The following is a 122714-nucleotide window of genomic DNA, read 5'->3' as shown; positions in this document are numbered from 1 at the left end:
TGTGTTTCTTGAAGCACAGACAATCTGAAGAAGTCGTTAGATTATGCATCTGACTTACTTTACGTCAAAAGCATATAGCTCAAAAATAAAACTTATGAAATTTGTCCAGTAAGTTTTTTCCTAAGATTGAAATGATGACCAAACGTCATGCAACTAATGGGCATTTTCAAACTCGTGTCTACTTTTGAATTGTTTAAGAGAGTTTAAACTATCTGCTGCACTATTACCTCAATAATAAAATGAGCTCATTAAATTTGGTTTTCATTAATTCCTGAGTATGTTTGGTTTGTTTTTAAAAAAAATAAATGTTTAGTTTTGGTTAGGTCTCCTAGTTTCAGCATTAAATTATTTATTTATTTTAATGTTATACCAACACTTTGTGATGACCTGTCACGTCGACATCCTTGTCTTAGTTATAGCATACACATACACCAAATCTCTTCCTGTATATTAATTTTATATATTATAAAATATGATTATATTTGTGAGTACAACATAATCCAACCTTTTCAGTCAGTTAAGTTATAAACCTAATGAATAATTAATTCTCCTGGAAAAACAGCCATAGTTTTTAGATGAAGTCTAAACCTTTTAGCCATCTCTAATGGGCATGAGTATTATGTAATGGGGGTTTTTCCCCTCTTTCCTTCAGAATAAAATCTATTCCCTTTTTCTGCGGACCTTTGTACAGCAACATAATCCTAAAACAGAGAGCATTACTTGTTGACATTATAACCCTTAAGATTTGTAAGTAGCTTACAAAAAAGCTTCCTGGTTTGACCTGTATTTTTATATTTGTTCTTTTCTTGCTGCCAAGACATTTAACGCCAAGGCCACAGGTGAAGGAATAAGACTAAGTATATCTAAAACTGTCTAATATGCAATAAAAATACACCTAAACACGTGAATTTCATGCAAATTCCAATTGAAACTATATTAAGATCTGCTTGTCCTTTAAAGATGTGGTAGCGCTAGTGATAAGCATATATTAACTTTCACAGTGCACTTTTTTCAGCTTTCCTTCATGGCATTTGCTGCAGGAACAGTCTTGTATTATGTTTTTATTCTCGTCATATATGTTTAAAATTATACGTTGTTCTAAGAAAAGTTTGCATTATGTTGCATTAGTTACCCAGTGTCAATGGCACAGTTTTCTGTAAACAGGCCCACAGCTAAATTGTGAAAACCGGGGTTGACAACCCACAATGTAACTTTGTCATGTTAAGAGAAGAGAAGCTGTTAGGTTCAGACAAGCCAAATAATGGGGAAGATGTCCCGGGACTGTTGAACTTGTTTTACTTGTTTTCTAATTGCAGGCCACCAGAAAGATGTATAAAAGTCATCTTATCTCTGGGGTAAAAGAAAGGGAGATTTCAAAGTCAAAAAGGCGCGCTTAAGCCTAAACCTAGTTTTCAGTGGGACGAAGGAAGTGCACTTTTTACCTGGCCACATGGCAAATTCTTTCTTTGACCAGTTTCTCCATGAATGAACTCTCAGATGACAGACTACCTTTTATTTTCACAAACATGTTGAGCTTTTCTAATTATTCGCAATATTTGAATTTCATGTATTTATTTACATGGTATTTATCGCAAAGTGAATTTCACTTTTATCTGGCCAAAAAAGTTACATGATGCTTTTCTTGTGAAACAGTGTCATGTCCAATGTTCCCTCTAATTTTTCACGTGTCTGAGCGAACACACAAACTCCCTGAGCGGACACTTGGACCACTGTGAGCAACAGCAGACGTGTGCACTGTGGTCACGCCAGCATCTAATCCATCCAAGTTACATGTTTATTAAAATAATCCAATTACAGCATTTACATGTATGTTAGACTACTTTTAATTAACTGCTTTAGCCCACCTACAATGAAAATTGTAAGTGGGCTAATGCACCAGTGACACACTTGGCTGCCTTCACCACCCGTATCTGATCTTTTTTTGTTTCTTCTGTGCAGCTGGTGAGCAGTAGGTCAGAATACTCTCTACTGTTGACCAGTAGAAGTTGGGCACATTGGTAAATAGTTTTTACACTGTTTTTTTTTTACACAGGTCAATGAGAACCCCGTAATGTAAAGTTTTTGGGTAAAATATGAAGGCTTCCTTCCAGTGTTAAAACTTCTACATTTGCAAACAAAAAAGCTGGGATGCTGTGTAAAATGTTGATTAAAACAGAATGCAACTGTTTCCATATTCTATTCACAATACACAGAAAACTGAGGAAATGTAACATTTTAAGGAAAAGTAAGGGAGGTAGTTTTGAATTTGAAAAAATAAAAATGGTCTCAAAAAATAGTTGTTTTTATGACTGTGTATTGTGTAACTGAAATATGCATGGTCTTTCTTAAAAAAGAAGCCATCTGGATGGGAGCATATTTTGCTCTAAAGCCTATGTAGCTTTTAGCATTGATGGTGCGTTTCCACATGTGCAAGCTACTAGCTCCATAGGCACTAATGCACCCTCATACCACGAGAGATGTAGGCTTTTGACCTGAGTCTTGATAACAAAATTTGTTAGTGAACTGTGTTGAGAAACAGCAGTTTCTAAAACTATTGCTGAACCCGTGAGGTGATTCATTCATGTTAGAAAATCTTTAGATGTTTTCTTTTACCTGCAGCCCTGGAAAGACCAAATCGTCTTGGGAGAAAGTAAAAAGTATAAAAAAAATACTTCAACCCATTAAGAAGGCTTACTTATCTTAGCCTAATCTTATAGGCTATATGGTCAACAAGTACAGGCTTAGTGCCCTCTGCTATGTTGCTGCACAAAGGTCTAAAGAAGCAGACAGCATCTCCACTTTACTTTTTGAAACAATAGTTATGCTGTGTGATGTTGATCTGTAATAAAATGGTTATTGTAAGCTGAGTATGATTTAAGCATGCAGTTAATAATTAAAATTACAGATTAGTATGCCACATACATGTGCCGTTCAATGAATCCTTGGTCTATAAAATGGGTGAAAAAAATCTTTTTAAATGATTTTTTTTAAACGTAGCATCTTCAAACTGTCCTCAAACTCTCTTAGAGATAAGTCTTAGAGATAAGTCTTAGAGATAAGTGCCAGGCCCTGAAGTCTGGCCGTGTTACATCCTCCAATTCATTTTCTGCCGTTTAGCCAAATAGATAAGAGGAAACAGAGGAAACGAAAACTGTCGTTTTAAGTAACACACAGGAAATTCAAAACAAACTCAAACCTTTAGTTTAGTTTAGTAAATTGGAATAACCGGATGAAGAAACAAAGGCAGCACAAGTCGCGCATTTTTACAGCCGATATTTTCCTCACACTTTACAGCAGCAAAGTGAGCGCTTACTCCCGCCGTTTATCTCCTAAGGCATTTATAAACTTTCCTTCACCTCCGTGCATTTACGCAACTGTTTAGATTTGTCTTTACTGAGCATCTTCGCTTCCATGTAAACACCGCAAGATGGCGCTGCAGAATTGCAATTTTCTTGTTAAGAGAGAGAGAGAAAACCCAGCCACTTACAGGGTGAGGCGCCCGGTCAGCGTCGCAGGAAAGAACCGTTTGATCATAAGCACTGAAATTAAATCTGTGGGTTAATTAGGCAACAGTGGTGGTTTTGATTGGTGGTTTTCTATATGAAGGTTTTGTGTTACCGCTGATATTAAACTTGTTTAGATAATTATTAAGTTTGGCCACAGAGTGGTGGCGCTTGCCTCTCAAATGACTGCCATAAATAACAGGAAAGCTTTAGAATAATTTGTGCTGTTTACATTATTTTTGAGAAATGTTTCCAATTTAAGCGCAACAATAGAGATTAAATCCCATTAATATTACTAGTTACTGAAAACTTTTTTTAAACGTAAGAACTGTGATTTTCATGAACAATTAAAGTAACTGAAATCATTTTGGCGGCTCAAGCAAACTGACCAATTTAATTGAATTCAAAGGGATTTATTGGTATAAACAGTTCCCCTCACGTTTTTATTTTTCTTTAAATTAAGCCAAGCCTCTGTGGAAAAGCAGCATGGAAACCACAGACACAAATCCATAACCAAACGAACTACTGAGATGGAGAGTCCTGATCCGATCTGCTCAATAAAAGCCTCGGAATAGCCTTGTGCATATGAAACTATGCTTGTTCTCGTAAATGCTTACATTTCCCTCAGGAGCTGTGGGTCATTAAACGCTGAAATTCAGTGTTGTGACATAGTGTCGATCACATCATGATTAGTAACAGCGAGCTTTGAATGATACCGGGCGCATCATAAACACGCATGATGATGCAGGATATTGCACACAACTTTATGGGAGTTTATTCGAATCTTGATTCGTGCGTTACTCAGAACTGCTACATCGTCTCGATCCAGATCTTATCCCCCCACGGAAACACGGACACCGTCCTTATTGGCGCTCCTGCATACCGGTGCAGCTATTGGGTGTCAATCTCACGCAAAAAGAGGGGGGAAGAGAGAGAGAGAGAGAGAGAGAGAGAGAGAGAGGTGTGTGCACGGGATGCTGTGATGTCTGGTCGCCACTGAGAGGATGCTATCGATCAGGCGTGCAAATGCTTCCTTCTCCGCTTTGATAAGCATGGTCGTGTACGCGTTTAGACTCTTTCTGCTCCTCGTAAACAAATTGGACAAGGTAGGTGTTGCCAAATCCCTGAAGTTTCCCAATGTGACGATTTCCCCCTGGTTCATATAGACTGCGGCGATTTGTTGACCTTTTTCTTTTCACGCGCACAGGTAATGTGAGCGGGGACCGCACTGGGTCATTAATGCAAAACTCCTCAGCGCTGTTCGGGATGGTGAGCCACTGCCAGACCCCTGCTTTCACCGACTTCACTGGCTTGACGCTCTCCGTGTACGGCAGCAAGGGAGACATCTGTGCGCGACGAGCAGGGAACGGCTTTGGATCGCAGATTTGCCGGAGCCCTCATGACACCCCGACTCACATGAACTGCGCCAGCCCGAAGCGACTCTCCGCGTCCGAGGAAAAAGCGCATCTGTCAGGCAAAACTGCGCGCTTGTGCTTCTCTCTCCCACCGGTGCAAGGTAGGCTCTGTCGGCACTCCTGCTGCTGAGCATGGAGGATGTTGCAAAGTCCTTTAACTGAGTGGATTCGCCAGTTGAAGGAAATTGAAATGTTTTTCATCTCTTTATTTAAAACAAACGTTATGGCACATTCAGCCAGACAGTTTGACCAGTTAGCAGTTCTGGTTATTTGAGAGTGATTTAAAAAGCCATCATCTGAATGAATATTGCTTCCACATGGCTTCTAAAGAGCGTCCTTTGATATAGCTGCACTTTGGTGTAAAGAGCATTGTTTGCAGTTGTGCGTTAGGCCTTTTAATTAAACTCAGACCTCCTTTGGGTGCTGGCCAATTCATAAACAGTCTATCAATAAAGTATTCTGATTCTGATTCTGATTCTGATCAAAGACTTCTGTGAAGGGATATAGAAAGCTGCCAAGCAAATGTGCACTTCCTATGTGTGTTAACAAGGAATAGTTGAGTTCAGTGTCACATTGGCTTATCTAACAATAGGAAAACTCTTTCTTGGACAGCTGCAACTGTCTATTTTGTCTCAATTTGAGAAAAATATTAGGGCTTTTAGTTAACTAAGTAGACATGCTTAAATTGCTAAAATATTCTTATATGAGTCCTTTGGTGCCTGTTGGTTAAAAAAAAATCAAGAAGCAGGGCTGTGAGTTTATCGGTGAAGGGAAAATCTTTAAAGCAAAAATTCCATAGATGAAAGTGGAATATAAATAGTATACAGAGTGGAAACTGTGTTTTTAGTCTGTGCTATCCTGTTTAGACAGTGTTGTTGTGAGTGGGTGGAGGTAATTACAGCCCCGTCCTAAATTCTGATTAGACTGAACAGACTTTTATATTAGCAATCACCCTTGCAGCAAGAAGAGGATCAACGGATTTGATTATTGTTTCTTGGTCCTAAACACAAACCATATGTCTGCTGAATGTCTCTCGGCATTTATGAGTTCTCTCAGAGCACAGTTGTGCCCTCAGCCCTCCATCCCCAGCATCCCGAACCAGAATGAATTGTCTCATTGTCTTTTCAGCGCTTTTGAACTCGCTTCCCGTAAATTGTGGGAATGCAAGATGTGTTATGTGTTTGTAGTTCACGTTATGCAGATGAACACTGAGGCAGACGCATTCTTTTTTTTTTTTTTTGGCCTGAATGTATAAAACAATTGAGTGAAATTTTAATAAGGTCATCATTTTTATGGCAAGCAAAACTTCATCCAGCAAGAGTTTCCTTAAGCACGCACTGATTCAGCGACATTATATTTTATTGTAGCATTCAGGAATACAAAGTTTAATTACGTTTAATGTGAACTCTAATGTTTCTAGCCTGCACAAATATGTGCTGCATTACAGGCATTTTTACAGTGTTTTATAGTCAGTCTTGGTGAGCATGGAGTATGAAAATGATCTCAGTACTCATCAGTCTTTTGTATAATGCCTCATTTCAGCCCGGTCATATTACATACTCCCATTTGGGGACAGAGCTGGAATTAAGGCTGCATTCTCAACCATTACTTTAGATTTATTCTGAAAGGGATCTCAGAACAAACAGTGCCTGTAATATTTCTCCTAATGGAAGTGAGACAGCGGAGGAAGACTTAACTCAGATAGGAGATTCCCGACCTTTTCCGTGAACCCTGTAATTGCAAAAAGTGAGGTATTACTCAGTGATAACAGCGATTCAAATGTAGGTGGTGGTGTTTCATCTAATCCTTGGAGGAAAGCTGTCACGCACCACAAGATGTTTGCATTTGGAACTGCTTTGCTGGTTTTCTAATTGCTCCCAAACTACAAAAACCATGCTCTCTGCCAGTTTTTCTTCATTGTGTTCGATTGTTTGCATAAGTGTTTACAAGTGTAAAACCACTGACTTGAATGAGAGTCGGTGAATGAGAGAGCATTCGACAATACATATATATATCTATATATATATAGATATATATCTATATATCTATATATATATAGATATATATATGTATATTTATAGAAACTATAGAAAAGCACCATTTTCTCTATTTTTCTTTGCACCAAGTCAAATAACACTTAAATCTGTGCATGACTTCAGACAGTGTGCTTATTTTTTCCGTCCTCTTTGTTAGTTTAACGGTGGCTAATCACTCTAACACTGCAGGTCAACTGTGCTATAAATATTAGCGCCCACCAGCAAAGAAAATATTAAGCCTGCAAGGAAACCAGCTGAATATCAGCTTGAATGAATTGTCTACTCTAGCATCATTTGATATCTTACTGAAGTTTCTCCTGGCCAGAACGATGCTGCTGAGTCTGAGCTTATTTAAGGAAATGTTTGAGTCTGAAGAGTGTGCTGGTGTCCCACACTGCTGCTCTCAGATAATGCACAGGATGTCTCTAAAGAGATGAGTAATCAACATTTGAGCTTGTATGTTTTTGTGCCACATTATCATGTGAATAGCACCGGTGTACCAGTGTAAGCACATAAACTCACCAACCTCCATGGCATCGATCTTATATATTGTAAACAGACACTGTGTGAGCCTACACTGCGTGCACACATCCGCTGATATCCTCAGACACTATTTTTATGGGGAAGTGGCTTTGGTATCAATGTGAAATTCCCTCAGACTGACTTGGTTTCCTGTGTTTTCCCCCAGACGTCAGACTGTGGGGCGATAATCTGACTGTTATGAGAAACAACCAACCATTACAGTGCTGCTTTCAGCCTCTGAAGTGTAATACACTTAATGACAGCTTCCCAGTAGCCCGTGAATAATTTCAGTTGTAAGTGCAAAGTCTTTATTGTGAGAAAAGCAGCGGTTCCAAGCAAACTGTGTGAATTGTTACCCGTGTGGTGTCAAATGTATCTGAAAAACAGAAGAAAAGCTTGTCAGAGTCGCCTTTTCTTAAAAAGTCAGACAAATCAGAGTAATTAAATGTCCCAAAATATCCTTCTCATCCATCAAAACCCAGTGTTCAGCCAAGCCTAAGAGGAAACTGGTGATTACATAAAAATATCAGTATTCCAATACTTTCTGTTGGCTAGATTCTGAGTATAGGCTTTCATCTAAATCATTAGATTTGTGTCACATCAAAATGTTTATATATCTATAATTCTGGGAGAATATTTGTTTCAGCTGTTTCAAGGGGTTTTAAATTTCTTAAACTACCTGTGACTTGAGGCTTAAAATGCCTTTAAGCGTATTTGATGTATGCCCAGACAATATGATTTATTTTGCTTGGATTTCACTGTTTCTGGGGGAGAGTTCAGTTGTGTTATTGCTGAACTGTTTTGGTTTAATGCTGAAAGGTTAAGAAAATCGACACAAATCAGTGACTTCACATCGTGGTTTGTTAACTTGTTACCAAAAGCAGTCGATGGAGTTCATATAGTTTAGTGAAGTCGTTCATTTTTTTCTCCCCAGTATTCTAACACAAAGCTTCAGGAATGAAAAAGTGTCATAATGTCATAGTTGGTAAGGTAATTAATTAAATCTAGTCTAGACTAAAAGTCTAGAATTTAATGAAAGTTCATGTATTTTTATATTTTAGAGGCTGTTAAGCAAGCTAGGAAAATTTGGTTTTACCCTAATCGGGTCACAAAAAAATCAAAGCAATAGTTAAAGAATACAAATCCTCATCTGGGTTAATATTCAGGTGTTGCAGTGTTTTGTATCATTTACTTTACAGAGTCGTTTTTTGTTGCTTGCTTTTTAAACTTTTTGCCAAAACCACATTTTACTTTTTAAATAGTGAATCATTTTCATCTTTTTTTTCTTAAAAATATAATTTTTTTAAGAAAAGAAAGGAAAAGAAAAAAGTTCCTCTGCCGATCACTTTTCTGTTGAAAGGAGAAAAAGCTGACACGAGCACTGAAATATCAGTTTATTCAGTGCGGCTGAAGTTTGAAAGAAGGCTGTGGGTCTCAGTATCGCTGTAACTCCTTTTGCCAAAAAGTAGTGGCAGTGATGAAAAGCTTATAGGCGCTTTTTCTCGAAGATATTTTGAAAGACCGATCAACCCTCAGAAACGTTTTGCTGCTACCGCTGCTCTGTGACATTTGACCTTTTATTGAACGTCTTCTTCGCTTAATTTCTCTGCTGAGGCTAACCAGATAGTGAAAAACTACACAGCACATTTTTTGGTTATGCTTTTTTTTCAGCCAGCTGTACTTTATGTGGAATGCGTCATCGTGAACGGTCTTCTCTTTGTCCGGTTGTTCTCCTTGGAAAAAATACACACGGACCTGTTTATATATAAAAAGTAGCACAGTGATAGTAACATTCTTTTCCTGGGTTTTCTCACCGCTCGGTGCATTCCCATGAGCTAAAGAGCCTCAGCCCACGTCTTTGCATATTGCATGAGCTCAGCAGTGAGTTATGGGCAAATGTGAGGGTGCTGCCTGGGAAGGGTGTTGCAGGGTGTAATATTTGCAGCATGTTCCATTGATTCATAAAGCGAAGGCCCGGTGATGATTCTGCAACGGTATTCCCGTAAACCTCTGCCTGAGACGCTGGATGCTGGGTAATGGAATAAAAGCACTTCCTGAGTCACAGCCACTAGAGAGGGAGAACGAGAGAACACCCCTTGTGTGGCATGTGCTGGGCTGAATCACCTTAGCCCAACTCGGCCTGAGATCCACGTGGTGTGTATGGAATCAGGAGGTACGGCAAAAGGAAGAGACGAGAGTTGCATCAGCTGTGGTCGGATTCTGATTAGATTTGCTAAATGAGCTTCAAAAAAGCTAAAATGTGATGTTTGCTGTGCTTTTCCTTTTCTGTTGTAAGGTCAGATGTTCTCATTCTTATGTGACCATTGTGGTATGACTATGGCATCTCACTCTAACCAAAAGCATTCTGACTTGCATTCTGCCAAGGAATCCAAACAGTCACACAGCAAAAATATGATCTGGTTTGAGTAAGTGTCGAAATATCTCTGGAATACCAGAAGAAATTTGCCCGGGGCCTCAGCTTAATCAAGAAAAAGCTGCAACGTTGGCTCAGATATGTCATCGTAAAAGTGTATTTTTAGCACAAACCTTGCCCAAAACTTTTATGCGCTCTTGGCGGTGAGAGGAATAAGCTGCCAGGTGTCTTTGTTTTGGAGCTCAGCATAGAAAAGATAAAAAAAGACTTTTCTCTGTTTGCCTGGACAAGCATGCCGCAGCTGACCACACGTCTATACAGTCTGCATTACTCATGCATTTTCAGACAGCAGCGACTCCTCTCGCAGAGCTCTCCGTGTATGACTTAGCACATGGGTGGGTTTTTGATTTACATCCCGGCTGTGCCACTTGCTGTTCTTGGCTCAACGCTGCTGTGTTTCATCAAAGAAAAATCCGCTCCACTCTTGACTGTGGCAGTAAAGACGACCGTCCGCCGCCGTGCTGCCTCGGCTAGAGTGCGCCTGGAAGCTTAGGGGGCACTCGCAGCTGTCAGCTAGAGAGAGAGAGACAGGAAGAGAGCAAGACATGACGGGGGAACGAAGAGGACGTAAGGACTCACTGAGCTCCCTTAACAAGTGCTCAAGACCCAAATTGTATGAGTATGAAAAGGCACTGTTTGCATCCGAGTTTTAAGAGAGGCTCCTATTTCATCTTTTTCTGCCAGAGAGTATGTCAGCAGTTTATTTATGCTACATAAAAGCTTACAAAGTCTGCATCACAGCTCGGTAAACAGATCACCATTTAAACCTGCAGCAAGCGACAGATTTAAATGCGAGTCAGCCTCAACTTCTCTAAACGGTGTCTGAAATGTCCCTTTTTTATGAGGCTGGGCATGTTGGACGTTAATCAGCTAGCCAATCAAACACTGGCTTCAACCGAGTGGTCAAAAACAAATGGGCAAACATGATGTTTTAATGCCTTCATTAGAGTGGAGGAGAAGGCAGCCAAAAGGCTCGAGTTTTATCCTCTCTCTCCGTCTCTGCCAGGAAGCTGCCACGGGGCAGTGCCCAGTCAGCTCACTGCACCATTGGCTGGCGCTGCCCCAGTGGACTATCAGAGACATTATAAAGTCTAATAGTGCAGTTTATATATTTTATTAGTGCTCGTTAATCGAAGCCTAGCATTCTGGAAGAATTAGTTATTCTCTAGTCATGTGCAAAGCGATCCAGCCTGAGCACTGTATTAGCTTACCAAGATTATTAAGTGCACAAAAGAACGATGGAACGAAGGCTGCTTAGAGGAAAACTCGTGCACTGTGTCTTGTCTTAAAGTGATGTGGGTTGACATCAATCATAAACACTGAGCGTGACGACTTGACGTTGTTGGACTCAGATATTAACGTGTGCGTTACGTCTTGGCAGATTTTTAGTTTACGAATCGTCCTTTACAGACAGTCAACTTGCCTTGTGGTCGGGATCTACTGATTTTCATTTATTTATTTATTTTTGTATAAAATCTATTTTGAAACACAAATCTTTGGATAGAAATTTATGATGGCATACGTATCTCTTAAACGCGCAACAACTGATGATTAGTGTCAGCAGGGTGGCGCAGATAGACTGGTGCTTCTTTGTTATTGGTGAGTCTGGACAGGCACGGTTGTGCATGCTGGGAGGAAGAGGAGGATTTTGGGAAAGCGATGCTGCTGTCTTGTTCAGGTTAAGGCTTTTAAGTCCAAGTTGCAGGGAACTGGGAGACTCGCCAGACCGACTCTGGATGTTAATAAAGTTTAGCGGCTCCATGCCAGCACTGTGATCTGCAACGCTTAGGGTTATTTTTACAGACTTTTTTACAGACAATTATATTTGAAAGAGAAGGCTGTTTTTCAGTGGGCTAATATCAGTGCAAGGAGATAATGTGTGTGATAAGAAGATGCAATTTCCCATGATGTGGTGCTGCAGAGGGCTTTTTTTATGCGTGGGAATATCTTTTGCATGAGAACTTCCCCTGCAGTACTGAAAACACTATATTACACTTTTTGCTTGTAATATTTTAATAGTGGTTTGTTAAAAGCAAACATTAACTCTAACTGTTCATGCATTTCTCCACTTAGCTTCTCACCCTAAAAGTTATCAAAGTACAACAAGGATCTGGCATTTTGTGGGGAAGAACGGGGATACAGATCCAACATTTCGGATACCAGTGCAGATGCCTTGGCTTTTTATTGATCTGACACCAGTGTAGAAATTCTCATTCATAATCAGATTTTATGTGCAAGGAAACCTCATTTTAAACACTGTTTTGTTACTTTTTATAAGAAAAGGTAGCAAATCAATGAATAGATATACAGAAACAGTGGATTAGTGTTAATAAGTAATATTACAAGTGAAAAACAGTAAAAAGTATTTACATTAGTGCGTTTGAGTGTTTACTGTATGTTTACTGCTGTCTCTGCTCTCACTTTCACCTTCGGTGCACCTCCTCACACACAGCAGATAAGACACAGGTGAGAGTGAAGATAATGTTCAGTGTGTTATGGATTATATTACCGTAACTGCACTAAAAGCTCCCCAACATAAGCAGACAAGTCTGTCTGTGGAGGTTTTCATGGTTTTTTGTGAACTCACATTTAGCTGCAAACAAGTAAAGAAAAAGTCGTTGCAAGTGAAAAATAAATCTGGGTAGATGAAGTTTTCAAGTTTAAGTCTTCTTTATTTACACGATGGCATGGGGAGGACGGAGCGCTTCACAGATATATGACAGCTTGAACAAAGAGGCCGAACAGCGTAGCTATTCTGCTGTTCTTCACTGCTGAATAAAAATACCATCCAATCGTCTGATATTTGTTCTGTTAGCTTGAGTTTAATAGATTGGCTCCGTACACTAGATCAGCCTTTTGTTACCAATTCCCGATCTGACTTTCTGAGTCATAATTGGACCGATGTCTGATCCACTTATCAGATCAGTGCATCTCTTTGGAAGAGTGAGCACAGCTGATTTATATTCCTCGTGGTTTTTCCCCTTTTTTTTTGTTTAGCATAACCAAGCGTTGCTTATTTGCTCTCCTCTTTTTACCTGTCACGTCAAGGTCTATGTTTGCCTGACTAGTTGCCAAGCCAGGAGTTGAAGACATTTAAAGCTACTCTGACTTATAGCTGCTGTACTGATGTACTGATGTCATTGTCTTCTAGGCATCTCAGCCTGATTTTACCCTCTAGACACAAAAACCACATCTCACAGATGTGCTGGCTGCTCTGTCCACAAGTTTCCACTGGAAACAGTAGAGACATCTGCTATCTTCTGGCTTCTGTGTCTTTTAGGTTGTTAGTTTTAAATTCCATTTTAAGGAATATGAGCAATTTTCTTTCTGTTTTTTAATATTATTTGATGAAATTCTGAATAGGAAAAACAGCTTTCCGCAAGCATCGTCGAAGACATCGAGTTCTACCTTTTGATTTATTGCTGCCAAGATTAAGAGTAGGGCTCCTTTTCTCCGTTTGTAGAAAGTGTGTTAAATGGGTCCACATTGCACTGAGTAATACCTTCAGTATGCACTCTTCATTAACATGCTTAACATTCCCCCCAAGACCCAGAAGTCAGCTCCTATAATACACTGCTTAACACAAACATCATGTCGTACACTTATGATCTCTTATGGGGCTCGTTGTTGGCCGTTTCAGGAGCGAGCTGATTTGTGCGTTTGTAAGTGTGTTAATGCCGGAGTCCAAGCGAAGCTACACGATGGACAAGTTGAACTCTGAACATGAAAGTTGAACTTGAAAAGTTAATAAAATATGCACTTTTTGCCAGCTAACTGGAGCAGAGATCCATTTGAAAACTGTAGTCAAGAGGTTAGTACACTGTGGTCCAAAATGTGTTCTTTTTGTTTGGCTTGAGGATGAAGTCTGTTGCAACACTGGTCATGTTGAATGTTTCCCAAACAGGACACACAACTTAGTTTTTAAAAATAAGAAATGTTAATACTTGGCAAAATAAATGCTGAGCCAGTGCTAATTTTTCAGCAAGTGTATCAATCACCAAAAAGATGTTATGATCATGTAATACTTTAGGACAGGGGATGGTTTTGTGCATTTCCAAAGACTGGATGTGATTATAAACTTTCCTTTAGAAATCCACATGTTGATGCATTTAAAGAGACCTATTATGCTAAATTACATCCTTGTATTTTTATTTTTGAGTAACTTTGCATGATTTACAGGTATAGTTGTCTACTGTCTGCAACAAGCTATATAAACGAAAAGCATAATAGATAATAATGATGTGCTGGTGGCCAGCTGTTTTGAAAAGGAAGGTTAATAGGAACCAGCTCCTAACCATCCAACTGGCTTGACATGTGCGTCTTTTCTCCTGGTGTTTAGCTTTAAACCTTTACGACAAAGCCAAAGCCCATCAAGAAGAGCTTCATTCACCTTGAAATCGATACGCTGAGATGCTTGGATCCACATAGACAAGACACTTGGAAATTCCCATGGCTACAGTAACCAAAAAAAGCTACCCATTGCAGGAAATGTTTCTTATATATCACCCGGGATTTTAGGCAAGAATATTTAGGATGAGTAGCTGGCTTTTTCCCCAGAATGTCCTCACCAAAGCTGAGTCAGAGATTTACTGAACTGATAGAGTGAGTGAAGAAAGGAGAGAAGAGCAAGATTTTTCCAGTCTCTTCTTTCTGTTTATCTAACTTTTGCCCTTAAAAAGTCAGCTCACAGCACATGTTGGCCAATACCGATAAAAAGCCTAATCAGGCACTTTCAGCTCGTATCGGCTCTTCATCTAATAGGCTTGTGTTTGAGAGTTGAAATGAATTAGGCAGCGTCAGAGCCATGACAGCCAGGTGCTGAGCACTTGGCCCAGTGTCCTGCAGCCTGAGCCAATTGGAAAATGCTTTGCAGAATTTATCTGCACCCTTCTCCCTTGACAAATTATTTTATTGTTCCTACACAGTTGGTTTTCATTTAGTCTTTTGGCTAATGATCGGCTGAGAGCATGTGCACCATTGTTGTTCCTTTCCCTCAACTTTTCTTCAACATGGATACTCTGACTGGAAGCGTGCACGTCTGATAGCACACTTTCATGACACATAGAAGGTAGAATGTACACAGATTGGGCAACTGTTGCATATACTGTATGTCCCGAGTGTCTATAAACCTGGGAAATCTTTCCCAAGGAATAACTTCTTCTGATCTCCCCTCAGTGAGCTCCAAACCTCACTGCAAAACCTTTAATCACATTATTCAGTGTTTCATGTACCACGACTAGCAGATATGCTCTGTGAGGGCGGCAGATGTGAGAGATAGGTTGGAGCTCGCCTCACGTCCGAGCCCTGCACTTTGCATGACCTGAGCTCAGTACATCAGGACTGGGCCGCTAATCTTTTACAAATGCTCCGAGTCTCCATGACCGGGCCCTCGCAGAGATGGCTTAGTCAAAACATCCCCGCTGCTCCCGAGCACAACCTCGGCCTCTAGCTTAATTCAAACACTGATTAACTAACAAATACCTGCTGCTTGTTCCATGGCATTACACAGCCCGGTGCGCTCCGCTCGGCTCCATGGAGTTTGACAGTGTGTTTGCTGTTCTGCAGAGGAACACAGAGACCTACTGTGCAACAGGCTTTTCAGGATTTGTACGTAAAATGATACAGGACTTGAAAAATCGCTAACTAACAATTTACACTGACAACCATAAACGGAACAGCCAAGATTTTAACTGTTTGGCTTGAATTGTGATTAAGGTCGTTGGCGGTTGCGTCATCAGTGTTTCCTGCCAGTAGATGAAAGAAAAAGAGCATTTTTATCAGATGATACAGGTAGAAGTGATAATCATAAATCATGGCCTTTTGTCGAGAATCAGATTTCATTGTAGTAACCACCAACAACTCCCCAACCCCTCACACTTCCCAAGTTTCTAAGAAAGTCTTAGTTTTCCTGCCAAGCGCACTTCCCATTGAAATAAATAGAACTACTTGTGCTATAACTCGGCATCATTGAGAAACTGCTCTGTTTTTATGAGTATTTAAAACGACATTGTTACAGAATGTATTGTGAAATGAAACTAAATATGTGTGGTTTTCTCAGTAATTGTATGTGATAAACGATTCAAGTTTATTGCTCATTCATTTCTATGCAGCTGTGGCCAGGCCGAGGCTATTGCTAACATTGGGGTGGCACTAAAACTGATGTCTCATCAATTATTTTCAGTTTTCTGTGTGGGGATTTTTCCGTAAGCCAAATCGTCAAATTTGCAGACATTGGCTGCAAAAAAGTGGAACAGTTTTGTAGTAATTTGTATTGTTGATAAAGCTGTGTTTAAATAGGTGGTTGCACTGAAAATGTGGCCATGTGCGATCAGCAACCTTCTTCTAGAAAAATAGTTCTGTGAGTATTTGAGTAGCACTGGTTTTTAGGGATGGGTACCAGTATAATGGCACCGGTTCTGGCATAAACGGTAGTAACCAGACCGAAAAGCAGCGCACATTTCAGTGCTTTATTTTGGTGCTTTTTTTCCCTGAGATGTCACACACTTTGGATTCCAGCCAATCATTTTACCTTTCCAAGGATAGTAGGCGGGGCCAGGTACGTACGTTGTTTTAGAGCAGAGCTACAGATTAAAAATGCCCAAGGCGAAGCGGTCAAAGTCTGGCTGTACTTCACAGCAAAATATGCAAACTCAGCAGCAACAAGTGCTTTAAGCTGATACTGTGATACTGTCAAAGGAGGTAACTCCTCGAATCTGATGAAACACCTGGCGACGCATAGCGTTTTTTTAAAAGCCGAGAAATGCACCGTATTTGATAGCTTGCTGCCAGACCTCACACCGAGCGCATCTACTGCGGGTGTGGTGCCTGTTATCGGACCCGGAGTTAGCAACATCCCCCAAAAACCCGAAGAGGAGAGTCCTGGCCCCTAGCCCTGCCAGTGTAGCAGAAATGATGAGGATGATGATGCAGCAGCAGCCGTTCTTCTCTGGGCGAGTAGCTTAATGTTGTTCATGTGTAATTTACATTGTACGGAAGAGGATTAGGGCCACAGGAAAAAAAAAAAAGAATTCTGACTTTAATCTCAGAATTCTGACTTTATTCTCAGAATTCTGACTTTTTTCTCAGAATTCTGACTTTAATCTCAGAATTCTGAGATTAAAGTCAGAATTCTGACTTTAATCTCAGAATTCTGACTTTATTCTCAGAATTCTGACTTTAATCTCAGAATTCTGACTTTATTCTCAGAATTCTGACTTTTTTCTCAGAATTCTGACTTTTTTCTCAGAATTCTGAGATTAAAGTCAGAATTCTGACTTTAATCTCAGAATTCTGACTTTATTCTCAGAATTCTGACTTTTTTCTCAGAATTCTGACTTTAATCTCAGAATTCTGAGAATAAAGTCAGAATTCTGACTTTAATCTCAGAATTCTGACTTTATTCTCAGAATTCTGACTTTTTTCTCAGAATTCTGACTTTAATCTCAGAATTCTGAGATTAAAGTCAGAATTCTGACTTTAATCTCAGAATTCTGACTTTATTCTCAGAATTCTGACTTTTTTCTCAGAATTCTGACTTTTTTCTCAGAATTCTGAGATTAAAGTCAGAATTCTGAGAAAAAAGTCAGAATTCTGAGAATAAAGTCAGAATTCTGAGATTAAAGTCAGAATTCATTTTTTTTTTTCCTGTGGCCCTAATCCTCTTCCGTAACATTGAGTAGGCTAACCACGTTATTACATTAATGCATGTAAGGTGAACTAGCAAACATCATCATAGCTACATGCGGCTGTCTTCTTGTTTGATGGCAGATGCTCCCTTCACCCTGGCCAAAAAGGCTAAAATGACCAAAGAAAAAGTGGAAAACAGTTAAACATGAGAGGTTTTTGGACAAAGTTTGTGTTTTTTTCCATTGTTTAAGCTTCCAGCCAAGAGTGATGCCATATATGCCCTATAGCTGCAGAAAAGGCTAACATTGTTATCTTTTTACAAAAAACAGCTGAACATGAGAAGTTTTTGGACAAAGTTTGTTCTCCATTCTTTAAGCACCGGTTCGAGCACCGTTTAAGCACCGGCACCGTTTCAAAAGTACTGGTGTGGTACTGGTATCAGATAAAACCTAAACGATACCCATTCCTACTGGTGTTGTGGGTTGGCCAAACCTTTGTCCCTCCCATGGTTCTGCCCCTGATCTGTGCTGTTTTGATTGCCATGGTACTCCTATGTCCATGCAGTGTGACGGTGCTGCAGAACTTGCATCCAACATAAGTTGCCAGTGTTTGTCTGTTGATTTTTATACTTTTAAAATGATAGGACACACTGGGGATAATAAATCTTTTACAATTGTTCATATGAATGATACTTTTATAGATATAGTTGGAATTTTAACACTATCTATAAACTGAATGATTTTATTGTAAATGAAACTTGTGCAATGATGTGCTTTAGTTTAAGGGCTGCAATTAAAAATGTTTAACGTATAGCCCACCAAACCGCACTTTAACTAAAGTCAACAGTACTTGTTAGCCATACCCTTGATAGCCTTGGCTGTAAATGTAAATGCATAGGTTACCGCAGCATCCACTTTTACAGGGCCAGTTTGTCATTTGACACGAAAATACGGCCAATCTAGGCCACTGTAAAGATGCCAGTCTCATGCAACCCTCAAGAGCTCCGAGCCTTGAAGGAGCCCGGCGAGACGGGCGAAGCATCGGCATATGTACACTGCAGCCTGCCAAAGTACACTCATTTAACAGCACCGAAAGACTTGAGCTGAGAACCTGCATGTTTATGTTAGGAATGATGTAAAATGGCTAGAATTCATATTTCACATCAAATTTCTGTTTCAAGATGGCTTCTCTCAATTTTTACGTGTAAGGAAACAAACATTTGCATTTCAAAGTTCTTCAAATAAAAATAAATTAAAAGCAAACCATTTTATGGGTTTGGAGACTCTATTGGAAAACAGGTCAGGGGCGAAATGAATATTTTTTATGGTTCATAAAAGAGCTTCACAATGAATGCCAGGTTATGTGAAAGGCTTGACACATGGTACGGGCCAGAGTCCTTCGAGAGTCCCTCTCTATTCAGACGCTTACACTCTCGGCCAAGCCCGGCCAAACAAACCTCACGGCATAAGCCAGGATCCAAATGAAGAATGATTTCTTTATTTCTGCTCTTTATCATCTAATTAAGCTCCTTCTCACCAAAGACCAAGGAAGTCGACATCCTTCACTTTTTACTTTTCAGTTCATCTGTTTCAAGTTCATTTACAATTAACTCAACATTCAGGGCCAGCTTGGTATTTTCTGCCTTTTTAGAAGTTATTTAGGGTCATAGTGTCAAGTGTTTAACTCTCTTTTATATGTTCACTGACTCTATACATAAATATTTGTACATAATATTTTTATTAGGTATTTTAGTTTAGATTTCTATCTGTCAGGGAGCTGTATCGTCCCAGTTATTCTTCAGAGCAAACCTTAAACATATATCCAGATCTTTAGTGCATAAATGTAATATGTACCAGACTATGCTGGTGTTTGAAATATTTCTGGAGTACTGAAGCGTTTCCTTATTTTATAATTTCGTGAAACTCTGTGAATGGATATGCTGTTCATTCAGTATTTATCGTGTTTAAAATAACCCATCGTCTATAAGCCTGCGTACTATATTTAAAAGGACCAAATAAGCCACGTTTCCTTTCTCTGCGCTTTTAACAGAATCAATTTAAAGTCGCAACCTGATAAGATGGAAAAAAGCTGTCTTGTTCTTCTTTGCTGTTCTTCCACAACAAAAAGAAAACGTTTGCGCTACGATATCCGAAATCTCAAATCTGGATGTATTTGTTTCTCTAAGCCTCTACAAGCTGTTGTTTTTCTTTGGATTCAGGCCGTCTCAGTTCAGGCTCCTCGTGTAATTCCAGGCTGCCTTCATGATGTTGAGAGCAGGGCTCTGTGGGATTCATACCATCTGTTGCGGAACTCGTTGTTCTTATTGTCGGTGAAGATACAGTACATGTAGTTCTTCATGATCCTGACTGTATGCTTGTGGTCAGTACTTGTGAATGAATCTGGGGCAGATCAAATGTCTCTGATGGTTTTAAGGGATGTGAAAGAGTTGGAAAAAGAAAACTATGAAATACATGACATAGAAAAATCACATCTCTAAGCTAATATATAAAATCAATACAAAGTTGTTTAAAACAGAATGTAGAACATATAGTTGGGAATAATCTCAGTTAGAGAATAAAAAAGTGCATTGTTCTGATTTATTTATTTATTGTTATTTATGACGTTTTTGGACTGACCCACATTCAGTTGGAGTTATCGGTCGCAACTCCCAAATAATTTCACAAAAGTCACATCTCGCTTTGCTTCTAACCGTCGTCTGACTCACACGGTGAAGGGACGCAGCGAGAGCAGTAATCATAACAAAAGGAATCTTATTACAGCCATTAAACAAGAGAAGGAAAAACACTGTAGGCCTTCATGCTTGGACATCTAAAATGCTTACGCAGTGAGAATATATTTGCTCGTAAAGCTCTTTGATGGTGGCCCTGTCTGTTCCAATACGCAGGGCTCCTGTCTGTGTAAATACCTGCGTATTGACCTCACACCGCACAAGATTAAATGTGTTTCCATAGGTGTCACTTGGTGCCATTTTTGGCTTTAACGGGCCCCACTGTGCCTTAGTCCCTGTAACCGCGGGGGCTCAGGAGTCACGCCATCACTTCTCATGTGGTGGCTAACAGTGGGCTCTTCCTGAGTTTGTAGATGAGGGCTTGATTGAACTGCAGCCCCCTCATCCTCCTCACAGCGGCATTGTGGAAATTTGTTTGATGTTTCGGTGATATATAATGTCTGGTAGACTGTCCATCTCAAGTTACTTAGAGAGCGTGCTCCTGCCTCTGTGTGCTCTCTGTTTTGCGAGTCTGTGTGTGTGTGTGGTGTGAGGGGGGTGGTCTTCAATGCCAAAGCCATTGGTGAATGAGGACTCCCCACACAATAAAAGAACGGTATTGCTGACTTCCTTAGGTATGTGTGGTTTGAAATTCAACACAGGTTTGCTCAGTGGAGAACCTGGGCCCCGCTCTTATTTATTCTGTATATTTATGAAAACCCCAGTTCTGTGGTGCCCTCTGGGTCTACGAGGAGGAGGTCCCCAGGCCAGGTTATGGTCATTATTATGGCCCTTTGGTGGGAGACTGCTGTGCAATAGCACATTTCCTTAGTGTTACAGATTATTAGCGATTTTGTATTTGTGTGTGCAAAATAAACACTTTGAGCCAAAGTTAATTCATTAATTAACCACAGCTGGGTGCTCTCATAAATGATCTTTTTATTAGTCAGCGTATCAGCTTGCTACAGTAATCAAATCGCAAATAAAGCCCTGGCTCTTAGTTTCTGCTGTCAAAGCAAATTACACACTTTTAAAAAAAGCTCCTTTTCCTGCATTTTCAGGCTGACTTGAAGCCCAGTCATCTTGACTATAGCTAATATTCATTCTGGACACTGTGGAGGAGCAGTGACCCCAGCTTTAACCAAAGACTTCAAAAGCCAAAGCAATTACTATGCATGCTTTGAACATATCCTTTTCACAAAGCAACATTCCATTATTCTTCCTGCGCTACAACAACAAAAAGTAAGAAAGAAGTAGGAAGTGAAATCGGATTCCTCTTTTGCTTCCCAAAACATCTGGTTTGGCCCTTGTTTTAAACAACTAGCATCCCCTCTGAGAATAACAGAAGGTTATGTGCACTGTGTGTAGGTAACAGAATAATCATTTTCAAATGTTGCTCCATCCAAATGTGATCTAATTACCAACACTTAAATTCAACCTCTCAGTTGGACCACCGACCATCAAGGGAGTTTTCCTCCAAACCTTTTCCTAACTATTCATTTATTTCTCCCCCACTGCTGGCTCGAAACCATTAAAAGTATACAATAATTGCTGAAAACTGATTACTTGTTTTACAGACGTCACATAAATCTTTTCTTTTGTCAAACTGTAACCAATGGCACGGAGCGGTGCCGGGCGAGAAGAAGAGATATTATCTGTCAGAGGGTCCTCGATGCCCCTGCTGCATGGAGATACTCTCATGTTGTGTGGTTGAGTTTGGCCACTGTCATTTCCAAGGAATTTCCTGCCATCTGTGTTCAATCGAATTCTCTCACAGATCTGGGCTTGCTTGTAAATATTGGGTGCTGGCTGAAGAGGACTGAAGAAGTACTGTGAGTTTTGTACCAACAGCCTTTCGGCCCATATTGAAGAGGCCACTGGCACAGCAGGGATCACTGAGACTAAAGGGCAGCATATTATGTGGCTGTTCTGGAAAGGGGTGATTACTTACTTAGCTTTAATTTACATTGATTTAATCCACACGGTGAACTATAGCTAAAAGTGTTGAACTGATCGCACTGAAATGAACAGATACACGTTTCCAGAAAATAAATAACTTTGGTGATACTCCCCGACTTTCCCTTCACCAGCAGCCCAAAGTTTTCCCACATTATCTGTATTCCAGGGATACTCAGTGAGTAAAGTGGTTGCCCCATGATCGGAAGGTCGGGGGTTTGAATCCATTGAATGGCTACCCTGAGGTACCTCTCAGCAAGGTACCGTCCTCACACACTGCTCCCCGGGTGCTGCACTGGTGGTGGCTGCCCACTGGGTGAATGGGTTAAATGCCGAGGAGTAATCCCCCTACGGGGACTAACACAGACACACACACATTCCCTCATTAATTGTCCTGAATATTTTTTGGCAGACATTTTTTTTATTATTTACACTAACCCTAACCTGTTAATCTTCTGACTTTTACTTTAGTGCCACCATGAGATTTACTGTAGTTTTCAATAAAATGTCTAGAAAACAGTTAAAGCCATGAAATTTGGACCAGATGTTAATGTTTCCTTTATGATTTCCTCTTGCACCGTTATCACTCAATACAATTAATTTGCTTTATAAAAACGACCAATTACCATTTTGCTCTGCTGTGCGGTAGCTTGCCAAGCAAAATGTTGAGTACGGTTCATTATCTGTGTTATATATCAGCATGTTGCTGTTGATGTTGTGAGCCTGTTACCATGACGTTTAACTCAAATGTTTGGAAATGCATAACAGTCGGTTACATTTATTTTTAAAGTAAATTTAAAGTAGTAAGAGGAGATTACCGTTAGGCATCACTGCCTGTTGACAAAGGTACGGTAACTTATCAGAGCACATCCCTTTAGAAATTCTTGAGCATGCTAATGATATACTCACTGGCCACCTTCATAGTACTGGGTGGGACCCTTTTTCACTTTAAGAACTGCTTGAATTCTTTGTGGTCAGGTCCATATTGACATGGCAGCGTCTCACAGTTGCGACGGTTTGTCAGCAGCACATCTGTGATGTAAATCTCCTGCTCCACCACATCCAAAGGGTTCTCTATTGGACTGAGACTTGATAACTGTGCAGACCATTTGAGTACTAGTTTGGGATGATTTGAGCTTAGTGGCATATTACCCTGCTGGAAGCAGCCATCAGCAGGTGGGTACAATGGGGCCATAAAGGTAGAGACAGCAACAATACCCAGGTTGTGGTATTTAAACGATGCTGTGTTTCTACTAAGAGAAACAAAGTTACAATACATTACCACCAAACTGCTGATAGGGGAGGACAGATCTGTACTTTCATGTCTTTTTGTTTTATTTCTGTCAAATGCTGACCTGCTATCTAAATGTCACAGGACAAATCTCTCCTCCATCAACCACTTAACCAGTCACAAGCTTATTCGTTTTTCTCAGCAGTGACAATTTCAGTCACCATAGCTGTTACTGTTTTGGTAGTTACAGTAGTTATAAAAAGTAACCAGAGGACTCTAATAGTTTAGTTATATTTTACTTTGTTTCTCATGACTCCCAGCACATTTTTTCCTCTTTTTGAAGTCAGGAAGTCAACTTTCTAATTACGTAATCATTGTCTGCTTTATAAAACAAGTACATGCCAAGTAACTCACTCTAAAGTAGTTCAACTATTTTAGTCTTAACATAGTTTCAGTATCTAAATATGCACAATGTGTTGGTGTTAAAGATGAGTAATAATCAAATATACAAACTTATTGTACAAAATCTGCAAGTAATTACAATGTAACTTTTCTAGTCCCCATAATTTGATAACTTTTTGTAACTTGATATTGTGTCATGATATAAAGAGAAGCTTGATCCTGTAAAGTTCTGTCAAATGTTATTTTGCTCAGAAAACAGGAAAACGTCTGACATGAATCTGTCTTTTGTTTTCCTCTTGGAATGCGTGCAAAACATTTCAACATTGAAATAAAGCCTTCAAATCGAGTGATGTTTGTCTAAAGTTACCTTCTTGAGCCAGACATTCTCAACACCACAGATTTATTGCACTATTACAACAAGTAGAGGTTCAGGCTGATGTTTGACGAAATGGATCTGATTTCAGTGAAGTTTCACAGGGACTTCTGCTGTGTTTTGATACGACTTCAGTGGGCACACAGACAAACTGAGGCCTATTGTTTAAGGAGGGAAACGCAACTTCTGCACTAAATCGAAATGTTTATTTTTAATGGCAGATTTATATACGCTGGTTATTCTCACGAGTGGACTCAAACAAACACGCATACAAAAACACAAGCGCTCAAAAGTAGTCTCTACCTACAGAGGTGTGAGCTCTAAAGCTTTTTAAATAGCCACTGATTTATAACATTTAAAGTACTTTGTAAGATTATTTTGTTTAGTTGTTGAAAATAAGAACCTGATTCTATGGAGAAGTATACCAGACACATTAAAGGCTTTCTCTGAGGGTGCGGTACTTCGTGCTCGTCAGTCCCAAACCTCTGGACTGGCTACATCACTCTGCCAGTATTTACTGCTGCCTCCCCAAACAGAGCCACCTCTTGTCTAGCTTTGAAGCACCTCCTGATCCCATGCCGAGGCTTCAGCGCTCTTGGCCAACCTCCGGAGCCACGTCGTTCACCAGCCTTGTAAAGGTGTCTGTCACCAAGCCAGGCGTCCCTGTCACGTCTGCCAGCAAAGTGCATCACGATTTGTCAGTTTGCTGGTCGATCGGGTCGGTCCACGGTCCTCACTGATGCTTTGTGCGCTGTTTGGCCTTTACATTTATGTGGCTTCGCTGTCAAATTATAGGATGTGGTTTGGCTCAGCGCTGCTTGTAAAACTCTGTGATTAATCCTGGCAGTGTGTAGATTTGCGGGCAATATCTTGTTATCATAGTGATTGTCAGGAGAAAGTTGTGGCTACTTGTGGCTTTATTGTGGTTTGTTGACTATGCACATTTTTGCTATATTAACAAACGTTCTAAAAGAGTTTGACTTGAAGACAAAAGATATGCTTATTTTTGTGATAATCAATCATTGCTGTGGTGCTTTGCAGAGGTCACTGTGCAAACAATGGGAGTACTATAAGGACTTTCCCCATATTTCTGTCTGGATTTGTGTTTGCTGAGTTATTTTCTTTTTTTGGTTCAGATGCCATTTTGTTTATGCTGCTCGTGCTAACGTCATCATCCTGCTTTTATACATCTTAAAACCTGGATGGGTCATTTTCTGAAGTTCAGATAGAAACGGATCCGTTTAATAACTGAGAAAAGCTGTGACGTGGAAGTTTTTTCCATTTATGTAAAGCCTTTAAATGAACATATTTAAAGTAACATCTAATTTTATTTTTTTACTAAATTTAAGTGCCTCCAAAACCGATAAAATATGAGCTATTATTTAAAATTTAAACCCACCCCGCTTTCATCCAATCCCAGTTTCTTTTTCAGCCTTAGGGATCGCCTGCTCAAATCTTTGTTCTCAAAAAAAAAAATGATGGCCTGTGGGGGAGCCACCAGTGACAAAATGCTACCACCAGGTGGTGACATGCACAAGTGTAAAGTTTTAATTATGTAAATCAGGGAGGACATCAGGGGTGATCCCAGCCTCTCACTCTCACACATATAAAAACTATAAAGAGATAAATGTTTGTGTGTATCTGGAGTCACATAATCCTGAAGCATTCTCTCCTGTTTGGGATTTGAATGACTCTTTTAGTCAAAGCAGTTGGTCTTTGGGACTTGGCTGGTGCGCAGGCTGGCACTGGAATGGGGTGGGTGGGGTTGGTCGGTGGGGATGAAGATGGTGGGTTTTTGGCTGCCAACTATTTGTTTGTGTTCATGACTGCGGTTAGCAGTGCTCCATTTGAAGAGCCTGGCATTATGAGGACCCCTGCTTCTCACAACATGTTCTCTCTTCTCTAAAAGACAGCAGAGCTAATCATTTACCGACCGCTGCGTTTATCGGCGCGCCTTGAAACTGTGCAGGCACTTAGTAGGAACAACCAGTCGTATCCACGATATGCTGTTTCAGTTTTTATTTACACTTTTCTTAACGCAGCTGATTTTTGTTCTTTTCTCGGACACAGTCGCTTCTTTTCTTCACTCTGAGGTTGAACCTGCCCGTTTGGCTTTCTTGCATGTAATCTTCGGTTTTTATGTGACCAAGCTGAGCATGAGAAAACGGGGACAAGCAAAGATACCTGGTCTGTGAGGGGCTAAAATCCGCCAGAACCAATTGATTTTTTATCCTCCCAAGGTTCTCATGTCTGCTGGTTCTTGTAATCCTGCTACGAAAACACTGACATTTCTGTGCTGCACCAGTAATTTAATAGAGTTTTTCTTCTTCCCTTTACTCGGCACCTGCTTTAAGAGGAGCTTCCTCCCTAGACGTTGTTATTTTTCATTTACTTGTGCCCTCAGGTTTTCAATCATACATCCATTTCTAAGCAAACAAATAAGTTCCGGGCCTATGCCGCAGACACAAATATAGACATGAGTTATGAGATTCAGAGGAGTCGGGAAAGGCTTTGGATGCTAATACACAACATCTGCACCGGACAACACGCACAACCAGAGCATCCCACCGCAAAGACCCACAGTCTGCTGACACTCACTTATATGCGCTGACCTGTCTCCTGTCGAAACAGGAATGATGGGGGGAGAACCGTGGCAGGTGGTGGCGCTGGGGCAGACGGGGATAAAATGATCATTATTAACTGTTTATGTGCTGAATGTTATGATTTATGGTGCCAAAGTGGGGCCAGTCGAGGTGTCACGTTGGATTTCCAGAGGCATCTGTCTTGCGGTTTTGGCAGCTTGTTGTACCTCGGGTTCAGATGTTTGCATCACACTCCTCACATCCCATTTCCTTCTCCGACACCCCCTCAGCAGCCTCCCCTTGCTTTAAGTACAGTACACCTCCGATCGCTCCCCTTTCCTCTCCTTAAACCCTCGATCCATCTGCACATCTGCTTTTCATTGAGGCCTGCATGTCTCTAAAGACTTGAACGCATTAAACGCTGGCACAAGTGCAGTCTCACTCTGGCACTTAACACACTGCTTAGGTGACTTAAAAGGGAGAGGCGAGAATTATAGAAAATGAAGTGTCACCAAAATAAAAAATGGCCCCAGATTACCACCAATTACACTTAACAATCCTGTCCAGACCATCTGTTGATCAGATGACCGACTGGTACTGTCTATGGAGAAACATGGAGACTAAAGAGAGTCGGAGGGAGAGAGATTCATATAGGGAGACAGCGACACAGACTTGAAACTATGTAATGATGTGGTTTGATCTTTTCAGTACTGTGTAGATTGGAATGCTTTGTATGGTAATGCAGTCATAACGGAGTATCTTGGGATAATAGTCATGTTGTTTCAGTGGGGTTAAGTTCTGTTTGATTGAAGACACATGTCTGCTCTGCTTTATTAGTCATTTATTAGTCACTGAGGTCAGGCGAGAGTTTTTTAGCCAAGGCACAACACTGCTGAATTTGAACATGACTCTGATCATCAGCCCTGCAGGCAGCCTGAATAGGTGTACAGTTGCAGCGCACCCTAACTGGCCCTGAGCCGCTACGTGAAATTCGTCCAGTTATGTGAAGCGTGTTTAACAATCAGCGTAATCACAGTCACAGTGACCACAACCTTCCACTAAAGAGTGAGTCGTGCCCTAATTATAAGAATTATCGAGTCTGCATTCATTCATTGTTCCTGTCCATTGTCTTCATGTTCAGCCTCCATGGCCACAGCGGCTACATTAATCAGCGGGGAAAGGATTAGAAAGCCCTTTCCACTCACGATCACGATGCATCTGATCTTTATAACTTTGTGTGCTGTGTTCCCAAGGGATTTTTTTCAAATGAGGAAGCATGACAAATGGATGACATCAGAGCAGGCGGAGTGTACGGGTGGCTGGAACTTTATTTCTCGCCACGTAGTCGGCCAAAAAATAATCAAACACGTCCCAAAACAAGTTCTCCAATAACCCCGTTTATCCAGTTATAATTGCAATCTTATTTGAGGGATTAGTTTATATACTCATGTTCAATGGAGCATACGTGCTGGCTCCTTTAGTCTTATTTCCTCTCTTATACATCTCATTGAGCTCTGCAGTTTACTGCCATCCTTTAGTGATGTGCACTGAAAGGAACGTGGTGCTTTAATTATACAGGAGGCAGATTGAGCAATAAAAACCATGTGATGACATTTATGGAACAGAAGATACCACTTTGAATGTAAGAGTATTATTAGACATTGTTACAAAGAGGGCCCGTTTCCTGTCATTCCCAGAAGAGACCTTTTTTTCTTTTTGGGGGTGGCGTCTTAAGAGACAGATAACAATAGACTCCTTATTTGTGGCTCTGTCTTTAGTTGGCAATGCTAACATCAGTGGCTCTTTGTTGGGATGAGCCAGCACATCTGTACATGCTCTTCGTACTGAAAACAGCACTTGCCCCTGGTGGTTCTGGCACTGCCCTGCCTTTCTCTCTGCCCCTGCTTTCCTGATCTCACGGCCTTACAGCATCACTCCCTAATTGGGCCTGAATGTTTGCAACCGTGCATAACAGAGGACCATCCCACCCTGCTTGTTCTGTAGTGCGTAACGGGATTGGACACAGTACTAGTTCAAGTTCAACTTAAGGTTTGGAGTTTCCTCTTGAAGATTTTGTTTTTACGCCTGTGAAGGTTCTCAGTCATCCAGGTCATCGTAGTCTAAGGAGCTTGGAAAGAAAAGCGTCTGGACTTCTTTAAGTTGCTTGAAGATGTTTCACCTCTCATCCGAGAAGCTTCTTCAGTTCTAGGGTCAAATGGTGGAGAGTCCCAGATTTAAGCCCTGTGGGAGTGTCCCCCCGAGAGGGAGAATGGACCCCCTAATGATCCTCTACCTAATCACCCGAGCCAAGGTGTGAAAACGGGTGTAGGTCACAATCAGCCAAGGTTTCGGGTGAGCTCATTGTGAAACCTAGCCCTGACCTAACATGTGATTTCCTGAGGTCAGATGGCCCAAGATGTGAGTGGGCATTAAGGCGAATTGTTTTTACATTTAACATTTACTATAAAAAAAATAATGTGTTGGTTAATGAAGTTGGTTGACACTTAAGAGCTTGGCTAGCATGGTGCACCCATAGTTAGCTGCTAAATAGTGCTAACTAATGCCTTAGCCAGACAGACTTAGGGACTAGTCGGCAAACCCCGCCCCACCTCCGGCTGCTGTGTATTCCCCAAACGGTTGTTGAATGGCAGCTGGTTGTCACAGGGTGAAATCGGAGACAAAAAAACCTAATTTCTGCTTATTTTGACTGGTAGTAGAGTTCAACTTCGACTTGTCTGAGCTGTAGTGAAATTTAAACATTTGGCTTAATTAAAAGTTGAACTTTACGACCGCAAACAAAACCTTTCACAATACGTTTAGTTTAAACACGAGTAATCTCCATATCCAATTTGCACAGCGCTTTTCGTCGTTTCAGTAACACTCGGCAAGTAGTTTGCATGTTTTTGCAGACAAGTTGCTGTCTGCTGTGCAACTTGCTGGTGACCATGTCAACCTGTTAGCCAACCGAAACAAATACAAGAAGCTTTTCCGTCTTCACCCCTTGCAGCCAATGCTAGTGACTTTCAACAGCCTCCAGCAATAATTCGCAAACGATTCACAGAATATAATTTTTTTCCCAGCAACCAGTGGTTGCTGGATGGTCACTAACCGATTTCTAGCTCAGTATGACTCGGACCTAATACACACACACATTTCTGGAATTTAATGTACAGGGTGGGCTATTTATATGGATACACCGTAATAACATGGGAATGGTTGGTGATATTAAAGTCCTGTTTGTGGCACATTAGTATATGTGAGGGGGCAAACTCCTCAAGACGGGTGGTGACCATGGTGACCTGCGGTGTTGCTATCAGTGTGTGAAGAGTGGGAGAAGAGGGTTGCATTGACAATCCAACACAATGGGCAGCACATTGAACACATTTTATAAGTGGTCAGAAACTTGTAAATAACTCATGAAAGAATAAAGTTACGTTGAAACCAAGCACACCATTGTTTTTCTTGTGACATTACCAATAAGTTTGATGTGTCACATGGCCCTCTTCCTATTGAAAAAAACAAAAGTTGTATCCAAGATGGCCGACTTCTAAATGGCCACCATGGTCACCACCCGTCTTGAGGAGTTTGCCCCCTCACATATACTAATGTGCCACAAACAGGACTTTAATATCACCAACCATTCCCATGTTATTACGCTGTATCCATATAAATGGCCCACCCTGTACTTAAGCTACAGTAAGCACATCTTCTCTGGGCTTTTAGTGGACTTAACCTCATAGTAAGCCATATATTTGTCAGACTTGAGTGCAATAGCACAAATTTGCTGAACTCAAGCTCAGCAAACAGCTGCTGCTGCCTGTGTCAGCATCCATCAGTCAGTCTGGTCATACCTTTAGTAATGCACAACTGCCTCAATATAATTTTAATGGGTAAACCAAAAAATATGAAAGGGGAAGTTAGCTGTAGAGAGAAAAGATGTTTTTGTTCCAGGCTATAAACCTGTTTATGTCTGCTCGTTTGAAATTTAGAGTGTGTGGGGATCAGTTGGCTTTCGTTTTGGAGCCAGCGTCCAGTAGCCATTTTGAGGGACTGCAGGTTTTGATTCTTCATGTTGGTTTAATGTTTCCAGCTTCGGATATTGCCCTTGTTCCTTGCTGGCTCATTTCTTTGTTCCTCTATTTAACGGCTGTGTTGCCCGTGAGCTTGTGATGAAGCCGTATAGGCTGCTCAGCCATGATCCATTCAACTATATTAATGGATTACACAGACACACATTTCTCTTTCTCAAGTGTTTTTCAGAACATAACAAGAAAAAAATTCAAACTCAGAGCCAAGGGAATGTAAAGTATGATGCATAGCTGCTTCGCTCAATAGGCGAGTCATAACCTCTGCATAATCCAGAGAATGATCACCTCTCGCTCTTTCATTCACACACACACTCTTCACCTGTCATTCTTGTTGGATGTCTTACATTTCACCTCAGTCCCTGATGCTCTATCTGGCTCCCACCTCCTGATCAAACTAGGCTCTAACACACAATGAAATGTTCAACAGTGAATTACCATAGCACATTCAATATAAACTGATTTTACGTTTGGATTTGGTCCAAACCTCCATATGGCTGAGGAGGCTGCTGTTTCCCCAACCAGAGCATGACTGATTCTGTTAATGTCACAAAGCTCTAAATCACTGGAGCTCCAACTCTCTGCAGTGAAGGGATCAAGAACTTTAACACTCATGAAACACTTTTACTTCAATGTCCTGGAGAAAATCAGAAGGTGCCTCTTGTTGAAGACAACCCCTGAGTTGCAACACCTGGATACGGGGCTACTTAAGCAATACTTGGATGTGAATATTGAACACAGGAGCATAGTATGTTCATACTTTACATCTAATTGGAAACTGCTGGAAAATTGCGTGTAGAGTCCCACATAAGATCATAGGAAGTCAATAAAACTTTGTGTAAGTGTAACTTTTACTGAAAGAATACACAAAAAAACACCTGTAGATTACTTTGCATGTGCTCAGTGCTTTTTTGTTTTGCTGCTCTACACAATTTTTGCTCAAACATATTTAATCGATCAGGTTTCAGGTTCAGGTTTATTCATTTATATTGCACATTTACCAACAACAGGGTTGATCAAAGTGCTTAACAATCAGCAAAAAACAGCAAGAGATTAAAAGTTAACAAACAAACACACCAACAAACATCAAAGGTGACATAAAACAGGCCTGATGATGGTTAAAACTAATTTGATCCAAAAGCCAAAGTAAAAAAATGAGTTTTAAGACGCGATTAAAAAGAATGAATAGACTCAGAATTGTGAATAGAAGCGGGGAGACTATTCCAGAGTCTAGGTGCTGCAGTTGCAAAGGCCCGATCACCTCTGGGCTTCAGCCGGGATCTAAGTTGTTCTGAGAGCATCTGGCAGGATGATCTTAGTGCCCTCCTGGGCTTGTACAAGCAGAGGAGTTCAGTCAGGTAACTGGGTGCCAAATTGTTTAAAATTTTAAAAGTAAGCAAAAGAATTTTAAAGTCTATACGGTGTTTGACAGGGTCACATCATCATTAATTTTATTCAGTTTGTGGTTTGTAGGTTGGGCAAACAGATGTAGTCATAGTTCATATTTCTCTGTTTGGATCACGTGGCTCTTTCTTTGTACCCAAGAGGTTTTATGTCCTGCTGACTACTTCCTAGTCCGAAAAGGACAGAGACAGAAGAGTTTTGCTGTCCAAATGAAGGGCAGTGCTGTGCATATTTTAAATATATAAAGAAACAAACTTTTGAATTTGATGGAAACAGATGAGACAGGACCTCTATGTAACATCTCGTCTTCTTTTAACGAAGTCTGGGACCTGAGGAGACCAGTTGTTGGACTCGTGGGAAACTTGTCTCATTCTTGTCTGATATAGAATCATAGCTGCCCCACAGTCCTGGGTTGTCATAGTTTTGTTTCATTATGTGCCAGATGTTTTCATCTGGTGCAGTCCCCAGGTCAGTCGAGCGCTCTTCTACCACCAAGCCGTGCTGTTGGAATAGCCACAGTTTGGGGTTTAGCATTGTTGCTGTGAAACCTGTATATGCCTTTAAGCATTGATGGTGCCTTTCCAGATGTTCAGGCTGCTAACTCCATATACACCCCTATAGCATCAGAGATACAGGCTTTTGAACGGAGCATCTCGTATTTTCCAAAAAGAATCTGACCAAATTACAGTTTTCCACGTTTCCTACGTCCATTTTAAAGAGCTTGGCCCAGAGAAGACGGCAGTGTTTCTGGATACACTCACATGGCTTCTTCTTTGCTTTAAACCTGCCTTTGTGGATGGCACAGTGAACTGTGTTTAAGACAGTGTTTTCTGGAAGTGTTCCCAATCTCATGGTGTGATTTCCATGGCAGAATCATGCCTGTTTTTAATGCGGTTCCCTCTGAGGGCCCGAGGATCACGGGCCAGTGTTTAGGAATTGGGTTTGTAGTTAAGAGTTAAAAACACAACTGTTGAATTTCTTTTTTCCTGCACATTTTTTTTTAATATAATAAAAAAATGTAGAAATTGTCTAAACACCTTGAGCCACACAAGAACCTTAAGCAAGTAAATATAATGTCAGATGAGCAAAAACAAAAACACTTCACATGTTGCACTGTGACAATTTATATTTCACAAAAATCAAGCCAAAATGCAGAAACCGTATGTGAAGCATTACGTACACCCTTTTGAATTGTGAGCTGCTGGGAGGTTATTTATGAGGCTGTTATTCTACAGTGAAAAGATTATTCACAGGAAAACACTTAAGACAGATGCACATCTTCCCAAGAGTGGATGTCCCAGCAAACTCACACAGGTCAGACTGCGCAGTGATGAGAGAAATGTAAAAAAGCCAAGAGCTTCATCTCTGACGGTACAAATAGAAAAAGACTGAGTGGGCTGCCAGGAGAAAGCCTCCTCTCTCAGAAAAGTTCGAAAGAGCAAAGCGGAGATGTTTGGCCATAATGCACAGCTCCACGTTTGGAGAAAACCTAACACCTCATACAAATTGTCAAGCAAGGTGGTGGAGGGATGACGATTTGGTCTTGTTCTGCAGCCGCGGGGCCGAAGCGCCTTGCAGTCATTGAGCCAAACGTGAAAGTGTTTTAAAGTCAAATGCGAGACCGTCTATTGGACAGTGTATTAAATCTTGGGGTGTACTTAGTTCTTCACATAATGCTTCTGCATTTTGCATTGAATCGACAATGACGAGGTGAACTACGTCATATTATGTTGTTCGTCTCAGGTTATATGTCCCTAATTTAAAGACGTTCAAAGGACATAAATTATTATATCCTGATATATAAAAGCTTAGAAGTGACAGAGGGTGCACTTTCTTTCTGTTTAGACTGTCCTGCAAAACAGCAAATGAATTCTGCACCTGTTATTGTAAATCAATTTTAAGACAGGTTATCATCGTTTCTAGATATTTATCTTGTTTATCTCTGTTTGTAATTCGTTTCTTTTCCTGCAAACATCATTATTGTGGAAGGGAGTAATGAACACTGTCTCGTATTTCGTATTTTGTTTTTTTATTATTAATAAAGGCTGGTAACTAGGACATATGTGTGCGAGTGCATGTGCATTCAGTCAAAGCCTGATTGATTTCTAACCTAAGGCGGGGAGATGCTTGGTTCACATCGTCGGGCCTTGAAGATTTCATACAGAAACTCATTTGTATACACTAACCGGTGAGATGCTCGGCCAACAAATGGTAAAAATAAATAAATAAATGAAATAAAACAAAGTGGAGCGGTCCAGATTTTGATAAACAGAGTGATTTGTGTTGCTTGAAAACAGGCGAGAGCTGAAATTCATCTCGCCTTCTGTTAACAGTTTTGAGTGAAAGCAGCGTTGTTCCCTTGGCGATGCTGCACTGTTTGCGTTGCTCGCTTTGCCTTTTCTCTACTTCTTTGTGTTTCTGCTGTGACCCACGAAAAGACAAACGCAGCGGAGACTTGGGCTCGTCAGCTGTAGGAAGGATATGTGAAAATATGTTTGTTAAACTGAGGATAACATGACCACAAAGTGCCCTTGTTTTCTCTTGTCTTTTGTTCATTCTTATAACCTTTTTCCCATATTCCAAAACATTCCCTCCCTCTCTCTCTTCTGTTCTCTTTCCATCTGTTACTAATGTTGTAATAGCTTTCTTACGCCTTTCTTTTTCCTTTTTCATAAATCCCTATTTTTGCACGTTTCACTACATTTAGTAGATTTTCTCCTTTACGTGCTTTTTGTCTTTTTTTCCTTCTTAATGTTTTCTTTCACATACAGAATAGTTGGTTGGTTTTATTAATTATAGCTTGTAGTGTGTGATAACATTATCAGTAATATTGTTAGCAGAAAATTAAATTTAAGAAATTGAGTTAAGAAAGTTGGAACAGGGGACGCGCAGTCGCCTGCACACGAGCGTGGGGATATCGACTTACCCTTCAAAAACATTTCCTCATACACCAAGCCCTCCCTTCTCTCACATTCATCCCTCTCTTTGTTTTTTTATTACATTTATGGCCACAATCATAAAGTATGCAATCTTCATCAAGTAATCGCATTAGACAAACGTGTTAAAAAACACATTTGAATAAAATGACAGGTTATGACAGATTTGAATTTAACACATTTTCCTGTTTTTTTTCTTTAGTCAGAAAAATGAATTTTGTCTTAACTCCTCAGCAGTTATGCTCCTTTTATTTATTTGTATATTTTTAATTGTTATTTTTTCTGAGATGATAAACATCTTTGTGTTTAGTGCAATAGCTCTTGATTTTTATGTTAACTCACCGCCTACTTACATTAGACTTGTTACAAAATATAAATTAGCCAGTGAAACAAATAAATGATAAAATGTGATAAATGATAACAATTAAAATGATTGATATTTAATTTTTTTAATTAAAGGTCTTGAAAGATAAAACAGTTTCACTTCATTTGGCTGAGTTAGCTCTTTTTCCAAAATGACATTTGGATTAGAATTTCTTCGTTACTCCAGCACTAATATGTGACGTTATTCTTACAGCCACCAGTCGGATATTGCCAAAGAGCTCTCTGTGTATCACTCGACGCGGTGATAGTTGAGGCAGCCAACAACTATTCCTCGAGAGAATATTCATAATGTAATAGAGTTTCAACATGTCCGTGATTGCATGCATCCCATTGTAAACTGATTATTTTCAGCTGGCTCTTTTTCCAGGACGGTCAGCAGATCACTGAGCTTTAGCTTTAGCCAACTTTTAATTTGAGAGTAACATCGGGTCAGTGTTCTTCTAGCTAAAACCATACCTTGATATCAGCACGCACAACGCATGTGTTGGTCTGCTTTGACAAAAGGTGTGCAGTTTGTGAAGTAGACTATTTAGTAATATTATCTCTGTCCATTTCCAGTGAATGGGACCTACTGCTCAGAGAAGGATGCAAATGCTGAGCTGGGCAATGCCGAGGGCCCCCTGATGCGATGTGGGCAGAGCCTGCTGCTTCCAGCGGGAGGTCATTCGGAGGGGCTTTACTCCCAGAGCCTCCAGTGCAGCAGACCTACACCTGACCTCCTTCTGCAGGATGGGCCTCATCAAGACGCCAGGTGAAGTGTCACTGTTCCCGTTTGATATCATATTTTTCCACTTCCAGTTCTGAATGTTTCCTGTTTGGTGTAGTGTTACTAACAATATGCAGGTACAATATGGTTCTCATTATGTTTGCTATTGTGAATCAGTTGCACACATATGTTGCTAGACAGCATTGCCCAGCGGCCTCATAAAACACACTGAAGTACAACATTTATGCTACACTAATGCAATTCCTCCGTGTGCAAATTGTGACTACTGTTGGTCAAGGCAGAAGTGGATTTGTCCTCCTTCTCCCTCCCCCGACTCCTCTCTCTCTCTCTCGTCTTAGCCATCCGGCTGAAAGCGTCTGGACAGACTTTCATTTCTCCCGTATTGTCTCTCAATATTTCCAGTACAGCCGAAGAGGAAATGAGGCTACCGAATAGAAAAAAAATAAGAAGAGGGGTCAAGTCTTTATTAACAGCAATGATGACAAGGCCTGCCAGTGGCTTTCTCCTGTCCCAGTTAGCATTAGTGCTGTTTTTTCCTGGGCGTGCTCTGGGGAAGAGACAAAGACGACAGCCAGGGAAAAAGAGAGCTCTTCTCACATCACTCAGGGGCTTTGGACAAAATCCATAATGAGCCAACTGACAGGAATGATTATGTAGGAGATCACAGCAACGCATGGAGAAACATGACCTGGGTTCCCCATTCAGCAAGGCAAAGATTCCCACCATAATACACAGTATTGTAAATGGTGACCCTTCATAGGCTGCAATTATACCACCAAAACAGGTGACTCCCTATTTATCCCCACTGTTGGGTTGGGTTTAACCCCTTTGTGTCATCAAAGCCCGTCAGATGGACACACCAGCCAGTGGCCTCTCGGTCTCAGTCGCCATCCAACCCTCCCCCTCGCTCTATTATTAGTCTTAAATGCCCATTCATATCCCCTCACTACAAGAAGATCCTCTTTCATTTATTCATTAAAAAAAGCCACTTTGGATTATCAACAATTTTCTGTTGCTGTTCGCTTGTCATGGTCTATTCCATCCATAACTCCCTTCTGATACGGGAGGCTCAGCTGAAATATTTTAGGTTATTGGGACCTTTTACGTGATTTTCATTTTAAACTGAAGGAAAATAGAGTATGAAACGACAGTATGAAAAGGCAGAACACTGACAGCGATGTTGGTGGGAAGGATGAACCAGCCTGTCTGTCAACAGGCACTGAACTAATAGTGCTCACATTCCTTTTGTATTTTTCTCCCCGCAGATCCTCCTCTGCCTTCGGGAGGACCCTGCCAGGGGCCTCACCCAGCCTGGGCTGCGGCGCCAGCGGCGTTCGCTCCTCTCTCCCTTACCCAGTCAAACAGGAGAGCTCGATGGGCTACAAGATCTCCAACGTGGAGTCTTCATCTCAGGCTGGATTTCAGGCCCACGCTGCAGGCCAAGTTTTGGAGGTGGCCAGGGATGAGATGGTTGGGTCACTGCATGTTAGCAACAGCGGTAATGGCGTATGTGCAGTGAGCGGTGTAGGTAGCGCTGTGCCAGGAGACGCAGGACAACCGTTTAATAATGAAGATGGCTCCTCCCCGCTGGCTTTGTCTCCAATTGGCTCCCGTCATTCAGCGCGGCTGCTCAGCGCTGGCAGTCTGAAGAGACGCTGCCTGTCCCTGGCCTCGCAATCCACCGCCGCTGCTGCCACCGGTTCCCCATCAGCTGTTGGCACCGCTTCTGAGGAGATCAATATCACCGCAATCATCTGCTCCTCCTCCCAGATGTCGATGGTCGCCTGCGTCAACGGGTTCCGTGCTAACCTCTCGCCAAGCAACACCAGCAGCGCCGGCTTCTCTTCCTCCTCCTCCTCCTCTACTGCTTCCCCACCCTCTAACTCCTGCTCACGGGAAGCCCCCCAGAGGCCCCCACCACACAGCAGCCCCCAGCAGGCTGCACTGCAGGAGAGCTGTCAGCTGTCCTCACCTGCCACCTGCCTGTTGTCTCTTTCCTCTTCCTCATCCTCTTCTTCAGTGTCATTAGGGGAGCCGGAGCAAGGCCAAGGGCAGAGCCTGGGGCTGTGCGAGGAGCAGGGCTCCATGCTGCAGGGGCGTGGGGCTGGAGGAACAGCTGAGGGAGGAGGAGGAGGAGGCTCAGACGGGTTGGGGCTACTGATGAGTGGGGCCCTGATGTCTGGGACTCTGCATTCGGGGCCTCAGGGTGGGGGTCTCCCAGATGGGGGCCAAAGATCTGGGGCTGTCCTCAAGCAGGAACCGCTCGACGACTTCTCTCCCAGCGAAGACAAACTCTTTCAGCACCACTATCATCATCACCATCACTTAAGTGGGCGCAATGGGAATCTTCGTCACGCTCACCACCCACCTCGATCGGCCATGCCTCCGCCTTACCACTTGCACCAATATGTGGGGCCCACTCCCAACGGCCCACTACACCATCACAACCAGCAGACAACTCCAGGCTCTTCCCTCGGACTCAAGCCAACCTCAGGAGGCCCTGCGGTGGCCCACGCAGCCCCCGAGCCGGAAGAAGTCGGAGGAGGAGGGCTGGTGGATAAACAGGTGTGTCGCTGGATTGACTGCAGTGCTGCTTTTGAGCAGCAGGAGGAGCTTGTGAGACATATTGAAAAGGTCCACATCGACCAACGCAAAGGTGAGGACTTCACCTGTTTCTGGGCTGGCTGTATTCGGCGCTACAAGCCCTTCAATGCACGCTACAAGCTGCTCATTCACATGAGGGTCCATTCTGGAGAGAAACCCAACAAGTGTATGGTGAGTCATCATAAACCACTAAGTTCTTCTCCCACCACAGACCAAAGCCAAAAGATTCAAAACATATACGTAGAATATTGTAAAACATCCCCTCGTAGTCAGCGTTCTTATTCCTTCTGAAGGTCTTCGTTGTATTTATTACTTTAATATGAGTGTAGTTTATCTCATAATTGAAACCATCTTGGATTTTTTTTTTGTTTAAATTAAATACAAGCACATATTTCACAACATAATACAGTAATTCAAGAAGATTTTTTTTCTCAGAAAGATACATGTTGTATCCAGAAAAAAAAGGACTGGCCTTGCTTCACTGCTGATTAAATTTCAACAGAAACTCTTATTTTGTTTTGGTTGAGAAACAGTTATGATTGTAATTCCCGTATTTCAAGTGGAACATGCAAAACACAAAAGAGTTTTTCTTCCACTGGAGATGTGAAATGCCGTAAGAGCAGCAGTCCTTCGTCAGCATAAATAGATTTGCGGTTGTATTTGCAGGTAAGGCTTCAGGTTGCACAAATCAACACACTAATCAGCGTCAAGCTGTCACCTCCGAGCGTCCCTTCACGAATGGAAAATGCCCTCCAACCTTTAAAACGATTCAGTCCAAATACACAATTAGTGCACAATTTGTGTAGCAAGAAGCCGAGTTTATTTTCACGAGCACTTCGTTTTTTGAGAAGGGATTCAGTCGTGAAAAGCCAACGCATGTGGTTAACATAACCAAACAATGCCCACATTAAATGGGAGCTTTAAAAGTTTAGCTGTCCCACAAGTATTAAGTGAGTTGGATTCATATCCAAGGCAAACATGAGGAGAAATGTAGTCTGGAGAAGTGAGACACGGAGGCTTCACCCAAATCTCTCTCTGTCAGCGGTCTTCTTCAGGTTGAAGAATTCATCCAAATCCAAATGATAATTGAAAAAATGTATTATATTTCTGTAGCGCCTTGTTCTCCAGATCTTGTTTGTTTTCCTAAAAAACCAGTGGCTTGTGAAATGAACTAAAGGGAGAGGCTGGTTTTACCGTCCTTGTGCGCTAATTAAGACATTCATGCTGAATCTACTAATTCTCCTGCTTGCTGTTACACATCTGCTGACCGAGGGCAAAAAGACACAAACTCAACTGTTGCTGCTGTTCTCCCTGCTTTGCGTCACTCTGGGGTATTAGTGTCTCTGCTTCCTTGGCTCAGTAAAAATTTGGAAGTAATTTGCTGTTCGTGCCTAAACTGTTAATTCAGCTTCAGCGTTGCGTTGTATTACAGGCTTTCATTTGTCCCTTTTTTGTTGTTGTTGTTGTTGTTGTTGCTCATTAAAGCAATGTGTGTTTGCACAGCAGGCACAGCACGTCTGGTGACACACAGCAGATTTATGCGTTTCGTATAGGTGTGCATAAATGTTGCGCCAAGGTGTGTTTTTGGAGATGTTTACCACATGTGAGAGAACAATTCGTCTCAGTGTGGACACGACGCTGGACTTTGTCTGCGGATGTGAGTCACTGTGAAACTCACCTTAACCTCCTGTTTATGCTCAATGCATGAAAAAACAAAGTCACGGCAATGGCAGTACATTGAATCACTCTCACAATAGGAAGTATTGATTCCATGTGCAGTACAATGAATTGTAACACTCGTGGTTTCCCCCCAGAAAAAACCAACATAAATAAGAAATGATTTAAAGCTTGCATCAACACATCTAATCATCTGGGATTTAATGTATGTTGATCCGGGACTTCAGCAGATAAACTCTGAGGCCCTGGGAAAATAAACACACTCTGTGTGTGTGTGTGTGTGTATTTGTAACTCTGTTTGTGTTTTTGTAGTCTATACACGTTTAAGTAAATGCTCTGCCCTCATTGGAAACCTTGTGTCTCTGTGTGCGTCTGAAAACCGTCTCAAGTACCTTCTTAGTTTTTCTTTCTTTCTTTTTCTGGTGTCTGGGTACGTGCGCTTTTTTCCACTAGCACTGATGCCTCTTGTGCTCCTTGTGCTCATGCAATAGACAAAGGCATTCAAGAATTCGAGCAATTCATATAGAGGAAACAGATGAGACCTTCTGTTTTAGGACCAAATGCTCTAGAAACAACAGGGCTAATCCTTTTATTATCTTTCTAGCGGCAGATTCCAGCAGGCGCTCATGAAGCGAGGCCTGCCCGACATCCAAACATAACACATCTCCCCCCCCCTCCTGCTCCATATATACACTCTTTCTACTTTCTTCATGCAGCTGCACAGGAGTCGCTTCATGCTGCATCTTGACGGCAAAAAGTCATTATCACAACACACAGTCGTACCTCGTCCCCTGCGTGGGTCTGTCACCTGGCTAATATCTTACCAAATGTCCCATTTGAGAAATAAGTCGACGACTGAATTTGAGGCTCTTAAAATGTTGCGCTACCTTTTTAGAAAATATTTTTTGTTCCTATTCTCTCCAATTAAAGCCAGCCCTGAGTTGTTGCACAGGGCAAGCAAATGCCGAGGGACACACGGGCGAAAAGGAAACAACATAATCTCTCTGCAATATCCTGTTGTGTTTCATGCCTAATTCACTTGTTGTTTTAGTTTATTGCATTTTTTCCTGCGTCTGCATAAATATTAAAAATATATCCAGCAAGAGCAGCCCTGTCATGGTCCTAGACTTTGATATTGTTCTTCTTTGTCAGAGGCCGGCCTTGTGGATTTGAAGTGTCTGAAGGCTGCACTGGGAGCTATGAACTTCAGAAAACATCTTTCTTAAACCGCTGAAGCTCTGTGTGCAAAGGGCGGCGTGTTTACATGGCACAGTGACTTCAGGCAAGAGTACAGTGTTGTGCTCTTTATTTGGTTGGTTTGGCAAAGCAGTTTAGATCAAATGTTGGAGAAAAATGTGCTCATAAAATTTTAAAACATTGGTGCGCTTTAAATGTTTTTAAAAGGGGCTTATGTTGCGGCGGGATGCAGGATTCATTCTGCACTTCGAGCATAAATAAAATGTTGCTTATTCCAAGCTGTTTGTGCTAAATGTCATAGTAATGGTCTTTCAGAAGGACTTTGTAATTTTAGAACAAACACTGTTGATGCGGTGAATTATGCGCAGCACATGGCAAGTGCAATTTTGTTTTCATATGGAAACATTATTAAAGCTTCATATAAATATATGTTTTATGTATTTCAGGTAAAATGATTATTGAGTAGGATCTTGTGACATAAGGAGACGTTTTAACTATTTCAAACGTCTCTATAAAATGATACATTTAAAGGTTTTCGTGTTGCTAAAGGCGAGTCAAAGAGCCGCTCTTCCATTTCACAATGACAAAAGCCAGCCAGCATTAGCTGCTTAATAGCGCTCTTTCTAAACGTATGCACATGTGTGTATACGGAGACAAACACCAACACACACGCTCGCTCTGACTGACACACAGTCAAAGGACTTGTTGAAGGAAAGTTGGATGTTGAGGCCTGCTGGAAAAAGGCATAGATCATGGAATTTCCTCTTTCTTCACTGGTGTGAAACCAGCTAACATATATATTTAGATTTACTAGACTGTTTTTTGGAAGAGAGTGGCTGCGTCCCTCTGCAGCAGACGCTCAGATGTAGAGTGCAGCCTGCTGCCAAGATGCCGTGTGTTTCCTGGAGTAAATGGAGTCTTTTGTGAGCAATCAGCTCAGGTGCATGAGATAAAACAGGGAGTGCCATTAGCTAATTAAAACTGAGGTTCAGCACATGACCCGACTTTTCCTCTGAATGCTGCCTGAAACTGGAGCTGTGTGAGCAGCGGGTGGCGAGTGACGCAGATATTAATGTGCCCGTATGAGCCTCGGACACTTTAGAGGCCACAATCTCTGAGCCCAGCTTCTGACTCCATTCACAGGTATTCATATTAAACTTTCAAGTAAGATCAATATATGAACAAGCCAAAAGCTCAGACTGCTCTAAGCACTCAGCTTCAGAAATGTCTTTTTCTACTCCTGCACCTGTATGATGTCAGTGCCTCCATCCCCAATATGGCTCTAAGCACTGAAACCATGTCCACCTGTTGTTTATGAGGTGCACCGAAGCCCACCATAAGATGCATACGGATTATTTTGAACTGTGAATCCTGCAAAGCTTCTTTAATAAAATCCCAAAATAAAAATGTCTGTGCGTGATTACTCTGTGGCACACAAGGAAGCCGAATTACCAAAACAACATGTTGTGTTTCTGTAAGTCCAACAAACGCTGCAAGCTGCACACGCATATTCAGTCCCACATGGAGGGAGAAGATACGTCTGTGTATGGCTCATTTAAAGTAATCAGTGTCAACAGAAGAGAAAGGCAATGGTTTAGCATGTCAGGAGTAACTCCATGCTCAGGAAAGAAAGCTCCTAGTCTGTTAAGTTGGCGCAAACGCAAAAACCTAATCAGGACCTAATAAGGACCTGGAAGAGATCAACTTTTAGCACTTCATCTGAAGCTCCCTCTGCTACTCATTAAATAATTTTCAGCATTAGCTTTCTCATTCATTCCCCAGGCAAATGAGTTCATCAGGTAGCTACATAATTTCTCTCTACAAACCCATAATTCCATCCTGTGGCCATCCTCTGTCTTCCTGTCATATCAGCAGTGCTGCTTGGCAGTCCAGTCGTCATGCTATTAGTAACCCAACACTGTCCATATGTGATAGTCATATGATGAAATTGCTGGCGAAGGGGCTCTGCCACTGATGTTTTGGCATATAAATGAAAGCCCTGGATAGATGAATGTTGCTTGTTTTCCTTGTTGAGGAGCCCCGGCCAAGAGCTTGTCAGGCCGAAAAAGTTTTCCAGTCAATCTTTGTCAGTAATGTAGTCCAGTACTCAAGAGCCTCCCTCCCAGCATCACCCCACCTTTCCCTTATTGTTCAGATCTGAACATAAGACTGCTTTGATGTATTCAACACACACTCAATCTACACAATGGCAAAATATACCTCTATTTCCCCTCCTTAATCTGTATGGTTAGTGCTTTATTTAAAGACAACATTTGTAGTTGATTAAATATTGATATAATCACTAGACTTGCTTTTAAATATTAAATGTAATTTTATGCTGCCGTTGGGTACATGTACTTTAGAAAGTTTGCCAGCCCCGAGCTGCATAACATACAGGAAAAAATATTTTATATTTTAAATGAAACGTTTCACGGTGAAGAAAAATGAAAACGCTGGGGGCACAAATTCCTAAAAAGTTATTCTAATAATAAGCAGTGACTTGGGGTAAAATCTTTTCTTGTCTACGTGATTATTTATCATTTAATAAAAAATAATAAAAAACAATAAAGAATCACTGCCTAATGGCACATTCGTGGGTTAAAATTGCCATAAATAATCTGTTTATTTTAATGCCAATTTTCATGCTTTAGAATATTTAATATGCACTGAAACAGAATCTGATTCAAATAAGTTGAAGATTTTCTCATTTTCATTTTATTTCAACATTTAATATCTCAAATCATTTAACTCTGTTTCAGTTGTTTCTACACGCGTTAGCATGTCAAAGTGGGATCGCTATGTTTCTCAGCTATTGCACCACAGGTCTGAAACAAGTTTTCACAGTCGTTTTTCTTCCTCTTTATCAAATGTCGGATGTAAAAATTGCCGGTGGCACACCAGAAATGCAGCTTGGTTGGTATCCAGCTCCACAACTTGTCTCACTGATTGTTTGTACAGAGGAAAATTGCTTGATTTGGGCCCATTCATTGCAAAAAGTGTCACCAGCTTACGTGTCTAAACTGCAGGATTGGAGCTGCTTTGTGTAGAGGTTTTGCAACTGGAGAAAAATGCGTTAGGACAGAATGTTATGTGAGCTTTTAGCTTGGAGGAAAAGTTTGTTATTTAGTTACACACACACTTGACAGAGCGATGTAAACCAGTGCGTGCGTGGGCAGGTCTGATCAGAATCAGAATCAGAATCAGAATGGGTTTATTGCCAGATGTTGAGGTTTACAACATTAGGAAATTGCTGCGGTGCTTCAGTGCAGACAATAAGAATTAAAGTGCTATGTAGAAAGAAAGATATGTGCATGAGATATACATGAGATATATACATGAGAATAAGAATTATGAGTGCTACGTAGAAAGATATATACATGAGTGCAGGTGGTGATCAGTGCCAAACATGAAATGATGCAGTGACACAGCGTAGGGTCATGTGTTATTGGCGGGGACAATCATGTGGTTATTGTTCATGTGTCCAACAGCAGAGGGGAAGAAACTGTTCTTGTGGCGAGAGGTTCTGGTGCGAATGGACCGGAGCCTCCTGCCTGAGGGGAGCAGGTCAAACAGACTGTGTCCAGGGTGAGAAGGGTCAGCTGAGATCCGTCTATAGCTAAACAACAACCGTCCACAGTGGCAAAACTCCCTGAACGGTTCATGCTTGATTCTTGCTTTTAGAAATAACCAACAATGTATCACAATATCAGCAATCGAGCATTTCTTGAAATCTGTATCCAGGTCACCTACAGCCTTCAACCTCTTACCCTGATCAAAGCATGCAGGATTTGCTTCATGTGATCACACTTTAATCGCATTTCTCTGGAATGCCGTATTTTGAGTTTCCCCATTTCCTCAAACTTTTTACCACACTCCGGTATCAGGAGCGGCTGGTCATACATTGCACAGACATTGTGTCATAATTGTGTTCCATCCACAACCATAATTGGTTTAACCTCTCTACTGAGGCAGATCAGTTTACTAATAAATGAGCAATACGAAGCCGGATTGTGTGTCTGAGGTCTCCACAGTGTTCGGACGGCTGTTTCGGGGATACATGGAGCAGACAGAGGATGGCTTGATGGTGAAGATCTGTGAAATCCCTTCTAGACTCCTAAAAACGACCCTGGTTGTTAGCGCTCAGTAGCAGTGCTTTCGCGCTGTGTACAGTCACGGATCATGTGCATTATGTGTGCATAACCGTTTCTCTGCAACAGTCAAAGATAATTATAGCCACAGTTTGTGGTATTTTATAAAGCTAAGGCATAACAGGTTCTTTCTCTTCTGAGGCTGCCATCCTCTCCAACTTCTCGTATTCACACGCCGGCCTTGTTTTGTGCCAGACACATTTGTGCCACAGCAGCCGCTCTGTAAACACCCACCAAACTGGCTGGTTTGTAGTATGTGTGCTCTGTGTCTGTGGAACAGAAGTAAATCTCTTAGTGTTTGCTTTTTTTTAAATTATTTTTTGCTGACTCGTCTGTGCTGCAGAAGTCACTGCAGAGTATTTATTCCAGAGCAACATCTACCCCGAGCCATCCTCGCATCTCCAACCAAAAAAGCAAATAAGAAGGACATTTATACACACCGGGACTACTTTAGTGTCAGGGCCACAGTACAACCCCAAGGCGGCAGTATCCATTCGCCCACCCGGGCACGTACACGGCACCAGACCTGCGAAGACCTGCAGCCAGCGTATATGTGAAACTGAGTTGCTACCGTACAAAATAAACACCAGGAGAAGTACGAGTAAATTATGCAGCGAAAGACATGTTTACGTTTAGGGTGTCAAGTTTAAATTATGCACCGTGGTGTTCTGTGGTTAGTGTGCCGGGTTTAATTTGAATGTTTGTGAGAAAAAGTGAAGGCTGAAAGAAACGGAGCCAGACAGGCAATCCAGCTCCACTGATGTCACCCCAAAAATGACATTTTTGCCCAGAATTCATCACAAGGCATTATGCATGACAAGTGATTTGGTATGCACTGAATGCAGACGTTAAGAGCATTTTTGAAGCATTAGCAAGGCTGCTGCACAGAACTCGAGCTTTTGATACAGGTCGATCAAGCTTTCCAAAGTGAGACCGTGTATATGTGTTTACGTTGCCTTCCAAAGATTGAAGAGAGATTCCAATGAAAGAGTCGAGGTAGAGCATTAAACTATGGTGGGAAATGGTGCAAAGCATTGATTGAAAGCAGTGGAGCAACGCATTACTCAATAGGACATAAAAGGTCAGGATACACAATATGTTTCAGTTTCCTATTACCCTATTTTATGATTGTGTGACCCAGCAGAACTGGCACCACAGAGACTGATATTTAAGCAGGGATTTACCTCTCTCCCATAGACTTTTATGTCCTTAATGATCTTTGTTGCTGTTCGCTTTTAAAAGCATCTGTTTCATGTTCAATCTGTTCAGCTTTGGATTTAGTTTAACATCAACGTAAAAAGGTTTATTTCGAACCAGATTGCTTTTGTTATTTGGGCAGAATGACAGTAGTACTGAGAAGCCTTTAAGTTAAATCATATCCCTTTTGCTCTGGATTCATACGAGAGGCAAAACAAACAAAGCATCAGTCACCCGTTCAATTTCTTTTCTTTTTTAACAAAATAAGGCCAAGAAATGTAGATTAGGTCATGCATGAACTGAAGTGCAGTTAGGAAATAAATGTTGTATATTGGGAAGATGTTGTAACGGGCCAGTTCAGTAAGTGCTCGTATTACACCTAAGATAAACATAAGAGTGATGAGAAGTTTGAAGGAAATATTCTATAAATATGAAAACATCTACCACAGAATACCAGTGAGTAGAAGAATATTGTTGTTTTTGTTTGTTGTACTATTGATGGATCGCTGAGTGCACGGTAATTGCACAGGAACGACTGGAGCGGTTTTCCAGAGCAGTAAATGCATCTTCTGATTGAACAGACGTGTAAGTGTCGACTGCATTATTGAAAATACGAATTGAGAACTATATACTGAAATGTGGTCGAGTGATTTATTGAAATGTGAATGAATGGCGATGTGCTTGCGGAGAATGCCCGAGACATGATTGGACTCGACACATCGAATGTGTAGCGCGGCCTGATATATTGCAACCAGCCTCATCCACATAACTGGAAACTGGACCTCGAAGCCCACGGAGAGCAGAAAAGAACACACTTGGCACGGCGAGGAGTGAACAAATCTAGGGGCACCACGGCATCGCAGTTGCACCACATTTCTTAGGCGGCAGCTTTTTTACCCAGAAGGCTTTGTGGTCTGGTCCCCCTCCAGAGGGTTGCATAAATGCACTCTCTTCCCCTTCAGCCTCCTCGAGTCCTTGGGCTGGTGTCGATCACGGTGCCATGTTGACCTATTGTTTAATTTTGCTGGCATGTTTTTTGTTCAGTACTATAGCACTTCTGGCATGGAAGTATTTTGATTGGCAACTCTCTGGCCTTCAGCAATGTTTATTTGTTGTCACGTCAGAGTTATAGAGTTGCCAGTGTGTGCCACAGTAGGCGTGATTCTTTAGACAGCTGTGTCAACTCTTGGGTTGTGTGGAATAGTTTGCCAGAGAGGGAGAAGGGCCTTCACTTCTTTCTTTTTTTTTTTACCTAACAAGCCTGTGCGGTACAGAAACGCTTGATTCCTCCTGTTCGTTATGTTAGGTCGTCACACACACGTTTAAATCACTGCGCAAGATGGAAAACTAACATTCATCTTATCGGCTGAAACAACAAAAAAGGGAATGCAGAAGAGAAGAGTGTGCATGTCTGCATCACAATGAAAATAAAACTTGGCCGCTTGTAGTATGAACTATTCTCTGACCGCAGCAAGAATCCAAATTTTAACAAAATAAACACTTAAGCACTTTTATACTGTTAAAAAACAGCTACTGGCAATGTACTTTGGTTTACTGGGTAGATGCTGTGGTTAACTAGTGGGCGTGTTTTTTTCTTTCTGGGGCATAAATGGTTAATGTCAGGAACTGTGGTCAGAGCAGGGGCATCTTTCCAGACCTGTGGCAATGTGCAAAGATGCCAATTTCTCCATTACCAGCAGCCTTAAAGCACTGAAATGAAATCCAGTCCCAAGACGTGCAACGTTTTGAGCAAGCAGGGTGGCACATTTTCTTGGAAGGTTTTCAGTCTGCGAGATTAAGGGCTATGCATGTAAAGAGGAAGCAGATCAACACAAGGCAGGTTAAAGTATAAAAGAATTCGAGTTACGCTTAAAAAGGAAAAGTCACAGAAGAAGGAGAAAATAATGGATGGCTGGTTGGAGCCAGTAAAAACAGACTAATCGTCACATTGGACTCGTTTTACAGCATGTGTCAAATAATTAATAAGAGTCATAAATCTCATCAATTAAATGTAATTATTTTTGTCACCACTGGCTCTTGGTGAATTGGCGTCTATTATCCCCCAATACCAACAGTAAAAAATGGAGACACTAAGGCAGACCTTCCCAAAGTGTGGCGCCCGCCCCCTGGGGGGGGGGGGACGAAACGCTTGGACACTGCTAGCGCTGCGCCCACAGAAACACAAAGCAGGAGATGAAGCATCGCTGCATATGTTTCCAAACCAACTTCATTCTAAGGCTACGTCCACACGTACACGGGTATTTTTGAAAACGAAGATTTTCCGTTTTCGTTTTTAAAAAAAAATCCCGTCCACACATAAAAGCCAAAAACGAAGGAAAACGCTGCTAGGAACATGCCAAAGCAGCAGGTGGCGCTATATTCCTATCCGTGTAGAAATGTTGGCCAATCAGAAGTCAGCCTGGGTGGGAAAGCGTAAACAAAGATGGCGCATAGAAGCAGAACTGAGTCGTATGTGTGGAGGGACAGTAACTGTGTGTGTGTAAGCATTTGAACACTGCAGAGAGTAAAATTAACAGTAAGTATTTTGTCTACGTCCGCCATTGTAGAAATTAATTTCACCGAAACAATAACGTGGCGCACAGTGTGACGTCAAAAAATGCGCACACCTTTGACGCTGCGTTTTCTCCGTTTACCTCGTCCACGTGTAAACTCAAAAACGGAGTTTTTGAAAATATCCACCCTGGCAGGAGTTTTTAAAAATCTCAGTTTTCAGTCACCGAAAACGCCGTTTACGTGTGGATGAAAGGCGCAAACGCAACATTTTTCTTGTAAAACAAAGGGGGGCCCAGCAAGAAAAGTTTGGGAACCACTGCACTAAGGTATAAAACACTCCATTGCAGTGCAAGAGGAGCTTATTGGCTGAAGAGGGTAAAAGAGAGACAGCAAGAGAAAGCGAGAGTGCGAATGGAGGCAAGTGTGAGTGAAAGGTGCTGAATAGATTGAAGCCCGAGTGTTAGAGGATGCCGTAGCTCATGGGCCTGTCAAACAGGATCCTGCATTGACTGCCAGTAACATCAGTCCAGGCGCCGGCTCGGAACACAGATCATGTTTAGGATTTTCATTGCGTAACCCCCAGTCTGTCTTTTTCATGGCGGGTTCGGATTTCGTGAATGGGTTTATAATTAATGTCTTGATGGTTACTAATGGCCGTGGCCCTGCAAGCTTTGTGTTGCTCTCTAATTAGCCATTATAAATGCTTAGGATTGCTGCGACTGTAACCCTGCTGTCATGATACAAAGTGGGATGGCTCTTTCAGCAGCTGAACGGAGGCATAATAGGATCATGTCTCATCCCCAAAATAAACACCCAGAATCCTTCTCAAACACAGCGGTCATTGAATCGTTAGGGAACACTGATGCAAGGACACTGTCCAAATCAATTCTTTAACAATTAAATTAAGTCAGATGTGGAACAGATTTGAAAAGAAATAGTTTTGAGACAATAGTGTTTCTCACTACATTGCTAAAGAGGACAGTCGTAGGACCAACAGTTCTGCGACTGAGTGCAGTAAACTGTTGGTCTTATTGGCTTTGAAAACAGCGACCAGGTCGGCAACCGATCGCAGTGTTTTCTTCAAAGCAGCTTTGGTGCAGTAAGACAGTGATGAAACAGCAATAAGATGGAGTCAGTCTGCAATGAGTTTCCAATTGAATGAGGTCAAATTGACAATTACATGCAATCTGTGCGTGATAATAATGCAAATAGCTGTGATAATTCAGCAAAAATCACAAATCTGTTGCCGTCTTCACACTCAGAAATTCACATTAACTGCTTATATTCAGAGTCCAACCAGAACCACACAGATATTCAGAAATTTCTCCTCAAATAGCGACTGCAGGATGGCGATTATCTGCAAAATGACATTGCTGTTATTTAGCAATGTAACTGGAATACAGCTGGCAATCTCCTATTGCAAAAAGATGCTTTGCAGCTAAGTTGCGCTCACCGCACAGGTTGACTCAACCTGATCAGTGTCTTGGCGTCGGTCTGCTTTTATAAAGGAGACGGCAAACTTTTGCCACAATCTGAGTTGGACTGAGGTTGTTTGAGGGCCTGTTGCCTCCTACCAGGCGACCTGTGAAATTACCTTGCAATCAAAAGTCATGGCCCAGAGGTTGAGCACGCAAAGAAAAAAAAACTCAATGCAACCACCGATTTTTCCTTTTTGCAACGAGGCTGCCGATCTATTTTTACTCTCGTGTCACTGAGGCACGAGCTGTTTGATATGTATGCAATCAATAATACTGCTTTAAAATGAACTGCAGATTTGGCTTGTTTTCATTCAGTCGAGTATAAAATATGTCCACGTGAAAATTATTTCTTAACACCCTGATCCTTTGCCCAGAAGGAAAATTAAATATGCCAGTGCAATTTAGCTGGAATTACGTTTGGTTTTTCCACTAACGCTCCATGATAGCGCAGTAAATATCCTTTTCCCTGTCAGCTCACTTCATCTCAATAAGAACGTGACCCTGGATTTTTTTTTCCGCCTCAACCTGATGAACCCGTAAAACCCGGGCTGCCAGGTTTAAGGGGAAATCACATCTTAGCTCCCTAATGTGAAACAGGGCTGCAGAGCTGGTCGACATTTGAACGGAGGTCTCTGGATCACAGCAGGTTAAGTGCTTCCATGAAAGCTCACCGTGTTGTTGTGCACCCAGGCTTGCACCGTGCCAGGCCTCCACTGCGGGAGCAGGGGTTCAGACCCATCACTACACTTCCTCCTCAATCTTCAGCAAACAGCGTGCGAGAGAAACAAAACAGCTGGGCTGGCTCATTATGTGAGCCCCATTTAGTCATCATAGGAATGCTTCCTGTTGTGCCATCCACGTAGTTTTTAATCTGGCCCCAAAACTATTCAGGCATGAGTGCAAAATAGCTGTTAAGAACAATTTCTTTAGTCATTTACATGACTACTTCCTCCCACCAATTTATCGGCTGAGCTCTTGCTCTGTTTTCTTGTTCATTCGCATCTGGACAACACTCCCTCCCTCGCAGTCATGTGTGTGCGTGTGTGTACTGATATCTCACATTCATAAATCAAAAAAAATTAGGCAAAGTAGAAAAGATGCTTCAAAGCAGGCGGGTGTGAATTAATTTTTCATCTTATAAACAAAAAAAGCCGCTCGCTATTTTTGATTCTTTTTAATGCTCAATTCACAGCAGATGAAGCTGGCTGCTAAAAGGATCTCGGTTCACACTGGAAATGATATGTGTAAACTATGTAATGCGAATGTTTTAGCCAAGCTGTGTTTAATTTTGTATCTTGACGAAGCGCATGAGAAACCTGCCTCTCCTTAGCTGTCTCGTTGAATCATATGGATATAATTTCATCCATTTACGTTTTTCTGCTCTTTGCTGTGGTTGCCACAGGGCATTTGGAAGCCGGCAGATTAAATGCACATGTTTCTCTCATCCGCAGCCGGGGCACTCTGCTCCACAGCCTTCCCTCGGAACAGATCCTGAAGTGTTGGTGGTTTTCCTCGTTGGTCAGGGCAGAGAAAGACACCTTGTGATAAACCAACTCATTCCCTCAAACTCCCTTTTTCATACCTATAATGTTATACAACCTGCTTTTGAGCATTGGCACTTTATACCATGTTTTATTTGGCAGTGTTTTCATTTGCAACCAACACTTCTTACCCTCATCTTGCCTGCTAAGAAGCCTTAATGTATGCATTGGGTTAAAACTAATTATAGAAAAGAAGTCGTGACTGTTAGGCTCAGAGAATCTTTTAATGGGGAACCCCCAGAACATGAGAAATGGGGAATTTCATGCTAGTTAGCAATTAAACTCGTTAGTGAATGTGCTGATGTAGAGATATGTGATGTAGGAGGGATTTGTAGCAACTCCATTAAGGTGAGCAGAAAATCCTGGAGCTATTTTTGGGGGGAGGGGAAATGACTTCTGTCAATGATGACCTTGGCTGCAAGGGCCACAGTCAGATATTATTTTTCAGGAGAAAGAAAAACCTCTGATTTGCTTCTGATTCTGTTCTGCACCGCTCCTCGAACACCATTCATCAAGGCTTTTAATCAGATTTCTGTTACACATGTCAGCAGCCATATTTCCCGCAGCACCCGTCCATAACGGCCAGTTTGTTCCCATCATCCGCAGCTCCGGCAGGTTGCTAATGAGCCGCTGCATGTGAGGAGAGCGGTACACTGCTGCCTTTTAGCTCTGAAACTGTTTGGCCTTTTACCTGCCAGTCAGGAGTCATTTCCCATGAAGGCCTCAGGCACGACGCACCGCCACTCTTCTGCATGCTGGGCCCATAATCTGTCTGTTGTGATCGGCGGCCTGTCCACCCTTTCAACCCGCTCTCGCCCCCTTCAGCCGTGTCAGGACCCCGCTGTCATGGCCAATGTTTACTGTGCTACTGAGCACCCCCCAAATCAATGGTGAGATGGTGTCAAATGGGGCTCAAATCCCACCACGCTGCCAGCGCCGCTCCCCTCGTGCGGTCATCTGCTGGTTTACCTTAGACAGAGGTTTTCAGAGAGGAAAACTAAACATGTTTAAAGCAATTAATGTGATTAGCTCCGCCTAAAGTGTTTGCATAGATAACATCAAAGGTAAAATCCACCCTGTGTTAGAAGCCTCAGCCACCAGAGCTCTCTGTTTATACCACTTCAGCCTGTGTGTTTGCTATGTGTGTTTTAGTCAGCTTCTCATGGATGATGCAGGACCCCACTGATGTACAATATATCTTCAGTTGGAAATGAAAACACACAGCATGACATATAAAATAGCCACGATGAGACCAAATATGTCCACGTGAACACTTTTAATCCCCTTGGACATTCAACACAAGCAGTATACATGTATTTCATTTAAACACCAAATGAAATGAAGCCGACAGGGATCATTTGGACCCGTAGATCGGCCACGCTTTAACGTCTTACTTTAGCACAACGTTTTCATGCAGGGTTTCTGGTACAAACTCATGCTTAGAGGTGACAGTGCCTGTTGGTTTCTCAGCAGGCAGGAAAACCTCATACTCTGGCTGTCTCCATGCAAACTGCAAGTGGTGATCCCGCAGTAATAATGTGCTTTACACGATTAACACGGTTTCCCCAGCGGACCCCTAACTATAATTCAGCCTCAAATTTATATTGCAGAAAAAAAGGAGTGAAAGAGGGATTATTCCCTTATACATAAATAAACTTTTGGCACGTCAATAATAGCCATTTTTGTTTTCCGAACTCGAACGCCCGGCGCCGTGTTTCAGCAGTAAGCAGAGACCTTGTCTGTCGCGAGTGGTACGGCAGCGTGGATGTTCATTCGCACAGATTTTATTAACTTTTCCCACCGTTGCTGCCTCTCTTGTTTTCATCCAAAACATTTGCCTGGTATGACTCGAGAATAATGTTTTCCCGCGTTACAGCATTGTATGATGTGAACTCTTTAAGACATTTTTATAGCTAAATGCTGAACCCCAGACAGCATGTGTTTGTGTAGTGTTGAGGAATTGTGAATATTTTTCCTCATCTTTCATTTCAGTCTGGCAAGCAGACGTTTAGCTGTGATCGTACTGCAAATTTTCTGCATTTCTTTATGCTTACTTTGATAGCATTTCAGCTTTACAAGCTTATCTTTACCCAATCGAAGCTCAGCAGTCAGGGATAAATTATGAAGAACTTGAAGCAAGTTTATTTATATGCTGGAAATAAAAAATATTGAAGCCTTGATTTTAGCATTATGGCTGTTAGGGGAGAGTAATATAGCCTCAAAGTTGTAGGAAATTTGCAATACTGGTATGTATGAAAATAACAAGAAAAATGCTGAAAAATACTCTACTGGCTTGCAGGCAGCAGCATTTATTAGTGCAAAGGGCATTTTCTATCCTTCTTTTTTCCAATGAACTGCTGATGATAGACGACCTCATTCGAAGTGTGAATCTGTCAAGGTGCCAGCAGCAGCAATACAGTACAATAGTCGTGACACAGGATGAGTCAAAGGTAAACACGAACGTAGCCCAGGTGGTGTTTTTCCCTGGAAATTAAGTAAAAGTGCAGCATAACTGCTTAACACGCTAACAGTCACCACCTTGTTACGCTTCAGAAACCTGTACAATATTGTCACATAATAAAAAATGGAAACTGAAAAATTCCTGGGATGTTGTCTGGGGTCGAACATTTGATTCAGCTGCTTAAAGCCCTCTTTTAGCTCCATGTAATGCATCAATAACCTTCCTGTCATATGGAGTGCAACCAGCGAGTCTCCTGCGAGACCTTTCTTGAGTCTTTTGTTTACTTTTGGGTTGCACATCAGCAGCTGCTAGCATCTCCTCCTTTCCAGCCGTCACAGCCCGGCTGTACTCGACGGTGTGTTTTTGCTTCAAGTTTTGTTGTTTCCACCTTTGTCAGTAACAGTTTTCTTCCATATTTTATTACTGTGCTTTGTTGGAGATCTAGCCTCTTGTAGCCAAACAACTTCCATACTATTAAAGAAGCTCTCGTTTTAAGCACCATATCATCGCCATGACATGCTACCGTGCTGACAGAGATGTTTGGGCTTTTGTTGTTGTGTATTATCATTTTACGATTGTTTTACATCATTTTAATTTTTCCGTGCCAAAAGTGGCTGTATCAGCTAACTAGAGCACATTTGGCTGTGAGGTGCATCCATGGAGTGTAAAGTAGCCTCACCTTTATGGATCTGGCTGAAGTGCCGATAAGCTCATTCTGTGGCAACGGGTCCATCCATCCTGAATTCACAAGAGTCAGTACTCCGTCTTTAGAAAGGTCCGAATTGAATTAAACTTGCACACAATGATCGCCAAATGGGTCTTCACACAAACTGTGTTCAAGTCAAGCACATATGTGTTGTTTTATGGACGTTAACCTGTGAGTTGTGAATGGTACAAGAGCCGGATGAACTACTATGTCATGGATGTTCTAGTTTTAACTCACCAAATGAAAGCCAGTATCCTTCCTTCATATTTGTCAAAGAATTGAACAAACATATGAACTTGTTTACTTCTGCTGTAAAGTTGAATCTATGAACTTTGAGTCACATTTGAATCCAGCTGGAGGTGGCCTTACAAGGAAGCGCAGACGTTGACGGTTTATCAGCTGCATTTTTAAACCAGAGTTTGCAGCTTGACTGAATGAATTTGTTTATGGGCCCTTTGGCACGTGTTGACTTAACCTGAGGGCCTCAGTTTTATCCATTTACAGCACAATGAGACGAGTACAGATTATGCAGACCTTGGCTGGAAATGCTTCATTTCAAACTTCAATACATTTTAATTGCTGATTGTTGAAAACTGATGAGAAACTGTTTCTCAGGTATCATAGTGCCACCAATATCCAGCTACAGTTTGGTGAGAAAATACAATTTTAAGACATTAATAGTCCCATCTTTCTTTCTTTTTTACCAACTTTCAGTATTTTTTAGTCAGTCTCATTTTTATTTTGCAAATTATGATGGAAATCAAATGGAAAAATGCAACTTATTAAGGTGAAAGGAAGCTTTTGTTCCATAGTCATCCACCCAAAGGTCTTACAAACTTTATGAGGAGCTATGCATTGAGTAGCCATAATTGGGCAGATTAGGACTCTCTTACTGAGCTGCTCAGTCACATGCATAAACCTGCAGATCAGCATGGTCACCCAAAACGGCTCTACCATGTCAGGCTTAGGTTTCGCCTATATTAAATGGAGCCTCAGTGAATAGAAGGTCCTGCCTGCACTGTGCGAGTGAATGAAGAAGACCAGGGATGAGTATTGAGTCTAGATGTAGCTGAAGGACCGTTAGAAAAATGGTGTCACTCTCTCCTTAGCTGTAACCTGACCTGTTGTCAGGAGGCTTCGCTAAAGGTCAGCGTACAATGGATACAGCAGAAAGGCCACAACACCCCTATAACAGCCTTGGAGCTGCAGTTTTATTTTGGTTGAGATCCATTCAGGCCGCTTCCAAAACTGGTTTTGAGTGGAAAAATTGTTTCCTGTATGAGACTTTGTATAAAATTTATGGTTTAAGAATTTTATAGTCATATTTTGACCAGAGTGGATGCTTTCCTGGCTCACTCTGAGTGTTTTAAATTTTATTTTCTTGACATGGTTTGAATGAAGCCCTCACTGGGTGACAGAAAAATGACTGTTCAGAAGAAGAGTCCTGACACAGCTTTTGCTTTTATACCGAGTGATAGTAAAGTGCATGAGGGTACGTACAAGTAAATAGAAAAAAGTACCAGTGAGCTGAACTTCCTTTTCTACTGTGCACCAGTAGACTTTGTGACTCTTTACACAGCATCCACTGTAGGGGGGCTTTGATGGGGACTGCCCTTTCCACCAGCCTGCTGTGTTTTCTCCTTAAGAGAAGAAGCGGATATGCGAGAAGCTTCATGAATCATTCACATGTTAACAAATCTGTGGTGTTCATTGGCAGAGTGGTCGGGATCAAATGAGCCAAGCTGGGTCGGCTATGAGCTTGTTTACAGTCACTGTCACTTGTCAGTCTAATGAACTATACACAGCAGCACACTTATCTCATGCTATGCATTACAGCCCATTAACTGCTGCTGTACGGCACACTCCAGTTTCCCGGCAATTTAGATGGCAGCCTCGAGACAAGAGCACTGCCATGAATGCGGCTGTTTTTCAAGTGGATGTGCTTTTCAACAAAGGTCTTTGGATCTGCAACATAATAGCCATGGAAAAAAAATGCTCGCACTTACACCACCCACATTATTAAAGTGGACAGTTTCTGCTAATTCCCAGGTCCATCTTTTATTCTCTGCTTTACTAGAGTGGCTTTGCACGAGTGAGTTCAACATAATCTTTATTTCTCTGGTATTGAGTCTTAGTGCAAAACAAATTGTTTACAAAGTTGCATTTAAGCCAACTTTCTTCTGATTGGCTGACCCTTGTAACCGAAAGGTTTGAAGCCTGAGCTTGTGAATCACAAGTTGCTATCCTCGTGTTTAATCTGAGCATCTCCCACCGTAACAGCGTAAAAGGTTTTCTTTAAGTATTTAATTTCTTTTCCATAACTAGTTAATATATCGTTTACAGTGAGCTCCATCTGTGTGAGTAATTATGAGACTGAAGGAAACAACTTATCTCTGAGTCACATGCACACACATATACACAACCCACACGGTTCTAACGTTTGCCAGCTTTACACTGATTGATTTCAATTCTTTTGTGTGCATGCATGTGGGCTTTTTGCTTATTTTTCCTGTGTGGTCCTGTGCATACCTGCCAAAGTGTGGTTGCCTTTGTGCTCTAATCTCTGTCTCCCCTCCTCCACAGTTCGAGGGCTGTAACAAAGCGTTTTCTCGTCTGGAGAATCTGAAGATCCACCTGAGGAGCCACACAGGAGAGAAGCCGTACCTGTGCCAGCACCCTGGCTGCCAGAAAGCTTTCAGCAACTCCAGCGATCGGGCCAAGCATCAGCGCACTCACCTGGACACGGTCAGAATCCAAGCCTCTGCTCTCTCACCTCCCCCCTCCCAGCGTTTCACCAGAGTGTTTAATCTGAACTACTGATGTTTGCATATGTCGTCATTCACTTTCTTTGAAATCCATTTCGGGATTAGTTTGAGGAACTTATCTGGATACCGTGCTGCAATTGCATCACATCAGCCTCAATGTCAGGATGGATCAGGATGCTTTAAAAAAAGGACAAAAAAAAAAAAGACTGTTTGGCAGGAGTGTGAAGGTGGGCAGAGGCGACTTCTGTTGCCCTCTACTTAGCGCCCACACTGATCTTTGAACTTTCAATAATACATCGCTGTATAGTTTCATTCATTTCATTTCATTTGGTAACTTCTGCCCACGTTCAGACATGTAAACACTTGACAGAGTAATCCAAACCACCTTTGTTTTAGTTCCTGCTGTAGTAGGCGTCTCCATGATCATACACAACCAAACACAGACTACGGCTGCCAACAATAAACGTGACTTTTTGAACGTCCCCTCGGTGTGTGCGTGAGTGTGCGTGAGTGTGCATATCGTGCGGTATCCCTGCTCTGATTTTACAACATTCAAATGCCTATTTCCACATCGTGACAGTGTTAGACTTTAACTTGCTGTCAGTCAGTGAGCCGTGTGGCATTCTCACCCACTTTCCTCTTGCAGTGACATGCCACAGATCATTAAACGATCAGTGTCATTTGGCCAAGTTGCAGCTTGTGCCATAACAGGCTTGGATTGGGACTGCAGGCTCAGACAGAGCTTTGTCTGTTTCTCTGACCCGTGGAGCGAGAAGGAAAGGTTGAGTCAGCCATTGCTGCCACTCGTCATGTCTCAGTAGCCCCACCAATTTACCACCCACTTTATCACCATCCGTATGCCAGCACAGCTAGGGAGTAAAGAAGTTGTTGGGCTCAAATTATATTCTTAAGTACGTTGGGTTTCCTCTGCAAGGGAGAGATTTTTTACTTTTTTCCCCTTTAAGTCAATAAATCGAATCCCAATAATTTTTTTCTGACATCTGAATCTACAGTCTGCGTTTGAAAGATTACTTAAATCTGATTTGAAACAACCAGCTCAATATGTGCCTCCCAGTAAAACGCTGGACTAGAGCACTTTTAATCGTACAGTGCCCAACACCATCGGGTGAGAGCGCGACTGTAATTAAGTACTCATTTACTTGAATTTTGTGTAATTTTTAATGTATTTCTATGTTCTACTTATGCTATATCCTATTTTAGATGCAAATATTCTGCTTTGCGCCATTACAGATCAATCTACCCTACCACCATTCCCTACCAAGCATACACAATTATGCACCACTGCTTTTCATGCACGTTGATGGTTTTCTGCACCATTTTTATTTTTGATTACATTTCTGAGTTCAAGGTGTGTAAGTGTGCGTATTATTGAGTAGTTATTTGAAGGAGTATTTCAAATTTGTATATAATGGACCTAAGTCCCTTTATAAAGGGGGCAGCTGTGGCTTACATGGTAGAGCCTACAATGCTAAAGCTCAGTGGGTCAATTTTTGTTCCTCTAGTCTGTATTTTTATCGGTTTAGCCGATGGTGCGATATGGCAGCCTCGCTTCTGTCAGTCTGCCCCAGGGCAGCTGTGGCTGCAACTGTAGCTGCCTCCACCAGTGTGTGAATGAATAGTGGAATTGTAAAGCGCTATATAAATGCAATCCATCATTATTATTATTATTATTATTATTTTGGAGTAAGAACCAAGAGTTGCCTCCAAAGCATCAAAAGTACTGCATGAATGTGTCTGACTGACTGAATAAGACTTATAAGCTATGAGTGCTTGATTTGATTGTCAGTACCAGTCCATTTATTAAAATTTAATTGTTTAGAAATAAATAGGAAAACTAAATTCAGGTGTTGTGCCAAAAAGTGATCGTCGGGCAGAAAGTGATCCGCGTGAGCGCGCAGCTGCTTAAAGCTGCAGCGCCCAGATGACTTACAGCTACTTCTGTGCAACTGATACAAGACGCGGTAAACTGAACACCGCTTCAACCGTCTGTTTGTTGGAAAATAGTAACGGACCACATTTTCTTGTTAGTAACGGTAACGGCGTTGTAACGATAGGAATAGTAATTAGTTAGATTACTCGTTACTGAAAAAAGTAACGCCGTTACTCCCATGACTGAACACTGGTAATGCTGAGCGGTTAGAAAAAGAGTAGCAGTGGTCAGGCAGTGTCACCCTTGATTTTCTTCCCAGAGAAAGTAATTTTAGCAGTATTTTTGCAACCAGAATGTTTCCCCCTGTTTTCACTGAACTGGCCGTGCACCAATACTTTTCTATATGTAACAGTAAATTATCAAGTAGTAAGAGTAGAAATGTTAATGCAGACGTTGTGTTATTCTGTCAGTGTGGGATTTTCTTCCACTGCACACTCTTTCCACAGTAGTCCAAACGATACAGCTAATCTGGGACCCCGATGCTTATGGCCTCACATTAACACCCCACGATGGCTTTCACTGTGCTGCCCAGTCGGCTGCGCTGCCAGAAACACTGAGGAGGAAAATCATTTTAAAGCTTAATTATATTTATCCTACACAGAAGTTTTACTTCACTCTTTTATTTTTCTTTTAAAGTCGGCGCTCTGCGCTGTATCGAGTCGGTTTCTTGGCAAAACAAACAGAGATGAGTGGCATTATAAGCACTTTGGGATGACAACAGGTTACTTAGAGAAAACGTTAAAGTGCAGAGATAATAAAGTCTGTAAAACTTATGTTACTGAATGTAAAAAGTAAAAAAATCTCTATCACCATCCTTCATTTTAATTAGAAAAATGTGAAATGAAAGTGGTGTACTCCATCACGGTGTATGCAGTGTGCATAATCACATAAATGCTTAATTATTAAGAATACTCCTCAACATGGTTGAATAAGATCATTTATACACTCACTAGCTACTTTATTAGGTACGCCTTCTAATACAGGGTTGGACTACCTAATTCTTCATGGCATAAAACTCGAGTACTGGAAACATAATTCAGAGATTTTGGTCCATGAATATTGTTATATACAGGATAGCAATAATTAGATGGGCTGTGTCATTTATACATGTGCCCAGAAAACATCCCCACACTTTTACAGCAGCACCAACCAGCTTGAACTGTTGATAAAGGCATGAAGGATTCATGCTTTCAGGTTGCTCACATCAATCCTGACCCTACCTTCAAAATGTTGCAGTGAGGTCGTAGTTTCCTGTTCTCGTTCTTGCTGATGGGCACCTTGTGTGGTCTTCTGCAGCTTCAGCCAATCTTATTCAGGGTTTTATGTGATCTGCATTCATAGATGTTCTTCTTTAGTTACTGTTACCTTCTTGCATCAAAAAGGCATTTCTGTGTCTTATTGAATGTTTTCTGTTTTCAGGCCGTTCTATGTAAACCGTAGAGATGGTTGTGCAGGAAAGTGTCCGTAGATCAGCAGTTTCTGAAATACTCAGTTTGAACTTCAGCAGGTTGTCTTGAACACGTCTATATGTTGCTGCCGTGTGATTGGCTGATTAGACATTTACATTAACGAGCGGTACCTAATGAAGTGGCCAGTGAGTGTATTTCTTGCGCTGATATATTATAGTGTTTGTCTTTAAGTCTTTATACATTATTAATCATGCAGTATCGGTGCTGTCAGTAGCAAGAGAGATGGGTTTCATTGCTGAGTGAGTGCAACTGCAAGTGAAATACGATGCTTTAAACCCTGAAAAACTAATAACCAAAGAGATGTTGTGGTATTCAAATTTTTGTCAACTGATTGTCTTTTCTTTTCATCCTTTGTCTGGTCTTCCTTTTACCTCACATTATGTGTCTTTCTCAGCCGAAAGGTAGGACTTTATCTTTGCCTTTACTTACATAAGTTTCATATTTACTGCATGTTAATTTTTCTCCTTTCCTTTACAATTTTCTTTTTTAGCTGCTTATATTATTCTGTGTCTCTGTTATTAGAAAAGCTACATTTATACATTTTGCTCTGATAACTGAACAGAAATATTTCCTCCCTCCTCCCAGAAACCGTATGCATGTCAGATCTCCGGTTGTACCAAGCGCTACACGGATCCCAGCTCCCTACGCAAACACGTCAAGATCCACTCAGCCAAAGAGCAACAGGTGCGTAGGAAGGTAAGACACTCTCTGCTAGAGTGAGAAACAGGACAAAACACCTGTGTGTAGTCAGAGGTTTAAAAAGAAACATCATAGAGGAACCAAAAGTATGTCAGCTGTTACCGCTGACATTTGTTGTTTTCTTCATTTTTAAGTAGCAAATTAAAGCCAGTGGACACTTAAAAACTGCTGCGTCATGGTTCATTTATTCTTAAATAAATTGTTTATAAAATCGAAACTATTGAAAGTAGAAGGTTTAGTGAAACTACGGACATTATTAATTATGTTTAAGGCTAAAAATAATATATTACCTGTGTTTGGGAGGTGAGGACAGCTGAAGGAAATATCATTTTAAGCATCAGCTCACTGGGACCACGGTTACGGGTATACGACTGTGGAACTCTCTTCAGGACCGGATGCTGCAGAACCTCCGTTCAGACTGCTTCCATCAGGAAGGAGGTTCTGCAGCATCCGGTCCCGTACCAGCAGACTGAGAGACAGCTTTTTCCTCCAGGCCATCAGACTGCTGAACACTTCATAGACACCTCACCTCCACTACTAGAACTTCAACATTATGCACTACATACTGTCCATTAATGCCACTGTTTTGCACAATATCCAACTACCAACCTCTGTATATTTAATATATTTTATTTTATTGCTTACTCTATTTAATTTGTAAAATATGTATACACACACACACACACGTAGAAAAACATATTTAGTATACACATCCAGTAATGCATATACTATTATATATTGTACATATATTTATTAGTCTCAGATTTAGCCATTCTTATATTTTGCTTGTTTTACGTTATTGTATTTTTGCACAACTCTGCTGCTTGTGAAGCTCGCACACAAGAATTTCACTCGCATGTACTGTACCAGTGTACCTGCACATGTGATGTGACAATAAAAGTGATTTGATTTGATTTGATTTCATTATAATCTTAAGAGTTTTACATTGTTTTAAAAAGTGTTACATGTTTAAAACGATAAATCAATATGAAGAATACGCAATAAATTCGAGCTAACTCCTTATTTTATTTATTTATTTTCTCCTTGTTATTATGTGCTGAGGTATTTGCTGTTTGGTCTGATAAATGCTCACGTGTTCATTGGTTAATGGTGCCCACTAGTTGAAATGTAGATGGGGGGGCAGGGTTTAATAAGAATATTTTCTTCTTCCTTCTCCTTTTCACTCATGGTTGCCGTGTTATATCAAGGGAAAGCCTGGTTTGTGTGTATGAAAGGATAAAACTGTTGAAACTGTTGAACCAAGTGTGAAATAAATAAAAAATGAAATGAAATTTTGCAGCTCAAGCTGATCTTTTTCTGCAGCTAGTTTCCTGCATGACCTTATTCGGGTCATTCGGGTAGAGCTGCAACTTTAACAAGATTTGTTCTTTCTTAGGTCACATTATCTGCAGATCCATCAAGTTGCTCTAATTGAGGGGTTTTGAAGCATTTAGCTGTGTAGTGGAGTATCTTTAGAATCATTTCCCCAACAATAGATCAGGTTTGACCACATTTCATCATGCTTGTGGTCAAAAGCCCATTCTTTCCCTAACTGAAAGTGGGTAAATAAGAGAGAGAAAGGGCCCATTGTTGTGTAAAGGGCTGGATAGTGGCAGGCTGGATGATGTGTTTCTTTGCTTAGTGTCGTAAAGGGAAACACATGTGTGCTTGTAGCATTGTTAATAAGCTGTAGTGCAGAATACCCCAGTGGCCAGATGTTATGGACAAATGTCAAACAAACGCTCTTACTCCACTCTTGGATTTGGCCCAAAGCAGGAAAAAAAAAACTTTAAGAGTGTCGCTGTGGAGAAAGTAGAGCCCCAATTACTTGCAATGAATGCTTTGCAGGGCTGTCTTAAGAATCCCCACAAGGACACATTTACTGATTTACGGCATCTAAATGTGAAATCAAAACATGGAAAATGCCAGCTGTATAGCTGTTAGGTTTAGCTTTTTTGGGGGAGGAGTTAAATCACTTGTGATTTGACTTTTCAGCAAAGCCAGAATCTTAAAAGATACAAGCCACAGATAAAATAATCTGTTCACTTACTGCTCTGAATGAACTCTGAGGGAATAATCTGAGAGTCGAGTAGATGGGATGATACTGCTGCTGAACAAGGTTTCCACCCACAAACTGACCACAATATCAGAACTCAGACAGATGGACAAACAGACTGAGAGGGTTGCAGTGATGTTGGAAAATAAAAGAAAATCTTGGATGACTTTGTCCTTGCCTGCAAATCGAGTACCGACACTTGACTTCAGTCGTTCAGAGGGTCCACAGCAACACTGCCAGGGTTTTATGCCTCTTGGCATCATGAAGTTATCACTCATTATTATTATTATTATTATTATACACTCAACTGAAAAATATGTATTAGTCAGCATAGTTATTATCTCAGCACGATTACAAAAACACAAACTTGATATACATTTAATGATGAAAGAAACTCGCATATTGGATTCAAATGTTTAAGAGTTGCACCAGCTGCTCTTTGGTTTAAACTAAGCCTGCTTATAATAGATGTTGGCCAAGTATAAACATAAAATACAAATTTTTCATTTAAAAAGTGTTGCTCTGCACAAACTGTAGAGATTAGTTTTACTATTACAAGTTTCACTGTTAAGTAGCTGAATCAACTAGCAGTGCCGTCGATTCAGCAGATTTTCAAACACAACCATCTCTACAGAGAACGCTCTAAAAAGAGAGAATGTCCACTGAACCGCAGTTCTCTGTTGATGCAAGAGGTCAAATGACAATAACTAGACTGCTTTGAGCTGATAGGAAGGCAAGAGTGACTCAAATAACCACTCATTACAACACAGTTGATGGTCGACAGCAGCAGAAGACCACGTGAGGTACCGCTCCTGTCAGAGAAAAACTTCAGGTTACAAATTGTGCAGGCTCACCAAAGTTGGCCAACAAGAGATTAGAAAAACGTTGCCTAGTCTGATGAGTGTCCCTTTCTGCATTCAGATAAAACATGCAGAATTTGGCATTGCTCCTTCCTGCCTTGTACCAGCCATTCAGGCTGATGGTGTTTTAATGATGTGGGGGGGTGTTTTCTTGTCACACTTTAGTACCAAGTGACCAAAATTCAGTCACCACAGCCTGAGTATCGTTTCTGATCATTCCCATCACAGAGTGTGCCCATCTCCTGGTGGCTGCAGGATAGCACGCCATGTCACAAAGCTCAGATCATCACTGTGCTCGCTCGGTCCCCAGATCTTTGGTGAAGTGTTTTCAGTTTTCAGTTTTATTTGTCATATGCAAGTTAGCACAGGGTCAACATCGCAATGAAATGTATTTGACGAGCAGCAGACAATCACTCAGCAGAATGGTACAGTAGAAAAAAATGTAATAAAATAAAATAATAAAAAATAAATAGAAAAATAGTAAGAGCAAAATATTAATAAGGTGTAGTAAAAGAAAAAAGAGATTTTCAGTTAACTGACTAAATATATGTATATGTGTAGATATATAAATATATGTACACACAGATATTGCACAGGAATGAGCAGCAGTACAAACTAAACAGTACAACAGTTTTTGTTTTTTGTGGCAGTTGTTACAGTATTGCACTTTTTCTAAATATAAATATCAATACAGTGGAGTGACCAGTGCAGATTATACAGTGTGGGAGATTCACGTCATGGATGTGGAACTGACAAAATCTGCAGCTGCAAATCTGCAACATCAAAATACACCAAAAAGTCATTTTTAAAAAAAGCATCCCTTTTATTCTGCAAAGCAGGTCTGAGCCTGTGCTGTTAGCCTGTGTGGTCATTATGTTTAATAAGAATAATTAGAAGGTCAGTGGTTCTAACCTCTGCTCTTCCCCAAACCAAAGATCCTAAACCCCCCATGTGTGTGTGTGTCGGTGGGGGCTTTTGCCTTTATTGGACAGTGACAGTGGAGATGGACACAAAAGAGCGAGGGGGGGGGGAAGACACACAGCAAAGGGCTGCGGGTTGGACTCGAACCCCGGCCGCTGCTTTCTGGCCTTACAGCATGTGGTTGCCTGCTCAACCAAAACCCCAGGTTGACCCTGAGGAAGTTATTGGTGTGTTTGTGCAATACATAAAATGTTGTATGTGCAGAAAAAGCGTTTCTCCTGTTGTGTAAAGTGTTTTGGCCCATATAATCCGAAAAGCACTATGTAAATATCAGTTTAGTTTATGAAGCTCCTGCAGCAGTGGATTCTTCACCAGGACCGTTGCCATCACTCTCCTTTAACTTGTCAGTAAATGTTGTGTTGAATAGAGGATGAGGTTAACAGTAACTGGTTGTCATTGATCCTTGTCTCTGTAACGGTGTATAAGCAGATGCCAGTAGGATCGTAGGTCGATTCCACTGTTCTCTAGTCAGTGTCTTATTTCTCGGTGGCCATATTTGCTTTATACACTGGAGTCTGAAGTCTGTTTTTGTGCCTACATCAGATAGTCAGCTATACTATCCTATTCTCTCTTTTTACATCTTGGCATTTTTAAAGTTAAACCTCCTGGTGACAGTAAAGAAGTCCTGTGTGTACCTCAGCAGCTATAATGTTTTATTACATAGAAATCCAGTAATGTATACAACAGAGTTCAGCTATTCCACCGATCCATAAGGCAGATGTCTCATTTTGTCAACTGACACAGGTTTCATTTGGTTTGAATTTTATCTTTGTGCCGTGTGATCTCGCTGAAATGTGTCTTCAGTTGCCCCCATTAAAGTTGGCAGGGAAAGAAACAGGAGCAATCTCACATTGGCTCTGAGTTCATACCAATTATGTCTAAGGCCAACGCATGACTCAAAAAAGAACATATGATCTTTCCCCCGGTTCCCCCTGACTGACAATTCTATTCTCATTTGCTGATTTACTGTTTCAGATCAACATTACAATCACATTATTGCAAAAAGATGAAGCGAACGCTCTCACACACACGAGGTCCAAGCCACGAACAGGCCAAACTGAAGTCGTCTTGTTCTTCGATTGAGTAATCTTGCAGACCAGATGGAGTTCTCTCCATTTAAATGACTCATCATCATTTCTTGTAAGCATTTGAAGTTTATTCTTATCGTTGCTTGTTTTTCTCAGCTTCGGCCCTGCCCTCACCTGGAGCAGGATGTCCTGAGCGACTGTCTGTCCATGCAGCACCTCCAGAGCTCCACCTCTACGCAGCACCTCTACAATGGCAAAGATGGCCATTCTCCTGCATTGGGCCAAGACATGTTCACAGGTACACACCTGTCATCTGTCATTCTCAGATCTTCCTCTAATAATTGATCTCTTAATTAATCGGTTTCTTTACCAATAAAACATCTCAACTTTCCACTTATTTTTCTCATAAAACGAACAAAAATTGAAGTTCGGTAAGAAAACATGTGGCATAAATACAAAATATAATGTGTCACCAGTAGTAGCAACATCATTCATGGTTAAACAATTTCAAATATGAGTGAAATCGACTGGCCACATCTCAAAACATCGAAGCCCAGGGAGTATTTGTTCCAAAGCAGAAGAGCACGCCAGCAAGTGAGGTCCAGACCGCCAGAAATCCCAACACCTGGCAAAGCAATCACCGAGTCATTGGTGGTAATCAGCAGCCATGTCAACATTCCTGCAGATGTATTGTGGTAATTCTGCACTCTCAGGCAGTGAAAATCATACTTGGTGGTGCCTTTGGTCAAAAGATAAACAATCCACACCACATAATTGAACTTTAATTGCTCGTGCAGATTTTATATCAACATTTTAGCCGTTAGTCCATACTTGAGTTTATAAGGGAAGTGTTACAGCCTTGTGCTTTTGTTTGTTTGGTTTGGATTTCATAACCATGTCATGTTAACCTGTCTCCCTGTCATGCAAAGACTGCAAAAACCATTAGCAGCCACTAGAACTGGAAAAGTTTATTCATCACATGTGGCCTTTAAGCTTCTTTTAAACTTCCATTTTTCTAACTGATGAGTTTGACCGTCACTAAAAGTCAGCGCCACACTGAATTGGGAACAAGAGAGAGATAAATGGATTATAACCATCCTAAAGACGAGAGAGATTCCCTGCAGCTTCCTCCCTTTATGGACACATCTGTCCTTGTTTTCTGCCTCTACCACAGCCAGGCTCCCCACTGTTGTCTGTTATTGTTGCTGGATCTCGGCGCACCGTTGATGACTATGAAAGCTCAACTTCTTGGCTCTTTACCTCTGCTCCCCTCTCTTTCTGAGAGATGTTGCTTTCTGTCTTGGTTTAAATCGTTTAAAGCCCCAGAGGAGCTAAAGCAGTCAAGGACGCCGTGTTATTCGAGGTCAGAAAAGGTTAGACTTCAGGATCTCTATTTACACGACTTTCTCTTTGTTCTAGAGCCAATAGGATGCATGTAAGTAGTGGGCCAAAGTGGGCAGCCATCCCATCATTAACACTTGTGGAGCAGAAAATGAGTCATGCTTCCAGTCAGAGCTAAACTTGTTTTCCTGTTCACTGCTTATAAGTCTGTTCCTATTCACATGTCTGCAGCAAGAGTTACGAGAACCCCCCCTCTCTGTTTTATAGAGCATAATTAGAGTGTTCCCTGATTAACCAGAGGAAGGACTCATCATAGTTGAGTACAGAGGTTTATGTGCTCCTGCTGCTATCCTCTCAGTTTCTTCTCACAGAGATTTCTTCCTGAACTCAACAAGAAGCTTTTCAAATCCGCTCGACAGCGTCTTTGGTACATAATCCCACTCTAACTCTTAAAGAGCAACATCAGATCCTTTTTGTCTTCCTCCACAAGGAACTGGTGATGAAATTGAGGCAATCACAGCCATTATTTGTCGACTGTTTTGCCGGTGTGCTAGCAGATGTTGGGGCTAAAGGGGAAAACATTTAAGGTCTGTGATTGATGATTTCGGGGTAATGAATCAAGCTTGTAACCATTTCAGAGCGCTGTCAGATCAGGCCTCGGCATGCTTCCACTTGAGAACAGCTGGCCTGAAAACTGCAAAAACCAGGAGCACCCATCTTTCCTCTTCCTTTCATCTCCTCCCGTCTTCTGCTCTCGTTGCCGGTTAACTGCCCCAGACAGTCAATGTGCTTCTCGCTGTTTGGATGCTGGGAAAGAAATCAGCTGCTGAACTTAGCAGAAGATGCAAAGAGGAAAAAAAGGAAAGATCAAGTTGACTCTTGCTTAACAAGACTGTCCAGAGTGGGGCAGGCAGTTCTCGTCCCTGTGGATGATGATTTTTGATTAAATGAAACTGGTAGAAACATGACTTTGAGATACTGTCCATCTGGTGTAGATTTTGGTGGTGGTTTTTTCTTTTTAGGCCTGGCACGTCCTCCGCTTCTTCAGTTTGTTCAAGTTCTGTGAGCACACACTGAACACCATGTCAACAAATGCCAAGTTTTATAGCTGTGTGAGAATCACCTCGTTGGTGCAAAAAATACTATTTTGTGTAAGTCAGACTGTTAATTTTTTGGCCTTTTTTTAACTAAAGAAATTAGAATAAAATATGTGTTTTTGTGACAGGCTCATTTTTTAAGTTGTTTGACGTCTTCCTCTGAAAACGGTTGGGTTCAATGACTTGACTGAAAATGAGTCAAAAATCCCACGGACTAATCTCAAATCCCGTGGTGATAGAGCCTTCTCTGTGGCAGGTCCCAGACTTTGGAATAGTCTCCCCTTAAATATTAGATCTGCACAAACACTTGAGCAATTTAAATCATTACTAAAGACACATTTCTATGCCCTGGCTTTTAACACACTATGACCCAAGTATTTTGGTCTTATTTGAATTAGTTTAGTTATTGTTTTAATACTTTTATTGTCCTATTATTGTTTTTTATTGTTATTATTGTATTACAGTGTTGCTTTTTAATACCATTTTTATATTGTTAAGCACTTTGTGCAGCATCGGCTGTTTGAAATGTGCTATATAAATAAATTTGACCTTGACCTTGACCTTGAAAAAGCACCAATGTCCAAAGAACGACTTTTACAGACCTTCAGAAATCCTGGAGAACTGTTGCTCAAGACATCTTTAACCCTTTATTGACCAAGATTTATTCAGGTCTGAGGGATACATGTATGGTAATGTGAATGTGGCTGATTTTTTTCCTGTCTGTGTTCGAACAGTGCCTTGTGATACCGTAGTACACCAAACATAAAGTTTGTCTTCTCTTCTTTCTGAAACAAGGTGGATTTTGTCTCCAGCACAAACAGCAGTGGAGTTGGGATCATTTAAAAAGTGCTTGTAAAATGGGCCTGCCGGTGGACCCGTGTTAAATGAAGCGTTAGAAAATTACGAGAGCGCCAGTGGAACCAAAATATACAGAAATGAGGGAAGGCTCAAGACTTGTGCACAGTCGTGTGGATCTCCAAAGTCTAACTAGCCACATGTTAACAGCAGTAAGACAGTAACAGTTCCACTCGTTTGTTTTATCCTTTTAAAATGAACACCCCTGGGATTCATTTTTGGACAAAACAGCCCGTTTTTTGTTGTCAAATTGGGCTTTGGAAGCATCTTCGCTGAAGATAATAATAGTTAGGGCTGCCACAAACGATTATTTTGATAGTCGACTAGTCACCGATTATTTATGCGATTAGTCGACTAATCAGATCATCATCCACTGGACGTAAAACTACAGTTTATTGCACCAGCAGCATCTGCTCTTATATAACTATCATTAGCTTACAGCTTTAAGCTTTTAAGGTGCTAACTAAAAATAAAGACAAGATGATAGTTTATTCAATTTTAATGAAATTTGCAGATTGTTTTGGTAAAGTTTAATAAACTCCTTGCTATCTAAAATATAACAGGACACCGAGTATATTCTCCAGCATCTCACACTTCTGATAATCAGCTGTCTGCTTGACGTTTATTCAGCTGTGTAAAAACTATAACTTTAATCTCAGCCAAACCGATTTACTCAGGAACAAATAAAATACTAAAAAAAAAAAAAAGCCAAACAACAACATTTTTAATTTATCTAAGTGACTCATATATATTTAACCTGAGTCGCGAAAGACGGCGGTGGGTTTGAAAACAATTTGCCGGGAGTCCGGTGTTCTCACGGCGCTAGTGACCTAGCCCCCGGCTAGCTATCGAGCTAGTGGGTAACAGACGTCTCCGACAACGTCGGAGCGCTTTTGAAAATATGTGGTGTCCTGGTAAACTGAGCCGATATTTGAGGTTTACACAGCTACATTCTCGCCTGAAAATATGTTAAACGTTTATTTTGTGACCCAGAAAGAATAATAAGAGTAATATTAAAACTAACTAGCTGCCGCCATTGTTGGAAACTAAGCTGGGCCGCGCTATGAATTCTGGGACACAGCTGCTTCTTCTTCTTCGGGGTTTAACGGCAGCTGGCATCCTTGTACATGCAGTGCTGCCATCTTCTGTTTCAGTCCGTTATTACACTCTTAAATCCTGCTATTATTCCTGCGTCTTTTGCGATCTTACAAAGCTTCAAACGACACGTCGACTATTAAATCAGTCGTCGACGATTTTGATAGTCGACGTAATCGTGACTAGTCGACAAATCGTGGCAGCCCTAATAATAGTAAAAACAGTTGTGACAGTTATTATTTGCAGTTCCTAGTTTGCAAAGAAGAAAAGGAGTCCGTATTTAATAACAGTTTGCAGCTTGAAACAGTAGAAAAGGTTGGCAACATGCAACCAGTAAAAGAAGATAATAATGCCCCCACAGACCGGTGCATCAACAACATGTAACTGTAATATCATTTGGAAAAACTGAAATGATCAAAAAGTAAAAGACATATTGGAACAGTCAGCAGATTATCACATGCTCTTCTGCAGATTTCCTTATATCATATATTTGTAGCTTTAAAGGACCTACTGTTCAAAGTCACTGAACACATGTAACATTTTAGTTTATTATTGTGTAATACGAAAAAGGACAAACAAGGCGAGTCCCTGTGGCAGCACAAACAATGTACCCTAAATTACACACAGCGCAAACACAGAACTTTTTATTTTACAAAGCACACTGATTGGATGAAAGTTGCCAAAACAAAATCCTGTTGCCATGAAATGGCTTTTAATTTGCTCGAGGGAGAGATGAAGCACGGGGGCCTTGAGTTTATTTGGCACGTTTACCGAATTAGCTTTGTTTGTCTTTCAGGCCTGTACACTGGCTCCAGTACCCCCCATCACAGCGCCCCAGTGGAGCTGCTCACCCCCACCCCCAACTCTGGCTCCACCGCTGACCTGCCGACCCGACAGCACCGACTGGATCGAGACCTCGGCAGCCCTCACCACCTGTCCCCGCTGGCTGCCATGGACGGCACGAGAGACGGGTGAGTAACAAGCCCTCGATTTGTATTTAGACGCTGAGGTATGTCACTCCGAAGGTCTGGGTCGCTGGGAAACTAGAGATGTGTCATGAAGGGTGGGAAATGTAAACATGAATCTGATTAATGAATGAATAATCCTGCAAACAGTCATGGACGGCTTTGTCACAATTCTGTCATATAATTGAAGTCATATCACATCATGTTTTGAAAAGGTCAAAGGACACCGAGTGTTTGTTTTACTGCATACAAACAACGTGTACGACAAAGTTCAGTGAAAGTGCAAGCGCTGTTCTTCTCTTAAGACGTTCCCTGATATTATGATTACACTTTACTGCCTCCATTATTTTTCACCTATTTATCATCCCGAGTCCCGGCCGAACCCTCTTAGCTCATGTTAGGTTAAGCCTCATGGTCCTGCTGACAAACCCATCTTGGCTTTCTTACTGGAAACAAAATCAACTTCTCAGCTCCTTTGACGTCCCTCGTGGGAAGACGGGCAGTGCTGGTCACCACGCGGTCAATGTGACACATCACCAGCTCTGTTTCGAGCGGTCACGGTTCACACTTTGGTGAGAGTATCAAAGCCGTGTGATAGCATCGTCCTCTTGTGTTTATGTTCTGTGAGCGGTTCTCTTTAAAAACCTCGAGATTACATTTTATAGACCTTGATGTACTGCTGTTGTTCAGCTATGCAACAAATGCAAGCAACACAATGACGTTTAAACCAGTGATGCATCTTTCAGGTAATTGTGAAAATAAGCACATCTGGAGATACTTTTAAGAAGCAATAAAACTGAATACGGTTTAGTAAGAATACCAGTGTTGCTACATCTTTAGTCAAGACAAATGTGCTTCCACTGAACCAATCCATGATCCCGGGAATTCATTAATTAACTGTATCTTTGCAGAGCTCCCGCTTAAAGTCGACGCAAACATTTCAAAAGACGACGCACGAAACCCGCAGCTCCTCCAGGTGCGACTGCCTTGCTCAGCAACAGCTCGAGCAGCTCTTCTCGTGCATCTCTGAGTGTGTGCATGTGTGTGATTTGCAGGATGTTTCCTATTAGTGCTGATGATTTCCCCAGAGAGCCTGCAGAGCAGAGTTACAGAACCCGGGTGTCGTCAGGAGGCACAGTGTGTGCTGTGCTAAAGCAATGTGTCTAAAAACCAGGGAGGTAGGGAAGGAAAACAGTCCTGTACAGTTTAATAACATTGAGAAAGAGTGGATGGAATCAAGCATCATAAACTGTGTTACAAAAGTGATTGTGTTACATAAACATGCTTTCTTTTAACTCCGTGCTCCCCTCTTTGGGTGTATATACAACACCCGCATATTACAGAATGATCTTTGATGGCTTCCTTACTTTAAAGAGCTGCACATACATTTGTACTTATGTGTGTGTGTGTGTGTGTGTGTGTGTGTGTGTGTGTGTGTGTGTGTGTGTGTGTGTGTGTGTGTCTCCGTGTGTGGGGGCGAGTTTACATATCCAGGAAATACACGTGATTGGTTATGATTGGGGTGTGAGGTACAGCAGACCGCTCGCCATCCAGCACAAACAGAGCAGCCGAGCAGAGCGGTGAAACCGCCTGGATGTAAACGTCCGAGCGGCGCTCAAGAGACGTCGGGATGGCCGGGAAGCATCTGGAAGCTGGTGTGTTGTTTCAAGCCTTGAAAGCAGAAGGAGAAGCCTGTCAAAATTACCTCGCGGTTCCTGTGGCTCTTTTCTCAGCAGCACGCACAATTAGCAGTGCGAGCACAGGCATGGAAAGTGAAAAGGACTTTGTGAGGGGATACTCGGCTGCACAGGCAGGGCGACATATTGGAAGTGAGAGTCGGACTGCGTCTGCTCCTGTCCGTACTTGATGAGGAACATGCCGGTGCAGCTTGGTGATAGTGCCCCATGTGGTCCAATGACGTAGCTCCCTTTTCATGCACTGCATTGCGTCCCCAACTTAACTCGAGTAACGTGATGACAGCATTGCATTAAAACGACAGCAATTCCCAAATTTGCACATTTCAGCAGCTCGAGATGACCTAAAAGAGCTTTCACGAAGGCACAGGCTGTAGAGCTCTGTTGATCACACGGTATAGACGGAGGGCGGGGGCGAGGCGTCAGACCTGCAGCAATGTCTGCTTGCATTTGCCTGAAGATGGAGCGTTTGATTTACATGTTTAAAGCCTTAAGTATACAGGCTGTTGCCAAAGTCAATATCAGCACTGCATTTGTTTTTCCCCAAACGGTTTAGCAGGACATTAAACATTTTGACAAAATTATCAAACTGACCTTCCTCCGGTGTGGCAGCCTCTGACCTCACGGCTAAATGTGTTTACCCTGGCTCAAATGGGCCATTTAGACTCCTTTTACTTTGTAAATACCAGTGTCATTTTTCTGAAGCTAATATTAAGATATGCCAGTTAAAATACACCTAGCAATCACTGCGGCACAAGTGTGCGCGCAGGGCCCCTCTCACAGAAACGGTTGTTCGACCACGGCGGCCTCCGAGCACAGAGAGACGGGTGGTAAATGTTGTCATTCACTGCTTCACCCGAGTGTGGTTATATAATTGCAGAGGGGGTGGGGAGCTGCAGCCTTTACCTGCGTATTGATATTAGAGCCCCTCTGCAAATATTAGTCTGAGGCGGTTTGATACCTCGGCAGTGATTGACGCAGGCTAATTGGATTAGAGTGGCAGCACAGTCGGCACAGAGCTACATTAAGAGTTCCCGCTCTGGAAGGGGCACGTTCATGGCTTGTAACTCTACACTGTCTTTCTTCCAGCCATTATCGTTCTCCAACCAGCCAGAAAATGAGTGTCAGTCTCAAAACCCAAACAAAAGCATTTTTGAGGTAGTCGCTCATGGCAGTATGTGGTCAGTCACTCATTTTGCGGGCCTCAGTTAATAATGTGTTGCCTTCAATTAACCCGACTACACAAACAGTTAACTGGGAGAAAAGATTCAGATGATTTACAGTAAGAATTCCTCAGAGTAGGAGACTATAGTGATTAAAGGTGGATCTGCTCAGTTTGGGGCAGATATCTTTCTGGGACTAACGGAGGCTGGGGCCTTCGGGGCTGGCTTAGCTTTAGCTTAGCTTTAACCAGGATGCTGTTGTCTGTCTCTCAAACACTGTTTTAGTTTGCTAACCAGAAACAGAAGCGTTCCCACCGATCTGTGCCAAAGAAGCCCCTGTCATCCATCAGAGGGGCTTTATGGTCGGCTGCAAAAAAGTGGGGGGAGACGAGAGGGGAGGCGAAGGGTGTTTTGGGGAGTTTGCAGGGCCTGTGGAGAACAGGGTCTTATTCCCGCTCCCTAGTGGGACAGTTAGCTGCAGGTGAAGGAAGATGAACGAGGAGCAGATCAGCACTGTTCATGAATCTTCATGTTACTTTCCATCCCATCATGCCTCCATGCAGGGAGCCAAGACTTCACGGGTAGCTTATCTTTATTAAGATGAGCTGTAATGTTTCTGGACAATAGCTGCAGGCTAGCGGAGATGACGTCCATGCCCGCATACCTGAGTACAAGCAATTTTATGACTTCAGGGCGGCTTCAAACAGCCCAGGTTTGAATGTCCCTCTGATCTCCTGGTAGCATTTCAAACGGCAGAGTTTAGTCACCTACCTCATTCCTCTGAATCACAAACCATCCAGTCAAGTTAAAAAAGCCTCTGATCTGAAATGAGCAACGATTTCCCATCTCTATAAGTAAACTTTTTCCAGCACAGGTCAAAGTTTACGTTATTCATCAGTATGTGAGCATTTTTGAAATCTTCAAATTCCTTCTTTGTAAAAGAAATATCAAAGCCTCAGCTTACTATCCCCTCCTATTCTAGCTTCAGAAATAATAAGGTCAGGGGTCAAATCCCTCTGTCCTTACATTAGGACAGAGGTGGGGTGACCGGGAAAAGCAGAGGAGTGCAGGATGGTCAGTGAAGGTGAATTTCAGGGAGAGATTAATGTGGCATATGAAAGATTCCCCTCATACCTTGAGCTTGAGTGGCTAGCAAGCTAGAGCAATGCCTGAGGCAGCTGGCAGTGATTAGCTTATGATTCACTTTAGCTACACATAGAGGCAGCTTGTAAAAATATGAACAGTGTAACTGTTTCCTGAGTTTGTGCTGACAGCAGCTCCTGGGGGAATGGTGCTCTCTGCAGGAACACATGGCCACGCAGCGGCGCCGTGCCAGCACATGGATTAGCCAGGCTCGCAGCGCTAGCTTCTCCAGGGCTGGAGTCACACAAGGTGTCACACAAGCACCGTCAGGTTTGTGCTGATGGGCTCCAAAGGCAAGGGCAGCAAGGAGAAGGCACCTTAAAGCCTTAAACAGTAATAATCAGCAATCCTGCCACCTCGATTTGAACTTGTATTTCAAGGTTTCAAGGTGAGTTTTTGAGAAAGTTTTTACAATACTAAAAGTGGCTATATAGTATGTAGTCCTTTACATTACAAACATCTACCTGAGTGACGCATCAAAGGATATAAAAGCAGTTCAGTTGTTGTGTTATTAGTTTAATTAGTGAGCTAAGATGTAAAAAGAATCACTTTCATAAGCTCAGTATTCTTTCTGTATAAAACCTATATCTGCATTGCCATTTTCTGACAAATAAAACAAACGTGCTTTATTCTCCTCGTAAAATAAAAAGGAATCAAGGTAAGTAAAAGTAAGCATGGTTCCTTTCATGTTCACTCGCTTCAGGGTCTGTTTTTCAACCAGAATTCGTGGGAACTGTTTTTACATTTATGACACAGGTGAACAGACAGGAGCAACAACACGACCTTTCTTACAGAACCGAAGCCAAACTGTATTTTCTGGATCCAGTTTTATGATGAGCACCGTGATAAATGTAGAAGCAGCGGAGCCTGAAGCGATGTACGGCTAAATAAAATGTTAAATAATTCAGCAAGAAAGCCTTCCAAGTTTTTGCACTTTCGCTTGACATCGTTTACCGTCTCCTCTTGATCGGTGCTCTCTGCCAAATGCCCCGCACGAAGCCTCTGCCAGCTACTGAGTGCTGGGTGGGACGCCCCTCGTGCATGGAGCAGTAGGTCATATAGCAGGCTCCAGCCAGGCCAGCAATGAGCAGTCATCTCTGGGCTCAGCTGCCTCCAGCAGCTCTCTGTCATCACAGTCATATAGCGCTTAGCACAAACCATATGCCCCTGCAGCACAGCGCACATAGTAACACAGCAGCAGTTTATGTGTTGGCATTCCTGATATGCAGTAATAAGTAGCTGCTGAATATTTGGGGAGGCGACTGGGCAGCTCCATTTTTTAAAAGCAGGTCTGTTGTCCATCAGTCTGGATTTGGACCAGCTTTCTGTTTCATTAAGTTAATGTCAAGTGTACAACATTAAGTCGTTAAATCGCTCATTTTGAGTTTTGTGTAAACTTTAACATCCAGGCAAGTGTCTGAATAAATACCAGACCTGGTTCTTACTGCTTCTGGATGCATTTATTACCATGATGTGATGAAGGCATACATTAAATCCACTTTTTTCCTCCTGTTTGTTTAAGCTTGGCCTGATGTGGCCTTTACAGTAAAGGAATAATCATTCACTTTTTTGCCAGCGTTACTTTGGATATAAAACTAAAGCTGTCTGAAAACGGGGAAACCATTAGTCTGGAGGTGGAGTCTGCCTTCCAGCACCTCCAAACATCAATAATGAACAAGTCACGTATCGTTTGTTTCACCCTTGGCTTCTTTCATTTGTTTTATATTTTGGTCGGTTTTATTGATTAAAAAAGTGTTGCAGCCATTTAAATTTTGGGATGGTGGTCGATGTGTTTTCCATTTCGAGTCAACGAAAGAACGAATAAGCATGTTTTTCTGTCTGCTCTCGCTCCTCAGTTTGTCCTTAACAATAAACAACCAAACCTAACTTTAGTGGAATAAAGGTCAGTGCGGTAGCCTCAGCACACTGTTGGTTGTGTGTTTTATAGGGCTGCCACAAACGATTATTTTGATAGTCGACTACTCAGATCATCATCCATTGAACGTAAAACGTACAGCTTATTGCACCAGCAGCATCTGGTCTTATATAACTATCATTAGCTTACAGCTTTAAGTGTTTAAGGTATGTGCTAACTAAAAATAAAGACAAGATGATAGTTTATTAAATTGTAATGAAATTTGCAGATTGTTTCAGTGAAGTTTAATAAACTCCTTGCTATCTAAAATATAACAGGACACCGGAGTAAATTCTGGAGCATCTCACACTTCTGTTAATCAGCTGTCTGTTTATTCAGCTGTGTAAAAACTATAACTTTAATCTCATCTAAACCGATTTACTCAGGAACAAATAAAATACTAAAAAAAGCCAAACAATAACATTGTTAAGTTATCTAAGTGACTTATATATCATGTTTAACCTGAGTAGCGAAAGACGGCGGTGGGTTTGAAAACGATCTGCCGGGAGTCCGGTGTTCTCACGGCTCTAGTGAGCCTAGCTCCCGGCTAGCTATCGAGCTAGTGGGTAACAGATGTCTCCGAAAACGTCGGAGCGCTTTTGAAAATATGTGGTGTCCTGATAAACTGAGCAGATATTTGAGGTTTACACAGCTACATTCTCGCCTGAAAATATGTTAAATGTTTATTTTGTGACCCAGAAAGAATAATAAGAGTAATATTAAAACTAACTAGCTGCCGCCATTGTTGGAAACTGAGCTGGGCCGCGCTATGAATTCTGGGACACAGCTTCTTCTTCGGGGTTTAACGGCAGCTGGCATCCTTGTACATGTAGTGCTGCCATCTTCTGTTTCAGTCCGTTATTACACTCTTAAATCCTGCTACTTATTCCTGCGTCTTTTGGGATCTTACAAAGCTTCAAACGAAGCGTCGACTATTAGTCGACTATCAAAATCGTCAACGTAATCGTGACTAGTCGCCTAATCGTGGCAGCCCTAGTGTTTTATGAGGAGACTAAATCGCCATTGTGTTGGAGGCATCTGAAAGTCAGCATGCGGACGCAGAGTGTCCACGCCAGCTCATACGATGCTGAAGGTCATTAAGGGTAACTTGCAGTAATCTCCCAGCATATATTTAGCAAAGTTATATTTGTTATTTTTAGACTTTTAAGACTAGGACCACCAAACCAGCAACTTCCTTTTTACCACGTTTCTTTCATTACTTGTCATTATGCAGCATCAACATCAGGACTAAATCTGAGGGAATGGAAACAAATTCAAACTATTAGTAATGAAGTCAGACTGCAGTGTGATTTAGTTATAAGTTACTTTTCTAGACAAACTAAGCTTGAAACTCAAATTCCATTGAAATACTTCAATCATCTTTGAGATCAGGAGATTGACAGACGGTGTGGCATCAGTAGTAATATGGACTGTATATGTTTTACTGGATGTAGAGAGAGCTTAGGGTGGATGCAAAGCTGCCTCCCTCCCCTCACCTGTGATCATGAGCTCTGACCAAAATAATGAAATTACTGATATAAATGGCAGAAATGGGCTCTCCCTTAGAGATAGGGCGAGACCAGTGGAGGCCCACTTGGGAGCACCTTGTTGGCTCCATGGAAGAGCTGGGGGCTCTGGATGTCCCTGCTTAAACTGCTACCCCCACTACCTGTCATCCTGTCAACAGAAGATGGATGGATGGGTCATAGTCATCATGACAGCAGGAAACTTCACGTTAGAAAGTAAGATGTGGTGATGAAGCACATTGCAGTTTTCTGATGTCATACTATAGATTTTGCAAAGTCAATTAGTTCAACTGGCACCGAACAGCGAAAACATTTCATAATTTTGCTTTGATTTCAAGATTTGATGTCATATTTGTGGCTTTTCCAGCACAGAGTGCACCTCTTAAATGCAGAGATTGAAGAAAAACCAACTCCGTTTAGCCAGGACTGGCACCGTGTGAAGCTTGGAGATTTGCTGCTGCTGTATCGAATAACAAATGGGTCCAATAGCACAGAGGCATCTTTACCTAAAATATCATTATCTGCACAGGCTGGAGTCCACAAAGTCTCAAACACGTTAACTTAATATTTCTTCACTTAAATGTCATGAAGGTAAACAGGGGTTGCATTTTTTTTCTTCCCCGGCCACAAAGCCAAGGGTTACTGCACTGGTGTGTGTTCGCTTCAACGCACACTCTGCTGTTTGTTGACTTAAGATCATAATATGCGGTAGGAGGAAGATTACGTGTGGGGAGCCCAAGTTTCCACATGCCTGGACTGTTTCTTCTTCTATGTGTGTGCAGGATCACTGACTGCTCCGCTGGGTTTGTTGGATCATGTGGTTAGCAGGCCGGCATGCAGCTCCGGCTTTGATTGGGACGTCACAGTGCATGAAGCATTTTATTGAGAAACTACTGAGGCTGTCAAGAAAGGAATGACTTTAAATTGAGAGCTTTTTATTCCTAGTTTCTCCGTGTCTGCTTCAGGGTGTCGGGTTCCCTCCTGTCTCCTGGGATGAAGACAGCGGGGACATCGCCTCCTCCACTGGAGAAACAGCATGTCCACCCTCACCACAAGCTTTACCCTCACTATCACCAGCATCAGCCTGCCAGCGACGGTAAGGCTAACCCCGACACTCAATGCAGAATGCAGCTTAACTTCTTTCAGGAAATCTGTTTTGGCTTGAATTTGAATCACTTCCTGCATGTTTCAATTTAATATCCTAAAATGGTTCCTGTGGCAGGTGATTCAGTAACTCTATGATTTCCTACGATAGGAACAGATCACCTGAAGATAATTACAATCTGAACCCAACTCAGCTCCTCTTCCAAAAGCTGCAGCACTCACTGCCACATAAAAGAGAGAGGAAGTTGTCTCTTAGCGCGCCGATACAGCCCCGCAGCTCTGTCGGACCGTTTTTAGGACCCCGAGAGATTCGAGTCGTAGAGACAGAGTGGGGAAAACCACATGCCGGAAGCCTTTTCCTCGTGCTGAATTAGGCAACAAAATGCTGGCTCGTGTATTCGGCCGTCTCTCAGCGTCCTAACATGGCAGGTTCAGCTGTCACTCCCGAGCATTTTTCCTAATGCCTTAAACACTGTTTTCACTGTAAAGATCTACACATGGACGTCTCTCAAACCACGCTGTGGTCAGCCAGTTGCGTAAATGCGCTCCAGGAAGGGCTGCTTTCCCATTATCATGACTCCTGCGGTTGTTCTGGATCACAAACTCAGACGATGGGGACAAATGCTACATACCGTGTAGCCTGGCAGTGTTAGCACAAACACAAATATAGCATTGTCATAACTTAACCATATTACGTTTCAGCCGGATGGACCGGGCGCTTAGTGACAGTGGAAACAGTCCCTCTGTAATGGCAACTGATGAAGTCCAGCTTCTATTTTTCTCTCTCCCTCTATGATTCTCCAACATTTCTTAGAATACCAAGGCAGCTTCCAGAGCTGCTTCCATTTCGGAGACTCCTACAGGATGGAGCAGACAGTCGGTGGCGTCCACGTCCCGGGAGATTCTCACACCTACACTTCACATCAGCCCAATGGCTTCCACATGTCGACGAGCAACACCGGCTCTGCGGGTGAGGATGATTGTCCTCTTAGCCTGTGTACAGGCTGAGCTGCAAGTATCACCATTTAATCAGCATATTAAACAAACTGTTCTTCCCTGCATCTGTTCCAGGCTTCAGCTTGACCCAGGAGCTGCAGGGAGGCGGCGGTTGCCAGTTCTTATCCAGCCCAGAGGATAGCATTTTCTTCCAGGTGGGCAGCTTTGACCGTAGCTTGAGCCACATGTCCTCCATCTACACAGAGACATAAAGGAACACCAGAGCAAGACAGGCTTCACCACACTACTCCGCGGTCCTTCCTCATGCATCCTCACACGCTTAGATCTTTTTTTTCTTCAGTTCTGGTTTCATTTTTCCAAAAACAGAACAAAGATCACATTGTAAGTGGGTTATTCTGACTTAAGTGCAAGATAGAAACCAATAAAGTGGAAAAAATAAGGCTAAATATAATGTAAATGCAACTGTGACACTGAATGGAAATGGCTTCAGTGGCAAAAACAATGGTAGTGTTTCCCAACCTTTTTTTTTCCCTCATGACTCCTTAAAACATTAAACTGTCTTCTTATGATTGCGCCTACTCAGCTGCATCTGCTTTGATCAGTTCAAGCAAACAAATACTGACTTCTTTTGTACAACATGAATAACTTCAAAGGCCAATGTACAAGTAATAACACTAAAATAAGCACGAGACTACAAAAAGGTTTGAAAAAAGGACACCAGTGTTTGAATAGTCTGATAATGGGGCACCCCATCATGAAAACAGTCAGATATTTCTATTTCTATTATGGAAACTTCCTGCAGTCTTTAAATTCGTTCTAATTCATGCTAATGCTAATTGGCATTCAGACTGAAAAACAAAAATCCTGTTGGGATAAAGGTCCAAGTTACCAGGCTGCAAACTGCTGGGCACGATCGGCAAATAAATGATGTTGTTGATGGTGCAGGTTTTAGTCTGTAATGCGCCTCGAGGCAACAGCTGTTGGCGCTATATAAATAAAACTGAATTGAATTAAATGTTATTAAATGACATTGACATTAAAACCTGCACACAGACAGTACAATCAGCTCGAGCTTCTACATACAACATCTCATTTTAACACCACAAACCTCTCCTCTCCTCCTCTTTGTTTTTTTTCTCGGTAATCTACACGTCTGCTCCACACTGACGTGTAGAGGAGAATATAACGTTTTGCAGTGAAGTTTTATCAGTGGGGAAAAAAAGTTTGCATTTCTCTTGTTAAGTAGTTTTTTGTTTTTTTTGGCTTTTGGATTTATCTCGGGAGGAGGGTTTGGGCAGAGAAACCATCCTACTTTATTATAATTATTATTATATGTATAAAATGTACAGTTTGTTTACAGCAATCATTTGAATGTTTGTCATTCCTCAGTTTAAGAAATAAATAACTGAATCATCACGCAGTGTCTCTTTTTTAAAAAACAATATAAATGACAGATTCTTCAGGTGCTCACATTTGTTCTGTGTTTATTATATTGTTTGTTTTTATAAAGACAACTACGTAACAAATGCAACACACCAATGCATTTATAGCCCGAAATATTGTGCAATGTCAGTCCCCAGAGCTAGTTGTGTGTTGAGCACCCTGAGAAAAACTTTCACACTGTGGACTTGTTGCGCCCTCTAGTGGTCGCTGCGAAGTACTGCAGATTTATTTTTTCAAAAAATAAACCTTTAATGTACATCATGTATAATGCCTCTATATATATATATATATATATATATATATATATATATATATATATCTCTATCTGTATTTTTTTTTTTTTTTTAAACCGTTGTGTTTCAGCTGTGTGTTGCCTCATCACGGCGTCTCATTTCTGCTTCTTCGTCTTCCTGAGGTAGCTCTGATAATAAAAGTTACTGAAGAGGATGATGAGGGTGATGCAGTAACCAACCACCACAGCATTCATGGCATCAGGGTAGTTGCAATCTGCGAACAGGTTGTACGCTGTGTGCACAACGATCAGGACAAACTGCACCTGGAGAGGCGACACAGTTCAGATCGGTTTAATGATTCGAACATGCTGGTGCGCACATTTTTGAATATCTCACTACAGAGCTGGAGACGCTCACCAGCTGCAGAGATGTCAGGTACCGTTTCCACCACAGGTATTTCTGCATGTGAGGGCCGAGTGCAGCCAGGCCATAGTAAGAGTACATTATAACGTGGACAAAGGTGTTGATCAGGCCGACGAAGAACGCTGCAGGAAACAACAGAAAAAGGTTTTCCACACAGAAAAGCTGGTTTAAATATATATTTGAAAAAGGATTATGGAGATGGAGCTGTTAGGCAAGCGGGAACGAGGAAGACCACTAAGAGGACTAGTGTGACAGAGAAGGATGCCAGAGATCGGGGAGGTGGAGGTAGATGAGCCACTGTGGCGACCCCTAAAGGGAGAAGCTAGTTAAAGCAGTGGAGCTAATTTTACTCTTAGTGGACTTTATGGTTGTTTGGGGGAATGAGGTCACAAATCTGAGGACAAAATATTTCAGTATGAGAATACTCACACTGTCCACCTGCCACATACTTTACTCCCGACCACCAGTTGAAGATCATCGTACTGTGATGGTAAACATGAAGGAACGTCAGCTGATTGTTCTTCTTCCGCAGGATGATCAGGAGCTGTACACAGAGAAATGAGCAAAGAGCTACAGCTAGCAGCTAGCAATGTATATGCAATGCAGTCACCAGTCACCTTTCTCACTCACTATGTATTAACAGACCTCTCTGCATTGAATCATATCTGTTATTAACCTCTGTCTCTCTTCCACAGCATGTCTTTATCCTGTCTTCCTTCTCTCACCCCAACCGGTCACAGCAGATGGCCCCGCCCCTCCCTGAGCCTGGTTCTGCTGGAGGTTTCTTCCTGTTAAAAGGGAGTTTTTCCTTCCCACTGTCGCCAAAGTGCTGCTCATAGGGGGTCATATGATTGTTGGGTTTTTCTCTGTATCTATGAAGCGCCTTGAGGCGACTTTTGTTGTGATTTGGCGCTATATAAATAAAATTGAATTGAATTGAAGTTTATGCAGTCGCCTAACGTGAATGATCCCCATCTGTAGCTACTACATATGTGAGGAAAGAAAAGATATGACATATCAAACATGAGGTGCTAGTTGCTATGGTGATCTATTCCTTGAATAAAGCACCAGACAAAAGTATTTTTTCTTCTTCGCAGCTTTAGCAGACACAGACACCACAGCATAAGGAAGGAGAAAAGTGCCTGTACTAAGGGCTAGAAGGAAAGGAACTGAACAGGAAGCATAAATACTGAAACATACTGAGAGGTGACAGATGGGTAAAATCAAAAGGAGTAATTTTCAGGGATGAAGAATAAAGAAAATAAGAGCAAATGAGAGAAAGTTAAATCATAGAGTCAGGGCAGCAGTGAGTATTGAAAGAAAACGCAAAGCCGGTTGGTCCAGATAGAATGGACACGTGTAAGAGGAGCTGCGAGGTTTACTTGGAAAGTGAGACATTGTATGATTACTGGAAAAAAGAGAAGGAAATTCCTAAGACTACGACTGTGCCTTTGGGGTATTAGGTGCATACAAGACTGTCGCAAAAGAAGAGCTGTACTGCATGAGGACACTGAGAGTAGCAGAGACGTATGTGATGAAGAGCACAATGTTAATCGTTTTAAGCTTTGGAACATCCTCACCTTTCTCTGCCAGAAACAAAAACTTACAGTCAGCACCAGTAGCAACGTGGAATGATATATTCCTGGAGCTTATGTTAAGATCAATCCATCGCATATGCAAAAAATTTCTCTATGCTCCCACTTGCTAGTCTTTAAAAAAATGGTGACAGTGTGGACTTGAACCCCACGCTCTGCTTTAGCCTTACAGCAACGATTGTCTGCTCGACTGCATCCCCACCTGCTGTTCTATTCTTTGAAAATGTCTACGGGCCAACAAACATTTACAACATTTTTTAATCTCGTTGTTTTTGAACAGCACCTAATGTGGCAGACCCTCCAAAGAGGGTCTCAGCATTGATCCTGAGAGTGACAGATGGGTTTAAGATGAAGGTTCAGTTACACTCTGAGCTTTTCCCGCTTCCAGTGGCAATGGACAGGCTGATAGAGCAGAAAAGGTGATGGAGGATGAAGAAAAGGTGAAGAGGTGGAGAAGAGCAGGGTGGAGTGGATGGAAAACAATCAGGAGATACAAGCAACATTTAAAGGGAAGGTTTAGAAGTTGGTACGGAGGCGATGCTGCTGTGACACAGGATCAGGAAAGAGTGCATCAGCTTAGGTTGGGCTGTGTAGATACATACCGTGTCACTGAGCTCTATGACCTTAGAGAAGAAAAACCACCAGCACACTCTGGCCATCTGGGGAAAAAGTGTAACTTCTGTATAAACTGTTTGTCAGGTATGTATGATATGCATCAAACTTCTCAACAGACACACACACAACAAACAAACCACAAAATATACTCAATGCATAACTTTCTTACCCTCATTGCCAGCGGACTGGTGCTGTAATCTACAGGCTGACACAGCAAGCTGTAGTTAAGGAGCCAGGATGTAACAAGGAACTGAAAATAATCAGGCAGTTATTCATCTTCACATATCTCATGAAACGAGACTTTCTAAAACACAGTTATTAATAAATTAAATACTGTACAGAAGTATTTTAACATGTGTGCTTTGGGTCATGCAGTCAGGTTTATCAAAGTATTTGGAAAGTTTGCATCTGTTCACCACCACAATGGATTTTCAAGGATTAGAAAATTGAGGTTATTGACACTAAGATTTCCAGCTGTAGTTAAAGAGGTTAATGAGGATATTGCAGTAGCACTTCAAGAAGAACAAATAGATTTTTTTAAACATGTTCCTCTGTTTTTTAAGTAGTCCGATAGCCGACGACGTTTGGCTCACATCCTCATTTTTTATGACCAATATGAAAATGACAATACCCGAATAACAAGAACTAATTCATGTTGAGGAATTTATGAATTTGGGAGTGCTACTAGACTCGAAATTATCCTTTAAAAACACGTTTAAAAAGTAGTGAAAACTGTAAATGTTAATATACAGAACTGTAGACATATCCGCACATCATTAACAGACAGCAGCGACTACATTCCTGCTCTGTGATACTGGCTCATATCGAATACTGTATTACTGTATTGATGTGTTTCCGTTATTGTTATCTATATTCTCCTCTGTGTCCACTCTTCTTGTCATTGTTTGTTCTAATATGATGTGATCACTGTTTTTAAGGTAAAACCCAACAATCAAGTGACACCCGCTGAGTAAGCACAGAACAAAAAACAAAAAAACCTAAAAAAAAACCTCCCTTTAACAGGAAGAAGCCTAAAGCAGGCTCAGGGTGGGGCAGCGCATGTGGAGACAGTACAAACACAGACCAAGGAAGAGAGGACAAAAACTGAATGACACGCTGCAGTCGTGTAAAGACACGTGGGCAGAGAAAAGAGGGGAGTGGTGAAGAAGCGCTCAGTGCATCACATGAAGTACTGCAGCCGTCTGAGACAACAGCAGCGTGAGTGAGGATCGTTCAGGGTCACCTGATCTAACCCCAACTACAAGCTTCATCAAAAAGTAACGTTTTGAGTCTAATCTTAAAATTACAGCGTCTTTCTCGTGAACCATGCGTTTATTACTTCCAGGCTGGACGACTGCGATTCATTATTATCAGGATGTCCTAAAAACTCCCTGAAAAGCCTTCAGCTGATCCAAAATGCTGCAGCAAGAGTCCTGACAGGGACTAGAAAGAGAGAGCAGATTTCTCCTGTTTTGGCTTCCTGTTAAACCCAGAATTCAAAATCCTGCTCCTCACATACAAGGTCTTAAATAATCAGGCCCCATCTTATCTTAATGACCTTGTAGTACCATATCACCCTATTAGAGCACTTCGCTCTCGCTCTGCAGGCCTACTTGTTGTTCCTAGAGTATTTAAAAGTAGAATGGGAGGCAGAGCCTTCAGTTTTCAGGCCCCTCTTCTGTGGAACCAGCTTCCAGTTTGGATTCGGGAGACAGACACTATCTCTACTTTTAAGATTAGGCTTCAAACTTTCCTTTTTGCTAAAGCATATAGTTAGGGCTGGACCAGGTGACCCTGAATCCTCCCTTAGTTATGCTGCAATAGACGTAGGCTGCCGGGGGATTCCCATGATGCATTGCGTTTTTCCTTTCCAGTCACCTTTCTCACTCACTATGTGTTAATAGACCTCTCTGCACTGAATCATATCTGTTATTAACCTCTGTCTCTCTTCCACAGCATGTCTTTATCCTGTCTTCCTTCTCTCACCCCAACCAATCACAGCAGATGGCCCCGCCCCTCCCTGAGCCTGGTTCTGCCGGAGGTTTCTTCCTGTTAAAAGGGAGTTTTTCCTTCCCACTGTCGCCAAAGTGCTTGCTCATAGGGGGTCATATGATTGTTGGGTTTTTCTCTGTATCTATGAAGCGCCTTGAGGCGACTTTTGTTGTGATTTGGCGCTATATAAATAAAATTGAATTGAATTGAATTGAATTAAATTGAACCCAACAATAGTAAAGACAGATGAGGCTTTGCTACAAACATCTAGACGGACTAGTTCTGGAACAAGATTCGTTGGACAGACAAAACTAAGACGAACGTTTAGCAGAAAGAGAGGAAGAAAAGAAGGATTCAAGATCCAAAACACACCACATTATCAGCCAAACATGTTGGAGGGGATGTTGTGACAAAAACATGTACGACCGCGAGTTAAACTGGTTCACTGGTGTTTATTGATGATGTTACTGCTGATAAAAAGAGCATGTAGTAGTCTGATGCCTATAGCGCTATAATCTCTTCCTGACCTGAACCCAACCTGCAAAGCACAGATTGGACACGGGTCTCAGTACCCTTTGAACTGAATCTATAAATCTTCTCTTCAATCACAGCTGAACTCTATATTTGAATTCATTAGGTTGGTGCACAGATGCAAGTACAGAGACATTGTGCCACTGTTCAAACACATCATTGCTTTGCTCATAAGCTGGTTGGTTAATTAGTTTCCCTGTTATAACAGAACAAAGAAGCAGCTTAAACACACCTCATGGCACATATACACAGACAGGCCAACCATGGCGAAGTTGTAAACAATGAGGACCACTTTGAGCTCAAAGGGTTCCCTGTGCTTCATCAGACGAGGGCCGGCCCAGATTACAAACAGATAAAGCAGGAAGATGAGCGTCACCGGGACTGGGGAGTAGACCAACAGCCAGGGGTCCGTTCTCTTGTCTGGACAGCAGGAATTGCAGGTTAGGTTTAATTTAAAAATGAACAAATGTGTTAAAGGAAAGATCCAAAGTAAAATAATGATTGGAGCTGCTGTGATCTCACGAATTTCTCACCAATGATTCCTGAGATGTGGTTTTTGTCTCAAGGCTGCTCAGGAAATGCAAAAAAGTGAACCTTGCTGCAACTTAGTTAATATGCACTCCCCGGCCACTTGATTAGGTACAGTGCTGGGCCACCTTTTGCCTCAATTCTTCATAACACAGATTTCAACAAGGTGCTGCAAACCTTCTTCAGAGATTTTGGTCCATGTTGACATGACAGCATCACACAGCCGCTTGCATTCTCCCAACCCACCACAAAGGTGCTCTCGTGACATCTGGTGACTGTGAAGGCCCTTTGAGCACAGCGACCTGTTTAAACAATGATCACTTGGTACTAAGGGACCATGAAAATACCCCCACCAGAGATGGGCATGTAATCTGATTACTTTTTAAAGTAACGGGTAAAGTAAGGGATTACTATTGCAAAAACGGTAATTAGATTACCCTTACTTTCCCGTAGGAACGCTGCGTTACTGCGTTACTAAAACCGTGATTTCTTTGCAAGAACGTCTCATGACAGTGACGTGAGTGTGACGTTGGTGACAACAGCTGTGTGCAGATCAACAATGGATCATATATCGAGTGCAGAGAGAGTATGAGCGTGCAGCGTTTAAAGCGTGGAAGTACTGACCTTACTTTGAGTTTGATTCCATAAAAAGGGACAAAAACATTAGTGTCCGCTGTGCGTGGGAAGAAAACTTCTTTTTACAGCGAAAAAACCCCTAAACTTCCAACAAGCACCGAGTAGCTACGACGTAATGGGAAACTCACAGAGAAACTCGCGGATTCTTCCACTGACCGCGGCACACCTGCACCAGGGTAAACCTCCGCCTACCGCAGTCCTGCTTTACAGGTGAAAATAGAGCAACAGCACCGCTGAGTCTTTGACTTTATTTATTTTCTGCTGTGTTTTACTTGCATCTATTTGAAAGACTGAGTGTAAACACAAAAAATATTTTATTTTATGAGCTGGAATGTGCAGAAAATAGGTTTCAATGTTAAACTAATTTCTTCCAGTCAGAGAATGTTGCAGATAATTAAATTTTTGCTTGATGCATAAAGTTAAAAGATTAAAACTGATAAAACAAGTTTTAAAAAGAGACTTTTCCATCTGATTCCATTTTGTATGATGGATTATGCAGAAAAAGTAGAATTGGGCTGAAAGATCTATCGCTTTATCACCTACTCAGTTACTTTTTAAAAACACGATTTACAACCTAAGTAATTAATTACTTTTGAAAATAAGTAATCAGTAAAGGAACAGGATTACTTTTTTGGGGGAGTAATCAGTAATTAGTTACTAATTACTTTTTTCAAGTAACTTGACCAACACTGACCCCCACACACCATTACACCACCTTCAACAGTATGAACTGTTGATACAAGGACGGATGCATCCATGGTATTCATGCATGTTTCAGATTCATCAGTACAGGCAGCATTTTTCCAGTCTTCTGTTGTTCAGCGTGCAAACTGTAACTTCAGTTTCCCGTTCTTAGCTGACAGGCCCATCTGCTCCAAGGAATTTTTATTTTTTGTTTTTGAGTTACAGTTGCCTTCCTATCCTCTGACCTTTGACACCAACAAGGCATTTTTCAGCCAGAGACCTGCTGCTCACTGGATACTTTCTTCTTTTTTTTGGTCCATTCTCTATCAAATGTAAATACAGTTGTGTGGCAAATATAACAATGTCATGTGCCATGTGATTGGCTGATTAAATATTTCTCTAACAAATAAGGTTGAACAGGAGCACCAGTGAGTGTACATGTACATGTGCTGTTTTCAAGCATTTATGAACAAGCAGCTAAGCAACTAGTTTTCTCCATAAACATTCTTGGTGAGTGAGCTTGGATGCCTGCTGCTCCTCTATGCCTATTACAAAGATAATTGTAACAAGACAATAACAAGATAAAAAGTGTCACGCTCATTCAGACAGTCATGTGGCAAAAACCACAGAGCAGTCACTGTGAAGCCGAGCTCTGGAGCACATCTGCATCTTCCCACTCATTCAACAGACTAAGACAAGGTTTCCTTTTACACTGAAAATCTGCCCAACAACCACACGAGACACAGGGATGCAAAAAGAAAAAGCAATAAAAGCGTAACACACATGTGGGAAAATAATCAACATCATACCTCCATTGTCGACTATCCTCTGGTGTACAGACAGGACAGTTTGCCGTGCGGAATCCATCTGAGAGCTTTCAAGGACTTTAAACAAAAAGAAGAAGAATAAAACCCCTCAAACGTCCTGCAGTTCAAGACAGCAATTTGCCCGCTGATGCTCAGACGCAGTAAACTTCAGTGACAGCGTGGGGGAACCTTTGGACTGGGCTTAAAGTTCAGTAAATGTGAGCCAAGTGCAGCTGCAGCCCTGCGATAAAATGAAGACAGACTGGAGCAACCAGCCGTGCCAGAAACAGCCGCGCTAACGCAGGATCGGCTGCAGCTCAGGCAAACAAACCAAACACTGCACGGTGACACAAAGCGTCTTTCGCTCCAGTTTTTCCATGTGTAGAAACCGTGATTTCGATCACTTCCTGTTTCATTCGGCCCACTAAGGGGCGCTGTTTCCCTACAAGGTTTGGCTGATAAAGACTTTTTTACCTCCTTACTTATGCAGACAGTCAGACGAGGTCATTTCAATACAAATGAATCCTTCAGAATGTAAAATGGTCATTATTGTAAAAAGATACTTCAATCTTTATCTTGATTTGGCCTTACAGATGTTGGACATTCAACTCACACGTCACCAGCTCAAGTGAAGACTAGAGCTTATCTTTTATTTACACTTCTTTCCCATGTTACAACTTTATTGTGGCAACAAACATGACAATTATGAAACATACTAAGTGTAAAACACGTCGTCGGCTCACATGAAATTACTTAAAATCCTGCAGTTGGTTTACAATGAGACAGAAATCAGTCGTTAAAAAATAATAACATAAAATAAAAATCAAAAAAAAAAATCACACAATACAATTTTAATCAAAAATGGATTGCTATATTAATAGCTTAAAGTGGAAACCGCAGTGATGGCGATATTTAGGTACATGCATGTGGAAAGGCACTTTTCAGGGACACTAACAACATTCCTCTTTCACAGTCTTGAAGAAGGAACTGAGGGAGAGCTGTCTGCCGCTGCTCGCTGCACTGAGTTTGTTCTTTTTAGAGCTCTGCGGCTTCTTGTTATCCATTATTCCCGAGTCCTTTTGCCTTTTTCCATCCTAAGACGAGCAGAGACAAACAGTTACGGTAGGATTACATAATAAATTATCTGAGCAGTTTTACAAATGTCGAGGCTCACCTTTGTGTTTTTTTCCTTCAGACTGTCCACAGAATCATAAAGCTTCACAATCTGCAGGAGATTTAATGTTGATGTTTCACACAGACCACACAAGCACAATTAGATGCTTTTTTAAATACGTTACAGAAACGTGAGACAATCTTGACGACATTTTACACATGTATGTGTATTTTCTGTGACATTACTGGGGGACTATTTGTTTATGGCTTTACATTCAGTTTTATTCGATCAGCCTTTGACCCAAAACATTTGTGTGTAGTAGCAGAACAAAGCAGGAAACGTTCTTTATCTGACTCCACCAGTAAAAAAACCTGATTTAAACTTGTCTGACTTCCCCTTTGAACATCTGCACTGAACCATGGAGCTCAAAACTGCAGTAAGAACGCCGCATGTGTCAAACTGACTTTCATGTTGAGGCTTTTCACAGAGATGAGCCAATAAAAGCTTTTTAATGAAGAGTGCATTTTTGTGGATAATCACAGGATGTGCTTTGTGAATTAATCCCCGAGTGTCAGACTGTCAGAGCAGAGAGGAGGAACCCCTGAACTGTGGCTCGTGTCATCATGTACCAGCACACAGCAAATTGAAAACACACCAACACAATCTTCTTCTCCCACCCTCTGTTCTACTCAGATTTATCTGCTTGGCTCTTCTTTTCTTGTATTTTTTGTTTGTTTGTTTTTGGGGGGGGGGGGCGTTCTTGCTTATTTGTTTGGGGTTTTGTAATCAATGAAGTCACGGAAAGTTGTGACCGAACCGCAGCTTTTGTTCTTGTACCACCAAGCGGTACCTCAGTGTGTGGGTTGCCAGTATTAAGGGAAGCTACACACTGCGACTTAGGTTCTGTTTAGCTACTTTGTTTTTGCCTTTTATGAAAAGGTTTGTGGTCAAAGTTAAGGATCAGCAGGTGATGATCTGAATCTGTTTGCATAGTGAAAATGAACTTTGACAGCACGAGCCACTGCAGCCCCGTTTTCACTATATCCAATATATATTTGGAAAGGTAAAGGCAGGTTGTTATAGCATGCTTTCTCTAAGTGACAATCAAGTGCACTCTTATTGCTACACAGACAGAATTCACTCAGACAAGTGCATAAAAAAACAACCACAAACCTTTTTCAGTCCTGTGGACACAGCAGCTCCCTGTAGAGTAGATCTAGTGAGCCACTGTGTGTTTTCAGTCTCTGTGTGTGTGTCCCTCTCCTTTAAACACACACTGTAAACCACATAAGTCTGGTGGATGTGGGAGAAGATGTGGACCACCTGCAAACAGCCAACCAGTGCAGCAGAGTTACACAAACAGCTTATTTCCTATTAAAGGCAGATGACAGAGGGTCTAAATATCCAGCTTACCTCTCCCACATACTGGAACAGGTTTTCAGTTAAATGCGTTCCCAGTATTCTGCTGATTTCCTCACAGAGCGCCCCCTTCTGTTTCTTCTCAGAGTTTTCAACCTCAAGCAGAAGACTTGGAAACTCCCACAAGCCTGCCAACAAACCTGCAGCCCACCCAGACAGATTTACTTACTTTTACCGTTTTTCTTATGTGTGTCTGAATCAAGCTGCACAATGACTGAGACATCCACCAAAATTATAGCCTGCATCCAGACCAATGCATCACTCCTAACACTAACAGTTTTCTCAGTGATTCAAGCAGTCTGATTCAGTCTCGTTATCAGGATACAATTGTGCACATTCTGAATCCAACGCTTGACCAGCACAAGCTGATGTTGCAATCAGTGCTAACCTTTGCTTGGCCTCTGTATGAGCAGGAACCTTTCTTCCCCGTCATCTCCAGGCCTCTTCACCACACAGGTAAGAGTTCGCTCCACCCGGGGGGGCTTCTTCGACGGCTTTCTGGGGAAGTTCTGAACACCCAGCTCATCATCCCAGGGCTCCGAGGGACACAGGGGACATGTTACACTGTTCGCTTCACATATAGAAAGATACTTTAATTTCAGGACTATACAGACATCTGAGAGGTCTGAAGGGGAGGAGACTTACTGCAGTCTTCTATGTCAGGCAGCTCTGAAGTCTTTGTACCCAGCTTCCCCAAAAGCTTCTTAGAGTTTTGCTCTTGTTTGACAAGAACCTGTGCAGACACACAACATGCCTCATGCCATTAACTGGAGAGAATCTTTTCTAATCTGTGTTAGCATTATCGGTACCAGTTGCAATTTGAAATCATCCCAACCTTGTGATAAGAGTGGCAGTGAGACTGCACGGGGCACTGACTGCACAGGGGCCCTTTAGGGGTGCAGACTCGTGCTCCCAGCTCCATCATGGCCTGGTTAAAGTCTCCAGGTCTCTCAGGATCCACCAGCAAATTGACCAGATCCCTTAAACACAAGAGAAATAAAAACATTCAAAAGCTTTCCGTTTATATATCATTTTGGTTTGGAGGTGAATCTCACCAAAGTGCCTCTGTCACTGCTGGACTTGTGCTGTCAGCTCCAATCGCCCTCAGGCGACACAGCACCCGAATGACATTACCGTCCACAGCTCCGGTAACCTACACAAGAGAGATCACATCACTATGAGTGATTAATAAGAGAGTACCTAAGACTTTGCTCTGCTGCAGATATCCATGTCTAATGACCCACCAGCCCCTGTGCAATAGAGCCTATAGCTGCAGCAGTGTAGCGTCCCACTCCAGGCAGCTGTTTGAGCAGGCTCTCAACCGTCTGAGGCATCTGTCCCTTTAGCTCTGACACCACCTAAAGGAACATATAATGAACACCCAAACACAGAAGGTGTGAGACTTCTCTGCAGACAGACTGTTTAGAAGTGTTAGATAAAGGGAAGAACACAATCAGACCTTCTGCGCTCCTTCATGCAGCCTTCTTCCACGGGAGTAGTAGCCCAGCCCTGCCCACATCTGATTCACCTCCTACCAATCAACACAATCAGTACATCCAAATTAAAAACATCAGCATTTTAAAATCATTGTATGTGCATTTGCTGCTTTAAGGCATCACCTCTAGAGTGGCAGCTGCAAGCTCCTGGACTGTGGGCCACCTCTGCAGCATAATAAATAGAAGCTTTAAGTTGCACACAGTGAAATCAGTGTCACAAGAAGTCCAGTGCACAAGAAAGCTACACGATGCACACCTTCATCCACTTGTTGTAATAGTCTTTTACTGTGGCAACCTGAGTCTGCTGCAGCATTATTTCTGAAACCCATACTGAAAAAAGCACATCACTTTAAGCAGCAGTTAAAGATGTGTACATTTGTCAAGAATGCACCCAACTCTTCTCACCTCCATATGTCCTGATGTTGATGTCTGACTCTGTTATAGCCTGTAGAAAGTAAAGAAAGGCAAAGCTACAAATTTCCTCTGAGAAAAAAAACTAAAAATACGACAGAAACCACCAGAACACTGACATGGCTGAAACGTTAACTTTGAACCAAACTTATTTCTATATCACATGTTACATTAATGTATATGATGACAACGAAGTAGTATAATATAGTTTCTTTTTACCAGAGTCCTCCATGGCAGCTCTCTCTTCTCCTTGTTGTACCAGTTAAGGAGTTGAGAGCGAAAGCGGACGACATCAGCAGGATCAGGGAAAGTGTGGTGCGGAGATGGTGAGGAAGCATCTGTGGTTTCCTCTGGAAGACCAAAAACACAATTCTCACTCAGACTAAAGAAATCTCACTGAAATCATATCTGCCTATTATGCCGTTATTAAACGTTTCTATTGTATACTATAATAAATATGATTATTAGATTGAAACAAGTCCCATCAGACATTCATGCCATTTCTTGCAGCAGTATCAAACTTTACCCAACACGAGCCTGCAGGACCCGGTTTGGCTGTGCACGCATCTGTACTGCTGTAAATTCTGAAGCTGCTAAAACATTCTGGCACTGCTTAAACAGTTTAGCATCATTTTTAGCATCAGGGAAAGCGATGTGTTTACTTTCAAGTATGCAATGAAAGCTGAAATGTAGATCTCTCTACGACGCGCAGATATTAAGTAACAGCAGCATGGTTGCTACCTTGTTTCACTGCTGTCTTTGACTTCTTCCGCTTCGGTAATGCGCTTTCTACCACCTCCACTGCGGCTCGCTTGCCTTTCTGCATCGCTGAACGTAACCTGCTCATAATCAGAAATAATATAAAGCAACCGATTGTGTTTCTGTCCGCACAGCAGGACCAGACACGTTTGCTTCATGCATTCATTTCTGGCTCCCGCCACGTTAAGGAGCGACGGTCCCGGCTCATCCAATTAGCTGTGAGGAAATCCGTTACGTATGCTAACGTCAACTCCGGTGGGCGGGTCAAAATAAGACCAGTCATTTCTTTATATTTTGCTAGAAAAAAAATGAACGATTTATTGAAAAATAGGCAAACATACATGGAAATACAGCATATAAGTCAAAAACAGAGTCTTTAACAGCCTCCTTGTCATTTATTTAAGTAGCCTTCAGGAATAGTTTTCCAGGTTGCTTGAGCGAAATGCAAAGCTCTTCTCTGGATATTGGCTCCCTTTCTGATCTGTGTCGAGATGATCCCACATTGCTTCAATAACATTAAAGTACAGTCTCTGAACCTGCAGCCAATCCACGATTTAGACAACCCTACTGTGTGTCTTTTGGCTGTGTTTGGAACCATTTTCATGTTGAAAAATGAAGCAGCTGCAAATCCGATTCTTTCCAGATGGCATCACCACAGCCCTACCCAAGGAGCTGCAGGTGTCCTTCTATACACACTGTGTTGAATCTGTACTGACATATTGCATACCAGTGTGGGCTGCCAGCTGTCCAGCACTCCAGAAGGTCATCAACACGACACAGAAGATCATCACCTGGTTGAGCCGTTACCCTCAGGTAGATGGTACAGGACAATTAAAGCTAAAATGAGCAGACTGAAAAACAGCACATATCCTAGGATGTTGCAATAATAAATAACAAACAACAAATGAACAGTGTTATGCCCCCTTTGACTCAAACACACACAAACAGCAAACACACACACACACACGCAGCAGGTAATAATCAAAAGAGTTGCCGAGAGCCAAGGACCACTCATGAAGTGCTACAGAAACACCTGGAATAAGCAGGTACAACTGTTTCAAAGAAAACTATAAGTAGTGCTGTCAACCACCATGGCCTGTATGCACACTCACCACATACGACTCCATTGCTTAAGCATGTGTAAGGTTTGCTGAAAAACATTTAGACAACCCTGTGAAATACTGGAAGGATATAGTCTGGTCAGATGAGACTAAAACTGAACTCTTTGGATGCTGTAATACACACCATGTTTGGAGGTCAAAAGGCGCTGCATATGTCTCCAAAAACACCTTAACAACAGTTCACGTCATGGTGTGTGGCTTTTTCCAGCATACGTTACTGGCACGCTTCATATTATTGAAGGAAGAATGAATGGAAAAATGCACCGAGACATTCTTGATAAAAATCTGCTGCCATCTACAAGGATGATAAAGATGAAATGTTTCAGCAAGACAGTAACCACAAACACACAACCAAAGAAACTCACACTTGGTTTCAGAGAAGGAAAATAAAACTGCTCGAATGGCCCAGCAGTCACCTGACCTGAATCTACTTGAAGATCTACGGAAAGAACTAAAGTTCATAGAAGGGACACAAAGAATCTGTTGAGGATTCCACGTCGATGGCAACTTTAAAAATATGCTTAGAAATTGGTGAAGTGTTTAATTGGTGTGTGTGTGAGAGAGAGAGTTTACTTGTGTGAAAATTGGGGCCTTCTATCAGCTCACACACCAGTCAATTGAGTACTCCTCTCCCTTTGGGGACCAAAACACCGTCCCCAAGTAGATTTCAGAATCAGAATCAGAATACTTTATTGATCCATAGGGGAAATTATTTTATAGTGCTCCATTATAAACAAATATTAACAGGGACAGACAATACACTAAGAATAGCCCAATATATACAGGCATATATACATAAAAGTCACTTATTAATAAATAGCTGATAATCAGAATCAGAATACTTTATTGATCCCTGGGGGAAATTATTTTTTGTTACAGTGCTCCATTTTAAACCATTTTAATGTTACCTCTAATACCTCTAATAATGTTCAGCATGCTCTAAAACATGTTTTAATCCAAAAACCTTCCCTGTCCCCAAAAGTGACATTCTTCTGATATTTTATGTATGTGTATGATGTCTCCCTCACAAACTTTCTCTACCTGTGTATAACTCTATGTTGCCCCTAGTGGAAGAGTATGAAATTGTAAAGATTTGTATGAATAGTTTTATATAAATTAACATTTTTTTTCTTGACTAATCAATAGAAGTCAGTACATTATTTGTTAGCAAGTAGTTGAAAATTGGAAATTTGCTTTTTTTCCCTTAACCACAAATACTTGAGTTATGATAACTATGTGACACTTTATAGCTGTATTGATAAAAAGAAAAAAAGCCCATGTAAAGTAAACTGAGATTACAGCGCGTTTATGCTGAAGACACACACTTAGATGTCCTCTCTTTCAAATCCTTCTGTGCTGCCCCTGATTTTAAGTATAAAGACTGCAGCTGCTTTCTTATAGCATATATCTTAGAGTCATCTGATAGAGTAGCTGTCACGGACCCGCTTCCTGGGACTCGGGGTCTGTGAGCAGTGTGGACCTTTATTATTATTATTATTGTATTGGATGTATGTTTGCTGCACTGTGCTCTTGTGTTCCATGCTGGTGTGTGTGTGTGTGTGTGTGTGTGTCTGTCTGTCTGCGGGTGTGGCTGGACAGCCACCTGCAGGCCTGATGGGCGTGGCTGACCAGCTGCTGGTCACGCCTAGGTTCTCACACACCTGCTTCTGATCAAGCTCGTCGGGGGAGCTACTTAACAGAGCGATGGAGCTTCCTCCGGCGCAGGATTGTTGAATTAGATGCCATGGCAGTGTTTAAAGTGCTGTTAAGTGTATGCCTGCTGGAGTTCTTGCCGTAACGACTGCGTCTGTTATTTTTTTCCCCTCGGGAGGAGAGCGGAGCACAGGACAGCAGGACGCACGGGGTGTGCGTAGGCACGGGAGCAGAGAGCACGAAATACCAGCACTTAGGAGAAGGCACAACACAGGAGTTGAGGGAGCACATTGGAGATTTATTGTGTGGTGTACATTACCCCACTGTAAATAAACGCACTGTTCATTGTCCAGCGTTTGGGACCTTTCTCCAACATCCCCACGGCTTGCCCTGGCAGACCGTGACAGTAGCAGCTTTAGAGCCAGTTATTAGCAAAATTCAACAAGTTGGTAATGAAGGCTGACACTGTTTTAGGTAGTTCTCTGAAACCTCTAGACAACTGTGCAAAGACGTAGAATTTGGCTAATCAGTAGGAGGACTTATACTTCATATTTCAGCTGGTACTTGATTTTAGTGTTTTTCTCCCCAGAAAGTTAAAGTGTGTTGTGCAGAAAAAGGATTGTAGTGAGATTTTTTTTTTAAATCTGAGTGGAAGAGAAATCCAAAAATCTTTAAATGAATGAAACTAAATTAATTTCAAAAATAAATGACAGCACTAGACCCCTGTCTATGTAGCAGTACTCTGTACCTCTTGAGGTTCAAACTGCACAACCCTCACTAATAATACAACTATGATGTAATTATTTTGTTTGATTATACATACACATCTGCATTTGATTTTTTTTTTTTAATGGTATGGCAAAAAACATCCCCAGGCCATACATTACAAATGGAAAATCTCACAATCAGCGTGGCTATAAGGCTTAGGAGGCCACCTCTGCTTTGGCATTATGCCCTGGAAAAACACTTGAAGGTAAAACGAAAAAACAAACAAACAAACACAAAAAATCTTACTGTTGCAAAACATCCTAATGGCAATCTTTATTGCTACCAGTTAGTGCCATTTAAGCTATAATCCAGAAGTGGAATTGACCTTTACGTACATGTTCAAAGCGGAACTTTTTGATGTCATTGTGCACATCATGTTTGAAGAAAGACTGGTTCTGCATATCACCCCAAAAAACAAAATGCAAAAAAGCTTTGTATGCCCAAAGCGAGAGCTGTGTCTGCGTTCTTGGCACAATGCGGTGCTTGTTCCCAGGGCAGGTTAAGCTATGCCTGGGCTGGCCCTTGTCACCAATTCTGTTTGTGGTTTTTATGGATGAAATTGTGTCTAGTTTGTGATGCTTCTTTACAAGTGATGGTAGGATGTAGCAGGAGTTGGAGGTCGGATTCCACAGTAATGTGGAGGTATCACTGTTATGATAAAGAAACAACTGAGCCAAAAGGCAAAGCTCTCAATTTACAAAGGTGTCTATGTTCTGTCCCTACAACACGTTATCACTCCTAACTCTTCAAATATGGACTCTTGGTCAGGGTCCCTCTGCTTCACTTATCAACACGCCGGGTACTCCTCTCGCGTCATGAATTAACTTGCAGGGTACTCTTATTGTATACTATAGAGCACCCTAAACGTTGGTAATTGATGACAAGAGCCTGCTGCAGAAGAGCCTGTTGTCCCTATATTTATATATTTCTGAAATCACATTGTAGTGACGTATACTGAACACAAAAAATTATATAATGTAAACAACTACCTGAGAGAAACAGCAGATAAATTAATTATAGGCTATTACTTTTGTATCAGTTGTTGCATTGATGGAGGGAGTGATGTATGCTGGAAGTAGGAGTTTTTTTGTTTTTTGTTTTTTGTTTTTTTTTCCTCAGATATTTTTATTAAAGTTTCTGCATCCATTTTTACAAAAGACAAATTGAACAATATGCCGTTTTCTTTTTGAAGAACATAAAACAATATGAAACATACACTCCCACCTCATAATTATAGGAGTACCAGTGGGTGTACAAAAAGAAAAAAGAAAGGGTCCAATCTAATAATACGAGTAGCAAACCCTGGAGTACAAGATAACAGTTCCTGAGTGTACAAGAGAGATGTGGAGAGTTTCAAAGCCCACACCCCCACACAGACACAGAAAAAACAAAACACACAAACCAAGAAAAAACAAAAAAACAAAAAAACAAAACACAAAACACAAACATAATGAGTGGTCAGCTTAGTTGTAGAGATAAGTCAATTCTGTAAGAGAAAAGAAATATGTATAAAGTAGGTAAGTAAATGCCATCATAAGGCGCAGGCACAACAGAGTCCATATACTTAAACATCTTACTTAAACATAAGATAAAATAAAATATAATAAACTCTGACCTGGCTAATTGGGAGCGTTGCGAGACCGCAAAGTCTGAACATGGTCAAAAAAGGGTTGCCAGGTCTTAAAAAAAAGTAGGAGTTTTGGAGTGAAATGTTTTGTGTTTCATGCAATGTTCAGAAATCTTTTCCTTTTTTTTACTTTGTTACAGACACGTCTTCCTGCAACTGTTAGCAGCACTTCAAATGAGCCATATTCCTCAAAGGGGCACAACTGTTGTTTCTTGTTTTTGCATTCAGGAAAAATGCTGCTGTGGTCAGACAACAAATACAGAGTTTTGCACATCATTACCCAACTGTGACTTAGTGTTCTATCGAAATTTAAAACGAATCAAGGCAGGAGATCAGGCAGAGTATAAGAGAGCCCACTACGAACTGCATCAGAGCAGCAAAGCGGGCCCACTCACAACAATTTGAAGGCTACTACCTCAACAACAACACGCACAGGGAATTAAAGCTGTCACAAACTACAGGGGAACCACAACAACCACAGACCTCTGAGACACCACCCTTCCAGACAGTGGCGGTCCTAGCCTGTTTGGCGCCCTGGGCGAACACTCCCCCCCCACACACACACACAGACAAAACATATTAAGGATTGCACATTAACATAAAACTGTTGTACACACACACATATGAAGAGGGAGAGAGTATGCATAGTATGCAAACGGCTACTATCAGCCATAGCAGCCATAGCAGCAGTCTTTACTCTAATTATTAGAGTAAAGACTGCGAGCCGCGCCCTCTTATTCAACGTCAGTGTCTGACCTCACAAATGTGCTTCTGGAAGACTGGTGCAAAAACACACTCCTAAACTTTTATTAAAGCCTTCTCAGAAGAGCTGAAGCTTTTATGGCTGCAAAGGGTGAGTCGATATCATATTTAACCCTATGGAAAAAGAATAGGATGCCACTTAAGTTCATATGGCTGTGAAAGCAGGCGAGCAAATACGAAAGTATATCCACACTCTAACACAAGTTTCTATAAACTCTGCTGAGTAACTCTGTGGTGTGCTTCTTCCTCCTGCGCTTCCTGACTCACATTTTTATACAATCCCAGCAGTCTGTTGTGGTACATGAGTTCCTCCTACTCTACATTTACTAGGGGTGGGGGGGGGGGAATCGATTCTGTGTCGTATCGTGATATTTTGTTTGCTAATAATGTATCAATACAGGGACAGCAGAAATCGATATTTTGTTACAAAAAAGGTTTTTGTGCTCTGACTTCAGAGCATGTTGATCCTTTTTCTGAGCAAGAATCCTGACATTCCTTCACTGTCCAAATGTGTTCAACTTTTTTTTGGCAGCAATAAACATGACAGTTTACTTATTGTAATTTAAGACATGTTTTATTTTAATTAAGTTTAAAACTTTTTTATTTAATGTAAAATTATATTTTGTTTTAATTTACTTTCAAATTCTTCAGTTGCTGAATGGGCTGCATAGTTATCATAAATTGCATAGTTCAGAATAGCTATAATTGTACCAGATGGTTGCATTCAGTTAGTACATGACTTAATAATTGATCAACAAATCGATTTACTCTGCCTTACAGAAACCTGGTTGCAGCAGGATGATTATGTTAGTTTAAATGAATCAACACCCCCGAGTCATTCTAACTACCAGAAATCTCGAAGCACAGGCCGAGGGGGAGGTGTGGCAGCAATTTTTCACACCAGCCTATTAATTAATGAAAGACCAAGACAGACTTTTAATTCATTTGAAAGCCTGATGCTTAACATTGTCCACCCCAGCTGTGAAACTCAGAAACCAGTCTTACTTGATATCATCTATTGTCCACCTGGGCCTTACACAGAGTTTCTGTCTGATTTCTCAGACTTTATATCTAATTTAGTTCTGAGCTCAGATAAAATAATTATTGTGGGTGATTTTAACATCCATGTAGATGCTAAAAATGACAGCCTCAACATGGCATTTAATCTGTTATTAGACTCAATTGGTTTCTCTCAAAATGTAAAAGAACCCACCCACCACTTTAATCACACTCTAGATCTTGTTTTAACATATGGCATCGAACCTGAACATTTAACAGTGTTTCCTGAAAACCCTCTCCTGTCTGATCATTTCCTGATAACATTTACTTTTACAATAATTGATTACACAGCGGTGGAGAGTAGACTTTATCACAGTAGATGTCTTTCTGAAAGCGCTGTAACTAAGTTTAAGAATATAATCCACCCACTGTTATCATCTTCAATGCCCTGTACCAACATAGAGCAGAGCAGCTATCTGAACGCTACCCCAACAGAGGTCGATCATCTTGTTAATAATTTCACCTCCTCACTACGTACGACTCTGGATACTGTAGCTCCAGTGAAAACTAAGGTCTCTAATCAGAAGTACCTGACTCCGTGGTATAATTCTCAAACACGTACCCTAAAGCAGATGACTCGTAATCTGGAGAGGAAATGGCGTGTCACAAATCTAGAGGATCATCATTTAGCCTGGAGAAATAGTTTGCTGCTTTATAAGAAAGCCCTCCGCAAAGCCAGAACATCTTACTATTCATCACTGATTGAAGAAAATAAGAACAACCCCAGGTTTGTCTTCAGCACTGTAGCCAGGCTGACAAAAAGTCAGAGCTCTGTTGAGCCAACCATCCCTTTAACGTTAACTAGTAATGACTTCATGAACTTCTTCACAAATAAAATTTTTATCATTAGAGAAAAAATTACCAATAATCATCCCACAGATGTAATATTATCTACAGCTACTCTTAGTACCATTGATGTTAAGTTAGACTCTTTTTCTCCAATTGATCTTTCTGAGTTAACTTCGATAATTACTTCCTCCAAACCATCAACGTGTCTTTTAGACCCCATTCCTACAAAACTGCTCAAAGAAGTCCTGCCATTAATTAATTCTTCGATCTTAAATATGATCAACCTATCTCTAATAATCGGCTATGTACCACAGGCCTTCAAGCTGGCTGTAGTTAAACCTTTACTCAAAAAGCCATCTCTAGACCCAGCAGTCTTAGCTAATTATAGGCCAATCTCCAACCTTCCTTTCATATCAAACATCCTTGAAAGAGTAGTTGTCAAACAGCTAACAGATCATCTGCAGAGGAATGGTTTATTTGAAGAGTTTCAGTCAGGTTTCAGAGCTCATCACAGCACAGAAACAGCTTTAGTGAAGGTTACAAATGATCTTCTTATGGCCTCTGACAGTGGACTCATCTCTGTGCTTGTCCTGCTAGACCTCAGTGCAGCGTTCGATACTGTCGACCATAATATCCTATTAGAGCGATTAGAACATGCTGTAGGTATTACAGGTACTGTGCTGCAGTGGTTTGTATCACATCTATCTAATAGACTCCAGTTTGTGCATGTAAATGGAGAGTCCTCTTCACACACTGAGGTTAATTATGGAGTTCCACAGGGTTCAGTGCTAGGACCAATTCTGTTTACATTATACATGCTTCCCTTAGGCAGTATCATTAGAAGACATAGCATACATTTTCACTGCTATGCAGATGACACCCAGCTCTATCTGTCCATGAAGCCAGATAACACACACCAATGAGTTAAACTGCAGGAATGTCTTAAAAACATAAAGACCTGGATGGCCGCTAACTTTCTGTTTCTTAATTCAGATAAAACTGAGGTTATTGTACTCGGCCCTGAAAAGCCTAGAAATATGGTATCTAACCAGATTCTTACTCTGGATGGCATTACCTTGGCCTCCAGTAACGCTGTGAGGAACCTTAGAGTCATTTTTGACCAGGACATGTCCTTCAATGCACATATTAAACAAATATGTAAGACTGCGTTCTTCCATTTGCACAACATCTCTAAAATTAGAAATATTCTGTCTCAGAGTGACGCTGAAAAACTAGTTCATGCATTTATTACTTCCAGGCTGGACGACTGTAATTCATTATTATCAGGATGTCCAAAAAACTCACTGAAAAGTCTTCAGTTAATCCAAAATGCTGCAGCAAGAGTCCTGACAGGGACTAGAAAGAGAGAGCAGATTTCTCCTGTTTTGGCTTCCCTTCATTGGCTTCCTGTTAAATCCAGAATTGAATTCAAAATCCTGCTCCTCACATACAAGGTCTTAAATAATCAGGCCCCATCTTATCTTAATGACCTTGTAGTACCATATCACTCTATTAGAGCACTTCGCTCTCGCTCTGCAGGCCTACTTGTTGTTCCTAGAGTATTTAAAAGTAGAATGGGAGGGAGAGCCTTCAGTTTTCAGGCCCCTCTTCTGTGGAACCAGCTTCCAGTTTGGATTCGGGAGACAGACACTATCTCTACTTTCAAGATTAGGCTTCAAACTTTCCTTTTTGCTAAAGCATATAGTTAGGGCTGGACCAGGTGACCCTGAATCCTCCCTTAGTTATGCTGCAATAGACGTAGGCTGCCGGGGGATTCCCATGATGCATTGAGTTTTTCCTTTCCAGTCACCTTTCTCACTCACTATGTATTAACAGACCTCTCTGCATTGAATCATATCTGTTATTAACCTCTGTCTCTCTTCCACAGCATGTCTTTTATCCTGTCTTCCTTCTCTCACCCCAACCGGTCGCAGCAGATGGCCCCGCCCCTCCCTGAGCCTGGTTCTGCTGGAGGTTTCTTCCTGTTAAAAGGGAGTTTTTCCTTCCCACTGTTGCCAAAGTGCTTGCTCATAGGGGGTCATATGATTGTTGGGTTTTTCTCTGTATCTATGAAGCGCCTTGAGGCGACTTATGTTGTGATTTGGCGCTATATAAATAAAATTGAATTGAATTGAAAGTTAAGTTGGACTAGACTGTAATACAAACCGTTCAGTTTGTCACCAATATAACTAACTGAAATGAGAGAAAGACTGAGTGTGAGACTTTATCAATATTCATTTTATCTAATATCAAAGTTTACCATTATGTACAGAATCTGAATATCGCAAAATATTTTTAAAAATTGCAATAATATCGTATCGTGCGTTAAGTATTGTGATAATATCGTATCGTGGGATGTATGGTGATTCCCACCTCTAACATTTACCCAATAAAAAGAACATATTTCTATTGAGCGTTTTTTATTTGCTGTGTTAAGACAGAATACAAACTCGTCAAACTTTGCGTTTATGTATTTATCTTTTTACAGGACACTAATTATTTTACATACCAACATCAAGAATACAGGCAGTTATGTGATATGTTTTGGTATAAAAAGTGAAAACAATGCAAAAACACCTGAATGTGGGGACCCTACTGCTCACATAGAATGTAATAAAATGCCTATTTAAATATTGCTATATGAGTAAACACACAATGTGACAGACCACAAGTCTTTGCTGTCACTTTTGTTTGTGCTGCATGTGTTGGCTCATGTAGAAGTACAGTTATACAGAAGAGTGGCAAAATTTATTGCCCAACAATGTGACAGACTGATAAATTTAAACAAACTCATCCTTTCAAGGTAAAGCTGCTAAAGGTGGTTCTACAAGCTACTGAATCAGAATCACTGGGTGTATTTAGGTTGCTTTTTTAATGTACTTATCCCTCCTGATAGTTTTTTTTCTTTTTACTAGTTCTGCTTTTGGTTAGTGTCCTCGTCGCTCTGGCTGGAGTGAGACGTTACTTTACGCCCATCGGCATTGCACAGGTAGTCAAACATCTCTAGGATGACACATCCGTACATGCCATCACGAGATCCAAGCGTAGTTTCAAGGCAGCACAATATCTTCCACCCCTCGCCCCCCACCCCTCGTAGCAGATGACTACCCCTGCTTGAGCCTGGTTATGCGGGAGGTTTCTTCCTTTTAAAAGATATTTTTTCCTTCCCGTTGTCACCAAGTACTTGCTCATAGAAGGTCATCTGATTGTTAGGGTTTTCAATAAGAGGCACCCTGTGAAGCAACAGTTGAAGTTGATGTGAGATATGGATGATGCAGAAAGATATTAATTTGCCACTCACGACAATGCGTGCCCTCACGAAGGACTGGCAATATTGTCATGGCCCAAGAGCTGACAATAGAATATGTGCATCAACGTTCACTTATGCACATGCATGCGTGTGTGCATGTTCACAAGCATGCGTGTATATGTGAACATGCACACATTTACCCTTGTGTGCATGAGTATGCACAGCATGCCTCCCGTTGGAGGGTTTAGATTAGCTGATTGCATCATTGAGTAACAACTAACCGTTGAAAGGGAATGGCACAGAGCCTCTTAAAAAACTTCTTGTATTCAGAAACTGTGTTCAACTCGATTCTTGTCTGAAGGCTTTCTAACAGTTGACTCTTTTATATCATTCCTCCATTAAAAAGCAGACTAGAAAACCATAGCAGAAGCAATACCCTGTAGCTCAGTAGTTTCTATGTTAATGTTATTTCCTGGATGACTATTAAGCAACCCAACATCCAAATGTTATTTTAGGCAATTTATGTCACAGCATTTAACAAATGAAAATAAAGACAACCTGTGTCTTAAATAAAATAAACAATCGTTTGCAATCATTACACAAACTTCTGCTTCCAATCATGCTGAACCTGCTAGCAGCCTCCTCATCTCTTTGCCAGTCTTTCCACACCACAAACCAATGACATGCATGTACAAAACAAAAAGCAATTCAACCACATTGTATAAACGTTCCCAAGTTATAGCATGTGACAGGTAAATAAAGTTCATGGTTTTACATGAATATTTCCAAAAATAAAGGTTGTTCACTCACTCTGAAGCAACGTGTTTGTGTCGTTTCACTGAGAACAGAACAGGAAGTCTGACACAATAAAAGAGGAAGTGCTAAGGTACTCTTAAAAATAAAAGCGCAGGATAAAGTGGCCTTGCCGGTATTTGCCAAAAACTGATTGCTTGTATTTAAACTGCTATAAATAACTTGCTGGTCTATAATATGTGAAACATATGTCAAATGTATCCCTCATGAATGATATCATGTCATTTTCAAATCAAATCAAATCAAAATTTATTTATATAGCACATATTAAAAACAACAGTGTTGACCATAGTGCTTCACAGTCAATAAAAACATGAGACAGTTAAAACAAACAATAGAAGAGGACAACAAACAATAGGTAACAACGCAACAAGCTAAAACAGCCAACTAGACAGAATCAAAAGCCAAAGTAAAAAAATAAGTTTTAAGACGTAATTTAAAAGACTGGATAGACTCGGCAGTGCGAATATGAACGGGGAGGTTATTCCAGAGTCTGGGTGCCACGGATGCAAAGGCCCGGTCGCCTCTCGACTTCATTCGAGTCCTAGGTTGTGCTAGGAGCCTATGGTTGGATGATCTAAGTGCCCTGTTGGGATTGTATGAATGGAGTAAATCAGAAAGATAACTGGGCGCTAAATTATTCAAAATATTAAAAGTGAACAAAAGAATTTTAAAATCTATACGATATTTAACAGGGAGCCAATGTAATTTGGCTAAAATTGGAGTTATGTGTTCATGAATTCTCGTACCTGTTAAAAGACGCGCAGCTGCATTTTGAATTAACTGGAGCCGGCAAAGAGAGGAGTGTTGGAGGCCCGAGTAGAGGGAGTTACAGTAGTCCAATCTGGATGTAATAAATGCGTGGATAAGCTTTTCAAGATCTTTTAAAGGAAGGAACGGCTTTGCTTTGGAAATCTGACGCAACTGGTAAAAGCTGTTTTTTACCACAGTGGACACCTGTTTCTCGAGTTTAAAAGAGCCATCCAGGAACACTCCGAGGTTTCTTACAGTGGACGAAAGATGGCTAGCGAGAGGGCCTAGGGCGTCAGCTAACTGGTCTAGCGGAGTGTGACTACCAAAGACTATGATTTCGGTCTTATTCTCGTTCAATGTAAGAAAATTATGTGATAACCAAATTTTTACTTCATGCAAACAGTTGAACAGAGGTTGCAAAGAAGCAGTCACATCGGATTTCAAAGGTAAATAAATCTGGATATCATCGGCATAACAGTGAAAGGAGATGTTATGTTTTCTAAAAATTAATCCCAACGGCAACATGTACAAAGAGAAAAGAGCAGGACCGAGCACGGACCCTTGAGGCACACCACAATAAATAGGGGCAGAAGCCGAGGAGTGTTGCCCCATAGCAACAGAGAACGACCTCTCTGAGAGATAGGATTTAAACCAAGATAAAACCGTACCTTTGAGACCAACAACATGTTCCAATCTTGATAGAAGAATGTTGTGATTAACCGTGTCAAAAGCAGCAGACAAGTCAAGTAAAACTAAGACCACAGAATATCCAGCAACAAACAACATTCCTGTAACAAGGTAGAAGCCGCAATCAGTTTTTGGCAGTGACTTTATGTATCCTTTATTTATGCAGTTAAAAAAAGTTATTGTTGACTTTAAATCTGGCCAAGAGGACAGCTGAAATTGCAACAAATGCAAAAATAGTTATGTAAACATATTTTAAGTGGACAATGGGGAGGACATAAGAAGCTAAGCAGGGAAGATAAGGGCAGGAGAGGAGAAAAGTGCGACCGCCTTCTCTGAGAGCCAAAAGAGAAGGCTCTGTCTTTGAATCTGACTAAAGTCTGTGTAAGTTTTCAAATGTCTCACATTCCTTGTTTGCAAACAGCTGGCAGTCACTGGGACTAAACATAGCCTGAGCAGTTATGAACAATACTTTTTGTCTTAACTGTAACTTCCAGTTAGTGTGGGTGTGCCTGGCTACAGTTTCCCGTCAGATTTGCATAGTCAGAACTTCCGGACAAATGAACTACACTCCTTTCAGCCCTAAAACACTTAAAACAACTGACACAGCACATCTCGCCACAATAGTCAGTTTGTATGACAAACCAAATCTGGGAGTGGCTGATGCATTCATCTACATGCTGCAGAGAGGTTATACTTCCATCTAGACAGTAACAGCTGCTAGGCTTTTTTGATTTCTTAAGTGCGATTCGGCCATTTGGTGATGCACAAATACATCAGAGATAAGCAGGAGCAGGAGTACAGCACAGATGTGTTGGATTTTGTGGAGCGGTATGGGAGAAATCCCAGATGTGAACAGGCCAGAGAGATGGTGATGTTGATGTGATGTGGGGAAGTACCAGTACCTGTGGGGGGAAACTCCCACTAGGTTTAAATCTGGGACTCCCCACCATTTGACCTTAGAACTGAAGAAGCTTCTCGGATGAGAGGTGAAACGTCTTCAAGCAACTTAAAGAAGTCCAGACGCTTTTCTTTGCAAGCTCCTTAGACTACGATGACCTGAATGAATGAAGTCACTTTGAATGCGTTGTGATTGTTGGTGCTAGACGCAGTGTTGCCAACTCCTCAGTAAGGAAAATCGCTATTGGCTGTGCTAAAAGTCGCTAGAAGTCGCTAAATGACGTCATCGCCTAATTTGCATAATTGGTCATGCTAATGTAATTGTAACCTGCGTTGTTGGAGAGAGGAATAACATCGTGGAAGAGACATAAGGTGAGTAAAAAACGTCTTAAACGAATTTAGAATTTATTTAGAACTACAAATTATTATTAAATTTCTTTAATTTATTACAATTATTATTTTTTAATAATGTCACAATTCCAACCCTGCTCCTTTATCCGGGCCTGGACCGGCAAAAGTGACCCGAGATTGGCACTCTGGTGGAGTTAATTTGTGTGTAGGCTATGTGTGTTTATAAGTAGTTTTACACCTTGTGATCCACAAAACAGCATAACAGTAAAAGAAGAACAGACTGTGTTACAGTCAGTGCGGAGCAGCGACTTTGCTCATAAGCGATTCATTTGCAGTTTGGACGCACGGGTGTGAACATCTCCTGCCCTGATAGCGTGTTGAGCTGGGGGAGGACCATCCTCCGCCCGTGAGCGCTTTGGAACGGGCGAGGTGCCCACGGCAGCACCGCTGCTTGTTGAGAGTGAAAGCGATACGCGCTTTCACGTCAAAAAGTCGTCATAAATAAGTCTCCAGTAACACCAGAAAAAGTCGCCAGATTTGTCGCTAGTCGCTTTTTAGAAAAAAAGTCGCTAAGGGGCTCTGAAAACTCGCTAAATATAGCGACAAAGTCGCTAAGTTGGCAACACTCGCCAGACGGGCTGGTCTGAGTATTTCAAAAGCTGCTGATCCGCAATAACTGTCCCACCAAATGAGGTGACCGTAGATGCACAGCTTGTTACAGGAGAGGGCGGCAAAGACAAAGAAACTAAAAGCACACAGGCCGTGACGTGACGAAAAAGAAATAGAGCTCTTGCTCCGCATCTGTAATGTCATAATAAAAGGCGCGCATCGTCTGCGCCAGCGCGTCGACGTTTCAAAACATTCACATGGACAATGAATGAAGGCACCACCATTATTACCGTGTTATGAAGTTCCGTTAACCGTCCCGCCTATGAGCCGATGAGGAACCGTCCAATCAGGCCGTCTCCTCCTCTTTGGAAAGAACCTCTGATCTTCACGAGCTGTGGATTCATCCGAGAGGCTTTTTTAAACTGAGAGGAGGCTCGCCTCACGGTGACTGCGCGACGTTTCTAACGAAAGTCATCCCCGTGTCTGGCTCCCTCTTTCATCCTGTAACAGGTTAAAAACGGAAATACAAACTCGAATTACTTTTGAAAACGAGCGGGAACTGCCAGTAAATGCATCACATGCTTGAAATCACGCGTGGAGGCGACATTTTATTTTTTCTTTCTTTTCTTTTCCTTTTTTTTTGGCTGTTTTTCGGGGGGATTTTCAGCTCGAGTCGTTTGGAAAATGTGATGCCACGCACTGAACAGCAGGAGGAAGGTGTGCTACGGTTTTAATCTCATTTGACGTAAGTTTTTATATTTATCTATTTAATTATTTTGTGTTTTTGCTTGCTTTTTGTTATTCAGACATCATTGTCACAGTTCTGGCTTTGGTTCCGTTTTTTCAGGGTGCAGGTGGCTTACTGTATCCCTGACATATAGATATTGTGAAAAGGCTCCATGCAGCTTTTTCCATAAACAGGCTCAAACATCACATCAATAAAATGTCACGCAGGAAAATCAGCAGGGGAGCAGGAAAAATAGGCAAAATCTGTAATATTATTTTCTTTGAATATTCTAATTATGACCTACATGGAGTATATCAGTATCTCGGGAAGGGTGGGAGAGGCATCATTTATTTTGCTGCTGGACAAGCATAACATGCTCAAATAGAAGCTGTAAACATGTAATCAGTGTTGATTGTACTCTACCGGAGTACTCGAAGCGCTCTATACAACACGCCACATTCACACAAGCACTATCTTCTATGCTTTTTAAGTGCTTTCTAACTACCATGCACACACATGGTGTTTTGTATTCTGATCGATACAACTTGGAGTTGATATCTTGCGCAAGGATATTTGGTATATGCCAAATATCCTTGCGCAAGATATCGCTTGTTTCATCCAGTTTCGTCATAATAAAACTAATGAATTAGTCCTATCTCCAGTCATATATTTTCTTAATTTTGCTTTCCCAGTTCTAAAAAAAAAAAAAAATCAAACAAACAAACAGACAAAAATAAAACAATGTAAGGGGGTATAAGATATTTTTAGTTTTATACATAAGGACTGCACCTAATGATATATTTTTAAATTTCAGAATAATTAGTTTAGGGGTAACTTGTCAAAAACCAGATGTGCAATAAATCTCCAGCTCTGCCGTGTGTCAAAATAAACACTGAACCCACGGGGAAGCCACTGAGCTGAATACAGCTCAAAACAAAATCGAGATATAATTAGTCACTTCTAATATTTGAATTTGAAGTGACTAATTTTGTCTAATTCTTGTTCAGTAACAGCTTGAGCTGCACAGTCAAGGATGATGTAAGGGTGGGAGGGACATGTTTCAGATTTCTGTATTTGGCCAGTCCACCCTCCCGGATTATTTCAGTCTTCAACACAGCCTACAGAAAAATTTTAGGTGATAAGTTTGCTTTGTATTGCGTTTTAAAGGGACACCTGATATGAGTCTCTCTGACCAACTCTGCAATGCCTGTGCAACTGGAAATCTATTAGAAATCATAACTTTACTGCAAAATGGAGCTGATGTAAATATTAAAAATGTGTTTAATAGGACTGCAATACAGGTAAGTAATAAAAACCGTTTGAACTGGCTTTTTTCCAAAGTGATTTTAAACATATTTGGACGATTTCAGTCTGTTTTGCTTGCTAGCAGCTTGATTTACTTCCTTGTTTTAGTGCTTTGTGTTAGAGGCTGAGGCCTCCTCACATGTGCTCTTCAAATATCCACCAGCTTCGATAATGTCATCATTATACTGAATACAATCGTCTCAGATCGATGTAAATATTTTTTGAAGTGCAGAAATCTGTATGTGGCAGTTATAAGTTTGGACTCTCCAAAATAGATTTAAGTGTAGTGAAAAAGATGAACAGTTTACCAAAAGTCTAAAAAGCTGAAATTCATGATTTACTATCAGATTTTAATACATTTATAGATTAATATAAATACATATGTATGTGCATGAGTGTGTTTTATGGAGTAATAAGATGTTCTGTTATCACTTCCTTAGTTTCACAATTTCTTTTTCAAATGCAGATTTTGTACTTGACTCAGAAAGAGCTGTAGTTTTTTTTTTTATCACATGAAGTAAAGAATAAACTTGTGTTCATATTATTGTAATTAAGAGAAATCAGCAAATCCGAGACAACATTAAAGTCTGAAATTGTCAATGGAGCTGAGGAGCAGCAAAATGGTGGTGTTAAGGAAATGGTGAGTGAGGGTGTTAGCTGTTAAAAAGAACCTGGATTTATTCAGATGTACATTTTTTGCTTTAGGACAAAATATATAAATTGTTCAAGTCTCTTAATTTTACAAGAAGCGGAAAATAAAGAATAAGTATTTACTGGTTTATGGTTGTGGGCAGAGGTCTGAACAGATCCTTTATGTATCTATCCAACACCATGTTTGGGGAAAAAAAGTCTTAGTCTGAGTTTTGTTTTTGTTTGTTTTAGTGATAACTTTTTAAGTAGCAGCTGCATTTCATCATAAAGTAGGGCACAGAAAAGAAAGCAGAGTCGTGAAGCATGAGGCACACAGACAAAGGACGCGCCCATGTCTACAGCAAACAAGGAAAAAGGAAAAAGGGCTGCTTCCCACATTCTAACACACACGCACAATCACACACACACAATCACATACGCACATGCTCGCGTATCAACATTCCACTGAACAAATGTATTCATTATTGTATTACTTTTCTTGTGTATAAATAAAGACAAATGCAAGAACAGAGCATGCACATCACAGGGCCCCCACTTTGGTGTGAGCGCTCTGCCCTGCAAGTAAAAACTGCAGCGTGTGTGTTTCTACTCTCTGACTCTAAGCTGAAGAAGTGTCTTTAGAATAAATCTCTTGACACTACAAAAACAGAATTTTCCATTTTTTATGCTCGTGTCAAATATAAGTTACTAGAAAAATATTGAAAAAATGAAGAAAAAAACAACAATTCGATGCTTAATTAATTTCCTGCTATTAAAGATGATATCACTGAAAAAATTACATTTGAAAACCAAACAAGATTTTGAAATCCATACATATCTAGTTTAATTGCTTGCTTGCTTGATTAAAATTAATTCTTCCAGGATGGAGTTACCTTTAAGAGCAAACCTGTTCAGAAAGGCAAATAATCATGTGCAGCAGTTTGACCAGAAGGCCTGTTTTTAGCGGAGGTAGCGAAGACGTTTAAGTGGGAACTCCAGTCTCATGAAAATGAACCAATGGGCTGCTGTCAGTGCTTGTTAGGCCTGTGCGCAGCGAACCAAAAGTCCGTCAGCCCAACGTGAAAAATGCCCGGTTTGCCAGATTAGCAGCCCGTGCCCTGCTTGGATCTGATTTTAAACGTGCTTTTTTGTTGTTGTTTTTGCTCGTGCACTGTCTGCGTGTCACACGAGGTTTAATATGAACGATCGTATTGGGTGCAGGCCTGCAGCTGAACGGTCCACTCAGAGAGGAAGCTCCTCCTCGTTGACCGCTCATCCAACATATCGTGTGCTCGCGAGTTCATAATTATGCATAGTAACTTTGAAATTCATACATGCTGACATGCACGAGTCCAGACGAACTGGTGAAGATGTTTTTCACCTATCTGTATGACGCAGTCCTTACCTGTCTGCCACCAATAGAAACAGGTCCGCTGATGCTGCTGTCCAATGGCAGGCGCAGATTTTCCCTGTGACGACAAGAAACGTCAGGAGGAGAGGCGGGGCCAATGCGGGGCCAATGAATTAATAGCAATACACTTATTGAGCATTAAATGCATTAAATTGGGATTTGGTGTCATGGGATGAATTTAATATTTACATATAAAAATTATAATCGCCAGGCACACCCTGGGCAGCTCCTTAAAGCTTCTTCTTCTCCTAAATTATCTCCCGCATCCATCCTCTCTCTCCCTCCATGCTGTGTGTGTGTGCAGGTAGTGAAGTTGGGGGACTCCCGGGTCATTGAGACTCTGCTGCAAGCGGGGGCAAATCCAAATGTGCCAGATCCCTCCTGCGGTCTCACCGTGACCCACGATGCCGCTCGTGAAGGATTCGTGGATTCTGTGCGCGTGCTGCTAAAATATGGGGCCGACGTTAACATCGCAGATGAAAGAGGTACGGAATTAAATGATTTGATTTACTTCTGTTTTGTTTTCTTCTCGCACCTGGTTTTGATTGACCTATAACTCCATATGAAGGTAACCTTCCGCTGCACCTGGCCGCCAGTAAGGGTCACCTGGAGGTTGTCAGGCTGCTCATTGGATACACCGAGAATCGCGGCGTACGCAACAATGACGGACTCACCGCCGAGCAGCTCGCGCGCGGCAATGGCCACACGGACACAGCCACGTTCATCCAAAACCATCAGTGAGTGGATCAAACTGCACCTTACACGAGAAGAGTTTCTGCTCCCAAAATAATATGGGAGGGATTTTTCCTGAGCCCAGTTAAGTCAAAAACACAAAATAAAGGAACAAAACAAAAGTTTTAGTGTAGTGTGTGTGTGTGTGTCTGTGAGTGTGTGTGTGTGTGTGTGTGTGTGTGTGTTTAGCAATAAAGAGCCATGTAAAAGATGTAGGCTAATTATTTTACATGTCAGTACAGTGGTTTGTGCTCTGAATATTTTGTAGTTTTGTGAGTTTTAAGGCTTCAGGCGTGAGTTTGTTTTTTCTTGTTCTGTTAGTTTTTGTAATTCTGACCTTATTGGTTTAATTATGAATGACCTAAAATGACATTAGTGGACAAATTCCAGCTGCTGGAGCATAACAGTGAGATGTAAAAATTATGTCACGTCAATAACACACATAATGGTCTTAATTTTTTTTTCATATTTTCAACACTAAAAGATACATATTGAAAAATAAAAAATAAAATTCAGTTAAATTTAATAATAAATAACACAGGGATAAGTGGTCGTGGATAGAGTGAAACTATTGTTTCTATCAGCTTACATATAGACTTAATAATAATAATAATAATAATAATAATAATAATAATAATGGATTGCATTTATGCTGAAGCACTATAATCTTTCATTTGTTTCTAGAACCTTTGTGAAACTAAATGAGCAGATTACTGTCTGTGGCCACAACATGTGCTGTGTGTTTAAATCTGTTGCATTTGAGTCATCTTACTTTGCTATTACATTAACAAATGAAATCAAATTTGTATTCTGTTTTTCTTTAATATTTAGGTGACATTTACAGTCACCTAAGTACAGTTGTGCTTTCACATGTTTACTAAGCAGAAGTTAGGAAGTAAAGCCATAAGATTTACACTACAGAGAGTAGTGCAAGGAGCAATTTTATACTTATTAAACCAGTATGCACCTTTACAGGCTACACAATGAATTTAAGGATAATGTTTACATGTTAATAGTCAAATCGTTAAAATCTGTCAATAGACTCTGAGCTTTCTGAGGCCCGTCCATTGTGTGCCACAAAACAGCGTTTCTGAATGTAAAGGAAACATAATGCTGCTGTCACCTTTTCTATAAAATTATCTAAATATTCTTTTCCAGTTCACAGATTGAACTGGTTTGTTTGTTTCTTGTGTTTCGTCAGCGAGGCTTTGAACTCTAATAAAGCGCCTCTTTTTGATACTCAGCTCGAAACATTTAACCGAAAGTGAAACTTAAAATCTTTCGCGTGCAGTTTGAAATTAAACGACCGTCTTGTTGTTCAGTTTTCAATAGCAAATAATTACACCGAGCTTGTAATAACCCAGTGGTGATACTGTTGTTTAACTTATTCATTACCGGAATTAGAATTATTGCAACCTGTATTTGAAGTGTGTCAGCCTGAACTCGCGAGCTTTGTTTTTATGTCAATTCGTTATTAGAGGAAACCGGAGGTCGCTGTGTTAAAGCTTCTTTCTGAAATCATCTCCAATCAGATTCCAGTCAGACGTCAGCTCATCGTTAATGAGCATGCGCATACGCCGCATCTTCTTTAGTTTTTTTTTTTCTCAGACAGGACCGGACAGCTGAACCTGCAACAGAGCGAGCGCGATTTTGACTTCACCTCAGGTCTCAGCCACCACAAAGTCCTCGATATGCGTGGGTTTTTGTTTGTTTTGGGGGGTGTAACTTTAGATTGTGTCTGGGTGCATATGGAAATAAAACGCACACTGCTGACAAAGCTTTCCTTTATGGCACAAAAGCAATAATTAAAAGACTCTCACGTGACCGCACATGAGAAGCGAAAAATGCCCACCTTAGAGGAGCCTAGGCAAGAATCGATCAATCCGAGACAAATGACAGCGTTGTGGAGGATGTAAGCGGGCTGAGCTACAGCGCAACGAACAGTTTAAAGGTGACAAACCAGTTTTTCTTTTGCTTCGGAACAAACAGAGGTTTCAATGTCAGTTAAAATTTATCCCAGGGTTAAAATCAAATTTGCGCTCATGCCTCGTGGAGCTGACGACACAGTGAAAATGTTTAACTTTTATAGACTGTAAAACACATTGTAGTTCCACTTATTTTATAATTTTTCAGGTCTAATTTTAGTTAGTATGCATGGATGCAGAGGTTAAATATGTGCCATGAACTTCCACATTTTTCTCCCACAGCTAAGAGGAAGGATGTGATTAAGAGAGCCTGGAGTCTGTTTGGAAAGCAACTTCTTCTTCTGATCTTTTGTTTCCCGAACTTTTTTGCCGGACATTGAACACGTCTATACGTTAAAAACAATAATTAGCGCTACAAAAACTAAAGAACACAAATCTGGGATTTATATTCACAGTCTGGTGGAAAGAATACTTTGCAACACTTGCTTACTAAATGAGAGAATGTGACTCTTTCATATGGTTATTGAAAAACTGTGAAGCTGAGTGCATAAAAGTGTTTTTCATTGTTATTTTTATGCATTTACCAAACTAATACCTTACATACTGTGAAACATTGCTTTCACATTCACCATTAGGTGCATCTACACACTTCCGACACAGTCACATAAACATTAACTTCTTTTTGATGCTGCATTTTGTTTGATGGTGTTATGTTCTGGTCATCAATGAAAGCTCTCAGAAAACCCCTGGCACCTTTGTGTCTGGGCTAACATTTATCTAAAGCTTCAAAGTTAGTACAAAGTTATGTTGTACCAAACAGCAAGCATCAAAGTGTATCATCTAATTGTAACCTACGGTCTTCTGTTTTTTGTGCACGCAAATAAATCACACGTGAAATTTTCTTCTTCTGTATTGTCTGTTTTATTATTTTCCTTTAGCACATCACAGTCATATTTACTCTTACCAACAAGAAAAGGTTTTGCAAATAACCATTAACACACATAATTTATCATATAAGAAAAGTTTGCTCTTTAAATCTTTAGTAGGTTTTTTTTTAAATCCAAAGAATTCCTGTGAGTTTGGTTATCTTAATTAGAAGCCGTCACTCTGGATTGTGACTAAGCAAAACTTTGTGCAGGCGTGCTGAACGGACATGATTCACTTTCCAGCGTTGGGTGTGTTCAGGGATTTCAACACATCCCGTTATAAGTGAAACGCTGAAGCAACGCCACATAGTATCACACTCACAGATGTACACATACAGTATGGTACATTTGTTATTTTTTGCATATTTGTCACAGTAAAAAAGTTTCAGATGAAAAACATTTTAATGTTGGATAAATATAACCTGGGTAATTACAAAATGCAGTCACTTCATTTATAAGGGGGAAAAAAGGCTTTCTATGGTGGCCCTGAGAGGCCAAACGGACGGCAACTTAAGAAAACACTTGCAAAAGGAAAAATGCTGCAAAAAGAAAAACGTTTGCAAAAAGAAAAATGCTGCAAAAAGGAAAACACTTGTAAAAAGAAAAATGCTGCAAAAAGAAAAACACATCCAAAAAGAAAAACGCTGCAAAAAGAAAAACGCTGCAAAAAGAAAAATGCTGCAAAAAGAAAAATGCTGCAAAAAGAAAAATGCTGCAAAAAGAAAAGCACTTGCAAAAAGAAAAATGCTGCAAAAAGAAAAACGCTGCAAAAAGAAAAATGCTGCAAAAAGAAAAATACTGCACAAAGAAAAACGCTGCAAAAAGAAAAACACTTGTAAAAAGAAAAACGCTGCAAAAGCACACACAACACAACGGAAATGTTTCTGTGGAGACAATAACGGGACGGACCAGTTGCTCGAACCAAAACATGCTAACAAGTGCACTGGGGCTGTGTCCCAATTAAGAGACTGCACGCTTGAAGTACGCGCACTACGCGTACTACGTACGGTGCGTACTATAAGTACGAGAAGTGTGGAAGTGAGAGGCTTGTGAAATGGGACGGTATACGCTTCGTCGCGCTGTTCAGGTGCATTTGGAGTATGCATTTGAAGTACACTTCGAATTGGGACAGCCGTCGTCGCGTGGCGGTGACGTAACCGCACTTAAAATGCGTACTTCAAGCGTGCAGTCTCTTAATTGGGACACAGCCTGGGACTGGGAGACACTTCAAAGAAGTGGAAGTGGAGCGGCCAAAGAGTAAACTTTCAAAAGTAAGTTCTGAATATTATGTCACTTATTTATGTGCAAATGTTTAATAATGAGGAACATTAAAACATTACTGTTGGCCACATGCCGGCAAAGTTATGTGACATTAGCGATGTTTGTACTTTCAGCGTTTACTTTGTTTTAAAGCCTCTACTTTATACGCCGTTCAATAGTTGACCTTAATCTCACAGAGAATATGATGATTTTGTGGATAATTAAAGTCAGTCATATATCCACAAACACAACAGGCTGAAAGTCAGTGACGCTGCTCTGTTTGCAGTCCTGAACATCACGGCACAAGCAGGATCCACTGCACTGTTAATGTGAGCTATGTTATATTGCTGCCTCTGTTCGGTGGACAGACTGAGGGAGCCACTGCTGCACATCATCTGTGAGGCTTTGCAGCCCTGATGATCCACCAGGACAAACTCAGCAGTGTGTGAGGAAGAGGAGGAGGAAGAGCCAGCAGCAGCTGACAGATGGAGAGAATAGACAGACTGTTCCCTGTTTGTGAAGGACTGCTAGGAAAGTTTAACATAACTGTCTGTCCTGAATCAGTCTTATTAGGTAATGTTCAAATAATGTGATCATCCCAGTGTTTCCAGTGTGGGAGAAAGTACTCAGGGCCTTCAAGTTACACACTATGAAAGGCAGCAACAAGTTTAATGTTCAGAAACCTAAAGTATGTATCAGCAGCAGAATGGAGCTAAAAATAAATGTTGGTTTCAGTTCTATGAAGCTTTGAGTATTTTGGATCAGTAGCACTGCTGTGTGTGTTGCATCATATTGCTGTAATTGTTTATATGCTTTATATATTCTGAGCTAAGTTGATCTATAGTGTTACATCATATTCTATAAGGATGTTATGTGTTTGTAGACTTCCTGCCCAGTTTGACCCATTTAGCAGAAGTCAGCCTGTTTAAGACTCTGATATCTATTCTGTATGACTTAAAGCAGTTATGACATGGTCTGATTTTCTCACCCAATAAAGGAATATTTCATATATCAGTCTACTCTTCATTCTATCAGAAACAGTTATCACAGCTCGTACATTTGCTTTTTCCACATATATGTAAGCATTGAGCCAAATTTAGTAATGCCAACATATTAAAAGAACAATATTTGTCTCTTATATATGATACACCTATATATGCATTGTCAAAGATACTTGTCTTTAAGGTGATAGGAAATATAAATAACTGCAACTTGAATCTTTACTGAAGCTCAGAGTTTGGCACAGAGTTCATGTTCACTGCTGTAATAACTAATAATGATTAATATAATATTGGCCATATTATATTTACATTACCAAAGTGAGATGACTTTAGTCTCATGAACAACATGAGCTAATTGTTATTTACTAGCTAATCTTAAAATGACTGTTCAGTGCAGAAATGAAGCCCAAAAATCATGTTTTACTGTCCTGTGGTCTCAGCC

The 122714-nt window shown here is 41.3% G+C and overlaps 3 protein-coding genes across 7 annotated transcripts; 2 read left to right on the top strand and 1 right to left on the bottom strand.

Moving 5' to 3' along the window:
* Positions 1–4910: 4910 nt before the first annotated feature.
* On the top strand, positions 4911–83947 carry glis1b (GLIS family zinc finger 1b). 5 transcript variants are annotated; one of them, XM_082523680.1, is made up of 10 exons: positions 4911–5019; positions 36176–36368; positions 37610–39119; positions 58451–58612; positions 62638–62736; positions 67833–67974; positions 72861–73035; positions 81436–81566; positions 82389–82544; positions 82646–83947. In XM_082523680.1, exons 1-10 carry the CDS (start codon positions 4920–4922, stop codon positions 82780–82782), a joined length of 2805 nt encoding a protein of 934 aa, XP_082379806.1. In that variant the 5' UTR covers positions 4911–4919; the 3' UTR covers positions 82783–83947. The 5 variants fall into 5 exon arrangements, with proteins under 5 accessions (XP_082379806.1, XP_082379805.1, XP_082379808.1 ...); XM_082523679.1 differs by having other exon boundaries at positions 62638–62748; XM_082523681.1 differs by lacking the exon at positions 4911–5019 and adding an exon at positions 9477–9649 and having other exon boundaries at positions 62638–62748.
* A 335-nt stretch (positions 83948–84282) lies between these two features.
* Positions 84283–98348, bottom strand: LOC309700410 (adenine DNA glycosylase-like). The gene is made up of 24 exons (XM_082523929.1): positions 98329–98348; positions 97944–98024; positions 97199–97296; positions 96677–96807; positions 96452–96491; positions 96303–96376; positions 96170–96211; positions 96010–96081; positions 95795–95908; positions 95606–95703; positions 95386–95530; positions 95196–95283; positions 94939–95121; positions 94545–94690; positions 94305–94454; positions 93192–93242; positions 92973–93111; positions 92021–92125; positions 89596–89783; positions 87010–87090; positions 86828–86884; positions 85060–85174; positions 84625–84752; positions 84283–84530 (listed from the first exon to the last, which is right to left on the bottom strand). The coding sequence occupies exons 1-24, from the start codon at positions 98331–98333 to the stop codon at positions 84363–84365; spliced, it is 2499 nt and encodes an 832-aa protein (XP_082380055.1). The 5' UTR covers positions 98334–98348; the 3' UTR covers positions 84283–84362.
* A 12910-nt stretch (positions 98349–111258) lies between these two features.
* LOC309700409 (cyclin-dependent kinase 4 inhibitor B-like) lies at positions 111259–119991 on the top strand (the record flags this gene model as incomplete). Its single annotated transcript, XM_082523928.1, has 4 exons — positions 111259–111366; positions 116733–116913; positions 116997–117165; positions 119368–119991. 4 exons carry the CDS (start codon positions 111259–111261, stop codon positions 119369–119371), a joined length of 462 nt encoding a protein of 153 aa, XP_082380054.1. The 3' UTR covers positions 119372–119991.
* Between the last annotated feature and the right edge of the window lie 2723 nt (positions 119992–122714).

Source organism: Aulonocara stuartgranti, assembly GCF_965226115.1.
Source record: "Aulonocara stuartgranti genome assembly, chromosome: 23".
NCBI lineage: Eukaryota > Metazoa > Chordata > Actinopteri > Cichliformes > Cichlidae > Aulonocara > Aulonocara stuartgranti.
The sequence above is the reverse complement of the archived record's forward strand: the minus strand, read 5'-3'. Positions and strand labels throughout refer to the sequence as shown.

What these genes read in the sequence shown, in the direction of transcription:
- glis1b (XM_082523679.1), top strand. Translation starts at nt 4,920, where the DNA reads ATGAACTGCGCCAGCCCGAAGCGACTCTCCGCGTCCGAGGAAAAAGCG. An exon ending in AGAAACCCAACAAGTGTATG is followed by an intron (nt 39,120 to 58,450) that starts GTGAGTCATCAT and finishes CCTCCTCCACAG; the next exon opens with TTCGAGGGCTGTAACAAAGC. An exon ending in ATGGACGGCACGAGAGACGG is followed by an intron (nt 73,036 to 81,435) that starts GTGAGTAACAAG and finishes TGTCTGCTTCAG; the next exon opens with GGTGTCGGGTTCCCTCCTGT.
- LOC309700410 (XM_082523929.1), bottom strand. An exon ending in GCAGTGACAGAGGCACTTTG is followed by an intron (nt 95,531 to 95,605) that starts GTGAGATTCACC and finishes CTTGTGTTTAAG; the next exon opens with GGATCTGGTCAATTTGCTGG. An exon ending in ACCTGACATCTCTGCAGCTG is followed by an intron (nt 84,531 to 84,624) that starts GTGAGCGTCTCC and finishes TCGCCTCTCCAG; the next exon opens with GTGCAGTTTGTCCTGATCGT.